The 144,179-nt window shown below is 44.1% G+C and overlaps 1 non-coding gene across 1 annotated transcript; it reads right to left on the bottom strand.

Moving 5' to 3' along the window:
• Positions 1-140,508: 140,508 nt before the first annotated feature.
• trnas-uga (transfer RNA serine (anticodon UGA)) lies at positions 140,509-140,590 on the bottom strand. The gene has a single exon. It is a non-coding gene; the product is annotated as a tRNA-Ser (tRNA).
• Positions 140,591-144,179: the final 3,589 nt, after the last annotated feature.

The following is a 144,179-nucleotide window of genomic DNA, read 5'->3' as shown; positions in this document are numbered from 1 at the left end:
CAAATATAACCAAGTTCAACATGTAGACCTATTACGAAACATGAAATATAATGATATGGAAATATGAAATAAAAACTGAAAATGGTGGAGAAAATCAACAGATGAGGAAGTATCTGCAGAGAGAAACAGAGTTAACATATCGACTACGATGAGACACTGTTCTGAAAAGTCATATTGGAATCAAAGGTTAAGTCTGTGCATCTCTGTTCAGATATTATCAGACCTGCGAAGTTTCGCTCCAGTTGTTTGGATTTCTTTTTCTTTCTGAACTGTGACAAATTGTCTGATCTGAATGATAACAGCAAAACCGTTATCTCAGTTTAATCTCGAGTAATTTGTTATGGACATTAAATGAGAAATTACAAAGTTCCGACGTTTGACAGGGCTCTAAATATCGTTGACGTATTGCATTGTGAGAACGTGCCATGAAAATGTTGAAACAAAAGGAGAAGTTGCTGCAAAAGCTCAGCAGGTCTGGCAGCTTCGGTACAGAGCATTCAGAGTTAACGTTTCGGGTTCAGTGACACTTCCTCAGAAATGATGGCAGCTAGGAAAATGTTGTTGATATGCAGAAGAGGCTGGATAGGTGTTAATGGAAACGATTAGTAGCGAACATTAGAGAGTAAATAATGGAAGGTTATGTGAGAACTAGGCCTGTTGTATGGGTAGGGGGCAAGGATATTGGGGAGTTAAGGCCCTAAAATTATTGAACATGATTTTCAGTCTGAAGGGCTGCAGGGACCGTACGCGGAAAATGATGTGTTGTTCTTCCAGCTTGCGTGGAGCTTTCCTGGGACATTGCAGCAAGCCTGACACAGAGATAATGGCCAGTAAACAGGATAGGATATTAACGGGCAGGCAACTGGAAGCTCAGGGTCTTTTGCAGATGTTCAACATAGATGTTCTGCGAAGTGGCCAAGTAGCCTACTCTTCACTTCCCCAATGTAGAAGGCGACCACATTTTGAGCAGCGAATGTAGTGGGCTAGATTGTGGAAAATGTTGGTAAGGCGCTGCTTCACCTGGGAGGTAAGATTGGGCCCTTGGATAATGAGGAATGGGCAGTAAGTGGAGACATGTTGCACCTTCGGCAGGGGAAAGTGAAGTGGACATGCGGTGGGGGGTGCGGGGAGGTGTTGGGAGTGAATAAAGAGCAGACAGATGTGTCCTGGAGGGATTGGTCCCTGCAGAAGGTGGACAACGGAGGGGAGGGGAATATGTGTCTGATGGTGGCATCTCACTTGAGTGGTGGGGGGGTGTATGCAGCTGATGGTCCTCTGCATGTGAATGCTGGTGGGATGGGAGGTGAGGACAAGGGGAAGTCTGCAGCAGCAGGGAAGTGGAGGGGGAAGCTGAACGTGCAGGAAATGAGTCAGACCCGGTTGAGGACCCGCTTGACAACTGTGCTTGGGAATCTTGTTTGTGGAACATTGTGGGCATTTAAAATGCATCCATGTTGAATTTGGCATCATCAGAAGAAATGCGGTGGAGATGGATGAACTGAGAGAATGATTGGCGTCTTTTCAGGAAACAGGGTGTGAGGATGTCTACTCCAGATAGCTTTAGGAGTTGGTGGGTTAATACTGAATATCAGTGGTTGGTCTATCCCCAGAATTGGAAGCAGAGACGTCGAGGAAAGGAAGGGAGGAGTCACAGGTGGATCAGGTGAAAGGGAGGGGTGAAAACCCAAAGTGAAATGAATGAACGTTTCTAATTCTCGACAAGAGAGAGAAGCAGCAGCGATGATAACATCTTCGTATCGGAGAAAGAACTGTGGAAGGGGTCTCGAATAGAACTGGAACAAGGAATGGCCTATGTACGCCATGAAGAAACAGGTAGAACACTGCCACGTGTGTATCCATGCACCCCCTCTGTGTGGCAGGGGCAGGCTGAAGCAATGGGTCTGCTCAGGCAGTTCTGTTTCTAGATTTTCAGGAAGAGATGGAATCGAGCTCTTCTATCAGACAGCCATCAGCTTGAGGCAGTTAATGGAGGAGGGGTCAAGTGGGGCGGTAATCTCCAGATTGAATGCGGTCAATTTTCGTAGAGGAGACAATGGCCTGATGTGCCATGTTGGGGTCAGGGTCCAGGGGAAGATAAGAGGAGATATCTGAGAGCGGGTGCTCAGCCTCTATAATGTAGATGTTAGCCCACCAGATTACAGCAGCACCACCCTTATCAACACAGGCTGAATAACACAATCAGGGTTGAATATAAGCACATGGAGTGCAGTTAGTTCAGAGGGGGATAGGTTGGATTCCGTGAGGGGGAGAAGAGAAATGAAGACAATCAATGTCACAACGAGAGTTCTTAATGAACAGATTGAGTTCAGATAAAAGGGTAGATGGACTAGGTGTAGAGAGAGTGTTGGAGTTGGGTGATGGGGTCTATTGGATAGGGAGAAGAGTCTTGTCCAAAACAATGGGCATTGAGGCGAAGACAGCAGATGACCAGGTCAACATCATGTCGAGCCCAAAATTCATTAAGGTGGTGGCACGGAGCGGCAAAGTTGAGATATTTGCTGAGTTCAGAAAAATCAGTATCAGAGAGTGGACGTTCAGGAGGGATGGTGAATATACGGCAGGAGGTCGAGTTGAGGGAGGGCATGGAGTCAGTGGGTAGGGTATGGGAGGACAGGAGGCTTCCAGAGTATCATGGGTATCTCTACATTGTTGCAAATTCGGGGGCTTACTACATCTGGTGTGCATGGCTAATGAACTAGGGAATAAATTAGGATAGTTGAGTTCTGCAGCCTTGACCCAATTTGATACGATGTTGTTGGACAGAGAATATGTTGCTCTCAGTGGTACTGACATTGCACGATCAGTCCTCTGAAAGTAACTAATTGAAAATAATCGGGATCATAATCTTATTGAAACGTACTGATTTCTTTGGGGTGGTACTCAACCTGCAAGCTCTAATCTTTCTGACAGTTTTGACCAAACTGTAAAAACATCATATGTCTTGATGTTATTAACAGGACAAATTTATCCATGGTTTTGGAAGGCACCAGCAAGGACAGAGTTTATTTGTTATTCCCAATAGCTCTGGGGAAGGAGTCATTGTACAGTAAGGAAATTACCAGCACAGAACTTCCTTCGGTTCACATTGACCACAGTTTACTCAGGGTCCCTGATGCCACATGAGCCAAATACTACGTTGATGAAAGGGAAGTTACTCTGGTCTCATACAAATGACATTGGAAAATCAGTTAAAATAATAAAGAGCAAAAGGATCGAACACGGCTTGTTTGAACAATGTGTTCACTCTCCTCACAATGTTTAAAGGAAAACTGATACATGGACTTCTGATTCTGAGGATAGGTTTGTCCTATTTGTGATGAGGCTATTTGTTTAAGCCCTGTGGAACTCCACTCTGTACTATGGGGAACAAAACCACCCTGTTTACGGTGCATTAGACAGTGACAGACACACACTATTGTCTGTTCCAATTGTACATTGATCATCTCAATCCCATTATTAACTGATGACCAATAGCAGCACAGACACCAGCAGCTCCATTATCCCAGTTGGAAGGCAAAAAGGGAAAGGGATGGTCAGAAGAAGTTGGAGTAACTGGTGTAACTTACAGTGGGAGCGGCAGAAGGGTGTGAAGGGAGATCGTCAGTGAAGAGAATGTATCAGCAGAAGAAATAGTGCAAGGGATGTAGGCTTGTAAGGAAAGATTAGGAAGAAGAAGGACGAATGGCAGATGAAGTTTTAGTAACTGGGAAAAGCTTGTTTTGGGGGAAGTGAGATTGGGTGCGAAAACATCACTGTTCAGGAAAATCGAGATCTAGTTTCCATTGTAAATTAAGAAAAGATTTCTTGTACTTTGTTTTCTATCATTTGATTCTTGTTTACATTATACATGTAATCGATATTTTGGTATCTCCACCAAGTGCAGACATTTTTTTTTGTCTCCTCTCGTGTGGTGCTTCAACAATTTTGAATATGAATATTTTTGCGGTATGTATTTGCTTCCAATTCAAGGTAGACATGATAATATGATTTGCTCTCTTTCAGTTTGTCCGTAACGTAGCATTTAATTGAATATTTATCCTCATCACACTAACTGATTTAAACAAACAATGAATGAGTCTATGTCCATCCTGCAGATGAAAAATTTCTTCACCCCTCGCAAATGCAGGGAATGTTAAAATCACAGTGCCAGGCAAAATGCTAATCTTCCAGCGCAAGATGCCAAATCCTACTTCATCCTAACTTAGTTAACGCTTTATGAAAAATGCTGTGGAAGGGCAGAGTGTAAAATGTGAATTCAACTCTGTGTCGAAAATGCTATTTGTGGCACCCTCATAAAAGATCTGAACTACATCACTCATGCATTCACCAAAATAGGAAAAGCAAGGGACAGGAATTCTCAAATTTTCCTATAAATAACATCTGGAGAACAAGACGGAAATCATGGTTTCTGTATGATATTCATAAATGACGATGGTGAGAATATGGAAGATAGGGGGCAGTGTAATTATAAAACATGTGGATAACACAAGGATGAGCAGTGTCGTTCACAGAGAGGAGGAAAGTGTTAGGCTACAGGAAGATTAAACAGATTATTCAGATAGATAGATAAAATGGCTGATGAAATTTAACACTGATAAATGTGGGATGATGCACGTAATAAGACAAGTGAGTACTCAAACTATGAGTAGGGAAGGCTAAATTTGCTTGTGTTTTCTTTGCAGCAGGGAAGGTTGAGGAGAGAACTGGTACAGGTGTACAAAAGCATAAGGGGAATGGAGAGGATGAACAGTCACCAGCTGTTTGCCTCACTTGAAGAATCGAAAACAAAGGGCCACACTGTGAAACTGAAAGGCAGGGGATTGAGAGAGGATTTGTGGAGTCTGTTTCGAACTGAGATGTTGATATGTGCCTGGAATGCATTGCCGAGGAGGGTGGTTGACGCGGGTAACCTCACAGACGTTTAAAAAGAATGTAGATTTGCACTTTCTGGCGCAGACGTGATAGACCTGTTTTTTGTTGCATGATTCTATGCGGTAGCAGCCATGAACACTCTGATATATTCTGAAGCAATAAGGAATGACAATTGCTGGTTTGTTCCTTTAACTGTACTCAATAACTGGCTATATTACAAACCAGCATCATCTCATGTAGCTTCATGAGGGAGCGACGGTGAAGGAGGCCCAGGACCTCCATGTCCTTGGCAGAGTGGAAGGGAGAGTTGTAATATTGAAATGAAATGTTCCCTCACCACCAGACGCCTGGAGGAAGAACGCCTCATCTTCCGCCTCGGAACACTTCAACTCCAGGGCATCAATGCAGACTTCAACATTTTCCTCATTTCCCCTTCCCCTACCTCACTGCAGTTCCAAAGTTCCAGCTGAGCACTGTCCCCATGACATGTCCTACCTGCCTATCTTCTTTTCCATATATCCACTCCACCCCCTCCCCCCTCATCCTATCAACTTCATCCCCTCCCCCACCCTCCTCTCACTTATCTATCCACTCTTCAGGCTCTCTGCCTGTATTCCTGATGAAGGTCTTTTCCCTAAACGTTGATTTTACTGCTCCTCGGATGTTGCCTGAACTGCTGTGCTCTTGCAGCACCACGAATCCAGAATCTGGTTTCCAGCATCTGCAGTCATTGTTTTTACCATGTCTTTTTTGTGGCGAGTTGATGTTTGTGTATCTGAGTGACTAGTTTCCTGCTTTTTTTTGCCGATGTAGTATTTGTTACAGTTCGTGCAAGGCATTGGGCTTATTCGTCCTGGAGCAGAACAGAAAAAAACGTGAACTTTTTGCAGTGCTCAAAATTAAGAAAATAAAAAGTTGCTGAGTAAAACAAGAATACTCTGTTTCCAATAGCTGGCATTACAGCATCAATGAGTTCTAATTTCAAAATTGTCAGCAATGGAGCGAGGAGTGAAATAAGGGAAAAAAAACGTATTTATTGAGAGAGTTGTTTGGATTTGGAATGCACCGCCTGGGAGAGTAGTCGATAAAGATGCAATGGAGAACTGTATATATTTGGAAATTATGAATTTAACGGGCTACAGAGATATGGCTGGCAAATGGGAGGGACGTGGGAGACATTTCTGAAGCTGATGCACACACAGTGGCAAATGGTCCCCTCCTGTACTTTAAACTTTTGCACTCTGTCATGTGTCAGATGCGAATACAAGTCAGTATCAGATTATTTCCCATTGTACATGTTCGCAAATATTTGATTATTTGGTTCAACATAAGCATTCAAAATGCAAATATTGCAAGGTCAGCTTCATTATAAAATCAATTATGACTCAGAACATGAATACTTTAAATGTTATATTCCAATTGCTAAACCAAATATGCCATCACTTTTGCACAAATCTCTTTGAAAATGTCTGACTTTTCACTCACATGATAATAAGTTCATCGTTTTTTACACTGTCCACATATATTATCAAATTTCATTCTTACTAAAAATTGGAAGTTTTCAACTCATTGTTCGCTAAAATTTGATAACACGGATCATTTATTTAGTTTAATTTTCACAGTGCATGCCGAATTAATACCATTTCTAAACTGCTGGCAAATAGCTGAAGCTTGTATATTTCCGTGAGAAATTAAACTGATTGATTATATGCAAATATAATCATATAATTGATTATATGTATAAGAAAGCTAATTGTATTATTTTGTTCAATCGTTTGCTCATGCTGAACATGTAATCATTCAGAAGCCAACCACTTTCTAACAATTGGAGTGAAATTGCATTGTTTTGAATCCTGACATTGAATATGTAATTCTGGTCACCAATATAGTTAGATACCACGTTGTTTTTTACGATATAAAATAAAATGTACGCTCTTTATTTCTGTGTTAGAAAATCATGACAGGAGTACATATTTTAGTTCCATAAACATAGAATAAACTTAATTGCTTTCAGGGATTATAGTTCAGTTGAATAATCATGGCTCACATCTTATTTTTGACCAATTTACGAAACATAATAAACATCTGATTAATACATGGGTCACCCAACAGATTGTTTCTGAAGAAAACACTAGCAAATAACAAGTCAAGAATCACATTCATAACTGAACTTGGCGGATTCTGTCTGGTGTACGTCATCACACACAGATATTGTACTGGCACTCAGGTGACTGTATGCTCCATAACTGGATGTTTTGAGCTAATGCCCCACCCAGCTTCCTGATTTCATATACATCACTCCCTCACACGTAAAACAATTGATGAGAATCCACAAGATGGGTGAAACAGGAAACATGGAACAGTGCAGCACCGTACAGGCCCTTCGGCCCTTGATGTCCTGCCAACCTTTTACCCTTTTCGAAGATCAGACTAACTTGCATACCCCTCATTGTACTATCATTCATGTGCCGGTCCAATCGTCGCTAAAATATCCCTAATGCAGCTGGCTCTACTACTGCTGCTGACAGTGTATTCCACGCACCAACCATTCTCTGTGTAAAGAACCTACTTCTGACATCTCACCTAAACCTTCCTCCATTCATCTTAAGATTATGCCCCCTCGAGATAATTCTCTGGATATCCACTCTATCTATGGCTCGCATCATCTTGCACACATCTATCATGTCACCTCCCATTCTTCTTTGCTCCAATGAGAAAAGCTGTGGCTCACTCAAAAATCTTTGTAAGACATGACCTCCTGTTAAGGCACCATCTTGGTCAATTTCCTCAGCACCCTCTCCAAAGCATTGTCTTTCCAGTAATGAAGCAACTAGAAGTGAACACAATATTCTACAACTAGTCTCAGTAGAGTTTTTTGAGTTGCAGTACAACCTCGTATTTGTTAAACTAAATCCCCCGGCTAATCAGAACACCATACGTCTTAACAATCTTATCAACTTGGGTGGCAACTTTAGGATGCTATGACATGGACCACAAGATCCCTATGGTCCTCCACACTGCCAAGAATCCTCCCTTTATTCCTGTGTTCTGCATTCAAATTCCACCTTCCAAAATGAATCACTCCACACTTATTCTGGTTGAGCTCCACCTGCCATTTATCAGCCCAGCTCTGCATTCCATCAATGTCCCATTACAACCTACAATAGCCCTCCACACTATCCACAACTCCAACAATCTTTGTTACATCATAAAACTTACTAAAGCATCCTTAAACTTTACCATCCAAGTCATTTATAAAAATCACAACAGCAGATGTCCCAGAACCGATCCCTGCAAAACACCACTGGTCACCAAGCTCCAGGTTGAAAACTTTCCATGTACTACCATCCTCGCTCTTCTATTGGCCAGATAATTCAATATCCGCACAGACTGATTTCCCTGTATCATATGCCTCCTTACTTTCTGAATGAGCCAAGGGGGACCTTGTCAAACACGTTGCTAAAATCCATGAACATCACATCCACTGCTCTAAATTCACCAATGTATTTTGTTCCATCCTGAAAGAATTCAATAAGATGTGTGAGGCAAGATAGAACATAGAACATAGAACAGTACAGCACAGAACAGGCCCTTCGTCCCACGATGTTGTGCCGAATATTTGTCCTAGCTTAAGCACCCATCTATGTACCTATCCAATTGCCGCTTAAAGGTCACCAATGTTTCTGACGCTGCCACTCCAACAGGTAGCGCATTCCATGCCCCCACCATTCTCTGGATAAAGAACCTACCCCTGACATCCCCCCATACCTTCCACCCTTCATCTTAAATTTATATCCCCTTGTAACACTCTGTTGTACCCGGAAAAAGCTTCTGACTGTCTACTCAATTCCTCTGATCATCTTATAAACCTCTATCAAGTCACCCCTCATCCTTCGCCGTTCAATGAGAAATGTCCTGGCACTCTCAACCTATCCTCGTATGACCTATGCTCCATTCCAGACAACATCCTGGTAAATCTTCTCTGCACCCTCTCCAAAACTTGCACATCTTTCCAAAAGTGAGGCGACTCGAACTGCACACAGTACTCCAAATGTGGCCTAACCAAGGTCCTGTACAGCTGCAACATCACTTCACGACTCTTGAATTCAATTCCTCTGCTAATGAACGCTAATGCACTATATCGTCCCTCATAAAACCATGCTATCTCTAATCAAACTATCATTTGCCAAATAATCATAAATTCTGTCTCTCAGATCCACTCCAATACTTTGTCCAAAGCTGTAATTCCCAGGATTATTGCTATTCCCTTTCCTGAACAAGGGATTAACATTTGTCGCCCCCCCCCTCCCCCGCCAATCATCTGGCAATACTTCAGTGGAGAGTGAGTATGCAAAGATCATCGCCGAAGGCGCCAATTCCAGTGATAACCTCGGATGTTTCCTGTCTGGCCCAGGGGTTTTATCTATCCTTATATTTGCACTTCAACCAATCTGCACTTCACCTCACATTGTCTAATCCCTGCCCAACCAATTGACTGTTTGACTGATTTCCATTTCAGGGCTGCCCTCCCGAGCAAATACAGTTCACAATATCCTGTGAATCACGGAATGGAAAAAATGTGAAGGCATCAATGACTTCCTGATGAAGGACTTCTGCCCATAGTTTTCACTCTCCAGCTCCTCGTGATGTTTCCTGACTTGCTGTGCTTTACCAGCGCCACACTTTTCGACTCTGATCTCCAGCAATTGCAGTCCTCATTTCTCCATTATTGAGGGTTGACTCCTCGCACACAGAACAGGGAATTAATCACCAGGTTTTCATTGTATGTGCAGCTGCTGTTCAGTTCTAGAATGTTGCATTTGATGAATACATTAATTAAAAAATAAATTACAATTCAACAGTTCTAGAGTTACAGTCTTGTTTCATGGATTATGCAGCTTGATAACAAACAGTAAACGACTGATGAACTCCGAGTTACAGAGTATTCCACGTGTGATATTCCAGGCTGGATGTTCTTTGCATTAATGCTGGGAATATTATCAGATAGACAGATGTGATAATGAAACAAGGTGACATGTGGAAGTGTTACATTTTTGCCATTACAGAGACGTATCTGAAGGAGGCCAGGGCTGACAACTCAATATTCAGTGTTACAAGAACGAGAGGCAGGGCAGGAGAGGGGAAAAAGAGGAGGTGGGATTGCATTGTTAATTATGGAGTCAATGACTGCAAGAAGAAGGGACGATACACTGGAAGGATCTTCTAATGACGCTTTGCATGTAGAGCTCATAATCAAAACCATTACAGATACACTGCTGGGGATATATTATAGAACCCCACATAAAAGAGAGTACAGAAGCAATATAAAACCAATTTTCTGAGGTGTGTAACTACAATAGTAGGATCATTATATTCAGGTATTTCAATTCCAAATATTCATTAGGGCAGTGATAACTTTTTAAGGTGGGGAAGATGTCTTGAAATTTAATCCAGACAGCTTCTTATATCAACATGGAGCAGGTACAACAATGGGCGGTATAGTGCTGGGCATAACTGTGGAGAACGAAGCCAGTTAGTTATTGCAGGCAGGATTGGGAAAGCATTGTAGCATCAGTGACTGATACTCATGCATTTTTAGCTTGTTAAGGAAAAGACCAAAAGAAATAGCTCCGAAAAATAAAAGATTTCTGGACTGCTGAGGCAGATTGTATTAAAAATAAGTCATGATCTGGCCATAGTACAGTTATTTCTGGGTGAAACTGTAGCAGAAGAGCGTGGGGGTCACATTCTCAAAATGGAATCGACGCCAGTGTCACCGCAACATGTTACACTGAAGATGAAATTTATGAAAACAAGACAGGAGAACCTTGAATGTCTACAAATATTCAGAATGGAATTCAAAATTATAGATATGCTTAAAACAGTTCTAAAGTGGGCAGGTCAATGGAGATCCCAGAAGAGTAGCGAACATATCGGGATAAACTCAAGAAAGTAAGTAGAAGAGCAAAAATGGGAATGATAAAAACATTAGCTGGCAATATTTTCAAGAATTCAACGACATTTAATCGATGTATTAAGGGTAAGAGGGTAACAAGACAAAGAATGGGGTGTATTAGGGACCAAGGAAGCAGCCTGTGCACAGAACCAGAGAATATGTTAAACACGTACGACATATCAGTCTTTGCTTTGGAGAAGCAGTTCCTGGATTCACTGTCAGTTTCTGACAGTGTGTCTTTGAGCAGATTGACACTGATGCTGAGGAAGAATTGGAAGTTGTTGCAGGACTAAAAGTGGGCTAATCCCAAGATCCAGATGAACTGCAAATTAGACTAATGTGGAAGATGAGGGAGGAGATTACAGGCTCTTAAATTTTGTGGGTTTTTTTTGTTTTGCATCTGGCCACAGAGGAGGTGTGATTGAACTGGACAAAATCTTATGAAAGTTCAACTTCCATGCAGAGTGCTAGAAAAAATCAATGGGGTCTAAAGATCACCAAGTCTCACATCAATGGGAGGGAAACCATTGTGCAAAATTGTGAAGGCTGTTTTGGCTGGATCACTAAATATCTTCAAGGCTGAGATGGACAGATTTTTAAACAAGGGTGACATCTGTTCTTATTAGAACGACAGCAAAGACCGGAGGAATGCGACAATGCCGATTGGCTGTCAGGGTGAAGATTTGCATCAGCGCAGTCAACACTACCAGAGGGAAGACCTCAGCAACACATCTTCCATGGGCACGCATGAACCTGGTGTCAAGGAATGCTAAAGGCTAAATATTCCATCACTGGTTTCCCACCTTCCCTAGCAGGGGAGATGACATGATCAATAAGGTGGATCTTCCCAAGATGAGACTAGGATCAAGTGCCTGTTCTTATTAGAATGGGTGTCGAGTTGCGAATCATCAGAGCTAGTTGAGATCATCGCTGGATTGTGATTGGAGGACAGTTTGTTTGTGCTGATCTGCTCTTGGTGGATCCTCATGCTGGTTTCAGCCTAACACCATATCAGGGACGTGACAACCTAGGAGCTATGGCCTCAGCAACCACTCAAAGCCCAGGCCAGGGCATTCACAGCACAGTCAGGGCTACTGTAAAGAAGATGGAGGAATGTACACCGGTCGATCGGACTGTGTCCCTCAAGAAAATTATGCTCGAGTGCTGCGGGTTTGACGCAGGAAACGTGTACTGCCTGCAGGATTTCCCTTAGGCAGGCTATTTCGATATGACCGTCGGGAGCATGAAGCATTGCGAGCAGCTCCAGAAGGTGTTTAAAGAGAAGCAAGGGGGGTGGAATCTGTTCTCCATCTGGTGGGTGGTCGCGTTGTATGTGCTTCCTGCACAGAGGAGTAAGGTTGTTATAATTCATATGTACAACACCCACGTCCCAGCAGCTGATGTCCTGACCTTCCTGAGAAGATGTATCCAGGTCGAGGGAGAAAGCACTAATGTGGTTGACCATTTCGGGATCTTGACCAGCAAGCGGCAGGTCAGGGTAACTCTGAGGGTCGATGCCAGTGGGAACATCCTCCACCAACACTCCAGCTTTGCAATCAGAGGGAGCCGAGTTACATGATGGTCAGAGGGCAACCGAAAGTGTGCCAAAACTGCAGAAGGTCAGGAAACTTGGCGGCAGACTGTAAGGTGACTCTGTTGAAACTGCAAGCAGGAGGGTCACCCAACCAAGGAATGCAAAGAGGATAAGAACTGTAATTGTGCTGAGAGGCAGAACATATGTACAAGGCCTGCCCAAGATGAGCGGCCGCCACGTACTCTCAGATGGCCAGAGGTGGACGGCAAAAGATCAGCAAGGCACCACAATTCAGCAAGGGAACGGTGTTTGGTGGAACCCAGAAGGAAAGACAGGCTGGAGCATAGTAGGCCGCAGTCAGCTGAGATGTGCAGCAGCCAATCCAAACTCCTACAGGTCAGGCAGAGGTAATGGAAGAGGAGGGAACCAAGGGGGGCGAGGAGTGGATTCCTGTAAAAAAAAGGAAGTGGAAAACTCTACAGGTCCCCAAAAACACCCAGCAAAGGGGAAACGACACCTGCAAGAGGAGGAAATGGGCAGCTCTTCGGATGTTGAGGACGGGTGTAAGGAGAGTCGTCACCACCGGAAGAAACAAAGTGCCGTGGGTAGAAAGGAGGGCAGCACCCCCCCACCCCCCCAAACAGGAAAAGACGAACCCTCTTTGGGGACTGGTAAAGACCAACCCCCACCCAGTGAGAACCAGGAGGTATACACACCGCCCCACAGCCCCAGATAATTGGTTTCAGCGATCCTCTGACAGCCCCGTGGTCAGACAGAGACCTGGGTTGTGCGGACCCTCGGCCCAGCCTGATGACACCAGAGCGGGGAAATGTCCTCAGCGTGGAGTCGGAGAGCTACCTCAGCCCTGCAAGGGTCCAGCAGTTCGCTTACACCACAGGGATGCAGACAGCTACCCCAGAGAGGCACAACCAAGAGCAAATGGACACTGGTAACCTCATAAACTGTTAAAATGCGTATAAAATTGCCAGCATTAATGTGCATAGCATTAAATCTGCTATGCAATGTGTTTCTACGTTGGCCTTCTTAGCCAATGTGAAAGCCGATGTCCTGTTTCTGCAGGAGCGTGGGATACCACACCTCACTAGCTAGAGGAAATGGTAGAGCTTGTGGGCCCATGGGCCGTCGGTTTGGTTGGGGAGCAATGATAACAGCGCCTCCGGCCTGGGTATCCTGTTACGAGGAGGCAACTTCACCATCTCCGTGGTTAATCCTCGTCACCGACGTCATGGACAGGAATGCTACCCAGAGACTGATCAATGTGACGCCCCAGTGGGTAAGAGTGATCGATTGGCCGTCCTGCAACAGCTTCAACTTTGCTGTCTACGTCCAGGTCGGTCATTCTGACAGGAGATTTGAACGGTATCATTGATGCAGATTTACAATCCGGCGGCGGGGGGAGGTGGGGTAAGGGGGAGGGTGTGGCAGTAAATTGGACGCCACTTCCAGACCCCTGATGGTAATGGTAAAAGATGCCAAGCTGCATGACGTCTTCAGCACCCCTGCAGACTGAGCACAGTATAGTTATACTTTTTCACGGGCAGACGGGTCTATGTGCTCAAGGATAGATTACTTGTTTGAGTCCCGAACATTCTTCATCAGATACAGCGACGTCAAGTAGGTGTTCTTCTCTGACCACTGCCTCCTGCTGGCTGACTGTCACCTACAGGACGAGAAGCAGTCTGGTAAGGGAACGTCGAAGCTGAACACAAATCTGTTGGCCCCAGGAAACATTGAGGAGCTCAAGAGGGACTACACAGGTTGGAGAAACATGAAGCTCCTCTTTGAGTCTCCAGCAGACTGGTGGGAAACAGTAAAAGGGAACATTAAGAGGTTCTTGATTCTCAAAGGTGTTCAGGATGCGATAGAGAGGCGGCAAGACTGTCCCAACTCCAGGAAAGCATGCAAAACTTGCTCCTGCTGCAGACGATGAGGGTCAATGTCATGAACGATCTGGAGATGAAGGGCCAGCAAGACTCGCTCTTTACAACGGAGGCCTCTAAGAAAATCTTCCAGTCCAGGGTTCGCTCCATGGAATCGTACTCAATTTTCTTCTTCCAGAAGGTGCACAAAGTAGGAAGAAGATTACTAACTCCATAAGGATCAGCAAATCCTTCTATGCCAGTCCATATGACTTGAGGCCATCCGACAGCGCTGCCTCCCAGTCGTTCCTGTCCTCTATCACGGAGGTCTTTGACGACAGAACACGGGAGAGGCTGAACCAGCCGTTATCTCTGGATGAGATCGAATCCTTTGAAAAGAATAAAACTCCCGGAAGTGACGGCTTACTGGTTGTGCTGTATTCTGCTCTATGTGCCTTGATTGGCAAGGAACTGCTGAAGGTGTATGTCAGTATGTTTCTGGCAGGTATTATAAGTGAATCCATGAGGAAAAGCATCATCACCCTCATCTACAAGCGCAAGGGGGAGGGAGGAAATCAGAAATTGGAGACCGATCTCACTATTGAATGCGGATTACAAAATCTTGTCAAAGTTCGTCGCCAACCGGGTCAGGTCTGCTCTGGGGTCGGTGATTCATCCTGACCAAACCTGTGCTGTACCGGGCAGGAGGATCGCTGAGAGTCTCGCAATCCTCAGGGATACGATCGGCTATGTGCAGGACAGGACGTTTAACACCTGCCTCTTCAGACTGGACCAGGAGAAAGCCTTTGATAGGATATTTCATACGTGTATGAGAGATATTCTATCCAAAATGGGCTTTGGTGAGGGAATCTACAATTGGATCAGACTGCTCTACACCAACATTGTCAGTGCAGTCTCAATCAATGGGTGGGATCAGTTAGCTTCCCAGTAAGATCTGGAGTCAGGCAGGGCTCCCCGGTCTCTTCTGCCTTGTTTGTGTGCTGCATAGATCCGTTTGCGGAGTCCATCAGGAAGGATGCGAGCCTGAGAGCGGTGACTATTCGTGTCAGCAGGGGCCTCCAGGTTAAGGCCTCACTCTATATGAATGATGTCGCCGTTTTCTGATGGGATCCGCTGTCCGTGCACAAACTCATGTGCATATGTGACCAGTTCAAACAGACCTTGGGGGCCAAGGTAAACCGAGGCAAGAGTGAGGCCATGCTCTTCAGGAACTGGGCTGACCAATCCGCCATCCCCATCACAGTCAGGACTGACCAACTGAAGGTGCTGGGTATTTGTTTCGGCTTGGCTGGGGCGTGTGCCAATCTTGGGAGGAGCGCATCAGGAAACTGAGTAAGAAACTGGGCAGATGGAAGCAGCGGTCGCTCTCCATCACGGGAAAAACTTGGTCGTCTGGTGTGAGGCACTATCATTGCTGTTATATGTGGCACAGGTCTGGCCTATTCACAGAACCTGTGCTGTCGCAGTCTCCCGGGACATCTTCCAATTTATATGGAGATCAAAGATGGACTCGACGTACAAAGATCCGGGCAACAGGGGAGAAAACACTCCCAATGCCACCCTCACACTGATGGCAACCTTTGTGTGCGGTTTTGCGTTGCTCCCCGATACACAAAAAAGAAATGTCACGACGTACTGAGATTCTACCTGCCCCCGGTGTTGCAAAGGAGGGGCCTGGTCTCGGAGCAAGTTGTTGGACCGTTCAGTATCACCTGTCCTTGGTGGAGAAATTTCTGAAGAATAACACTTTTGACCACAAGTCCATCAGGAAATGGTCAGCACACCGTGTCCTTGAGACCTGTTGGGAAATGGAGAGGGTGGACCCTGTTGAGCGGTTCCCTGGGCAGACTGTCAAAGCCATTTGGCAGAATGCCTCATCGCCAGAACTTTACAACAAGTACCAAGACATGGCTTGTCTGGTGTTGAGAAGGTCTCTGCCTGTGAGATCCTTTATGCGCGCCCAGTCTCTCAGCTGCACCACACGCTGCCCTCGAAGCGGGTGTGGAGGGGACAAGACGGTCAGACACCTCCTTCTGGAATGTGCATATCCAAAGGAAATCTGGAGAGGAATGCAATGGCATTTTTTGAGATTTGTTCTGAGCAGCGCCGTGATGCAGGACTCCATCCTCTATGGTCTGTTTCCTGGGATGCACGCGAAGACGATCATCAACTGTGCATGGAGGATCATCAACCTGGTCAAAGACGCTCTTTTGTCTGTCTGAAACCTGTTGATATTCCAGCTGAAGGAGTTGCCCCCGAATGAGTGTTGCAGAATGGCACATTCTGAGGTCCAGGACTACGTATTGAGGGATGCGCTGAATCTTTGGGCAGCTGCTGCCAAGACGCAGTGTGGAAAGACCACCGTGCCATGTCTGTCCACCAAAGAAAAACAGGGGACCCACTCATTAAGTGGGCTCCGCTGGCAACTCAGTTAAATATATGGATGGTAAACGTACAGATTTCTATATGTGAAGGATTAATTCCGATCTCTGTGTGTAAAGAAATGCAATGTGCACATATGAATTGCATCATCAATTGTATAGATCAGCAAAATATTTTATGAATAAAGTATGTTTTTGAAATAAAAATAAGTGTTTCCCTCCTTTCCTAACCATAACTAAATGTAGAGTGGACGATTGACATGCTGTAATTAGCTGAGTAGGTAGTAATGCTTTGGTTTTAGAAGCTTCAGTAAGCAGCAGCTCAGCAAAATGTGCAGATAAGCTCAGATAAAGTCTCTTTAATGCTTGTCTGACAGCAGTCGAGATGACAGTTAGGGCAGTCACATGTTCTACCTGCGGGATGTGTGTCCTCAGGGAGACTTCTACTGTTCCTGATGAATACACGTGTGTGGGAAGTGATTGGGCGCTGTAGCTGGCTGCTCTCGGGGTCATCCAGGATACTGAGAACTTCGTAGATAAGACCTTTAATGAAGTGGTCACACCCAAATCCCTCCCTTAGCCTGTTTCTGCAATGACTGTCATATCACAGTACCATGTAAAGATCCATGTCCTGAGTTCATCTGCCTTCCTTGTCAGCCCCGTTGCCCTTAAATAAACGCTATTTATTCCAACAAGCGTTCCTTGCTTCCTGTCGTGTTCCAGGCAGAGAGTAGCTGGGCGACCACTAGGAATGGCAAACGGAGTAGGCAGACAGTGCAGGAATCGCCTGTGGCTATTCCACTTGAAAACAAATATACCATTCTAGATACTGATTTTGGGTTTGGGGGAGTGGGTTGGTGTCGGGAAATGAACGTTGAAGGGAAAGCAGCAGCAGCCAGGTTGGTTGCAGTACAACTGGCTCTGGGGCACAGCGGGAAAGGGTAAAGTTAAACAGGGTCTTAGAGGTAGAAGAGTCGATTATTAGGGGGACAGATTGTAGATTCTGTGGCCTCAAACGGGAATCCAGGATGGTGTGTTACCTCTCAGGTGTCAGAGGACAGGATGTCTCTGAGTGGCTGCAGAACGTTCTCAAGGGGAGGCTGACCAGCCAGAAGTCATTGTGCACGTTGGCACAAATGACAGAGGTAGATATAGGAATGAGGTCCTAAAGACTGATTACAGAGAGCGAGAAGGAAAGTTAAAAACCAGGACTTCGACGGTGGTAATCTCCTGATTACTTCCAGTGTCATGAGCTAGTGAATGTAAAAATAGGCGGATATGGCAAATAAATATGTGACTAAAGAATTGGTGCGGGACAGAGATTCAGATTTTAAGATCAAAGGTAATTTTTTGACAAAGGTGACCCGTTAAAGAGGGACAGGTTGCAAATGCACTAGATGGGGGACCAATATCTTACAGCTAGTTTTGCTAGTGCTACAAGGGAGAGTTGAAACGAGATTGGCATAGGGGGTGGTATCCTCAAGAGCAGAGAGGCAACTGCGATGCTGGAAAAAGATACAGTAATCAGGATTTGAAATGTGAAAAGTTCGGTCAAGCTGGAACAAGACGGGGAACAAGGAATGCCTGTCGGCTTAATTTCCATTTATTTAAATGCAAAAGGGCTGATCGGTAAGACTGATGATCTCCGGGTGTGCATATGTACGTGGGACTGAGATAGTATAGCTATTACAGAAATATGGCTGACGGACAGATAGGATTGACAGCTTAATGTACCTGGGTAAAATGCATTAGGAGGGACAGAAATGGTGGTAAGAGTGGTGGGGGACTTGTATTTCTGATGAAGGAGAGTATCACAAAGCATCAGAGATGAAATAACGAAAGGAACAATCAGGGTGTCTTTGTGGGTGGAATTAAGAAATAAGAAGGGGATGGTGACATTATTGTGCCCCCAAATAGTCAATAGTAATTACAGGAACAAAAATATGTACAGAGATTAGGGAGACTTGCAGGAACAATAGGGTTGTCATAATGGTAGTTTTAATTTTTATAACGTGGGCGGCACGGTGGCACAGTGGCACACTGGTTAGCACTGCTGCCTCACAGCGCCTGAGACCCGGGTTCAATTCCCACCTCAGGCGACTGACTGTGTGGAGTTTGCACGTTCTCCCCGTGTCTGCGTGGGTTTCCTCCGGGTGCTCCGGTTTCCTCCCACAGTCCAAAGATGTGCAGGCCAGGTGAATTGGCCATGCTAAATTGCCCATAGTGTTAGGTAAGGGGTAAATGTAGATGTAGGATTATGGGTGGGTTACGCTTCGGCGGGGCGGTGTGGACATGTTGGACCAAAGGTCCTGTTTCCACACTGTAAGTAATCTAATCTAATCTAATAACACAGATTGGGACTGCCAGAGCATTAAGGGATTTGATGATATTAAATTCATTAAGTGCATCAGGAAAGTTTCCTCAATCAGTATGTAGAGGGTCCTAATCGGGAAGAGGCAACATTTGATCTATTCTTAGGAAATAGTGCAGGACAGGTGAGTGAGGTGACGGTGGATTCGCAGTTTGAGACCTGTGACCACAGTTCTATTAATTTTAAAATAGTTACGTAGAAGAAAAAAAAAACTGGTCCTCAGATTCAAGTTCTACATTGGGGCAAGGTGAATTTTGCCGGAATTGTACAGGAGCTTGCGGGGTTGATTGGATTCGTTTGTTTGCAGGCGAAGGGACCTCTGGCAAGTGGAAGCCTTTAAAAGTGAGACAGCTAGAATTCAAGACCTATATGTTCCTGTTAGGGTGAAAGGAAAGTTGACAGGAATGGGGAAACTTGAATGACAGGAGATATTGAGGCTTTGACCAGAAAAAAATGTGGACGTGTGGCTCAAGTCCAGGCAGGCGGGATCAGGGGAATCATTGGAGGTACACAGGGGATACTGGAGTTTAGTGAAGAAGGAAATCAGTAGGGCGATAAAGGGCCTTGACCGAGAAGATCAGGGTGAATCCAAAGAGGTTCATTTTGAATATTAAAGGAAAGAAAAACATTAACTGCAGAAAGAATAGGACCATCAAAGACCAAAGTGGACATGTATGTGTGGAACCATAAGAGATGGGCGATGTCTGTGTTTACCGTGGAGAAAAACATGAATACTTGGGAACTTGGGGAAGTTAGTGGTGGTATCTTAGGGATAGTCCATAGCACAGTAGGCGAGGTTTTTGAATGTACTGGAATGTTTGAAGATGGATAAATCACATTGTCCTTAACAGATAGATATAAGAAAACTGCAAGGGGCTAGAGAAAAAATTGATAGGCCCTGGCTGATAAATCATTAACCACAGCTGAGATCCCTGAAGACTTGAGGATAACAAATGTTGTATCTTATTCAAGAAGGACTGGAAAAGCAAATATCTAGAAACTATAGACCAGGAAGTTTAACATCTCTACGTTACTTGAGAAGATTATCAGGGATACGTTGGACATGCATTTGGAAAATTGAATTTGATTCGGAATAGTCAGCATGACTTTATGAGTGGAAGTTTGTACCTGATGAGTTTGTTAAAGTTCTATGATGACGTGCCCAGGAAAGTTGACGAGGTCTGGCCGGTACATGTCGAAACGTGTCGTGCTGTCAAAGCACAGCAGGTCAGGCAGCATCGGAGAGGCAGGAAAATCGACGTTTCGGGCATCAGCCCATCATCAGAAATGTCCAAATCAGCGATTTTCCTGCCTCTTCGGATGCTGCATGACCTGCTGAGTGTTTCCAGCACCACAATTTTCAACATCTACCGGCCAGGCCGAATCAACTTTCCTGGTTACGTCATCATAGAAGATTAACTGATATCCAGCATCTGCAGTGCTTACTTTCTCCAAGGGCATTAGATTTAATCTATATGGATTTCAGTTACACCAGAACAGGATGTTGCTTTTCAGGCCTTGGACACACATCCGCGGTAACAGGAGGAGGCCAGTCAGCCACTCGAGCCTGTAAAACTGTACCCAGAGTAGATCATGCAGTCTATTCAGCTACTTGAAGTTAGTAACACAGGAAATGTAAGAGGCCACCAAGTGACTGGACAACAGGAAGACTGGAAGAAGACGATCTCTGTATAGCCCCGCAAACCTGCACTTCCTTTCAGTAAGGGCACAGCTGATCCGCTCTCAGCCACAATTTCTCTTTCATGCCCAATTCTTTGTAGCACTGAACTCCCTGAATGTGTCAATTTTCATGAACACCACGCCGTGCCCCAAGCATTTCAATGATGTAGCTCCCCCTAACTGTCTGGGATAGAGAGCCCCAAACATTCACAACCCTCTGAGAGAAGGAAACACTCTCCACACATATACCGTGACTTATTGAAATGAACAATAGATATGAACACAGCGTCAGATTGACTGGCCCTGACATCACGGCGGTATTTGACTGAACAAGGTGTCAAGGAGACTGAACAAAATTGAACTTAATGGGAATCAGTTGTAAACTCCCCATTGGCTGGATCATCCAGAACACAGTGTGACTGGTGGAGACCAATCCTCTCAATCCCTGGATATCTCTGTGGATGAGCCTCAGGGAAACTTTCTCGGCACAAACAATTGCAGCTCGTTCATCAATGTCTTTCCCTCCGTCATACCTTCAGAGCTGGGGATGTTCAGTGAAGATCACACAATGTTCAGAACAATGTGTCACCTCCTCAGGAGCTCAAGTTTCAAAACCTGGACAACATTCAAGCTCATGCAGTAAAACTGTCCGGAACATTCATGCAACAGTGAGACCAGACCCTGCACATTTCTTCGTTAAAAAAAACGAAGCTCATGCAGCATCTTAAGCTGCTTTCACGGAAATTTGACAGAGCCATTCAGCCCATCAAAACTATTGGATAAGAACAGACACGGTCCCTTTCGCTTTCTCCAGACTATTACACTGGAAGCGATTAAAAAAAATCTACAAATGTTGAAATGCGAAGTAGACAGGCAGAAGGCTGGAAGAACGCAACAAGCAAGGCAACATCAGGAGGTGGAGAAGTTAACTGCTTGGGGATAAATATTCAGGACTGGAGTGGGGTAAGGGAGCTACAGATAAAGAGGCAGGATGAGGGAGGAGGAGACAGGGTGGTGAGGTGGGGATAGATGAACACAGGTAAAGGGGTACCACTGGGTTGGACGATGGGAGAACTGAATCCAGCTGAATCTGAAAGAAGGGTAGCTAGAATGGAAGGAAGGAGAAGGAGGTGGGAATGGAGTTGGGGGATTGGAAGGCAGGTTATTTGAAATTGGAAAACTCAATGTTGTCTGACTTGCTGTGTTCTTCCATGCCCCTGCTTTCCTGCTATTACATAGGAAGATAATGAGCTCAGTCAGTACATCACGCTGGTAAGCAGGAACCAAGGGTCGCCCAATAATGCCCGTGAACCATTTTTCCCTGGGACCAGAAGAAGGACTTTCTGTCCCTCGAAACACTAACGCATAAAGAGAAGAAACTATTCAGCCCCTCCAGACTGTATAGGATGTCACTGATGCTCCAACATTGCAAAACCAATGAAGCAGAGACTGCACAGACAGACTGGCCCATGTTGTTCCTCCTGGCTCCATTGTTAATGGTGCACACCCATTATATTAACGACACCATGGTTTGCTAACAGTGAGGAGGGACTGCGGACAGTTTGTGCCAGGTCTCAAGGAGGCATCTCCCAGAAGGCAGGCTAGTGTCCTCTATGGAGGTCAGAAGTTGCTGGGAATGGCGAACTCTATCAGAGTGTGGCTGCTGACAGGTTTGTGAAAACATAACGTTCAGTCCAGGATCACACACCAACTGCTCATTGAGACAGTGACAGTTCATTCAGAGCCTGGAGCTCTCGCTTAACCAACATAAGGTCCCACGCAGGTACGTATAATATCATAGAATCGTAGAGTCTAACTTAACGGAGACAGGCCGTTCAGCCCAAACTGGTCCATGCTGACCTAAATCTACATCCAAGCTAACCCCAATTCCCTACACTTTACCCACATTCGTCTAATCGTTTTCTCCCTATATAGGCGGCACCTGTGGGCGGCACTGTGGCACACTGGTTAGCACTGCTTCCTCACAGCACACGAGGCGGGTTCCGTTCCCGCCTCCAGCATATCTGTGTTTGGAGTTTGCACATCCTCTCCGTGACAGCGTGGGTTTCCTCCAGGTGCTCCGGTTTCCTCCCAAAATCCAAAAACGTGCAGGTTAGGTGAATTGGTCCTACTAAGTTGCCCAAGGTGCTAGGTAAAGGGGAAAATGTAGGAGGATGGGTCTGGGTGGGTTGTAAGTCGGTGTGGACTTGTTGGGCCGAAGGGCCTGTTTCCACACTGTAAGTAATCAAATCTAAGTAAAATATTTGCCTATGGGAAAATACATACTTTATTTAACACTATCAATGTTTTGTTTTGAAAATAATGAGTTTTGGTCCATTGCGCTCAAGGTTTAATGCAATCACTTTTTTTTTCTTTTGTAGTGACATAGATTATTTCCTTCGCTGTCTTCTCATGATACCATCACCACACGGATTAATCTGGTGAAACTCCTTTACACTGGCTCGCTGTGGCAAGGTGATCGTTCCTTATAAAGGAGAGATAATCTGTACACAGTGCCCCAAGTACCTTCTGAACAACACTCTAGCACGGCAGGAAAGTATTTCACTCCAATTCTTGAATCGTTTTGCAAAGAAGGACAGTATACAATTTACTGTGTTGATTACTTGCTGCCTGGTATGAACTCTGTTTGTGACTTCTGACCAAGGAACACAGCTCATTTTCGCCAACGGCCTTTCTGAATCTTTAACGTTCTAATTAGTTCAAAATGAAGAAGGATGGTATGTTTTACCAAATCATTCTTTTGCCTTGCGAACAGCTGTGTTTCAAGTACAGCCACACAAACAGCAACACCACGATTGCCATTTGAGATGGTCAGAGATGCCAGGAAGGCGATGTCCTAACAGTAGTATCTCCAGTTTATTAATCTGGGGACCCGGGTGCTGACCCCATCCTGGATTCGAATACCACCATGATAAAAGGTGGCATTTGAATTCAATAAAATCCAATGAAGCTATGAAACCATTGCCGATTATCAGAAAATCCTACCTAATGATATTTACCACATTCAGCTGGTCGGACTGACATGTGAATCCCGCAATGTATTTGACTCTGAATTGCCCTTTGAAATAGCCAAACCAGCCGCTCAGTTAGTTACTCACTAAAAACATCAAAGAAATGAAACCGGACTCAACTAAGCACTGACTACTCACAGCCCACAGACAGCAGTGGGTCAGGAAGGCAGCTCACCAACACTTCTCAAGGACAATGAGGAAAGGGAATTAAATACTGGCCCAGCATCCCACTAATGAATAAAGGCGGATGATCTCACTCAGGGAAGATATACAAAGGGACATAACTCACTTTAAACAGGAACCTTGATTTATAGGCTACATGGGCATGATTTTCGGTAATATGGGAACAGGAGAAAAAAAAATAAGATTAACCTCGTTTTTTAATTTCCATTCCAGCTGATCATCTTCAAACCCTTCGTTTGCTTATTTTCTTTTATCTCTCGTTTATCTGTCTATTCAACTCACTCCTTGTCCCCTTCATCATAGACATCCCTGTCACCAACATCAATCACCATATTTTCAAGCTGTGTTCAGTTATGATGGTAGGTCAGCGAACTCGAAATGTCAATTCTATTTTGCCCTCGACCCACGGGTGCCAAATCTGAACAGTTACTGGGGCAGCTTCTCGTTCTTTTTTTTTGTTTCTGATCTCTTGCATCATTCTTTGTTTTATTTAAACTTCCATAATATTATGACATGGGATGTCTGCATCGCTGGTAAGGGCAGCATTTATTGACCTCACTAAATGCTCTTTATTGTGAGGTCATTCTTTGACACAGTATAGAGCCAATCACATTGTTGTGGATCTGACGTCAGTCTTAAGACAGTTCGGTAATAATGCTAGATTTCTGTACCAAAGGATATCAGTGCTATAGATAAACGTATTGTCAAAATGCTGGTGCTGTTATTGAAATATTCGTGAAATTATCGTTTATTTCCAATTCCTGTCATTTGAATTTAAGTTCTGACATATCTGAGGTAAGATTTAAAACAGCGTATTTTGTGCAGTAACCTGGGCCTCTGAATTACATATCCGCTGACATCACTTCTCTGACACATTATCCCTGTCATGAATTTACTTTAGAGACAAGAACAAGGTTGTGATTGACATATTTGTAACGGAAAGTGCGCTTGTAAGAGAACTGGAACCATAAAGTCTGAATTTTATCAAGGCATGGATAATGGTTTATTTAGTATCCGCACTGACGTCAAGGTGGGGACTGCTGATATTATGGAGCTGGTAGTGGGTAGATTTGGTGATGGAGAGAATACCAAGAAATAAATCAATTCGGGTCCAAAAGGTACTTCGGGATTGTGAACAGTCTTGTTCTCAGATGTTTGTGTGGACGAGCTTGTTGGGCAGTTCAGAAGTTTGTAGCAATGAATGGAATTTGCATTTGAAACTGAAGACAAAGGATTCTGTCTTTGCCAAATGTAGATAACAGAAATAGCAATGAGGTTCACCATGGTTTATGGATTAACACATGGATAGAGATGAAGAGACTTACCAGGAACACCAACAATAGCGAGCATGGGATAGTAGCCCGCATGAATAATCATCAGTGCACCCATATATCCGATGTGATAATGTGAACCCAGACCAGGAAAAATAGGCAAGATACCAGGATAAACTCCTGTCCATTGTTGCAGCATTCCAATCTAGAGTTCTTAAAATCTGATCCATTAATGGAACATTCCAGACTATTCTCAGATGTTTATCTCTCCTCTCACTGTCTCTGCAGCTGCTGATCCCTGTTAGTGTTGGAGATGATGCATCTGCTGAGACAATGGCATAAAGCATTGCATGAAGCTCCTTACTATTAGAAGAGGGGTGCCACATCTAGTGCCACAGTTAAAATACATGGAGACTGGCCTCAATCACAGTCACTGAAAAAACTGATCCAGTTGACTCCTTTCAGTGTGGTACCTTCCGTTCACAATACGAACTGGAATGGATTGAATGTTGGCATCACTGGCTGTTGGTCACATCTCCCACCACCAATTGCTGTCGTGACGTTAGTGGTGAGGGACAATGAGGATATTTTCCTATCACAGGTTAGATGATTCTGATGTGTTGTCCATTTGCAATGTTATAACCACCTGAACTTCCCATCACCATCACCCCCAAAACAAACAACCTAGATGTAGTTACCGTACTGATGTCTCCAACACAGAATAGGCGCCAGCCAATAGATTTACAGTGGGCATATTTGCCCTGACCATACACAGGAAGTGTGAATCTGACTGGACATTCCTCTCATTGCTCTAATAAGCCAATCTTGTATCTTCAATACCCAATGCCCTTCAGCACTGTTTTATATTAACTCACAAACACTCATTTTTTGAATTCACTTCAAAGCCAAATGTTACAAATTATCACAAATCTGCTCCCTTTACAGGGTTATGTTGTTCTTGATCTTTATTTTCAGGGATGCTCTAAATGACCCAAGGTTTCAATATGTCTGATTTTTTAAAAGGTTTATTAGTGTCCCTTCATTTATACATAACAGATAATGCATCAGGCAGAACGCTTACAATTCTTTAAAAAAAAACCCTGCATAATCAAAGGATGTGTCCAGCTCTGTAGCTGGGCAGTTCTGTTCAGTTTGGGGGCTAGTTGAGTCAGGTCACTGTTGAAATTGGATGCTCACCCCCTCCTTCTGCACTTCTGACCTCATGAACTGCAAGCATTTTGTGTCAGATTTACTCTTTGTGCTAAGGGGTTTGTTCATTGCGATTGTTGCAAGTATTTTGATGCAGCAACCTTAAGTCCGGATAGCCTGTAGGTTGGATAGGATACGTTATTCAGCTATTCTCCCTTCAGTTCATGCACTTCTTTCTGTAATTTGGGAAACAAATAATGTTTGTTTAAAATACTGCAGTCTGACCAGCTAATTCACTCTGCGAATATCCACTACACACTTACCTTTAACAAATAAAAAGTTACGGTCTGGGCTACTTGCTTAAACATTTTTGAGGCATCGGGCCTGGTCCATAACATATTGGGGGCCCTTTGCAGGATTTAGGCAGCGAGTGGCAGGTGTTAGTGTCTCTTATTTTGTGTGTTGATTTGTCTTGGTAAACAGAGCTTTAGAGAGCAATGGCTCTTGCAGGAACCAAGGATGTTTTGGAGGTGGAAGAATCGACCTTGGGGATTTTACAAAATGCACATAAATCCAAGCTGCAAGAATTAGTAGACAAGCTGCAGTTGAAGCTGCCACCTAATGTGAGGAAAGTTGAGATGATTGCAGCAGTAGTTCTGCATTCAAACTTGCTGGAAACTCCACCGTGATCTGCACAGAAGATTAAACTTCAATCGCAAATAAAGCAGCTTGTGTTAGAAGCAGAAATGAAGCAGTTGGCGTTGCGACTAAATTTAGAATGAAAAGAAAGAGGACGAATAGATTTAATGCAGGAAAGAGAAAAAGAAAGCAAAGTAAATGTTTATCAGAAGAAAAAGAAAAAGAGAGCGCGTTTGCGTTTCAGAGATAGACATTTAGAATGGAAGGTCAGCTTAAAAGGATGGAAATGAAGGCTGAAGTTACGCTTAGGGATCCGGGGAGTATGAGGATGCAAATCAAATGCACATGAACTTGTTCCAGAAGCCTATAGACAACATTTAGGAAACTAAGGAGTGGCCCGGATCAAACGTATATTGAGTTTGAAAGGTTCAAACAAAGTAATTTTGATAGATGGAAAAGAACTTTAAAATTCAAGCAAACCTATGATGCACTTAGAGCGTAACTATTTTGGAGGAATTCGAAAATTCACTGCCTGAAGTAATGCAAACTCCTGTGGGAGAGCAGAGAGTTTAGATAGCAAGGTTAGCAACTGAAATGGCTGAAGATTATGAATTGGTCTCTAAAACACAGTTTGGCTTCCAGACTAAATTTCAGTCCATGAGGTAAGTAAACTGGGGCAAAGAGAAATCCTCACGTGGGAAGGGATATGTAGATCTCAGTGAAAATCATAAGGATAACTTACGACAGGGGTAAAAAGGAAATCCAAGAAGAGGACAAAGAAGTTTAAAAAACTCCGATGTTTTCATTGCAATAAATTAGGTCACAGGAAATCACTCTGTTGGTGCGCTAGGGAAAAAAAGATGTAGGAAAACAGGATAAGCCTGGGAGTTTTGTTGGAGTGGTAACAGAAAGCACAGTGGAGGCGAGAAAGCTTCATCAGAGTGTACAAGCTGATCGGAGATTGGTCAAGGAGTAAGTGCCGAATCTTGCTTATAAAATATACCTTCAAAGGGAAAGTTTATTCAGATAGGCCAGAAGTAGCAGGTACAGAGGATGCAATATTAAGGGACACAGGATCCTCTCAGTCTGTGATGCTGAAAGATGAGGAGATATATATTCCTGAGGGACTATTTCCAGAAAAGTTACTATTAAAGGGAATTCACTGTGAGACTAAAAAAAATCACATGGTTATGTTAAGCGAGGATAGAGTGTCCAGTGAAGAGTGAGGAAATTGTGATAGGAGTACTGGACAAACTCTCAGCTCCAGGAATACAACTTTTCCTTGTAAAGTATGCAACTGATTCACCGGTAGAAGTGCTGCCTGCTCTGGTTAAAAACCACTGGAGACACAGCCAATTGAAGCAATGCCTTATCTTGGAATCTTTTCTGAATGTGGGGTAGCAAGGTCCCAGTATCACGAGTTCAAACAGGAGAGATAAAAAAATGTAAAGGTAAGTAAGCTGAAGTGGCATGAGGAGATACTTCGTTCCATTAGATAGTTGTGACAAAACAGGAGAAAATAGGTGATCATGCACACATGTTTAGTTCAGCTAAACTAATTGAGTTACAGCAGAAAGATGAAATTTTTAAGTAGTTGTATCAAAAGGGCATATACATTAGGGATTCTGAATGCATCCCTGAGTATTATTACCTTAAAAATGGTGTCTGCATGAGGAGATGGAAACGATCACATACTGAAGGAGATGAGAAATGGGCAGAAATTCATCAAATTGAATTGAAAATGGGGTACAGAAAGGAGAAGCTGCAAGTGAAGCATGAATTACCACGTGGAGGTCATTTTGGAGTGAGGAAAACACAGTCTAAAATAGAAGGCATTCTTACTAGCCTACACTGCACCATCATGTTGTTGAATTTTGCCAGACGTGAAATACACGTGAGGTAATTAGAAAACCAGAGGTGTTAATAAAACCTGCATCTTTAATAACTATTCCTGCAGTTGAGGAACCTTTTACAATCGTTTAATTGATTGGCTAGGTCCCCTATATCAAACAAAAAAAAAGTGTGAATCAGTATTTGTTAACAATAATTGATGTATCCACGAAATTTCCAGAGGCTATTGCATTATGCAAAGTCACATCGAAAAGGATGGTAAAGGAAATACTCTTTTTAAAAATATATACGGACGACTAATAGAGATACAGTGCGACCAAAGTTCAAACTTCACATCCAAACAGTTCAAAGAAGTTAAGGGCAGCTCTGTAATAAATCAATTCAAATCTACTGTGAACCATCTAAAATCGCAGAGAGCACGAGAAAGGTGACATCAAACTTTCAAGATCATGTTGAATGCTTATGGTAAGGATTATCCAGCTGATTGGCGTAAGGGCTTTTAGTGATCAGAGATGCACAAAATGAATTGACCAACTTCTGTCCATTTTAATTAGGTTATTAAGAGGTAGGACCGTTAAGGTCGATTCAGGAGTAGTTAGTAAATCAGAAGTAAAAGGCCACACTATTGGACTATGTCTCAAATTTTCCGGAATGATTAAAAAACGCTGGGGAGTTGGCTAGATGGCATTTAAAAGTATTGCAGAATGCACCTAAACAGGAAGTAGACAAGAACTCAAAAATTTGCAATTTTGCTCTCGGGGATAAAGTATGTATGTTACTTCCAGTGATGAGGGGATCTTGAAAAGCAAGGACTGGTGAAACTTATCAAATGCGAAAGAATATTGAGTGAGGGTAACTACTTGATAGGGACTCCAGGCAGAAAGGAATCTCACAGAGTATGTCATGTGAATATGCTCAAAAGGTATTTTGACAGGGAACGGACAGCAAGAGGAGAATGTGTTAAATGATTACAGTACAGAAGGAAAAACTAAGTTCAGAGGATTCTGGATTGAACGTTCCTCAAATTAAAGTGGACAATGAGGAAGTTTTCTAAAATTGGGATAAATTATTGAGTAACCTCCCTGAGGAAAAATAAAATAAAATGACTGATAGAGTTGTTAGTATTATATGGGGAGATATGAGGAAATTAAATGGGAAATATTACCTAATTGTGCATAAGGTAGATAAAGGACATGCTGTTCCGATTAAGCAGCATCCTTATTGGCATAATCCTCTAATGTTGGCACAGGTTCAGAAGGGGATTGAACACATGCTCCAAGATGACATAATCCACCTGAGTTACAGTGACTAGAAATCATCCTAAGTCATGGTACTGAAACCAGATGGTACCCAACGATTTTCTGTGGACTATCGCAAAGTCAATGCAGTTAAATAGAGGATGCATATCCAATTCCGCAGTTGGAAGGCTTTCGTTGGAAGGTGGGACAAGCAACTTCCATTTGGTTTGAGCTCCATCTGATGAAGCGAAGCCTTTCAAGGGGGCTATAAATGCGAGTGATGTGGGTGTGGGTGCTGCCCACCTGCTGGAAGACGGCGAGAAGACACAAAGACTTATGGGTATTTATCCAGCAAGTTCAACAGTTATTGGTAGAAATATTCAACAGCTAAGAAAGAGACTTTGAGCTTCGTGTTGGCACGACAACATTTCAGTTTTTTTTTATTATTAGCAACGCATCTGTAACAATAACCCATTGAAGCTTTTGGAGAAATTTAAGGACAATAATGCGAGTCTGTTTTGCTCGACCCTGTAAATTCAGCCACACAATTTGAAAATTGAGCCTCTGGCAGGTCTTGAAAACATGATTGCCAAAGCATTGTCGAAACTTTAATGACAGATAGACACACTCAGTGGGAGGTGTATCACACACTGAATTTGGATGTAGCTCTGCAGGTTTGCATTTTTATACTAAGTGAAGGCATATGTGTGTTTTTGTGTACTAACCACTACTTTTGGTGATTTTGAGAACTGAAGACATCTTTAGATATTAATGATTCAGTTTTATATGGTCCCTTCACAAGGTTATGCTGTGCTTGATTTTTTTTCAGAGAGGTTCGAACCGACCCAAGGTTCCAACATGTCTCAATTTTGAAAGGCTCATTGGGATCCTTTGGTTTATACCAAACTGGTAAAACCTCAAGAACAAGGTCTTCAAGTCTTAAAAACAAACTGGTATAATCAAGGGGACATGGACAGCTCTCCGCCAGCGTAGTTCAGTCAGTTCGAAGGTTATTTAAGTCAGAGTCACTGTTGAAACTGGACGCTCTCCCCATCCTTCTGTCCTCTACATTTGTAACCTGTAAGCTTGGTTTGTGTAATTTTTAATCTTTGTGCCAAGGGGGTTGTTTATTGGGAATGTTGAAACCAATTTGGAACAGCATCATTAAGTAGGGAAAGCCTGTCAGGTTCGGATCGGATGAGTTATTTGATTATTCAATATTCGGTTGGTTGTGTTTCATTACTTAATGCTTTAAATAAATTCTTTTTGTTTAAAACTCGGCAGTCTGACCAGCTAATTCACTCTGGGGATATCCACTATACAGTTACTTTCAACAATTAGCAAATCTACGGTTTGGGCGACCTGATTAAAATGTTTGGAGGAGTCGGGCCTGGTCCATAAAAATGTAAAAAATAATCTTGTTCATCAAAAGTTATGATTTAACAAGTAAGGGAAGGAATGAATATGATATTGGCTATGACACAGAAAGGATTGGGGCCAACAACTGAGGAGACCTCCTCAGATTACAAAAAGATCTTGATCAAATGGGTCAATCAGCTGACAAATAGCAGACAGAGTTCAATCTGGATGAATGCGAGGTGCAGGCAGTAGTGTGTGTTTGCTGCTGTCTGCTGCACCAGGAATTAGATAATTTTATACCCCATCTCCTGGGTTCAGCACATCGATGTCCTTCGTGATCTTTGAGAGGCCTTACTCTCGTGGTTAAGTCTTGCTGTTAATGTAGTTACACAATATCTTTGAATTACCATTAACCTTATCTGCCCATGCTATCTCATATCTCTTTTTGGCTTTCCTTATTTCTCTCAAAATGGTGCTCCACTCTCTTTATATTGATTAAAAGATTCAATTCAATAAAGTTGTCTGGATCTAAAGTAAGTATGTCTTTTATTTTTGAGTGGCACCTCAGTAACTTTAGTCATCCATGGTTCCTTAACCTTACCAGCTTTACCCTCACGCTAACAGGAACATTATGCCTCTCAACTCACGTCGTCAGTCTGTTGACTGCCTCCCCCTTGTCAGACATTATTTTACCTGCGAAAAGTCTACTCCCATCAAACTTGGACAGTCCTTGTCCCATGCCATTGAAAATTATGGTACTCCAATGAAAAAGATAATATTAATGGAAGGCGTATTATTTTCCACTAATAGTTATGATTGCAAGACCCAAAAGTATTCTCCCATGTTCACTTCAGTCACTTGCCCTGCCTATTTCACAAAACCTGGTCTCGTTTTGCTCCTTCTTGATTAGGATGATCCACTTACTGATGAAGAAAATTTTCTTCGACACATTTGACAAATTCTTCATGATTCAACCTTTTAACACTATGGTAGTCCCAATCATTTCTTTAGTAAATTAAAATCCCTATTACCACAACCTTATTAAGCTTACATATATCCGAGATCTCCCTACATGTCTGTTTCTCAATTTATTTCTTACTGTTGGAGAGCATATGGTGCAATAACGTCAACATACTCTTTCCTCTCTTATATTTAATTTCTATCAATATATTTTGATTGGACGATTTGTCATAAATGAGCATATAGTGCAATCTCTTCAAAGTGATCTTTACTTTCTTATTTTTAACACTACCCATGTATTTCACCTGATCATTTTTGAGAAATCGCTTCTCCAGTAATACCAATAATTTATCCCTTAATCTAAAATGGCATGCCTCCCCCTCTCCACTTTTTCTATCCATTCTATGACACCTATCACCTGGAACGTTGAATTGACAATCTTGAACATCTCTCAGGCGAATGTGAGGACTGCAGATGTGGAGATTAGAGTCGAGAGTGTGGTGCTGGAAAAGCACATCAGGCCAGGCAGCACCCGAGGAGCAGGGAAATCAACGTTTTGGGCAAAAGGCCTTCAACAGCCCTTTCCTGATGAGGGGCCTTTGCCTGAAGCCTCGATTTTCCTGCTCCTCGGGTGCTGCCTGGCCTGCTGTGCTTTTCCAGCACCACACTATCCACTTGAGCACCTCTTCACCAACTTTCAGTAATAAATATGATATCCCAATCCTATGCTCTTAAACATGCCCTGAGTTCATCAAAGTTCCCCATAAGACCCCTTGCATTGAAATAAATGCAACTTAGTGTTTCAGAATTACTGTGTACTCTGACTCTCTCATCTTTCGTTTCTAATGGACATGCTCTATTCACATTCATAACTTTCTCCATCACCGTCCATTAACACTGCCAATTAGAATAACCCCCTTGCCTTCTCTATCAATATAATGCCTCCCTAGATAGAGTGAGCAAATCTCCCTGCTAAGATATTGGTTGATTTCCAGTTTAGATTAGAACAATCCTTTTTGAACATGTGTTTTCTATTCCAAACCAAATTCCAATTTTCCAAAAATCTAAATCCCTCAACAACAACCCAGCTCTTCAGCCATTGATTTTTCTCCTTTAACCTTTCGTTCCTCCACCGGTTGGGGCTGGCATTGGCAGTAAACCACAAATTAATATTTTTAAAGTTTTATTTTTAATCTACCTCACCTCTTAAAATCACCCTGTACTGCTTTAATATTTTCCCTAAAAAGTCATTCCTACCAATATGTACAGCAATCTATGACTACTCAGTCTCACCTTTAACAATGTGCTTGAAAAGTTTAGAGCCATTCTTAAGGCTAGCACAAACCACCCTAAACTCTAGTGATGGAGAGGGATAAGTGTGTACTACAGGGCAAGAGTTATAGCTGGGGGCAGGGAAATTATGATGCGTTGAGGCATGACTTAGGATGTGTGGATTGGAAAAGTAGATTCCAAGGCAAGAGCGTAATTGATATGTGGAACTTGTTCAAGGAGCAACTATTGAGTGTCGTTGATAAGTACGTACCTATCAGACAGGGAGGAAAGGGTCGTGTGAGGGAGCCGTGGTTTAATAAGGAGTTGGAATCCCTTGTTAAATGGAAGAGGGCGGCCTTTGTAAAGATGAGGCGTGAAGGTTCAATAGGGGCAATTGAGAGTTATAAGGTAGCCCGGAAGGACCTGAAGAGAGAGCTAAGAGCAGCAAGGAGGGGACATGAAAGGTGCTTAGTTGGTAGGATTAGGGAAAACCCTAAGGCTTTCTATAGGTATGTTAGGAATAAAAGAATGACTAGGGAAGGAATAGGTCCAATCAAGGATAGTAATGGGAAGTTGCGTGTGGAGGCTGAAGAGATTGGGGAGGCGCTGAATGAATACTTTTCGTCAGTATTCACTCAGGAACAGGACATTGTTGTCGATATGAATACTGAGGCACGAATAAGTAGAATGGATGGCTTTGAGATATGTAGAGAAGAGGTGTTGGAAATTCTGGCAAGGGTGAAAATAGATAAGTCCCCTGGGCCTGATGGCATTTATCCCAGGATTCTCTGGGAAGCAAGGGAGGAGATTGCAGAGCCATTGGCCTTGATTTTTGTGTCCTCTTTGTCGACAGGAGTAGTGCCAGAGGACTGGAGGCTAGCAAACGTGGTTCCCTTGTTCAAGAAGGGGAGTAGGGATAATCCTAGTAACTATAGGCCAGTGAGTCTCACTTCTGTTGTGGGCAAAGTCTTAGAGAGAATTGTAAGGGATAGGATTTATGCACATCTGGATAAGAATGATGTGATCAAGGATAGTCAGCATGGTTTTGTGAAGGGCAGGTCGTGCGTCACAAACCTTATTGAATTCTTTGAGAAGGTGACTAAGGAGGTAGATGAGGGGAAAGCGGTAGATGTGGTATATATGGATTTTAGTAAGGCGTTTGATAAGGTCCCCCATGGTAGGCTACTGCAGAAAATACAGAGATATGGCATTGAGGGTGAGTTGGAGGTTTGGATTAGGAATTGGCTCTCTGGAAGAAGACAGAGGGTAGTAGTTGATGGCAAAGGTTCATCTTGGAGTGCCGTCACTAGCGGTGTTCCGCAAGGATCTGTTTTGGGACCATTGCTGTTTGTCATTTTTATAAATGACCTGGAGGAAGGGTTAGAAGGTTGGGTGAGCAAGTTTGCGGATGATACGAAAGTCGGAGGAGTTGTAGACAGTGAGGAAGGATATGGCAGGTTACAGCGGGATATAGAGAAGCTGCAGAGCTGGGCAGAAAGGTGGCAAATGGAGTTCAATGTAGCTAAGTGTGAAGTGATTCACTTTGGTAAGAGTAATAAAAAGATGGATTACTGTGCTAATGGTAGACTACTTGGTAGTGTGGAAGAGCAGAGGGATCTTGGTGTCCATGTACACAGATCTCTGAAAGTTGCCACCCAGGTAAATAGTGCAGTGAAGAAGGCATATGGCGTACTGGCTTTTATTGGTAGAGGAATTGAGTTCCGGAGTCCTGAGGTCATGCTGCAGTTGTATAAGACTCTGGTGCGGCCGCATCTGGAATATTGTGTGCAGTTTTGGTCGCCATACTATAGGAAGGATGTGGAGGCACTGGAACGGGTGCAGAGGAAGTTTACCAGGATGTTGCCTGGTATGGTAGGAAAATCCTATGAGGAAAGGCTGAGGCACTTGGGGTTGTTTTCATTGGAGAAAAGAAGGTTTAGGGGTGATTTGATAGAGGTGTACAAGATGATTAGGGGGTTAGATAGGGTTGACAGTGAGAACCTTTTTCCACGTATGGAGTCAGCTATTACAAGGGGGCATAGCTTTAAATTAAGGGGGGGTAGATATAGGACTGATGTTAGGGGTAGGTTCTTCACTCAGCGAGTCGTAAGTTCATGGAATGCCCTGCCAGTAGCAGTAGTGGACTCTCCCTCTTTATGGGTATTTAAGCGGGCATTGGATAGGTATATGGAGGATAGTGGGTTAGTGTAGGTTAGGTGGGCTTTGATCGGCGCAACATCGAGGGCTGAAGGGCCTGTACTGCGCTGTATTCTTCTATGTTCTATGTTCTAAACTCATGCTCACTGCCACAGAATCTCCTGCTGATGCTCCTGATTGAAAATCCCACTGCAGCAATAATTCTTCTAAATTTTCTCTAACCCTGCCTAATATAAAAATCGTGCCATCAGTCCAATAACTGACGGCTCTTCCATTTTCCTCAGAAAGACTACCTTCTTCAACAGTTCCAAAAAGTGAAAATCTTTTTGGTAGAGGAATAGTCACCAGAGACATTGAAGTACCTTCTTACCTTTCCTGACAGTCACCATTTATCTGACTGCTTTGCTGGGTAGTAGTTTTTTTCTAAATCTTCTCTCCAAACTCTCTATGGCCTGAATAACATTATGCCTAGAAGCAGGATTTTTCACAACACCTTATTTATATGTTACCTTTCATTACCTATAGATAATAATGTTAAAATGGAAGCAAAATCATATACACATCAAACATATAAAAAATAGATAAAATCAAACCTTTAACTAATTAACTCAATATAAATATTCATCTTCAATATATTCCTAGCAGAAAAGTCTTCTCCTGAGCAGAAAACAGACAAGACTCTCTGATATGAAGGCGCAACTCCTTATTTTTTTTTAAAAAAATGTTTAATTTTTCGAAACGGAAACAAACTTTCGCAGCATTAAAAAAGAAACGTTAAAAACCATAGGAAAACCGGAAGTGTTGGTTTTGCCTATGCCATTTCTGAGTTTAACATTATTATCTCATGGCATGGTGGCACAGTGGTTGGCGCTACTGCCTCACAGCGCCAAAGACCCGGGTTCAATTCCCACCTCAGGCGACTGACTTGGTGGAGTTTGCACGTTCTCCCTGTGCCTGCATTGGTTTCCTCCAGTTTCTTCCCACAGTCCAAAGATGTGCAGATCAGGTAAATTGGCCATACTAAATTGCCCGTAGTGTTAGGTAAGGGGTAAATGCAGGGGTATGGGTGGGTTGCGCTTCGGTGTGGTGGTGTGGAATCGTTGGGCCGAAGGGTCTGTTTCCACACTGTAAGTAATCTAATCTCGCTGCTTTCATCCTCTAAGACGCCAATATTTAATTTTAACATTCTTTTCCTTTTTGTCTTCTGCAAGAAATGTTATTTATCAATTCTTATGCTTTCTACACATTTTGCTTCATAGCCATTTTGATGTTGTTTTTAGTAACCGTTTGCTGGTATTTAAAGCGTTTTTCTTTAATTTATTCATAGGATGAGGGAGTCGCTCGGTTAGACTGAACTTATTGTTCATCCCTAGAGGGCAGTTAAGATTTAACCAAATTTGTGTGGGTTTGAAGTTATACACAGGTGAGACCTGGTAGGAATGATGGGTTCCGTCCCTAAAGGACACTCGTGAAATATATGGCTGTTTCTAACAATAAGCAATGCTTTCATGATCATCAATAGACTTAATTTCAGGTTCATATTGAATGTGACAACATTTGAACCTGAGTCCCAAGAACAATATCTGGATGAGCAGTCGGCGATAATACAGCCAGGTCATCACTGTCTTGTTATTGTTGACTTCCTTGTTAAGCTATGGATCACTTTTCAGCTTTTTACAATTCCTTATCCACTAAGGATTGCACTTCAATTGAGGTGTCTTGATTATCTCCTGAAGTAGTTAGCACTGTTATTCAACTGTCCTGCACTTTAATGTTTTTGCCAAGTCTACTTGGGCAAATCGCTTCCTCAGGCCAGTAAAGTTGTCATTGCCCAACACTAAACCTCTCGTATGTGACTGTCTTCACTGTTTCAATCTGAATGTGAACCTCCAGCATGCTGTGCCACTCTTTCTAAGATAATCCTTACGACAATATGATTTATCACTCCTTCCTTATTACTTAATACCAAGTCGGTTCTCTGGTTGGTTCCATGATACGTTAATCGAAGAAAGAATTCCTGATAGATTCGATCAGTCGTTCTTTGTGTCTCCCCTTGCAAATTGATTAATCCAGTCAATATGCATGTTCAAATTACCCATAATCACTCGTGTGCCCTTGTCTCGAGCCATCATTATTCCCTGGTTCATGCTATTCCCTACTTTGAGAGTAGTTTGCCGGGATGGGAGTTTCTGAGCTGAAAATGCTCATCCCAATGGGTTTCTTTCAATGTATTCTATTTCAAAACGGACTGATTCATCATTTTTGTCCCACGTGTTAATATCATTTCTTAATACAACCTTGACAAGACCCTTGACTAATACAGACACTCCATCTACTCTACCCATGGACATTTAACACCCTAGACCTGACCTTCCTGTAACGACGTTTCAGTAATCCCCACAATGCCATATCTATTTATCTCTGTTTGAGCTGTCAGCTCATTAATTTGATTCCAAATACTGCACGCTTTTAGTTAAAAGTTTTTTTTTGAAAAGTCCAATTGTAATGTCTTTTTTTTTAATACTTTTGTGCACAGGATCTCCAACCGAATAACAGTGAGCCTATCATTTACTCCAACTTTCTACTCATATTTTTAAATAGTTATTATTCTTTCCCTCAACATGGTCATTGTACTGGCACTGCCTGTTTATTCGAACACCCTCTACTTTCTGTTCAGTTTCTGACCTGCTGAATTGGTTCCCAGCCTCCTGAGCTGCACGATCACACCTCCCTTCCAGGATGTTAGGGCCCCTCCAGTTAAGGTGCACACTTTCATTTTTGTACAGTTCCCACCTGTCCCGGAACTTTCTTTGCAGGACCTTTCAACCTTCCATTCTTCTTACCTATGTTATTGATGTCAATGTGAACGACGACCGCTGGCTGTTTACCTTCCCAATTCAATATGCCCGGCGCATGCTCGGAGGCATTCTTGATCCTGGCACCGACCTCCCTTTTTATGAAGAAATCATAGAATCATAGAATCCCTACAGTGAGGAAGCAGGCCATTTCACACAGCACGTCCATGCTGAGCCTCCGAAGAGTAACTAACCCTGAACCATTCCCCTACTCTATTCCTCTGCATTTACCCATGACCAATGTACCTAACCGGCACGTCGCTGAACACGATTGGCAAAAAGTAAACAACCCAGACTCATTCCACTCGGCTATGTTCAATCTGCATTCTCACAACAGATACTGCCAAAACTACTGAGCATTTCCAACAACGTCTGTTTTTGTCACCGATTATGATTGCATTTTGATAAAAAAAACTTATTTAACATAGACTTCAAACAAAGCTGAATTTAAAATCCCAGGAGAAACTTAAGTATCTGGTCATTCGATGACCCCAGTGAAGGTTCAGTAAATTATTTCTGTTTGGCCCATGAACGTCATTTGTTCACTTTCCCAATCAATGAATAAAGGAGATTTTTTAGCATCTTTTTTGATATCAGAAAACTTGGAAACGTTGCACTTTACTCCTTCATATGGGTGTGATTACATCTCATTCTTTCGTCTTAGTGGAACTAAAGATGATTATTCACAAGCGAACACACACACACACACACACACACACACACACACACACACACACAATGTAATACTTTGTCGAAGAATCCCAGTAACATTATAAGTAATTGAAATGACAACTGGAAAGAAGGAAATAAGTAATGGAAGGATGAGAGAAGATATGTCTTTTTCGGAACAGAAAATACATTTATGTGAACTTGCTAAGTTGATCAAATTTATGAAAAGCTATGCAGGGCAGAAAAAAAGATATTGTTATGAAGGTGTAGAGCTATACTTTCCCGTTAAGGGAGACAGGAAGCTGGCACAACGTGTTCTGAAAGAAGTTAAAATGTAACGTTTGTCTGTGAAACCAATAGTGATGCTGAGTTGCCATGGAACAAAATCAAATACAAATTCAGCCAGACAGTTTAAATTATGCACCAACAGACTGAAATCAAATCGAGATTGAAATATAATGTATTTGATCGCATCAATATCAATGAAATTATCCGATGCATTGTTGTATGAAACTGGATATTTTGAACATTTATGGGGAGAACTGCTAAAGACATCCACAAAGATAGACAGCGAGTTGAAGAGCTTCCTGCAGGCACCTGCCGAGAAGAAGTTTGCACAGCGGAACATCAAAGCTGACCGTGAGTAAAATCTATAGACAAAGTCTACAAAGGAAAATCGACAAAGCTGACTGGTTTTGAAACATGATGATATTTTTTGTAAATCTTTATTGGGGGTTTTGTTTCATCAGACCAGTATTGTAGAGTGGGAGGTAAAAGATACGTTTAACCCACGGGATTTCTAAACAGTTGTTTATTTTATGAATCTCTGTTGGACTTAAATAACAAAATTGTTAATTTTACTTTAAATGGTGACTCTGTAAATGGATCTTTGCCTCTCGACACTTAAGATATTAGGACATGAGGTGAACATTTCTGTGTGGCTGGTTTAAATTAGGAGAGCGGTTAATCCTGTGTTGTAACAGTTTGAGGGCTTTCGTCCGCGATTATAACAGGTTTAGGAAGATCCAAACTGTCATTTGGGTAGATTTGAATAGATTTGAGGTATGAGAAAATGCACAGTATATTAAAACATTTGCATGTTGGTGTCCAAGATCTTTAAATAAAACGTCAGTAAGACAACTGATTCAATTTCGAAGACTTGTTGTTGGTTAAATTAAAAGTGAGAGAAATGGTCCTTAAAAAAAATTAAGAGGGGTTTGAAGATGATTCTCAATTTTTCCAAGGAAGTTTAGAAAGAAAAATAAAGGCCAAACCATTAGAATTAGTAAAGAACATAGATTTTCGTTTAACCAAGGACAAAAGTAAAGCTGAAATTGTCAGGAAATTACTCAAACACTAAGGTGTATCAGAGAAACAGATAAGCGCAGTAGACTGAGAAAAACTTAAATTATAATTGAGGAAAATGGAGTTTAAAGATAAACAACGGAAGAGAGAAAGAGAGAGAAGAAACAGAAAGCAAGAGAGAAGGGAGACGGAGAAAAGGGAAGGAGAAGGTTCGTATCTGAGCATAGAGAGAAGAAGATTGAAAAAGAGACAGAAGGTTTTTAGTTGAGTAAAAAGAGCGAGCGGTTGAACTTGAAGGTACGATTTAGTCAACAAAGTCAAAGTAACAGGATGGAGATTAAAAGGCAATTGGAGATACATACAGCTCTGTCAAAACGCTGTCACATTTTGATGAGAAAGATTTTGAAGTCTCCTTTGTTTAATTGAAAACTTGCCTAGGTAGATAGAATGGTCCAAGTAATGATGGGTAATGCTAGTTCAGACTAAACTGGTAGCCAGGCCGAGTGAGGTATTTGGTCCGGTGTCAGATGAACGGTCAAGAGACCCTGAAGATGTCAAACAAGCTATTTTAAGTGCTCATGAATTGGTACCAGAGACATGTAGACAGCAGTTCAGAAACATTAAGAAGTAAACAGGTCAGACTTATGGTGAGTTTGAAAGAATTAAACATAGGCATTTTGATAGATGGATGCTTGCTTTAAAGATGAATAGGACCTGTGAGGCTGTAATGGAGATTATTCTGACTACCTGCTCAGTGTGGTTTCCAAGAGGTCCCCATGTGGAGATGGTGCTGCTGTGGAAATGGCACTGGATTACTTATCCAGATCAGGCTAATGGTCAGGCAGCTGGTGGAAGTTAACAAAACAATTAATAAAATATCGAGATTTAAAATCTGGTGTCAGTAACAGTGATCCTGAAATCAATGTCGATTGTAAACTTCAATTTGCTTCCCCAATGCACTTCATGGAAGTGAATTCCGTTCTGGTAAATTCTATGCTTTCCTGGCCTGGCCTTAAAGTGACTCCAGACACACAGACATGTGATAAACTGTTCAATGGTCTTTAAACCGGTCAAGCAAGGCACTAAATTGTACTGATGTGCTCCGAGGTTTGAAAGGGTAAAACCGACAGAACACCCAGCTGCAGCCTCAGTATCGGAAAAGGGAATGGGAAACACAGTCCTGTTGACCCCGCAGAGACCTCCTTCCTAATATCTCTGAACTTGTGACAGCTGTACCCCAGCTGTCTCCTGATCCCTTTAGTGTCTAGAAATCCTTATTTATATCCCGTGTTTTAGCTTCCACAGCCTGATGCGGTATAGAATTTCCCAGGGTCACCACTCTCATCTCAGTACAGAGCAGCCTGCCTGTACCTAATACTGTGACCTCTTGTTTTAGACAACCCAGCCAGGGGAATGATCATCGTTGCTTCCAATCTGTCTCGCCCTGTCAGTGTTTTTAATATTTCATTGAGATCTCCACTCATTTTCCTAAAGCCCAAGGAATACAGGTCCAGTCGCCCCAAACTCTGCTCCCTCAGCAAGTCTGTCATCCCAGAGATCAGTCTGGTCATCCTTTACTGCTCTCCCTCAATGTCAGGTTTGTCCTTTATTAAGTAAGGAGATCAACATTGCACACAATACTGCAAAAAGGTTCGAGATGGGCGTCTCCTCAAGGGCCCGTACAGTTGCAGTAATACACCCTTACTCTTGTCTTCAAATCCCCCTGAAATGATGGTCAACACAGCCTTTACCTTCCTACCTGTTTTGTGTTTCTGCAATATTGCTTTCATGACTGTTGTACTGAGAGATCCTGAACTTTTCAATGCTGCGCTACCTTCTTGGTGGGTCTGTGTACACTGGTTAGTGTGCCAATCTCATTCCCAGTGTTGCCTCATGGCTTCAGAACTCACTGCCCTGCACTGACCATGGAGGTCTGCGCAGAAGAAACCAAAAAAGGCATAAATCACTTTAAAGATCAAAATGTTTCGCCCAATCCATTTTCAAATTATCGGTTGCTGTTCTATTGTTTCCACCAAAATACACACCGTCACATCCACTCCCATTGCTCTTCATGTGCCACGCATTTGCCCCTTCACTCTACTTGTCTCAATCACTTTAGAGCGTTTCTTTAATATACTCCTCGCCCACTCACCATTCGACATCATCTAGTGCCGTCAACAGTCTGGTTTACACTGTATTTGATTGTCTCAACCAAATGTTTGTGATGTATTGGGAATAGCTGGAGCCAAAGCAACGATCCCTGCGACACCAAAGATCCTTGCACTTCAAAACAGAATGTTCTATTCCTGTTCACTGTTTCCTGTCAGCTCTCCCATTCTAAAATCATGTTCATATTTTAGGCCCAACCCTCTAACATTTTACTTTGCATACGAGGCCAGAATCTTTACCAAAATCTTTCTGAAAATCCAAATGCACTGCATCCATTGCTTCACCGTATGTATAGACCAGTCAGTTTCTCAAATATGATTCCCATTTCATGTTGACCCATTACATAAGAACTAGGAAAATTAATAAGAACATGGCTGATCATTTCATGCCCTCAGCTCTACTTGCCCGTCCCCTCACCATAACCATTAGTTCCTTTACTGCTCAAACATTATCGATCTGAGATTCAAACACATTCAATGACAAAGTTTCAACTATTTCACTCAGCAGGGAATTCCACCGATTCACAAACTTCTTGGTCAAGACGTTCCTTCTGAATTCAGTCCTGAATCTGCTCGACCTAATTTTGAGACTTTGCCCTCTTGTCCTAGTTTCACCTACTACTGGAGACGTCCTCTCTATTTTTATCTGATCTATTTCCTTCATAATTATATATGTTTCTATCGGATCCTCCCTCATTCTTTCAAATTCCAATCAATATATAATTACAGTCTACTCTGTCTCTCCTCATAAGGGAACCCCTTCAACTCCGGAACCATCCTAATGAACCTCCTCTGTATCCACCGCAGTGCCAAGACATCATTTCTCAAATGAGGAGACCAAAACTGCACATCATACTCCAGGTGTGGTCTCACCAGCACCTTGTACAGCTGCAACATAACCTCCCTGCTTTTAAACTCAATCCCTTTAGCAATTCTATTTGCCTCGTTAATTACTTGTTACACCTGCAGACCAACTTCTGTGATTCATGCACAAGGACACCCAAGTCCCTGTGCACATAAACATGCTGTATTTGTTTTAGCATGCAAGTAATAGTCCTTTTCACTGGTATACCGACCAAAATGGATGACTTCGCATTTATTACAATTGTACTCCGTCTGCCAGACCTTTGCCCACTAGCTTAAACTATTTATGTTCCTTCGTAAAGTTTAACATTCCACTCCACACTTTGCTCTGACACTCATTTTAGTATTATCTGCAATCTTTGAAACACTACATGTGATGTCCAACTACAAATCGTCCATTTAAGCTGTGAATAATTGTAATCCTAGCACTGATCCCTGAGGCATACCACTAGTCAATGATCAGGAACCAGAAAACACTCATTTATTCCCACTCATTGCTTCTTGTTAGTTAACCGATCCCCTATCCATGTTCATGCATTACCCGTAATACCACACATCTTTACCTTATGCAGCAGCTTTTTTGGCGGCATTTTGTCGAATGCCTTTTGTAAATCTTGGTACACCGCATCTACTGGGTCTCTGTGGTCATAATGTCTTCATAGATTTCTAGTAAATTAGTTAAGCATGACTTTCCTTTCATGAACTGATCCTATGTCAGCCCAATGGGAAGATTCCTGTCGAGATGCATTGCTATTTATTCCTTGATTGCACATTGAAATATTTTCCCCACTACACTTAATGGCTAACTGGTCTATAGTTCCCCACCTTTGTCTACATCTCTTTTTAAACAGTGGTGTCTGATTTCCTGTTTTCCAATCTGCTGGAAGTGCAATAGAGTCCAGTGAATTTAGAAAGATTTCCACAAATGCATTTATTATTTCTCCCACTACCTCTGTTAGTAAATTGTGATGCATTCCATCAGAGCCAGGAGACTGATCTACCTTTAGCTCCATTAGATTTATCAACACTATCTCTGTCGTGGGAATGATTGTTTCCAGGTCCTCACCTACCTTCATCGCATTGACAATTACTGGCATGTTACTAATGTATGTCACAGACAAGATCGACAAAATATGTGCTCAAATCCTCGGCCATTTGCTCATACCCCATTACTGAATCTCACTTCTCACCCTCTAAAGGACAATTGCTTACCTTAGCCACTATTATTGTTTTATTTATTTATAGAATCTTTTGATACCTGTCTTTATATTCTGAGGTAGTTTACTCTCATAATCGATCTTATGTTTTTGATTTTTTTGTTGCTTTCTTTTGACGTTTATATTTTTCCAAGTCTTTTAGATTCCCGGTGGTCTTTGTCATTATTTATGCCAGTTATTTGATAGCTTCCCTTATTTTCTGAGACATCCACGACAGATTACCATTTTCCTTCAGTCCTTCCATTTCCCTCTTATATACTGTTACTGAGCACTTGGAAAAATTGCATTGAAAGCCAGCCAGTGTTCATCAACAGTTCCACCTTAAAGTCTTTTCATTCAGCCAACTTTAGCTAACTCCTCCCCTCCCTCATCCTATTGTAGTCTCCTTTATTTAAGCACAATACTCTGGTGTTGGATTTTGTCTTCTTACCTTCCATCTGTATGCTGAGTTCAACCATACTTTAAGTCCCAATAATTTATCCCAATACATTTATTTATTAATCTCATTCTTTATCCCTCGAGACTAAGGTTTCCCAGTATTGCTGGGAAGATTTGACTTGTTTGTTTTTTTTTCTTCTGTGAAGACAGAACTAATGTATTTGCTTCATAGTTCTGTCACTTCCCTGCTGTAATGTTGCATTCTCTGGGTTCAGACTGTAACAAAGTTGCACTTGTTTTCTCTTAACTTTTCCTTTGACAGTTCACACTTATAACTCTTGTTAATAATCTCTTCAGAAACCGACGAATTCATATTCACACCATGCAATCACAGGAGCATAGACTCTCTTCTGTCAGAAATTTTAATTAGATTAGGACATCAGATCTGTAAGCAATACTTCATGTACAGTCTCACCAACACTCTGTGTAACTCGCGCAGAATGTCTTTATTTCTAGTCGGAATAAATTACTGTAGAAGCTGCAATCTGTACTTAAACCCACACGTGGTAGATATCACAGTGAGTCAGACAGCATCCGTGGAGAGAGAGCATGGAGCTCTACACCGCCTATATACTGATTCTCTTTAAACAAAATCAAACCTAACTTTTACCTTGCTCAATTTGCGTATGTTTCTCCTAGTGTACTTTTTTTTCTCTATTAACTTACTGCATGAGTTCTTGAAAATCCTCCTGAGTATCCAACTATAGCATATTCACTGGTTTTCCATTGTTTACATTCACAAGGGTTATCTTCAAGCAAAAAGTTTGCAAATTTTGACTACCCTATCAGAAATCTAGCATCATTCTCTTGACGTTTGCTATTGTTCTCTAAGTGTGCAATATCAGATTCTTTATAATAAATTTCAACAGATTCCCTACTGTGGATAACAGGTTAGCTGCTCTGTAGGTCTCCACTCTCCCTCCTCTTTCTTTCCTAAATCCTTGGAATGCATTCATTATCTTCCAAATTGGACATGGAAAAATACAATGATCCTCAATGCAATCAATCTGTGCACTGCTGCTTTCTCTGAAATTTCAGTATGAATTAGATCGGCCTGTCAGACTTATCAATCCTCAATCCACATATGTTTTCAAATACTACCTCATCACTGATATGGATGATTTTAGCGTTTAGTTACACAAGTCCCATGATCACTTGTTATTTCCTCCATGAAGACAGACACTAAGTAACTGGTTAGTTTCCCTGTCATTTTTTTCTGTTCTCTGATCACACAACACCAATTTCAAAACAGTCTGAACTCTAGCTGGTGCTGAAAATACTGTTAAAGCAACCCATCTCATACACCCTCATGAAATCCATTTCCCCAGCATTAAAATTCACTTGGGTTAACACTGTTCCAATATTACTTGAAGCTACCCATTTTTATTGTAGTACCCACAAAACTTGGATATGTAATTTCCTGTTCTGTAATATAAACAGCATTTGTATCACAATTTTGGCTTTGAGGTATAACTCCCATAAATGTTTGCTTCTGCTTGCTGTTTCTGAGCTCCACCTTACCAGATTCTGTGGAATCTGAGTGATATGGGCTCTGGGGAGATTAATGGCAGGTTCAGGCGAGATGTCTGGTGAGGCATATCTCAACATTGATGTCATCTCACCACATCCTACTCATTTCTCTCAAGTGTCATTATGACATTTTCACCAGATCTCCAGTTATGCTGGTGAAGTAGAGAAGGACAATAATCTTTCAACAATGCTGTGTATTCCCCCAAACAACTGAGACTGCTCTAACCTGGATGGGAACCTTACAACAGGCTTTTGAAGTGCTGCTGGTGATGTACAGAATCTCGGTGAGACCACATCTGGAGTAGTGTGTACAGAATTTATCTCCTCACTGGGGAGATTGGAATTAACTGAGAGATTATTCCCCCAACTGATTTGTGCAATGAAGGTGTTAAATGTAGAATTCCTACAACGTGGAAGCAGGCCATTTGACCCATAGACAGCAAATTAATCCTCCGAAGACCACCACATTTAAATCACACTATACCCCCCCTGCTCCCCACCCAATTTCTGTTACCTGGCATTTTCTTTGACTAATGCACCTTACCTGTACATCGTGGGGCTGGGAGGAAACTGGAGTACCCGATAGAAACCCTTGCAGTCAGAGTGAAAATGTGAGACAGTGACTCCTGACTGAAATTGAACCTGGATCTCTAGTGCTATGAGGCAGTCGTGCTAACCACTGAGCTACTCATTGTGGGCATCACAACGTGCCTGCACAATTCAGCCCTCGAAATGTGACTTAACAGCAGGGAGATTCCATAAGTCCCCAAACCTGTCACTGAGCAACAGAAGAAGGACATTGAGACCTTGAGTGGCTTTAGCAGGAACAGGATCAAGACATGTAAGCCATCGAGAAAATAATGAAGGAACACTGGGAGGATATTCAGTCCATCGAGACTATAATGTTGGAACACCAGGAGGACATTCAACTCATCAAGTGTGTAAAGCAGGAACAGAATGAGTCCATTCAGCCACTCTTGCCTCTTACACAGCAATTGCAGCAGATCATTTACAACCTTGTGAATTGAAAGGGAATGTCGAGGTTATAGAAAGGGAAGAACTTCGATTAGCCAACTTCACTAGGGAATGAAAAGGGATGAACAAACGATTGGGAATTGAAGACAAATTGTTAAAATCAGTAATTAAGGAATTATTAACAGGAAATGTTCAAATCAAACCACAATCCATTGCAGTCAACATGATTTACTGAAGGATAAGTCAGGTTTGTTTATTTTTTGACTTATGTTTTAACAAAAAAATCTGACAAACATGGTGGATGAAGGGGATCCTATCGATGTCTTAGTTCTGGACTTCCAGAAGGCATTGCATAACGTGCCTCACAAAAGGTTAATATGCAAAACAAAAGCAAATGGGATAAGGAAAATGTATTTTGTTGGAGAGGCGCAAATGTACAAAAGCTATGATATGGAGGTGCTGGTTTGGACTGGGTTGGACAACGTTAGAAATGGCAAGATACCAGGTTATAGTCCAACAGTTTTATTTTGAAAAACACAAGCTTTAGTCCCGCTCTTCCTTCATCAGGTGTTAGTGAGAGCAGAAGACCTTAGACATATAATTTATAAGGAAAAGATCAAAGGGCTGTACAACACATGGACGTGAATTTAACACATCGAAGATGTCTCCCAAACCTTTTATCAGTTAGAATGGAGGTGCAGGTTTTGATTGATTAATATGCAAACCTGAGAATTTATTTCAAGTCACTGCCTGGAGATAACTTAAGGTACTAACGATGTAAAGGAATGGACCCCTCCGGACAGACTATGTTATACAGGCGTGAGGTCTTGTTTTGAGTCTGTCTTTGTCTTCTCCTGGAGTCAGACTGATTTTATTTGCAAAGTATGAGTTTATAAAATACCGTATTGACTGACTGTATACAAATTGAATATTTTTGAGAAAATATGATTTATTAGTATGGATGAGGGGAGTGTGAATGTGCGCGGGGAGAAGAGGGAGAGGTGCATGGGTGTATGTCGGGGGAGAGCGAGAGGGCGTGTGTACCTACGTTAAGACACAGCCAGATTTGTCAGATTCCTTTCCCCACACACTCACTCCGTGGTTTCAGAGTTTTCCTTCTCTGAATCTCTGCTCATTTTTTCTTGTTCATGTTACAGACCCAGATGCTGCAACTACAGTCGCAATGCTCCATCCAGATTTGCGTCACCAAATCATCAGGTCTCTCTGAATGTGAGAGTCAGCTCACAGCACGACCTCCTGCAAACCATCCCAAGCCCATCCACTAACGTTTCAATAACAGGAGACAGTCAGAAGCTCCTCAGTTACAGGTTGGATGCCTTGTCCTTTATAATGGCTGTCGCGGGGTTCCCTCGTGTTACTGACTGCACTGTCAGCTGAGAGCGACAAACACAGTCGTTGAGTGGACAGGTACATCTCTCAAAGCTACTGGAACCCCTTGTCCAACAAAGATAATCATATGGGACACACCAGGAAGTGAAAAACTGCCCAATACACACTATTTCATTCTTTCAGAGCTTCACAATGACAGCATTCGATACACTCAGAAGCCAAAAATAAAACACCAGGGAACGATACAGAAAAACAAACAATTAATTAACTGATAACATGTTGCGAAAATATGGATAAGGAGACAGGGGAGTGAGAATAACTGGAGAAGTGAGACAATGGTGGGTCCAATCACAAAAATGAGAACATCAAATGAAAACATTGGCAGATCAGTTGAAATGCTTCGTTACATCAAAATCCGAATCGGCCTCACAGAACCAACCCAGACACCGTAAACTGAGACAAGTTAAGCCAGAATGGAGAGCTGTGCAGACCATGCTAGTGGAGTACTCCATAAACTGGGAGAAAGTGAGGACTGCAGATGCTGGAGATCAGAGCTTAAAAATGTGTTGCTGGAAAAGATAGAGAGAGAGAGAGAAAGAGAGAGAGAGAGAGAGAGAGAGAGTATGTGTGTGCGTATGTATGTGTTTTGGTGGCGATAAATATGAAAATTGTTTGAGAGAGAACACACATGGAGGGAATTAGTTTAAATGAGAACAAGTGACAAGGGTTTGGGTAATCAATATAGAGACACTGAGGATTGTGCCACAGACAGCGGAAACGATGTGGTTCAAAATATTAAATTAAAGGCATTGCCAGACCCGGCAAAAATATAAATCGATCCTCAAAGAAATGATGGGATTTTGGTGTGAGGTGAGAACCGAGCCTTGGAATGTCGACTCAGATTTGCAGGTTTGAAGTTGGGAGTGTCAGCAGCAGATTATTGGGATCATTAAGACTACATTTCATAGCTCAGGGTTCAAATCGCAGATAGAATAAGCCAGTGAAGTATATTCAGGAGACGTTAACAATTACAAATAGGAATGGTTCAGATATGGGTTCGGAATCAGCTCGTGGACAAAGGGATCACCATAGTTGTGACTCGTCTGTTTCAGCCTCAGATAATGGCCAGGGATGAGATGAAGTCAGAGGAACGAAATGGTGTTTGTAACCAGAACAGAAGACAGTGACCTCCAAGCTTTCAATATTGAACTAGGGCTGTGATACAATGAACTGTGTTCCATAGCTGAAACTGAGTAGGTCCGACAAGGCACAGCGCCAGAACTGAAGAAGGAAAGTTGTTCGTGGTGGTTTGGAGAGTGAATGTTTACACAGTAGAGTAAATGTAAAGAAAAATAATACAGTCACACATGATTAATGCAAATAATAAATGGACAGTGAAACTTACCAGGTACACCAATAATAGCCAGGGTAGGATAATAAAAATATTGAATAATGTAAAGTCCATATTCGATCCGCCATGGTAATGGCCAGGAATGATATGTAGAAAGAATCCATACATAATAGGATAAACTCCTGTCCATTGTTGTTACATTCCAGTCTAAAGTTCTCAGAGGCAGATCTCCCATTCCCCTGTCTCTGCAGCTGCTGATCCCTGTGAGTGCTGTCGGTGAGACACCCACTCATACTATGGGATAACACATTTAACGGTGCCCATTTTATCATTAAAATATGTAAACCCTCCACTGGGATAAGTACAATCTCTGGAGACTGACATTCATCACAGTCACCAAACAAACAGCGTCAGTTAACCAGTTCCTTACCTCATTTTACACATCCCAATAAAGGGGAACATTTACTCAGACTGGACTGAGTGGATGACTGTTGCCGAGGGATAGATCATAAATCTTTCAATCTTTTTTAATCTTTCTTCCTTATATGTCGGAGTATTGCTGGAACATTGCTGGGTTGTATATGTTCCATCCTGTTTGTAAAAAGGAGACCTGGATAGAATGACAGATCAGTTGCATAAAATGCCTTGTAGGGAAGTTTCTAGATACTTGAGTAATGCTGCTCGTAGTTTGAAATGCCCTGGCATCAAACCATTTCATAACTTCGAGGCACCATTCAGCACATTGAAATTGCTGCTCAGGAACAGGGAGAAACAATTCTGTCCCCAAGTGCCTTCTATTGAGACATAGGAAGACATAGGCCTTTCGGCCTGTTACAGAGGGACAGGAGGAACTGATCAGCCTCTTGAAACTGTTACCCGTTCAGCTTCTCAGACCAGTATAACAAAAGCAGAGTCAGTTAACACGATTGCTTAGTTAATGAGAAATAAAATATAAATGCAACATTCTGATTTTGATGGTATTTTACAAAAAAATCAGAAAGATTTTCAGTCAATACGAACTGATTGGAATGTCAAAAGGCCATTCAGTCCTTCAGTTTCATTACACAGGAGCAGCTGGTGAGCACAGAGCTGTTAGAGCCTGTTACTCAGGAGCAGCAGGAGGAGGGCACACAGATATTGCAGACAGTTACTCAGGAGCAGCAGGGGTGAGCACACAGCTATTGCAGACTGTTACGCAGGGGCAGCAGGAGGAGGGCACACAACTATTGGAGCCTGTTACTCAGGGGCAGCAGGAGGAGAGCACACAGCTATTGGAGCCTGTTACTCAGGGGCAGCAGGAGGAGAGCACACTGCTATTGGAGCCTATGACTCAGGAGCATCAGGAGGAGAGCACATCTATTGGAGCCTGTTAATCAGGTACAGTAGGAGTACAGCACACAACTATTGGAGCCTGTTACTCAGGAGCAGCAGAGTATGAGCACACAGGTATTGGAGACTGTTACTGAAGGGCAACAGGAGGAAGGCACACAGGTATTGGAGCCTGTTACTCAGGAGCAGCAGGAGGAGGGCACATAGCTATTGGAGCCTGTTACTCAGGAGCAGCAGGAGGAGAGCACAGCGCTATTGGAGCATGTTACTCAGGAGCAGCAGGAGGAGGGCACACAACTATTGGAGGCTGTTACTCAGGAGCAGCAGGAGGAGAGCACAGCGCTATTGGAGCATGTTACTCAGAAGCAGCAGGAGGAGGGCACACAACTATTGGAGGCTGTTACTCAGGAGCAGCAGGAGGAGAGCACATAGCTATTGGAGCCTGTTACTCAGGAGCAGCAGGAGGAGGGGACACAGGTATTGGAGCCTGTTACTCTGGGGGAAGCAGGAGGAAGGCACACAGGTATTGAAGCCTGTTACTCAGGAGCAGAAGGAGGAGGGCACACAGCTATTGGAGCCTGTTACTCAGGAGGATCAGGAGGAGGGCACACAACTATTGGAGGCTGTTACTCAGGGGAAGCAGGAGGAAGGCACACAGCTAATGGAGCCTGTTACTCAGGGGCAGCAGGAGGAAGGCACACAGGTATTGAAGCCTGTTACTCAGGAGCAGCAGGAGGAGGGCACACAGCTATTGGAGCCTGTTACTCAGGAGCAGCAGGAGGAGGGCACACAACTATTGGAGGCTGTTACTCAGGGCAGCAGGAGGAGGACACACAGGTATTGGAGCCAATGACTCAGGAGCAGCAGGAGGAGGGAACACAGCTATTGGAGCCTGTTACTCAGGGGAAGCAGGAAGAGGGCACACAGCTATTGGAGCCTGTTACTCAGGGGCAGCAGGAGGAGAGCACACAAATATTGGAGCCTGTTGCACAGGGGCAGCAGGAGGAGAGCACACACCTATTGGAGCCTGTTACTCAGGGGCAGCAGGAAGAGAGCACACTGCTATTGGAGCCTATGACTCAGGAGCAGCAGGAGGACAGCACATCTATTGGAGCCTGTTAATCAGGGGCAGTAGGAGCACAGCACACAACTATTGGAGCCTGTTACTCAGGAGCAGCAGAGTATGAGCACACAGGTATTGGAGACTGTTACTGAAGGGCAGAAGGAGGAAGGCGCACAGGTATTGGAGCCTGTTACTCAGGAGCAGCAGGAGGAGGGCACATAGCTATTGGAGCCTGTTACTCAGGAGCAGCAGAAGGAGGGCACACAACTATTGGAGCCTATTACTCAGGAGCAGCAGGAGGAGGGCACACAACTATTGGAGGCTGTTACTCAGGAGCAGCAGGAGGAGAGCACAGCGCTATTGGAGCATGTTACTCAGGAGCAGCAGGAGGAGGGCACACAACTATTGGAGGCTGTTACTCAGGAGCAGCAGGAGGAGAGCACATAGCTATTGGAGCCTGTTACTCAGGAGCAGCAGGAGATGCGCACACAACTATTGGAGCCAATTACTCAGCAGCAGCAGGAGGAGAGCACACAGCTATTAGAGGCTGTTACGCAGGGGCAGCAGGAGGAGGGCACACAGGTATTGGAGCCTGTTACTCAGGAGCAGCAGGAGGAGGGCACATAGCTATTGGAGCCTGTTACTCAGGAGCAGCAGGAGGAGGGGACACAGGTATTGGAGCCTGTTCCTCTGGGGGAAGCAGGAGGAAGGCACACAGGTATTGAAGCCTGTTACTCAGGAGCAGCAGGAGGAGGGCACACAACTATTGGAGGCTGTTACTCAGGGGAAGCAGGAGGAAGGCACACAGCTATTGGAGCCTGTTACTCAGGGGCAGCAGGAGGAAGGCACACAGGTATTGAAGCCTGTTACTCAGGAGCAGCAGGAGGAGGGCACACAGCTATTGGAGCCTGTTACACAGGAACAGCAGGAGGAGGGCACACAACTATTGGAGGCTGTTACTCAGGGGCACCTGGAGGAGGACACACAGGTATTGGAGCCTATGACTCAGGAGCAGCAGGAGGAGGGCACACAGGTATTGGAGCCTGTTACTCAGGAGCAGCAGGGTGTAGCGCAAAGCTATTGGAGCCTGTTACTCAGGAGGACGGCACACAGCTATTGGAGGGTGTTCGTCAGGAGCAGCACGAGGAGGGCACACAGGTATTGGAGCCTGTTACTCAGGAGCAGCAGGAGGAAAGCACACAGGTATTGGAGCCTGTTACTCAGGAGCAGCAGGAGGAGGGCACACAACTATTGGACCCTGTTACTCAGGGGCAGCAGGAGGAAGGCACACAGGTATTGAAGCCTGTTACTCAGGAGCAGCAGGAGGAGGTCACGCAGCTATTGGAGCCTGTTACTCAGGAGCAGCACGAGGAGGGCACACAACTATTGGAGCCTGTTACTCAGGAGCAGCAGGAGGAGGGCACACAACTATTGAAACCTGTTACTCAGGAGCAGAAGGAGGAGGGAACACAACTATTGGAGCCTGTTACTCAGGAGCAGCAGGAGGAGAGCACACAGGTATTGGGGCCTGTTACTCAGGAGCAGCAGGAGGAGGGCACACAGGTATTGGGGCCTGTTACTCAGGAGCAGCAGGAGGAGGGCACACAGGTATTGGAGCCTATGACTCAGGAGCAGCAGGAGGAGAGCGCACAACTATTGAAACCTGTTACTCAGGAGCAGCAGGAGGAGAGCACACTGGTATTGGAGCCTATGACTCAGGAGCAGCAGGAGGAGAGCACATCTATTGGAGCCTGTTAATAAGGGACAGTAGGAGCACAGCACAAAACTATTGGAGCCTGTTACTCAGGAGCAGCAGAGTATGAGCACACAGGTATTGGAGACTGTTACTGAAGGGCAGCAGGAGGAAGGCACACAGGTATTGGAGCCTATTACTCAGGAGCAGCAGGAGGAGGGCACACAACTATTGGAGGCTGTTACTCAGGAGCAGCAGGAGGAGAGCGCAGCGCTATTGGAGCATGTTACTCAGGAGCAGCAGGAGGAGGGCACACAACTATTGGAGGCTGTTACTCAGGAGCAGCAGGAGGAGAGCACAGAGCTATTGGAGCCTGTTACTCAGGAGCAGCAGGAGGAGGGCACACAACTGTTGGAGCCAATTACTCAGCAGCAGCAGGAGGAGAGCACACAGCTATTAGAGGCTGTTACTCAGGGGCAGCAGGAGGAGGGCACACAACTATTGGAGGCTGTTACTCAGGAGCAGCAGGAGGAGAGCACATAGCTATTGGAGCCTGTTACTCAGGAGCAGCAGGAGGAGGGGACACAGGTATTGGAGCCTGTTCCTCTGGGGGAATCAGGAGGAAGGAACACAGGTATTGAAGACTGTTACTCAGGAGCAGCAGGAGGAGGGCACACAGCTATTGGAGCCTGTTACTCAGGAGCAGCAGGAGGAGGGCACACAACTATTGGAGGCTGTTACTCAGGGGCAGCAGGAGGAAGGCACACAGCTATTGGAGCCTGTTTCACAGGGGCAGCAGGAGGAAGTCACACAGATATTGAAGCCAGTTACTCAGGAGCAGCAGGAGGAGGGCACACAGCTATTGGAGCCTGTTACTCAGGAGCAGCAAAAGGAGGGCACACAACTATTGGAGGCTGTTACTCAGGGGCAGCAGGAGGAGGACACACAGGTATTGGAGCCTATGACTCAGGAGCAGCAGGAGGAGGGCACACAGGTATTGGAGCCTGTTAATCAGGGGCAGCAGGAGGAGAGCACATAGGTATTGGAGCCTGTTACTCAGGAGCAGCAGGAGGAGGGCACATAGCTATTGAAGCCTGTTTCTCAGGAGCAGCAGGAGGAGGGCACACAGGTATTGGAGCCTGTTACTCAGGAGCAGCAGGGTGTAAGCGCACAGCTATTGGAGCCTGTTACTCAGTAGGACGGCACACAGCTATTGGAGGGTGTTACTCAGGAGCAGCACGAGGAGGGCACACAGGTATTAGAGCCTGTTACTCAGGAAAAGCAGGAGGAGAGCACACAGGTATTGGAGCCTGTTACTCGGGAGCAGCAGGAGGAGAGCGCACAGGTATTGGAGCCTGTTACTCAGGAGCAGCAGGAGGAGAGCACACAGCTATTGGAGCCTATGACTCAGGAGCCGCAGGAGGAGGGCACACAGCTATTGGAGCCTGTTACTCAGGAGCAGCAGGCGGAGAGCACACAACTATTGAAACCTGTTACTCAGGAGCAGCGGGAGGAGGGCACACAACTATTGGAGCCTGTTACTCAGGAGCAGCAGGAGGAGGGAACACAACTATTGGTGCCTGTTACTCAGGAGCAGCAGGAGGAGGGCACACAGGTATTGAAACTTGTTACTCAGGAGCAGCAGGAGGAGGGAACACAACTATTGGAGCGTGTTACTCAGGAGCAGCAGGAGGAGAGCACACAGGTATTGGGGCCTGTTACTCAGGAGCAGCAGGAGGAGGGCACACAGGTATTGGGGCCTGTTACACAGGAGCAGCAGGAGGAGGGCACACAGGTATTGGAGCCTGTTACTCAGGGGCAGCAGGAGGAAGGCGCACAGGTATTGAAGCCTGTTACTCAGGAGCAGAAGGAGGAGGGCACACAGGTATTGGAGCCTGTTACTCAGGAGCAGCAGGAGGAGGGCACACAACTATTGGAGCCTGTTACTCAGGAGCAGCAGGAGGAGGGCACACAACTATTGGAGGCTGTTACTCAGGGGCAGCAGGAGGAAGGCACACAGCTATTGGAGCCTGTTTCACAGGGGCAGCAGGAGGAAGTCACACAGATATTGAAGCCAGTTACTCAGGAGCAGCAGGAGGAGGGCACACAGCTATTGGAGCCTGTTACTCAGGAGCAGCAAAAGGAGGGCACACAACTATTGGAGGCTGTTACTCAGGGGCAGCAGGAGGAGGACACACAGGTATTGGAGCCTATGACTCAGGAGCAGCAGGAGGAGGGCACACAGGTATTGGAGCCTGTTAATCAGGGGCAGCAGGAGGAGAGCACATAGGTATTGGAGCCTGTTACTCAGGAGCAGCAGGAGGAGGGCACATAGCTATTGAAGCCTGTTTCTCAGGAGCAGCAGGAGGAGGGCACACAGGTATTGGAGCCTGTTACTCAGGAGCAGCAGGGTGTAAGCGCACAGCTATTGGAGCCTGTTACTCAGTAGGACGGCACACAGCTATTGGAGGGTGTTACTCAGGAGCAGCACGAGGAGGGCACACAGGTATTAGAGCCTGTTACTCAGGAAAAGCAGGAGGAGAGCACACAGGTATTGGAGCCTGTTACTCGGGAGCAGCAGGAGGAGAGCGCACAGGTATTGGAGCCTGTTACTCAGGAGCAGCAGGAGGAGAGCACACAGCTATTGGAGCCTATGACTCAGGAGCCGCAGGAGGAGGGCACACAGCTATTGGAGCCTGTTACTCAGGAGCAGCAGGCGGAGAGCACACAACTATTGAAACCTGTTACTCAGGAGCAGCGGGAGGAGGGCACACAACTATTGGAGCCTGTTACTCAGGAGCAGCAGGAGGAGGGAACACAACTATTGGTGCCTGTTACTCAGGAGCAGCAGGAGGAGGGCACACAGGTATTGAAACTTGTTACTCAGGAGCAGCAGGAGGAGGGAACACAACTATTGGAGCGTGTTACTCAGGAGCAGCAGGAGGAGAGCACACAGGTATTGGGGCCTGTTACTCAGGAGCAGCAGGAGGAGGGCACACAGGTATTGGGGCCTGTTACACAGGAGCAGCAGGAGGAGGGCACACAGGTATTGGAGCCTGTTACTCAGGGGCAGCAGGAGGAAGGCGCACAGGTATTGAAGCCTGTTACTCAGGAGCAGAAGGAGGAGGGCACACAGGTATTGGAGCCTGTTACTCAGGAGCAGCAGGAGGAGGGCACACAACTATTGGAGGCTGTTACTCAGGGGCAGCAGGAGGAGGGCACACAACTATTGAAACCTGTTACTCAGGAGCAGCAGGAGGAGGGCACACAACTATTGGGGCCTGTTCCTCAGGAGCAGAAGGAGGAGGGCACACAGGTATTGGATCCTGTGACTCAGGAGCAGCAGGAGGAGGGCACATAGGTATTGGAGCCTGTTACTCAGGAGCAGCAGGAGGAGAGCACACAGGTATTGAAGCCTGTTGCTCATGGCAGCAGGAGGAAGGCACACAGGTAATGAAGCCTGTTACTCAGGAGCAGAAGGAGGAGGGCACACAGCTATTGGAGCCTGTTACTCAGGAGCCGCAGGAGGAGGGCACATAGCTATTGGAGGCTGTTACTCAGGAGCAGCAGGTGGAGGGCACACAGCTATTGGAGCCTGTTACTCAGGAGCAGCAGGAGGAGGGCACACAACTATTGGACGCTGTTACTCAGGGGCAGCAGAAGGAGGGCACACAGGTATTGGAATCTGTTACTCAGGAGCAGCAGGAGGAGGGCACAGAGCTATTGGAGCCTGTTACTCAGGAGCAGCAGGAGGAGAGCGCACAACTATTGAAATGTGTTACTCAGGAGCAGCAGGAGGAGGGCACACAACTATTGGAGCCTGTTACTCCTGAGCAGCAGGAGGAGGGCACATTGCTATTTGAGCCTGTTAATCAGGGGCAGCAGAAGGAAGGCACAGAGCTATTGGAGAATGTTTCTCAGTGGCAGCAGGAGGAGGGCACACAAGTATTGGAGCTGGTCAGTCAGGAGCAGCAGGAGGAGGGCACACAGGTATTGGTGCCTGTTACTCAGGAGCAGCAGGGTGTAAGCGCACAGCTATTGGAGCCTGTTACTCAGGAGGAGGGCACACAGCTTTTGGAGCCTGTTACTCAGGGGCAGCAGTTGGGTGTGCAAACAGGTATTGGAGCCGGTTACTCAGTAGGAGGGCACACAACTATTGGAGCCTATTACTCAGGAGCAGCAGGAGGAGGGCACACAACTATTGGAGCCTGTTACTCAGGAGCAGCAGGAGGAGGGCACGCAACTATTGAAACCTGTTACTCAGGAGCAGCAGGAGGAGAGCGCACAACTATTGAAATCTGTTACTCAGGAGCAGCAGGAGGAGGGCACACAACTATTGGAGCCTGTTACTCAGGAGCAGCAGGAGTAGGGCACACAACTATTGGAGCCTTTTACTCAGGATCAGCAGGAGGAGAGCACACAGGTATTGGGGCCTGTTACTTAGGAGCAGCAGGAGGAGGGCACATAGCTATTGGATCCTGTTGCTCAGGAGCAGCAGGAGGAGGGCACACAGGTATTGGAGCCTGTTGCTCAGGTGCAGCAGGAGGAAGGCACACAGGTATTGAAGCCTGTTACTCAGGAGCAGCAGGAGGAGCGCACACAGCTATTGGAGCCTGTTACTCAGGAGCCGCAGGAGGAGGGCACACAACTATTGGAGGCTGTTACTCAGGAGCAGCAGGAGGAGGGCACACAGGTATTGGGGCCTGTTACTCAGGAGCAGCAGGAGGCGGGCACACAGGTATTGGAGCCTGTTACTCAGGAGCAGCAGGAGGAGAGCACAGAGCTATTGGAGCCTGTTACTCAGGAGCAGCAGGAGGAGGGCACACAGGTTTTGGAGCCTGTTACTCCTGAGCAGCAGGAGGAGGGCACATAGCTATTGGAGCCTGTTAATCAGGGGCAGCAGAAGGAAGGCACAGTGCTATTGGAGAATGTTACTCAGGGGCAGCAGGAGGAGGGCACACAACTATTGGAGCCAATTACTCAGCAGCAGCAGGAGGAGAGCACATAGCTATTAGAGGCTGTTACTCAGGGGCAGCAGGAGGAGGGCACACAACTATTGGAGGCTGTTACTCAGGAGCAGCAGGAGGAGAGCACATAGCTATTGGAGCCTGTTACTCAGGAGCAGCAGGAGGAGGGGACACAGGTATTGGAGCCTGTTCCTCTGGGGGAAGCAGGAGGAAGGAACACAGGTATTGAAGCCTGTTACTCAGGAGCAGCAGGAGGAGGGCACACAGCTATTGGAGCCTGTTACTCAGGAGCAGCAGGAGGAGGGCACACAACTATTGGAGGCTGTTACTCAGGGGCAGCAGGAGGAAGGCACACAGCTATTGGAGCCTGTTTCACAGGGGCAGCAGGAGGAAGTCACACAGATATTGAAGCCAGTTACTCAGGAGCAGCAGGAGGAGGGCACACAGCTATTGGAGCCTGTTACTCAGGAGCAGCAAAAGGAGGGCACACAACTATTGGAGGCTGTTACTCAGGGGCAGCAGGAGGAGGACACACAGGTATTGGAGCCTATGACTCAGGAGCAGCAGGAGGAGGGCACACAGGTATTGGAGCCTGTTAATCAGGGGCAGCAGGAGGAGAGCACATAGGTATTGGAGCCTGTTACTCAGGAGCAGTAGGAGGAGGGCACATAGCTATTGAAGCCTGTTTCTCAGGAGCAGCAGGAGGAGGGCACACAGGTATTGGAGCCTGTTACTCAGGAGCAGCAGGGTGTAAGCGCACAGCTATTGGAGCCTGTTACTCAGGAGGAGGGCACACAGCTATTGGAGCCTGTTTCTCAGGGGCAGCAGGTGGGTGTGCAAACAGGTATTGGATCCGGTTACTCAGGGGCAGGAGGGTGTGAGCATGCAGCTATTGAAGCCTATTACTGAAGAGCAGAAGGAGGACAGCACACAGCTATTGGAACCTGTTACTGAAGGGCAGCAGGAGGACAGCACACAGCTATTGGAGCCTGTTACTCAGGGGCAACAGGAGGAGAGCACACAGCTATTGGAGACTGTTGTTCAGGAGCAGCAGGAAGAGGGCACGCAGCTATTGGAGCCTGTTACGCAGGGGCAGCAGGGGGTGAGGCACACAGCTATTGGAACCTGTTACTCAGGGGTAGCAGTAGGTTAGCACACAGGTATTGGAGCATGTTACTGAAGGGCAGCAGGAGGATAGCACACAGCTATTGGAGCCTGTTACTCAGGGGCAGCAGGTGGAAACAGGAACACAGGAACAGGAGCCAGTCATTAAACTGCTCTCGACCTCGACACAGGAACAGAAGCGAGTCACTCGACTGCTCGAGACTGGAACACAGGAACAGGAGGCCATCACTCAACTGCTCGAGACTGGGACACAGGAACAGGAGACCGTCACTCAACTGCTCGAGACTGGGACACAGGGATAGGAGGCAGTTATTCTCTGATCTGATTGTGATTCCCTCATTCCATTTTTAAGATATTCCCCTCTCTGCAGTCTCTGCTCCTTTTGATGGTCATGTTGCAGATGCTGTCACTACAGTCACCATGAATCATCCAGAGTGGGTCACCAAAGCATCTGGTCTTCCTGAATTTCCACAGCAGCTTAAAGCACAGCCTCCAGGAAACCGTCCCCAGCTTTTCCACTAACATTCCAAAACAAGAATTAAGTTAAATGTCACTCAAGTGCTAGTGAGAAGGCTCTTCTGGATCAGTAACAGTGCAAGCGATTCCTTGTGTTACTGAGCACATGATCAGTAGAGAGTGATTACCACAGGCGTTCAATTGATCGGCGCAGAGCAAGTTAGAAAGGTGTGCATCAAAACTGCTGGAAGTCCACTATCCAACATGAAGCACAGAGCAGGACACCGGGAAGTCAAATAAAACACACGCTATGCTTTTTGAACATTGTTTCTAAGCTGCTTAATGTTGGAAGCTGATGCTCAGTTTAAATACCAACAGTTTATATAGCAACAAATGGGAGGGATTTGGGAAATAGACGGATGGAGAGAGACTCAGAGTCAGTGTTGCAGAAGGATGTGTTCGCATGTTTAAAAATGCTGAAGTGAAGACATTTCGATAGCATCAAATAACATAGGCTGGTATTTCCGGCAATGGTGAAGTAATAGTATACTGGTGTGAGTTCAGACAGAATCATAGACTCTCGGAGATGTACAGCACAGAAACAGACCCTTCAATCTAACTTGTCCATGCCGATGGGATATCCCAAATTAAACTAGTCCCATTTGCCAGCACTTGGCACATTTCGATGTAAACCCTTCCTCTTCATGTACCCATCCAAATGCCTTTTAAATGTTGTAATCATAACAGGCACCACCACCTCCACTGGTAGCTCATTCCACACATGCACCATTCTGTATTAGAAAATGTTGGTCCTTGGGTCTCACCTGAAATCCATGCCCTCTGGTTTTGCGAAAGAGATATGCCTATTAACCCTGTATATGCCTCTCATACTCCAAGGAAAATCACCCCAACCTACTCACTCTCTCCCAATAGCTCAAATCCTGGCAACATCCTTGTAAATCTGGTCTCCCTTCAAGTTTCACAATATCTTTCTGATAGGAGGGAGACCAGAATTGAATACAATACTCCAAAATAACCGAATGAATGTGCTGTACAGCAGCAGCATGGCCTCCCAATTCATATAGTCAAAGCACTGACCAATGGCAAGCATGCCAAATGGCTTCTACCGAATTCTATCGAACTGTAACACAACTTTCAAGGAATTTTGAAACTACACTCCAAAACCTTTTTGTTCAGCAACACTCCACAGGACCTTACCATTAAGTGTCTACATCCTGCCCTGATTTACATTTCCAAAATGCAGTGCCTCACATTTATCTGCACTAAACACCATTCGCTGCTCCTCAGCCGATCAGCCCACCTGATCAAGATCTCGTTGTACTCTGATGAAAACCTTCTGTGTGTCCACAACAACATCAGTTTTGGTGTCATTTGCAAACTAACCAACTATCGCTGCTGTGTTCACATCCAAATGATCTATATAAATCATGAAAAACAGTGGACCCAGCACTGATACTTGTCGCACACCACTGGCTACAACCCACCAGTTCGAAAAGCAATCCTCCATCACCACCCTCTATCTCCTACCTTCGAGCCAATTTTGTATCCACATGTCTAGTTTTCCATGTGCATTCCATGTGAACTAACCTAGTTAACCAGTCTACCATGTAGAACGTTGTCAAATGCCTTAATGAAGTCTATATCGCAATGTGCACCTCTGCCTCAATGAATCCTCTTCGTCAGTTTCTTCACAAAATCTCAGTCAATTTCGTGAGACACCATTTCCTTTACTTAAAGCTACGTTGACGATTCCGTATCAGTCCTTGCCATTCAAAATACATGCAGACCTTGTGCCTCATAATCCATACCAACAACTTGCCCATCACTGACGTCAGGTTCATCGGCTTTCCCTTACTATCCTTCTTAATGTTTTAAAGTAATGACATCACGTTATCAAACCTCCTATCTTCTGGCACCTCACCTGTGACAATCAATGATACAAGTATCTCAGCATGTGACCCAACAATCCCTTCCCTAGCTTCCCACAGAGTTCGAGGTGACAGCTTATCAGGTCCTGGGGACTTTTCCATCTTTACAGGCTTTACGAACTCCAGCATCTCTTCCTCTCTATTACAGATACTTTTCAAGATGTCACTGTTAATTTCGGAAGTTCCTTAGCTTCCATCTCCTTCTGCACAGTAAATACTGATGCAAGGTGCTTGTTTAGTATCGCCTCCATCTCCTGTTGTTCTGCACATCGGAAGCCTTGCTGATCTTTAAGTGACCCAAAACTCTCCCGTGTTACTCTTTCGTCCTTAATGTGTTTGTACAGTACCTTTGAATTCTCCTTAACCCTATTTGTCAAAGCTATCTCAAGCCCCCTTTATGGCCTCCGGATTTCCCTTTTAATTATACTTCTACTGGCTATAGACTCTTCTCGACAGTCACTTTAAATCTGGAATTCAGAGGCTGATGACGATGATATATCTAGTTTTGATTATTTGAAATACCCAACTAGTTCGCTGATGCCCTTGAAGGAAGCAAACAGCCATCCTTACCTGGTCTAGGTTACATGTGACTCCAGACCCACAACAATATGGTTAACTGTAAACTGCCTCTTGGCAATTAGTGATGGGTAATAAATGCAGGCTAAGCCAGTTATACTCTCATCCCGTGAATGAATACTGTAAAAACATCGACTCCTGATATCCTTATATGACATTGGCATCCCTCTTACCCGTGACCAGGCCATCAATTTCTCCAATCCGCCAGCATTCCTTACAACTTCCAGCCTTACCCCTCACCCTAAAAGGGGCATACTGTCTCTGGGCTCTTGATATCTCATTTTTGAAGGCTTCCCACTTCTGAGCTGACCCCTTATCTGTGAATATCGATTCCAATCCAGTTTGGAAGTTAGAGTCATAGTGTCATAGAGATGTGCAGCATGGAAACAGACCCTTCGGTCCACCTCATCCATGCCGACTAGATATCCCAACCCAATCCAATCCCACCTGGCAGCGTCCTGCCCATTTCCCTCCAAACCCTTCCTATTCATGCACTCATCCAAATGCCTCTTAAATGTTGCAATCGTACCAACTTCCATCACTTCCTCTGACAGCTCAGTCCATACACGTACCACACTCTGTGTGAAATATTGTCCCTTCAGTCACATTTATATCCTTCCCCTCTCACCCCAAACCTATACCCTCTCGTTCTGGACATCTCGGACCTCAGGCAAAAGACTTTGTCCATTTACCCTATCCAAGTTCTTGCCTAATATAATCAAATTAGACTTTCTCCGATTTAAAAAAATATCTTTTAGATCCAATTTATCCTTTTCCATCTCTGTTTTAAAACTAATAGAATTATGATTACTTGTTCCAAAGTGCTTCCCCACTGATAACTCAATCTCCTGCCCTACCTTATTTCCCAAGGGTAGGTCAAGTTTATGTTCTTCTCTGTAATGGAGAGCATTGTACAAGCAACTGCAGCTTTGTGACTGTTAGTGGTTTCAACAGAATCTATGACTCACTGGTCTGAATCTAAGAATAATTTGTCTCAGTGACGTTTTCATTGAATGTGACAGATGGATTGTCTGTACGAGTCTGAGCAAGTTTCTGGTGTTATCTTATCAAACTCACCTCATTAACTACCCACTCCACCTCATGGTGTCCCTCTTATTCAATACCAGCCCGATTCTCACACCCATCATGGCTGGAGGTACTCACCATCGCTCGGATGCCCCTGGATATTCCGTGATCTCTGGCACTGGTGCCATCTTCAAAAGGCCAATGGGCAGACGGTTGAGCTTTCTTAGTTAGAAGTTGCCCTGCACTGTTTACCCTGAGCATGGCAGATAAGGGACAATTACAACACGGTTTTTTGGACAGGGGTTTGGAAGACCTAGTGGATGGGCTAGTTCAGAGTTAGACCATTCTCTTCCCAGAGGGACCCACACCACCAGACCCCCTGAGCATTGTCCGAGCTCACCACCCAGCTCAGTGCTGTATGTGCGTTCTGAGGAAATGTCCAGCAATACAGGACAAGCATCAATAACCTTCCCCACTCTGTCAGGGTAAGGGTCACTGTATTCTCTCTGATCCCTCGCACTCACTGTATATTTGTTATAGCACCGACCACCGAACTAGGCTCATGCTCCACCACTCTCACTCTTTCACCTTCTCTCCCTCTCTCTCTCTCCTAATTTCCCTCCACTATACCACCCACACCAATAACGCAACATGGCCGTAACACTATGGACTAACTCCCTCCTGACACCTCACCATTTCCCCTGCCACACCTACACCAGAACTAAGAGCAGGGCCACCCACTGCAACCTTCCCTCCCTCCCTCCCTCTCTTTGTACCATTCCAGGAGAAACAGCCTGCAATAGGACAGAAATGGTCAAGCCGGGTTGTGGAGTGCCCGATATCCGCTCCCTCATGCCACCACCACATGGGGAGGACCCTGCTACGAGTTGGAGAGGACCGGGATGCCTCGTGTGGAGATTCTGAAACATCCACATCTCACCAAACGAGTAAGGAGCAATGTTCAGTGAAGGGCAATTCTCACTTTAAACCCACTGGCAGTTCCGCTTCCCCCGGCACAACTTAGAAGCCGTGGCCCTGATGCCATCTCTCTTTTGTGTCGAGCTGGTATAAATGGAAACTCTACCAGCTCGGTGGCCAGAGGGTGGGCTCACAACACATCGTCACCATTACCTCCCAGGAAGGGAGCACGGAGGCTCCCTCCTATACCTCCTCCTGTAAAAAGCTCAAATACTGAAAATAATCTGTGACATTTACTGCTCTCCTCCCTTGTCCTGCCATGTCCAATAATCTGTCCTCATATATATCCAGCATCCTGTGCTCCTGCAGCCCTTTTATAACTGTACAGATATTTTATATTGTCTGTCAATGTTATTCCTACCAAAGTGCATCATCTCACACTGCTCTGCATTGATGCTCATCTGCCATAAAACAGAACACTACACCAATTTGTCACTGCCCTTTTGGAGTTCCACACTGTCCTCCACACACTTTACAATTCTTCCAGGTTTGGTTTCGGCAAGCAATGAAATTGTCCTAAAATCACTCTCCACTAATACTTACTGACTCTCTCACTAGTGTGAACAAGCACAATACAAAAACACTCACCATGAACAGACTGAAAAAAAGGGACACATACCAGAGTCCAAGGGATATATTGACAAAGTTACCGGAGCAAGAGAAGTACTGACAGACACTCCATGTCTGTATTAGTGTCAGTGTATGAGTGAGTGTCTCTATGTCTCTGTGTTCGTGTGTGTTTAACTGTGTGTATCAGTGTAGGGCGAGTCTGGAAGTCACTGTGGTGTTAATGTGATGTACTATCCCCCTGACATGAGTTTCTGAGGAAGGGGTACTCAACCCAAAACATTAACTTCCATTTCTGCCCACAGATGGTGACCGACTTGCTGAGCTTTCTGTCGCTCTCAGACTCTGCTGGTCTCCCCACCCCTCTGTACAGGTGGTAATGGAGGGCGAAAATCATAGGGATTCAGTTTCGGAAGGACAGAGGGAATGTATCAGCTCACAGCACCATCCAAACTGAGAGCACCATCAACACACATATACGCACACACACACTACAAACACGCACACACACACAGGCATGTACACACATAGAGCTGCACACAGACGCTCATGCACAGATACACAATACTTATAGCCACCGCCACACACACTTACACACACACTACAAACGTGTGCACACACAGAGACACTTGCACACAGACATATACAGCTGCACACAGACACTCACATACAGATTCACATACCTATAGCCACCCTACACACGCACTTACAAATGCACACACACACGCGACACACACCGAGATGCAGAGAGCCACACACACAAAGAGACATACACACACCCATGACACACACACACACGCACACAAAATGCTTACACTCATGCAGATATATATACATACATGCACACATACGCATGCACTCAGACAGACAAACACACACACCCGCAGAACACACACAGACACAGATTTCATTCGTTTCTTCATTCCAACCCCACACCAGAACTTATCCCAGATCCATCCTTCCAACTCGGCACCTCCCTCTTGAACTGTGCTACCTGTCCGTCTTCATTCCCACTATCCACTTCACTCTTTGCTCCAACCTATCACCTTCACTCCACCATCATTTATTTGTCGCCTTCCCAGCTGCCTTACCCAAGCACCATCCCCTTCCATTTATCGTTCGGCCCACATGGTCCACAAGCCTCGTTACTAATGATGAGATTATGCTCGAAATTCCAACTTTCATGCTCTTTGGATGCTGCCTGAAATTCTGTGCTTTTCCAGCACCACACTCTTTGACATAGACACACACGCACCCACAGACACAGAAACACACACACAGACACACAAACACAGAAACACACACACAGACACACATAAACACAAAGACAACCATGCTTCCCACGCTCGAAAACATCCACACTCCCCACACAGAGACACCCACACTGCCCACACACACACACACACATACTCACACACAGACAGGCATACACACTCAAACAAACATGCACACTAACACACATAGACACCCACCCTCCCCACAAATGCACATTTACTCTCATACACGGACAGACACACTCAGCCAGACACACAACTAACACATATGCAGACACGCAAAAAGCACATGTACGTACATACATGCACAAAGGAACACACAGACAGAAACACAGACACACACACACAGGCACACAGATACATACTGATATGCACATACACTGGCAAACAGACAGAGGCATACACACATTGACACATAGAAAACACCCTTACAAGCCCCCTACACACAGACACCCAAACTCCTCACACACACGCAGAATCACTGATACACAGAGACACACAATCACTCGCACACACACAAAACAAGCACATATTATCACACAGACACACAGAGATGCACAGAGACATGCACACACCGACACACACCAACACAGACATACAGGCATGCACACACAGAGGCAGACATACATTGACACATGTACACACACAGTGACAAGATCCATTGAATCGGATTCCGTGAAAAACAGAAGCCGATGGAATGAAAAGTGCCTTGAGAGCGAGAATATAACATTATATGTGAGGAAGTTGTTTTCCAGACTCGAGGAGAGTGCACAATGCTGTTTCCAGGGATCAATATCTGGATATGTAGACAGAATTAGCATCGGCTGTTATTGTACTGCATCTTTTGTACAATGTTGCAAAAGCACAGGCCTTTTCTATAGAGGGGACAACTTCAAAATCCTCAATGATGCAAAACACACAAATGAGGTGAACAACAAAGCAACCGCAGAAACTCGTGTTACGTCATGGGGTGAACGCCCTGGCTCAACCTTTGCTCAAATTCGCTCTCTGTCAAATTCCTGAGCCAGAGTTTCGAACACTGAATGGTCTATGTTAATAAACACTGCTCAAATCTCACAACTTCAGTATTTAATACGCCCCTACATGTATGTCTGACAACAGTAATTGCTCCCTCACTGTGTTACTTCAGCACACGTAGAGAAAAAATAAACATGAGAACAACAGTCACGTATGTGACAGGGATTTGACCCGATGCACACCTCTTCCCACCCTACCTCTTGCACACCTCTTCCCACCCTACCTCTTGCATTACACCTCTTCCCACCCTACCTCTTGCAAAAATGCCATCCCTTATTCCCAATTCCTCCGCCTCTGCCGGACCTGTTCCCAGGAGGACCAGTTCCACCACAAAACACACAAGATGGCCTCCTTCTTTAGAGACCGCAATTTCCCTTCCCACGTGGTTAAAGATGCCCTCCAATGCATCTCATCTACATTCCGCACCTCTGCCCTCAAACCCCACCACTCCAACCGTAACAAGGACAGAACGCCCCTGGTGCTCACCTTCCACCTTACAAACATTCGCATAAACCAAATCATCCGCTGTCATTTCTGCCACCTCCAAACAGACCCCACCACCAGGGATATATTTCCCTCCCCACCCCTTTCCGCCTTCCACAAAGACCGTTCCCTCAGTGACTACCTGGTCAGGTCCACACCCCCCTACAACCCACCCTCCCATTCTGGCACTTTCCCTGCCGCCTCAGGAACTGGAAAACCTGCGCCCACACCTCCTGCCTCACCTCTCTCCAAGGCCCTAAAAGAGCCTTCCACATTCATCAAAGTTTTATTTGCACATCCACTAATATCATTTATTGTATCCGTTGCTCCCGATGCAGTCTCCTCTACATTGGGGAGACTGGGCGCCTCCTAGCAGAGCGCTTTAAGGAACATCTCCGAGACACCCGCACCACTCAACCACACCGCCCTGTGGCCCAACATTTCAACTCCCCCTCCCACTCTGCCGAGTACATGGAGGTCCTGGGCCTCCTTCACCGCCGCTCCCTCACCACCAGAGGCCTGGAGGGAGAACGCCTCATCTTCCGCCTCGGAACACTTCAACCCCAGGGCATAAATGTGGACTCCAACAGTTTCCTCATTTCCCCGTCCCCCACCTCGCCCTAGTTCTAAACTTCCAGATCAGCACTGTCCCCATGACATGTCTGGACTTGTCCTACCTGCCTAGCTCCTTTTCCACCTATCCACTCCACCCTCCTCCCTGACCTATCACCTTCATCCCCTCCCCCAATCACTCATGGTATTCTACGCTACATTCTCCCCACCCCCACCCTCCTCTAGCCTCCTCCACGCTTCAGGTTCACTGCCTTTATTCCTAATGAATGGATTCTGCCCGAAACGTCGATTTCGAAACTCCTTGGATGCTGACTGAACTGCTGTGCTCTTCCACCACCACTAATCTAGAATCTGGTTTCCAGCATCTGCAGTCATTGTTTTTACCGCCTTGCAGTTCTTCCCCAGGCTGTATCACACAGCAGGGTCCTCCGGTGAAATGAACAGCCGTGAATGACATGTGGTTCGGTCTGTCGGAGACAGCATTTCCAGACAGATACAGTTCCCTCTTATTAGAACAAGCAGCACTGATGATGAATAACCTCAGAGAGAAGCAAGCGATAGAGATTTACCGTGGACTCGATGGGCTGAACGGCTTCTGTCGGCACGTGAATGACGTCACCCGTCTCTGCCGTCCCTCTCCCTGTCTCTGTGACAGAGTGGCAGAGGGAGAAATAATGGCTCGTTTTTAATCCTCCCTTCCGCTTTGGACTGTCTGCAGCCCCGCAGCCCCTGGCTGTGGGGATGGTTCTCAGTGAGTGAGGGTTTCATACGGAGCCGCTTCATCTGGGACATTTGGGACTCAGATGTTAACTGATGCCCGATTGCAGCAAAGAAACCGACGGCTCTGAAACAAAAGCCTTTCTGCTGGATTGTTCTGTGAAGATTGATTCTGAACATCAAATGGGCAGCACAAAAATGCAGTGCTTTGAATTTTACTGAGGGAAGAGAGTCCACAGCCCATTTCTCTCTTTCCCACCAGCTCAGCACGTTTCTCTCTCTCTCAAATAAATGATATTTGGAGGAAGTTCGCAATCAAAGTTGCTAAGTTCCAGCGGCGCTCTTGCACCTGGCTGTGCCCGTGAGAGGAAGCTTCAGAGCATATCCGCATTTACATCCCGTCATAATGCCTGCAAGTGGAGGGGAATGGCTGAATACTCTGCCAATAGAGACAGCTCAGGCCACGGGGATGGGATAAACAGCATCGTCCCGCGTGGGGACGTTCTGCCGATCAGACACAGTCCACTTTATCATTCAGATCATACCAGAGTGAGAACGCTCGAGAAGGCCAATCGGTCACTCGTACCTGTGCCAACTCGGGAGTTGCAAAAAATTGGTGAAAGTGGAAAGTGGATTTGTTCACGTTTCAAGTGTTTCCATGAAGCAGGAAGCAGAAGAAGATACACAGTGAAGCGATTGAGATCTGACTACAGGGGCAGCAAATAAGTTGTACAGGGCAGGGGAGAGCTTTGAAGTATTGAATTCTGGTTAATGGGACGATCATGCTTTTACGAGGCCACGCTGCTACAGAAGAAACTATGCCAGTGTCTCTCAGCATTGTGATGTCACAGGCAAAAGACGCCATTATACTGCAGGAAATTCCTTTTTCCAATGTGATGGCAGTCCATATGTAAAGGTGTCGCTTATATATCGAATCCTTTCACATAAATAATTCCACTGCACCTCAGTGCGTTGTATTGTCTCCTTTCCACTTTACCTGTCATTGTGCCTGCACTGAAGTTGATTTTCTCTTTCTGCGTGTCTTTTACAGTCTGGATGATGTGACGCAGTTGTACTGACCCATCTTCTGACAGAATTTTCCACTTCACTTCAGCCCGCCCTAACTTCGCTATCTGATACCATTCCCATTGTTTAGATGTTAATCGCTCGTCTCAGATCCAGCCTGCCCTCACCCAAAATAAATGGAAAACTCAGTCACACTGTGATCACTGCAATCGAGGGATATATTCACTCTAAGGTCATTGATAATTCGAAGGATAAAGTTAGGACTGCAGATGCTGGAGATCAGAGTTGGTAGTGTGATGTTGGAAAAGCACAGATCAGGGAGCATCCGAGGAGCAGGAGTATTCAGGTTTCAGACTTAAGCCCTTCATCTGGAATAAGGCTTGTGAGTCGGGGCTGAGAGATAAAAGAAAATAGTGTGGGGTTGAGGGGAAATAGCTGGAAAGTAAGTGATGGATGAATAGGAGGGAGAAGAAAATCGGTCAGAAATAGCAGTGATGGAAAGGGTTGCGAGGACGGTGCCGAGTTGAAGGCTTGGGCTTGGGGGAGGGGAAATGAGGTAACTGTTCAAATTCACATTTATCCCGTGTGGTGTTAGGGTCCCAAGCCGGTAGGTGTAGTGTTCCTCCTCCAGGCGTTGGATGCTAATGGTTTGGCAGTGGAGGAGGTCCAGGACCTGTATGTTTTTGTTGGGGTAGGAGGGGGAGTTGAAGTGTTCAGCCACGGGACGGTGAAGTTGGTGGGTGCGGGTGTCCCAGAGATGTTCTCTGAAATGATCTGCAAGAAGGTTTCCTGTCTCCCTGATGTAGAGGAGACCGCACTGGGCGCAACGGATTCAGTAGATGACATTGGTCGCTGTAAAGGTGAATTTCTAATGGATGTGGAATGATCCATTCGGGCCTTGGCTGAGGTGAGGGGAGTGATGTGGGTGCTAGTTTCACCCTTCCTTTGGTGGCAGTGAAAGATGCCAGGAGAGGGTTGTGGGCTGGTTGGGGGGGATGTATGGACCTGAAGAGGGGGTCATGGAGGGAATGGTCTTTACGGAATGTTGTCAGGGCTGGGCAGCGAAATATATCTCTGGTGATGGTGTCTGTTTGGAGGTGGCATCAGTGGCAGAATATGATGCGTTTATGCGGAGTTTGATGGGATGTAAGGTGAGCACCAGGTGGTTCTGTCCTTGTTGCGTTGAGAGGCGTGGCTTCAAGGGTGGTGGTGTGTGAAATGGAGGTGTTGAACCAGAGGGCGCTGTCAACCACGTGGGAAGGCAATTTGTGATCGTGGAAGAAGGAGACCAACTGGCTCTTTCTGAGGTGAAATTGGTCATCCTGGAAACATATGTGCTGGAGGTGGAGGAATTGGGAATAAGGAATGGCGTTCTTACACGAGATAGGGTTGGAGGAGATGTAGTCTAGATTCATGTGGGAGTCGGTGGGCTTGTAGTATATGTCTGTAATTAGTCAGTTGCCAGAGTCGGTGATGGAGAGGTCCAGGAAGGTGAGGGAAGTTGCCAAGAGGATCCGGATAAATTTGAGGTCGGAGTGGAAGGTGTTGGTAAAGTTGGTGAGCTATGCAACCTCCTCGTTCGAGCACCAAGTGAACCCAAACATTCATCAATGTAGCGGAGGAACAGGTGGAGGATGGTGCCTGTGTAATTGTGAAAGATGGACAGTTCCGCGTATCTAACAAACAGGCAGGCATAGCTAGGTCTTACGTGGTGCCCATGGCTACCAGCGTCAATGGAGGAAGTGGGAGAATTGGAAAGAGAAGTTGTTGATTGTGAGCACCAGTTCAGCCAAGTGGATGAGGATGTCGGTGGGAAGGTACTGATTGGGATGGTGTGAGATTAAGAAATGGAAGGCCTGTAGACTTCTGTCATGGCAGATGGATTTGTACAGGGACTGGATGTCCACAGTGAAGATGACGCGATGGGGGCTAGGGAAACGAAATTCTTGGAGGAGGTGAAGTGCATAGGGGTGTCACAAATGTAAGTGGGAATTTCCTGAACTGGGAAGAGAGGAGTGTGTCGATGTAGGAAGAGATGATTCGGATGGGACAGGCTCAGGATGAGACAATAGCTCGACTGGGGCAGTCAGGTTTGTGATTCTTAGAAAGGAAGTAGAATCGGGGAGTGCGCGGTTCATGGACAATGAGGTTGAAGGTTGTGGATGGGAGATGCCCAGAGGTGATGAGATTGTGGTTGGTCTGGGAGATGATGGTTTGGTGAGAGGAGGAGAGTTTGCGATCGTGGTCTGTAGGAGGAGGAGCCTGCGAGTTGGCACCTGGCTTCAGCTTTGTTCCTCTGTCCAACTCACAAGCCTAATTCCTGATGAATGGCTTATGCCTAAATCGTCCATTCTCCTGCTCCTCGGATGTTGCCTGACCTGCTGTGCTTTTCCAGTACAACACTCTCCACTCATTCATTATTACTGTCTCATTTCACACTACCAGGTCAATGCTGTCTGTTTGATTCTAATGAGCACTGTTCTCATGGACTGCGACAAAATCTGCCAATCTGAAACAAAAACAGAAATTGCTGTAAAATCAAAGGTGTGTTGGCAGCATCTGTGCAGATGAATCACAGTTAACGTTTCACATCCATTGGGTCTGTCTCTCCACAGATGCTGCCAGACGTCCTGAAATATTTCAGCAACGTCTGTTTTTGTTTGATTTTCAACATCAGCAATTTTTTCATTCTTGTTTTCTTATTTTCTGCCAATATGATTTGGCTAAAGATTACGTTAAATGTTTTAAATATGACTGTGATGGAACGGCCAGATTCCACCAGCCGGCTCCTTTTATTTGGTTGACGTGACCAATGCCTTTCCACTTGGTCACCGCGCCCTACAGCTGCACTGCATATAAATTGACAAAATTGTGGCATTCTCTCGGATTGGTAATCAGGAGCAAGATTGATTGAAATTATTGAAAACTTAAGATAAACTGATAAAATACGGGATATAAAACAGGAAACTGAAAGGGAAAGAGAGAACAGCGAATGATAATTTTTTGACAAAACTGAAATATAATTGCTCAAGAGTCAGAAAGTGCTTTCATCCACAAACATACCATAATATGGAATGTAATTTTTGGGACAACCAATGCAAGCAGATAGCAAAATCTTATTTTTAAAGTCTTGCTGCAATTGTTTTGGTTTTAATGAACGCACACATGGGATTCAGTGCTGTAATGATCTGCTAAAATGGAAAAGGAAATCCTTGCCTTCGAGGATACGTGGGGAATGTTCACTGATTCATCCCCGTAATGGCAGGACTGTCCTCTGGAAGCGTAAGAGTAAAATTATTCAATGTTCCATGGAGTTTCGAATGAGCGGTGAAGGGAATGTCTCTACTCACAAATTAATCATTCAGTAGAATTCCATACAGGGACCCATGAAATGATGAACAAATTGAACAAGAACACGGACATACGATACACAATAGCTACGACAATTACTCTGTGAAAACTGTTGAAAACTGTGGCCTTTGGTGATGGCATTTACTGTCCAGACCCGGTCTGCACTGGAATGACGGGAGACACACTATGAAGTATTTGAACTTCAGTCACCTTTAGAAATAGCTGAGACTGACTCAGGACATGGGGATTTAGAGATGTTGGCCTTACAAACCTTTCATACATTCCGTGGAACAATAAAGGAAGTGATATATAATTTCCGTCTCCATGGAGGCGATGTTCATGAACTGGATAGGTAGTAATTTACCTTATTGGAGTTTATAAATAGAGGCGTCATATTTACAAAGCAAAGAGTTCATTGAATAACTGTAAAACCTTTTGGTCACACTCAGTGGGAACATTGTGTGTAATCCTTGTCCTCATTCTCCACTAAAAACATGTGAAGAAGTCAGAAAGGGCACAGACGCTGTTTCCTGGATAGCAAGATATTAGAAAGCCAAGTGACGTTGTTTACTGAGACATAAAAATATCAGAAAGGATACAAACGGGATGATAGAATGAATGAAGGATTTTATTCACGAGATTTGGAAATGCTGGAGCAGAAACACGCAAGTTTGATGTAAACAAATGAGATTTTCACATAACGCGAGGTTTGAATGACTAAATCGGGAAAGTCCCTCTTTCGAGTGAATTAATACCTTTCGTTAGAGCTTGAAAACCATTAGTGAATGATTAAGAAAAGTTTGGATGAGAGTTTCTTCCACTCAATAGAGTTATTTAAATCGTGAACCACTTTCCAGAAGTAAAACGTAGAAGCTCACTTTAGAGTGTTTTAAAAGATGCACGAACAAACGTACAAGGAGAGAATTTACCATTGAGTGAAAGTCAGTGTGGTTGCGTAACAATTTCGAATTTGTTGACTTCAGACACAAAGATATTTCATGACCACGAACAACTGAATAAGACTGAGTATAACAAGTTCATGGATTGGTAAGGTGTGGCGTATTATTCAAGGTGAAACTCTGTAAATTGACCTGATGTCGTAAAATAACTGCAGACAGAAGTTATATCCACTTGGAGACGCAACACCTACTTTAAAGATTTGACCACACTCACATGATGTTATGTCCATTTCGTACATTCTTAACTCCACCCAAGAAATCCACCAAGAAGTCTCTGTCCTTTTGTATTGGTAACCCTCTGTACTTCTCTGCAGCACACCATTTAAGATAAAATATGCTCTGACTTAAATTTAATTCAATACAATATTCAAACGGTCCTATGTGATTTCTTTTTTTATTATTGCAACAACCTTTGTGAATTTGCAACAACTGTGGCACATGAAACCAATTCAACATCTATTTTCCCGGAATCTAACGCAGTGCACATGGGAAACGTTATCCACCTGCTGAAAAATCACCTTCTGCTCTCTCTCCACATATGTCTCTTCACGTTTTAGATACTTGCAGTATGTTTGTTGATCAAGGAGTCATTATCCAGAAAAGGTCGTTTCTCAATCCACAAACACGGGTATTTTCCTATAAACTTGGCTTTGCTCAGCATCATCTTCTGTCCGTATTCCTCAACACGACGACAAATTGAACCTTCTCCATGTGAGGCTCAAAATTAAAACTTCGGTACAGCACACCCCACTATACTGGAACAGAGATACCGTGCACTGGTCACCTTCAATATAGGAACAACACATTAATGCTTACCCCCACGTTCCTGGTTTTACCTTAACGTTTGGGAAACCGAGTTTCTCTGATTCCATGGCTAGTAACGGGGATTATATGATCATCTTCACCAGTGGTTCAGTCCCCGAGTGAGGAAAGTGGTGAGGTACTCATTGTAAAGATGGGTAGATTGATGAAATGTACAATTTCATCTTTTGCCTTCACTAACCCATGAGCTTTTTATTTTGTTTTGAATCTGTAGAAATCTTAAAATCTTCATCTTTAACAGACTCAATGACAGATCTCCATTGTGTCTCTGGCATCAAATTTCATAGTGTAACCTCCCTCTGAATTCTTCCACCGCAGTCCGCTGTTTGGGAAGTGTGCCTGTTGTGGGAAATGCACTTCCCCGTGTGTCACCTGCTGCTCCCAGCATGCGCACTGGCACTGCACTCATATTCCTTGCTCACTTGCTCACTGTGTTGCAGTGATCACACAGTGACTTGGTGTCGCACGGCCCAGGAAAATGATACAGATCAAGGTTTTTGCATTGTTGAGTTCAATTGTCAGTTTAGCCTTATTTTGGATTTTGAAATTGTCTGTTCTGTACACAAGTGCGTGTCAAAAACATCTGAGTGGAAGTTAGGTCTTCGGAATAATGACATTGAGCACTATGCACTCTCCTCCAGTCTGGAAAACAATTCCTCACAGGCAATTTTATAGACAATAGACAGCAGGTGCAGGAGTAGGCCATTCTGCCCTTCGAGCCAGCACCACCATTCAATATGATCATGGCTGAACATCCTCAATTTGTATCCTGTTCCTTCCTTATCCCCATAACCCTTGATTCCACTATCCTTAAGAGATCTATCAAACTCTTTATTGAAAGAAAACCTCCTGCTGTCTCGGGTTCTGCATTCCGTTGACTTCAAATCTTCACAGAATTCAACAGACCTTGTTACATAGTCATTTCCTCATTTTTGTTCAGATCACTGTGTGCACAGTGTGACAGTGGGAATGCGCTAGCCCCACAACCCAGGGGTCAGACCATAGTATTGGAACCGTACTGTTTTATTTCTCATTTCACCAACACCAGGGAGAAATATCTGCTGCTCTGCATGATTTACAAAATTCAATTATTCATCAGGTCATAGCTACGTGAGCGTTTCTGCCGAGGTGGCCGAGAGGTTAAGTCGATGGACTGCTAATCCATTGTACTCTGCACACGTGGGTTTGAATCTCCCTCATCAACGGTTTTCAATGGTGCTGTTTTCAGATGATCACAGCTGTCGTAATGAAACTGGGATTCTGATAGTTATTTTATATGCATTGACGCTATTACAAAAATCTCAAAGAATAGTTTGAGCCTGTTGACTAAACGGCATTGAAATGTCGATTGCATTGGGATAATGAAAAGGAGCGCGTTTTTCTTTTTCAAGTCAAGTTGTTGTGAACATTTTTTTCGTATGAAAGACATCCAGGAAAATCAAATACCGAGAGCTGCGAAGTGCATGTTATGCAAAGGGATTCTTAATGAATGTTTTGTCAGATGAAATCTGGAGGAGGTTGAGTAGAAGTAATTCATCCTGGTGAGAAGAGCACAGCGAGACAGCACAAAATAATGGAGATATTTCAAAATGGGCAGGGCGTGGATTTAGGGGCACTGAGAAGTGGCTGGAAATGCACAGTGGAGAATTGCCGATGTGGGTGCCATGCATGGGCACGGAGAGACTTACACATTGGTCTCGTCCTCACCCCTTGCTCTCGCCATTGATGAATGCTGGACATAAGGCACAGATAAACACACGATGTGGGAAGCAAGCTCCCTCTGGTTATGCAAACACAGGATGCATCACATAGAACTAAGAACAGCTGGAGAAATAAGCATGTTACCTATAGGGAGTGAAACTAAACTGTGGATCAATAACATCAGATTGATGCAACATGAACATGAAAAATGATTTAAAATGTAGGGTGTAGGTTTGCTCGCTGAGCTGTAGCTTTGATATCCAGACGTTTCGTTACCTGGCTAGGTAACATCATCAGTGGCAACCTTCAAGTGAAGCGAAGCTGTTGTCTCCTGCTTTCTATTTATATCTTTCTCCTCGATGGGGTTTCTGGGGTTTGTGGTGATGTCATTTCCTGTTCGTTTACTCCGGGGTTGATAGATGGTATCTAGATCTATGTGTTTGTTTATGGTGTTGTGGTTGGAGTGCCAGGCCTCTAGGAATTCTCTGGCGTGTCTTTGCTTAGCCTATCCCAGGATAGATGTGTTGTCCCAGTCGAAATGGTGGTATTTTTAATCCGTGTACGAGGTCGTGGCTAGCTCGTGTTCGTATATCCTGGTGGCTAACTTTCTTCCTGTTGTCTTACGTAGTGTTTGTGGAAATCCTTGCATGGAATTTTGTAGATGACGTTGGTTTTGTCCATGGATTGTACTGGGTCTTTTAAGTTTCTTAGTTTTTGTTTGAGAGTGTTGGTCGGTTTGTGTGCTACTGGGATTCCGAGGGGTCTTAGTAGTCTGGCTGTCATTTCTAAAACTTCTTTGATGTGTGGAAAGGACGTTAGTGTTTCTGGCTGTGTTTGGTCTGCTTGTCGTGGTTTGTTCTTGAGGAATCTGCGCACTGTATTTTTTGAGTATCTGTTGTTCTCGAATACATTGTATAGGTGGTTCTCCTCTGTTTTCCGATGTTCTTCTGTGCTGCAGTGTGTGGAGGCTCGTTGGAATAGTGTTCTGACGCAGCTTCGTTTGTGTGTGTTGGGATGGTTGCTGGTGTAGTTAAGTGTTTGGTCAGTGTTTGTCGGTTTTCTGTATGAGCAGGTTTGTCGTTCTCCGTTGTCCTTTCTTTCTACTGTGACATTCAGGAATGCGAGTTTGTTGTCGGTTTCTTCCTCCTTGGTGAACTTTATGCCTGTGAGGGTGTTGTTAATGATGTTAAATGTCTTTATATCTTGTTTCGTTTTGTGATGACAAAGGTGTCATCTACGTAGCGGACCCACATTTTTGGTTTGATAGTTGGTAGGGCTGTTTGTTCTAGTCTTTGCATTACCACTTCTGCTATGAGTACTGAGAGCGGAGATCCCATGGGTGTGCCGTTGGTTTGTTTGTCGACTATGTTTTTGAAGGTGAAGTGGGTGGTGAGGCACAAGTCCACTACCTTCTTGATGTTTACGTTGGTAATGTGATAGATGGTGGTTGGTGTGTGTGTGATGGTCTCTTCCAAATGTGTGGGAAGTGTTTCCTTTGCCAGGTCGATGTTGATGAAGGTGAACAGTGCTGTTATGTCGAATGAGATCATTGTTTCCTCTTCCTCCACTTTGGTGTTTTTGATGATTTTTAGGAATTCCTGGGTGGAGTGGATGGAGTGCTGTGACTCTTCTATGAGGTATTTCAGACTTGCGTGTAGTTCTTTGGCCAGTCTGTAAGTTGGTGTTCCGAGTAATGAGACTATGGGTCTGAGTGGGGCTCCTGGTTTATGGATTTTTGGTAGTCCGGTTCGACTTGGGCAACACATTGTTCCTGGGACAGTCTAAGCAAAGACATGCCAGAGAATTCCCAGAGGCCTGGCACTCCAACCACAATGCCATAAACTAACACATAGATCTAAATGCCATCTATGAACCCCGCAGAAAACGAACAGGAAATGACATCACCACAAACCCCAGGAACCCCATCCAGGAGAAAGATATAAATAGAAAGCATGAGACAACAGCTTCACTTGGAGGTCGCCACTGATGATGTTAACTAGCCAGGTAATGAAATGTCTGGATATCAAACCTACAGCTCAGCGAGCAAACCTACACCTTAAACCTCAACCTGAGTTACAAACCTTCACAAACCTTGCGATTTAAAGTGTCTTTATCCACATATCATTAATAGACTTTTCGATATAAGACCCGTCTGGTTGAAAGAAGAAGACACTCCATTTCAAGATGGATGACAACGTTACCAATTTTGTTTTGAAGTTGAGATTTATTTGGTCATTTTAAACAGTGAACAAGTTAATTTTAAATAATGCAAACCACATTCTCTCACCTGGAATAAACGTGTGATTTCAATATAAACATTGTCCTTGCTAAGTCACAGTTACTCAACATGAAAAATAGGATGTAATTTTTATTAAGCATACATCAGTTAGCACCATTATCTTACTTCAGATTGACTGCGGTATGCACATGCTAAATAAGGTTTAAGAAAGAATGACTTTTGGAAATAATGATTCGGTGGTGACTAAAAATAATATTAGGTTGTCATGATACGGATATTCCACCAATGGCTTCTGTGGTAGAAATGTTCAGTGGGCAGTATTTCTATGATGGTATAGAAGTCTGTGTGCTGCCAGGGATGGGAGCTCCCACTTCATCTGGAGCGGCGTCTTTTGACGTGGACCAGGGAGCATTGTGACATCAGTCTGGGTGTTCCAACCACACCTGGAGCAGCTTCCATTGACATGGAGCAGCAGGGAGCATTGGCACATCCGAATGCAAGATCTAACCTCATTTGGAGCAGCTTCAGTTGGCATGGAGCAGGGAGCTTTGCGAGATCCATCTGGGAGATCCACTCTCACCTGGATCAGCTTTTAATGACATGTAGCAGCAGGGAGCATTGGGACATCAGAGCGATAGATCCAACCTCAACTGGACGACTTCTATTGACATGGAGGAGGGAACATTAGGACATCATACTGGGAGCTCCAACCTCTCAAGGACCAGCGTTTAATGACATCTAGCAGCTGGGAGCATTGGGACATCAGAGTGGTAGTTCTAACCTGAACTGCACCACTTTTACTGACATGGAGCAAGGAGCATTTGGACATCAGACTGGGAGCTCCAACTTCTAGTAGAGCAACTTCTATTGACATGGCGCAGCAAGGAGCATTGGAACGTCAGGTTGGGAGCTCCAACATCATCTGGAGCAGCTTGTATTTACATGGAAGAGGAGGGAGGATTGGGACATTAGGCTGGGGGAAAGGATATTCAACTATTTTAATCTAAAGTAAAATATGTTTCAACACCTCAGATGTTAATTGATTTATGAAGAATCTTTCCGGGGAAAATAATTAATTATTTGGATAGTAAAGACCAGTCCTGCAAATATTCAACTCAGGAAAACGCATTGGTACAGAAAGAAATGGGAGTGGTGTTTCATGTCTTTGTCTTTTCTTTTCTGGCCGACTCTGCACTGGATTACATCACCGGAAGGACGTTTTCACTCATTTCCTGCAAGTACGGACAGGTCATTAACGTAATCTAAAACTGAAAATTAATGGGAATATGCGATGTTATGATTCATCTGGAGTTTACCTCAAATTATGGTGAAAACTCAGCAAAGTCAGTTGCAATTCCCTTGATCAGCAGTGACCTCATTGATTTGCTGATCAGATTGTGAATGGTCGTTTTTTATTCGGACAATTTGAAGTGAATCAATGATGGTGATTATCTTGGTTCTTTGTTCACCTTGTGGCTGTTACTGCTATTGCTCATGTCCTTGTTAACACCACAGCTCTGCAGCGTGTAAAATCTCAGCTTTGCATCTGGCCAGTGGTACAACCATTTGTATAGCTGGCTACGGATCAGGCGGTTGTTAGTTCAACTTTTACTTTGCGCAAGCGCATTGTGGAGATTCATCACACATCCAACCTAATCATTTTTGTTATGCTGAGGTGGGTAATATTTGAAATTTTCATATCCACGAACGAAAATTCTTTCACTGTCTTCGACCAGTTAAACATTGCCAAGAGCTGTCAGAGTAAAAATCACACAGCACCAGATTGTATCGAACAGAGTTAGTTGGAAGCACCAGTGTTCCATGCACTGCTTCTTCATCAGATGTTTGTCAACTGTTGGAATCTAAAATGGCTTTGTGTGATTATTAAATATATCCACCCCAGTCCAACACAAACACCTCCAAGTCATGGGTACCGTCGACACCACGAACGGTTGGTTAAAGTCCAGATGATCTTCCAAAAGATCGCGCATATTGACACACACACCAAGTTTCTGCAGAAAAACACCCATCTGATGAAGGAGCGACTCTCCGAAAGCTAGTGCTTCCAAATAAACCTGCTGGACTCTGCCCTGATATTGTGGATTTTTTAACTTTATCTACTCAACTCAAACACTGGCACTTCCATATCATAGACAGCATCAGTCATGTCCCACCGCTGTCAGAGAAGGCAATCCTGGAATAGCCTAATACATTGCACATGGGTATGTTTCGTTTTCAGAAACCAACACAATCAATCGCTGAAGCTCCTATGGATGAAAAGCACAGAAAAGAAATAGCTGAGACTCAGATTTGACAATATTTTGAAACTCTTTGGGAAGTGGAATCAGAGGAGAATGAAGGATTAACTGTCCGAAAGTGCAGAGAGGGAAGGCGCTTTTCCCTTCTTTGATGAGCTGGGGTATTGACTGATCTAAGGCATGAAACAGATTCCTGGTAGAGCTGCGCTCTCTGCATCAGGAACAAGAAGTTCTGATTTCCTGAACGGTAATGAAACACAGGCCACTCAGTTAAAGCTCTGAATACTAACCACTAGACCACCAGGGATGAGGGCAGAAGTCGTTGAACCGTTTCTTCATAACACAGTTTTTGGAATTATGTCACTGCAGATATGTTTCCCCTCAAAAATGTTTGAATTATAGAGTGTTTACAGCACAGAACCGGGTCCCTTCATCTCATTTCCCAGCACTTGGTCTGTAACCTTGTAAGCTCTGACGTTTCACCTGAATACTAATTTCTCTGGAACGTTTTAATCTCGTAAAACACAATAAGTGGGATTAAAGTTTGAGATGGGAACTGAACCTCAGTTTTACCCATAGACTGAAGCACGCAGACACATTTCCCCAAGTGTGACACAGGCCTCGGGAGAAAACAAGCAGAAAGAAAGATTTCACCGACTTGTCTGATGTTGTCCCGTTTCAGAGTTCAACACCAATGTCTGGTGACAGCAAAGAAAGGAAAGATTCAGCCCCTCCCGTCCCAGTGTTCTTTGCCCATTGTTTCCCCATTACTCTGTAGTTTATACTTCCTCACCTCGTTCTTGCTGCCAAACTTGATCACTGCTCACGCCCGCTATTTCCTGTCCTGCCAAACGGTTTGCCTCAAGTTCTTGTAATGAAAAACAGGAATGACCTATTTCAAGCACTCTTCTAGTTTACAAGGACAGTTTTATCACCACTGAGGAAGCACATTGCCAGCTCAGAGAGAAGGTCTCATCCTTTAGAAACTGAAATGCAAAGATGATTGGATAGCCTCAGTATTGTAAACCAACCAACAAGACCGGAATAGGGCCGAGGGGATCACGCACAGAAGGATGGGAGAATAGAATGGCAAATCTCATGGTGTCCAGGGTGATTTTAACTGCCTGATATTTCGAAGCAGAATGATGATGTGCAGCAGACAGAATCGTTTCCCTGCATGACCTAATAAGAGAGCTCAGAAGAACCAGGAGCAGACATGAGAGCCAGGAGGAGACATTAGAAGTTGTTGGCGGATAGGATCAGGGTTAACCCTAAGGCTTTCCACAGGTATGTCAGGAATAAAAGAATGACGAGAGTTAAATTAGGGTCAATCAAGAATAATAGTGGGAAGTTGTGTGTGGAGTCAGAGGAGACATGGGAAACACTAAATAAATATTTTTCGACAGTGTTCACTATATAAAATGAAAATGTTGGCGAGGAAGATACAGAGATAATTGCATCTCGACTCGAAGAGATTGAGGTTCACAAGGAAGAGGTATAAGAAATACTGTAGAGTGTGAAAATAGACAAGTCCTCTGGGCCAGATGGGATCTATCCTAGAATCCTCTGGGAAGCAAATGAAGAGATTACCGAGCCTGTGCCATTGATCCAGAAATCACCATTATCTACAGGAATAGTGACTGAGGACTGGAGGATTGCAAATGTGTTTCCCTTGTTCAAGAAGGGTAGTAGAGACAACCCTGGTAATTACAGACCAGTGAGTCTCACTTCAGTTGTTGGTAAAGCGTTGGAAAAGATTATAAGAGGTAGGATTTATAATCATCTAGAAAAGAATAATCTGGTCAGGGACAGTCAGCATGGTTTTGTAAAGGTCGTGCCTAACGAATCTTATGAGTTTTTTGACAAAGTGACCAAACAGGTAGATGAGAGTAAGCAGGTTGATGTTCTGTATATTGATTTCAGCAAGGTGTTCGATAAGATTCCCACAGTAGGCTATTATACAAAATGTGGAGGAATGGGATTGTGGGAAACATAGCAGTTTGAATCAGTAATTGGCTCGCTCAAAGAAAACAGAGTGTTGTAGTTGATGCAACATGTTCATCTTGTTGTCCAGTTACTAGCGGGATTCCGCAAGGGTCGATGTTGGGTCCAGGGCTATTCGTCATTTTTATAAATGACCTGGATGAGGGCTTAGACGGGTGGGTTAGTAAATTTGCGGGCAACACTATGGTCGGTGGAGTTGTGGATCGTGACGAAGGATGTAGTAGGTTGCAGAGAGACATAGATAGGATGCAGAGCTGGGCTGAGAGGTGGCAAATTGAGTTTAATGTGGACAAGTGTGAGGTGATACACTTTGGACGGAGTAATCGGAATGCAAAGTACTGGGCTAATGGTAAGATTCTTGGGAGTGCAGATGAGCAGAGAGATCTCAGTGTCCATGTACACACATCCCTGAAAGTTGCCACCCAGATTGACAGGGTTGTTAAGAAGGAAAACAGTGTTTTGGCTTTTATTAATAGAGGGATTGAGTTCTGGAATCAGAAGGTTATGCTGAAGCTGAACAAAGATCTGGTACTGCCACATTTGAAGTATTGTCAACAGTTCTGGTCCCGCATTATAAGAAGGATGTTGACGCTTTGGAAAGAGTGCAGAGGGGATTTTCTAGCATGTTGCCTGGTATGGAAGGAATGTATTATGAGGAAAGACTGAGGGCCTTGAGGCTGTCCTCGTTGGAGAGAAGATTGAGAGGTGACTTAATAGAGACATACAAGATAATCAGAGGTTTAGATAGGGTGGACAGGGAGAGTCTTTGTCCAAGTTTGGAGACGGCAAACACGAGGGTCACAACTTTAAAGTGAGGGGAGAAAGGTATAAGACAGATGTCAGAGGTAGTTTCTTTACTCAGAGAGTAGTTAGGACATGGAATGCTTTGCCTGTAGCGGTGGTAGATTCGCCAAGATTAAGTGCATTTAAGTCATCATTGGAGAGGCATATGGACGTACATGGAATAGTGTAGATGGGATGGGCTTCAGATTAGTATGACAGGGCTGCGCAACATCGATGGCCGAAGGGCCTGTACTGCACTCTCATGTTCTATGTTCTATATGCTACAGTTCCACATCAGCAATGTCATCGGCAATTGCCTGACGTTCAATCAGTTTAAAACAAGAACGGAGGGGTCGTCAGGAAAACGGAAGGGGAATAGTGGTTTGTGAGAGTTAACTACATGCCTCGTGGAGCCAGGTTCAATGTAGATACTGAATATCGGTTTTCCTGTTTACCTTGGTATACTGATCACTTCGGATCAATTGCCCAATATTGTCTGCCCTTTGTGTGCTGTTCTTTGTACATTGCACCTCGGTTCAGTGCTCTGGGGGACCACGCTTTTTTAAAATTTGGCACGTTTTACTCAGGTCTGTTTTGCAGCTTCATATTAAGGCCAACAATTTTAGGAACAAATAGTCACCATTCAGACCACCAAGTCTGTTCCACTATTGAATGGTTCCATATCTGATCTGATAAACTTGAACTGCACTTTCTTGCCTTTTGCCATAACGCTTGATGTCTTTGCTCTTTGAAGATCTACCGATCTCAGCCTCATTACACTTAATGACACTTCCTCAACAGCCTTCTGCTACAAGAAAGTCCACTGATACAGAACTGTCTGAGAGAATAAATGCTTCTTCGTCTCTATTTTAATTGTGAGATCCGCATTCTTATACGAAGTTAAAAATCGCACAACACCAGGTCATAGTCCAACAGGTTTAATGGAAACAATAGCATTTGGAGAGCTGCTCCTTCATCAGGTGGCTGTGGAGTACACAGTGGTAAGGTACAGAATTTATAGCGAAAGGTTACAGTGTCATGTCACTGAAATTATACATTGGAAAAATACCTTGATTGCTTGTTAAGTCTTCCATTTGTTAGAATGACTATGTTAGGTTCATTTCTTTCTTATGTAAATCGAAAAACTTTCTTTTGACAGTTACATTCTCAGGTGGACTTTACCAGTTAGTGTCAGCACAGATAATATGTTGAAGGTGCTAGTCCCTGAGTGCTGCGTCTATGCCATAATGTTTAGACTGACGCTCATCTAAAAAAACAACATGGTACATTGGTGAAGCTGAGCAGAGGCGACAGCAATGGAACGGGTGCTGCACATCAATCAACAGACAGGTGTGCCCCTTCCCAGTTGGAGAACACTTCAGTGATCCAGGACATTCGACCTCGGATCTTCGGGTGACAATCCTCCAAGGCGGTCTTCGGAACAGGCAGCAGCTAAAAGTGCCCCCGCAGAGACTGAAAGCTAAATTCGGTACCCATGGTAATTGGGTTCATGTCACAGTCCAGGTGATCCCATTGCCCTATCTACAAACAGAGACCCTCCTACACACGAGTGTGCACGCGCGCGTGCACGCACACACACACACACACATACGTCTGTAGGGTGAATTTATACTTGCACAGTTACATTGTACTTTGCTCAAAAACTGCATGAATCCATGTAAGTCTCTGGTAACTCATTTTTATAAATTAGAATCAGTCTAAACATTATGGAACAGACAGCAGCACATGGGGGCAGACACCAGTTGTTAAACTTCACCTGAGAATGAAACTTTAAAATAAAAAAGTTTTGCACTTTACATATGAAAGAAGTGAAGCTCACATGGTCATTCTAACAGATCGGCGACTTAGCAAACAATCAAGGTATTTTTCAATGTACAATTTCAGTTACATCACACTGTAAACATATACGATACATTCTGTGACTTACAACTGTGGACTCCACAATCACCTGATGAATGAGCAGTGGTCCGAAAGCTAGTACTTCCAATTAAACCTGTTTAACTATAACCTGGGGTTGTATGATATTCACATTTGCATACCCCAGTCCAAAACTGGCATCTCCAATTCATTCGATACGAGGTGCTCTAGTCACAGAACCAAACTTTCTGCATCCAACTTATTAAATCCTTGAAAATACCTCTATGTTTCAAAAAGGATCATTTTGTAGTACTGAGTCTCAGCAGGCAAAGGCAACTGATTTCAGCGTTTCTTCCCATTTGATTTCATCTCCGATATGAAATTCTCACTGACTCTGACAGAACTGCTACCTTTGCTGTTCTGTGATGTCAGGAACTCATGTTCAATTTAAGATTTCCATAAGGAACAACAATATTTTTTTTCCCTGACTGGAAATCAACATTGGGAAATAGCATTGAGACAGCTGCATTTCAGCACTTTCGCACCAAGGACGACATATGTAATGCTTGGAACTTTTCTTGATGACTTTGTTTTTGCCTATTTTGTTCAGTTGAAAAATGACAGTTTTTGAGTTTTTAAAAGCATGTTCCAATGGTCCTTCAGCCTATTGCATCATCATCAGTTATCAAACATCTGGCTTGTAAACTCAGTTTCCAGACGTGACTCATCGCCTGGTGTGTTCTTACATTTCAAGTCTTAGTTAAATTGTTAATCAATTTCTTAAGGGCTTGAGTGGAACAAAAAACATCTCTGTGAACTAACATTTCTGAAAGACAAACTCTTACTCGGAGCAATTTGTCAGTTTTCCTCATGATGCTGCGGAAAATGTTTCTGCGCTGACATCTGAATTGGTTCACCCTGTTTCTTCCTCAGCTTCCTGGTAACGTTAAAGTTCGATGAATAAAACCTGGAATGGAAGCCTGACCTCAGGAACAGTGGACTTGTCTTTAATTTCCTGCAATCCCATTCATGCATGTCGCTAATAAAGGGGATGCTACCATCTTTACCCAATCCTGCCTACTTGAGTCTCCAGGACCTGAACAACATAGCTGACCCTTAATCCGAGAATGACGACCGTGTGGGAAAGAAGGCCATTCGGCCCTTCCAGTCGACACCATCCCTCTGAAGCACATCCTATCAGACACACACTCCATACCTATTCCGTTCCCCTTCATTTCCCATGGCAGATCCCAGTAACCTGCACACCTTCAGACTGTGGGAGGAAACTCACACAAGCAAAGAGAGACTGTGCAAACTGCACACAGTCACACGAGACTGGGATCGAATCCATGTCTTCTGTGCAGCGAGGCAGCAGCGAATCAGGAAGAACAACAAATGCTGTCCTGACCAGCGACATCCACACCCTGTGGGTATATCAGGAAGAACAAAAACATATTCACAATATGGACAACGGAACTTGCGTCTGCATGGACATGATTTGAACCAATCGTTCATCCTGGGTAGATGCAAGGACACCGATATCACAGAGAAACCAGGGCAATGCGGGATTCAATTACATGCTGAAGTGGAAACTCATTTACTCAGTCAAACTGGGGACAGACTATTCAACAATCCCGTGTGTGGGAAGGGCTCAATGAGCAGAAGAACCTCCAGAGTAACCAGCAAGATTACATATCCCAGAAGGAGATCAATTAAACTGTCAATGCTGCTGTTAATCCCAACCAGCTGTCAGTTTCATAGCGTCAAAGTCATAGACTCAAACAGCATGAAAACAGGCCTTTCACTCCTACCAGCTCATACTGAACATAATGACAAACTAAACGAGTCGCATCTGACGGCTCTTGTAACTGCTGAGGGTTAATAATGCCCTTGTGATATTATTACTGCATTGTTAATATGAATGTCCAGATATAATTCTGTGGACACGGGTTCAAACCCTGGCATGGCAGATGCTGGAATTTTATTTAAATAAATACCTAGAGTCTAATGATGATGTTGAATCAGTTGTTGTAGATCTAATTCACTGATGCCTGATAGGGAAGGAAACTGCCTTACCTATCTGGTCTAGCTGGTATGTGATTCCAGATCCATAATATCGTGGTTGATTCTGATCTTCGCTCTGGGCAATAAATTATGTACCAGGCATGAATGAATAGCTTTTGTTAATTCCACTGATACTTTCCTATTCATTTATCGATCCAAACATCCTGTAAATATTGTAAATGTACTTTCATTCATCACTGCCTCAGGAAGTGAATTGCACACATAAACCATCCTCTGTTAAAAAAAAAGCCTCTCATGTCTTATTTTAAATCCCTCTTTTCACTTTAAACACTTGAAGTCCCCCTCCTTGGAGAAAAGACAGTTACAGTTAACTCCAGCCGAACTCTCAATAATTTATAAATTTCTATCAGGTCGCCTTTCAAACTCCAGTGCTCAATTGAAAATATTCTCAGCCGATCCTGCTTTTCGTTCTAAGACAAACCTTCCCCACTAGCCATACGCTGGTATACCTGTTCGAAACCTACTCCAGCTGAATAATTTCCCTGCTATTACTGGGCGGCAAGAACTGGACACAGTTTTCCAGAAGACGCATCACCCAATGTCCTATTCAACTTCAACAGAACGTACCAACTCCTACGCTCAAAGGACTGAACAATGAAAGCAAGATGACATTTTTTTTTAACCATTCTGTCTATATATGAAGCAAACTAAAATGAATTATGTACTTGCATTCCTGGCCTCCGTGTTCCACAACACGATGCAACGCCCGATCATTAATTGTATAAGCATACTAATATTTGATGTAGCAAAATGCAATACCTTCCATTTATCCAGATTGAACTTCATGTGACATTTTTCAGCCCAAAGACGCAATGGATTAAGATCCTTCTGGAATCTTAGATCACCTTCTTTACAGTCTCCAATTCTGCTGTCCTCTGCAAGCTTAAGAACCATGGCTTCTATGAGTTCTATTGTTTACTCATATAGGTCAATGATTTTTAATTATTTGTCGTGGCCATCATTTAGTTGTTTGCAAATCAGGTAACAATTAGTCATGTAGTTAACCATGAGGAAGACAACCAGAGACTGCAGGGAGATTGGAAACAATTGGCAAGAAAATGTGCTGAAAGGAATTCAATCCAGTGAAGTGGGTGATAATGAATTTGAGGACGCACAATGAGAAAAGTGTGAATACCGAGTGGTTTAAAGTAATAAAAGAGAAATTGGAGTAGACATTCACGAATGTTTGAAGGTGATTGGACAAGGGATCAAGTGGTCTCGAGAGGTTGGAGATACTTTCTGTTCTTGACAGCAGGTGGGAATATAAGAGCAGGGAAATGATGCTGGAACTTCAGCAACCGCCTATTCAAGATCAATAGACAGGGGAATCAGATGGACGGAAGTGCGTACTGCAGGTGCTGGAAATCAGAATCAAGATTAGAGTGGTGCTGAAGAAGCACAGCAGGTCAGGCAGCATCCGAGTTGCAGAAAAAAAAAATAACGTTTCGGGCAAACGCCCTTCATTAGGAATAAAGCTGGGAGCATCGAGGGTGGAGAGATAAATGGGAGGACTAGGTCTGGGAAGAATTTAGCTGAGAGTGCAAGAGGTGGATAGAGATGGGGTTAAAGGTGATAGGTCGGAGAAGAGGGTGGAGCGGATAGGTGGAAAGGAAGATACACAGGTGGGACAGGTCAGTAGGCTGGTGCCAAGTTAGAAAGTTGGAACTCGGATAAGGTGGCCGTGGGGAGATGAGGAAACTGGTGTAGACCACGTTAATGCCCTGGGGTTGAGGGTCCCGAGGTGGAATGTCTGGCGTCTGGTGGTGAGGGAATGGGGGTGTAGGAGACCCAGGAACTGCATGTCCTTGGGAGAATCGGAGGGGGAGGGTGTGCTAATTGATGTTTTTGGTCATGGGGCGTTGGAGTTGAATGTTGTGGGTGCCCTGGAAATGTTCTCTGAAGCGTTCTCCGAGAATGTGTCTGTTGGCCCCAATGTAGAGGAGACCAAATCGCGAGTAACAGATGCAATAAATGACATGTGTGGAAGTGCACATGCACATTTGATGGATGTGGAAGGCTCACTGGAGCCTTGGAAGGATGTGAGAGGGAAGATGTGGGTGCAGGTTTTGCATTTCCTGTAGTGGCAGGGGAAGGTGCCGCGAGGGGAGGTTGGGTCATTGGAGGGCGTGGAATTGACGAGGTAGTCGTGAAGGAAACAGTCTTTGTGAAAAGTGGATAGGGGTGAGGAGGGAAATATAAATTTCCCTGTCACTGCAGGATTGCAAAACCTGCACCCACATCTACCTCCTCACCTCTGTCCAAGGCTCGAATGAAGGCTGGCATATCCATCAAAGTTTCTCCTGCACTTCCACACATGCCATTTCTTGTATACGTTCCTCCCGATGCGGTCTCCTCTAAGTTGGAGAGAGGAGATGTGTTCTCACACAACACTTCAGAGGATATCTCCAGGATACCTACAAGAATCGACCCCAGTGCCCAATGCCAAACATTTCATCTCCCCCTCTCCCGAGGACATGCAGGTCCTGGGCCTCCTGTATCGCCACTGCCTCACGACCCGATGCCTGGAGGAAGAAAGCCTCATCATCCGACTCAGGACCCTTCAACCATATGGCATCAATTTGGACTTCACCCGTTGCCTCAATTCCCCTCCCCCTAACTGACCCCAGTTCCCACCTTCCAGCTCAACACCATCCGCCTGACTTGCCCCACCTGTGTATCTTCATTCCCACCTATCCACTCCACCTACTTCTCTGACACATCATGTTTACCCCCCGCCTGCATCCACTTACAGCAATCTCAGCTACCTTCTCCCCAGCCCCACCCCATTCCCATTTATCTCTCCATCCCATGTGCTCCCAGTCTCATTCCTGATGAATGGCTTTTGCCTGAAACGTCCATTTTTCCTGCTCCTCAGATGCTGCCGGACCTGCTGTGCTTCTCCAACACCACTTTAATCTGAAGGGGAGTCAGTTGATTGAGAGGGTTTTCGGATATTTTCTATTGTTGACCACAGGCTGTGGATGATAGCAGAACTTTTACAACCACCAGTTTAGGGAACAGCTAAAGTACTGTGCACAAGTCTGGTCATGGCATAAATCAACATTATTCCTAAAATTGTCAGATAAACGATGGAAGGCTGAAGTATGCACCTTTGCCCATCAAGACCGTTTCACCAATGAGTTTGTCACTGATTCCTTTCCAAGTCAGGGTGCTATGGGCCTTGGAGGGTAACTTGAAAATGGTGGCGTTTCGTTGCATCTTCCAACCTTGTCCTTATAGTCAGTACAGCTGTTAAGCTTTGAAGGTTGTCAAAAATGCACGAATGACTTACTCCAGTGCCTCTTATAGTTGGTGCACTCTGCTGCAATTGTGCCTTAGCGGTGTGGGGAATGAATATTGCAGGTGTTGAAGAGGGTACACTCAAGTGACTGCATTGTCGTGGACGGTGTCCAGTTCCTGAAGTGTTATTGAAGTTACACCCATCCAGGCAAATGGAGAGAGTTATATTCCACGTCTCATTTGTGCCTTGCAAACGATGTAGGATTCACAGAACAATGAGTTGAGTTTATAATCAAAAAAATGTCTCAAGAACATGTTATTGTTGTCAAAGTGTTTATGTAGCCAGCTTCTGTAAGTTTTTCCCCCCGAAATAATAGCTCTGTGGACGATTACACGGGGTAATTTGTTTACAGTAAAGTTCTTAAATGTCAATGAGATATGATTAGTTTCTCATTTGTGAGAGTGATCATTACTCTATTTCGTCCTTGTGTGGACCAATCTGATTCCAATCGCTGTCTGATTTCAAGATCCAATTCCCGTCTGTGCTCGAAATTTCAACCGTTTCTTCGCATAAATATCTCCACCTGCCTTCATAATATGTAAGGATTCTACAGGGGACAGCAGAGATTAATGAACATGTTATCAACACTGGAGAAAATGGAGCTTAGTGGAATGATTGGTTAGGCTGGGATTATTCTCCTTGAAACAAAGGAGCCGGAGGGGAGCTCTATAATCACATAATAACATTTATTAACGTTCAATATTCATGGGATCTTGACAGGGCAGTTACGGGCAGGTGGTTCACCCTCTGGTATGAGGAGAGCACCAGAGGACGTGAACTCAGAATTAGATATTGCCTATTTAATTCAGAAATAAGGAGTAATTTCTTTGCTCAGGGGCCAGTGAATCGGTGGAACTCCTTGCCGAAATTGTTGTTGAGGCTGAGTTGTTGTGTATTGTCAAACTGTGCCAGACAGATATTTAACCAGAAAGATGATGAAGCTTTGTCGAGGCAATGCTGGAGAATGGAGTTGAGGATTATCAGATCAGCCATTAGTTCGTTGAATGGTGGAGCAGACTCGATGGGCTGAAAGGACGATTTGCAATCCTACATCATTTGGTCTAATGCCTTATTTTATTGATACCTTTAGAATTCTGAGGGGATGGGATGAAGTGATAGAAAAGGTTTCTCGAACTGATCAGACAGATCAGGAACTAAGCTCATAAGTTCATTAACAGGAAATGTGCTGTTGCCTGGATACAACAAATGGCACTGGGCACACCGCAGATGGGTAGGTGCAGAAGTTGCGATTGCTAAAGAAAATTGGTGGATCTAATATTGTTGCCAACTTGGTGATCACGCTGGATGATGGATCGCGGTATGATTCACACAGCAAAAGGTTGTGAAAGAATGAAAAATTCGTTTCATTGGAAATATTTTCTGCGGTTCCAATTCAATTGACTGTTTAAAGTACTGATCAGAACTTTGTGTGGAGTATTGCATTAAAATTCAAAGCCCACTGGATAAACTATTGCAACCTGGGATGGGATCGTAGGAGGGAAGAAATCTCTGAGAACGGGTGGATTTGAATTCTGACATATGAAACACAGAGATGTGAGCGAGCAGAGTTTGAAGGAAAAAAAAGTCACCTTGGAGAAAATCAAAACATTAAAACAACTGATTCCTTTGTGTTTCATAAAAGACTGGGACACACAGAACAATTACTGCTGTAACTCGGATTCGAACCGAGGTTGCTGCGGCCACAACGCAGCGTACGAACCACTATACGGTCACGGCAAACCACAAACGAACACACTAAACTCCTGCAATAAGTACAGTATCATACGAAATATTAGGCAGCGCACCAAATGCACAATATCAGTGCTTAGCGAACAGTAGCAGGTATGTGGGAACTCAGAATGGGCTGACCGTTTAATATCGGTTCCCCCAGTGGCTGTGGTGATTCCATCATTAATGTGTTGAGGGCTGAGATAAATAGATTTCTCCAAAACATCAAAGACTCCGGGGACAGTGCAGCTTTTGTTTCCTGTATATCCACCAATATCATTTATTGTATCCGTTGCTCCCGGTGCAGTCTCCTGTACATTGGGAAGACTGTGCACCTCCTAGCAGAGCGCTTTAGGGAACATCTCTGGGACACCCGCACCAATCAACCACACAGCCCTTTGGCCCAACATTTCAACTCTCCCTCCCACTCTGCCGAAGACATGGAGGTCCTGGGCCTCCTTCACCGCCGCTCCCTCACCACCAGACACCTGGAGGAAGAACGCCTCATCTTCTGCCTCGAAACACTTCAACCCCAGGGCATCAATGTGGACTTCAACAGTTTCCTCATTTCCCCTTCCCCCACCTCACCCCATTTCCAAACTTCCAGATCAGCACTGTCCCCATGAATTGTCCTGACTTGTCCTCCCTGCCTATCATCTATTGCACCGATCCATTCCACACTCCACCCCCCCCGACCTATCACCTTCATCCCCTCCTCCACTTAACTATTGTACTCTCTGCTACTTTCTCCCCACGCCCACCCTCATCTCACTTATCTCTCCGCCCTTCAGGCTCTCTGCCTGTATTCTTGATGACGAGCTTTTGCCCGAAACGTCGATTTTACTGCTCCTCGGATGCTGCCTGAACTGTTGTGCTCTTCCAGCACCACTAATCCAGAATCTGGTTTCAAGCATCTACAGTCATTGTTGTTACCAAACTTTTGTTGAAATGTATATTTCAACAGCAATGCAGTTTAACATCGGTTACTTCACGAGTTTCCCCACACTAGTCAGTAACCACTGCTGCCACAGAGTCCCAGTTCCCAGCCCCAGAATCAGAGGAACTGAGTGGCGCAGTCGCGAATAACCAACTTGAAATCAAGATGGGAATGAGGTCGCAGAGATACTCGATGGCTCAAGTGACTCAACCGGAGAAAGCACGGTGTTTCTATGATGGTTTAGAGGCGCAAGCAATTCCGAGGTTGGGAGTGCTTCTGGTCAAAGGCGGGGCAGAAGGGAAAACCTGTTCCCGTTTATAATAACAGCAATCTACAGTGCATCTTGCTGAGACAGCAGAGTGCCACAACTGGACCGTGGGCAGCTGGTTTGAAATTTAATTTTGCTTCATTATCACCCACGTCCCTGGAATGAATTGCTTTCACCATTTTTATTTCCAATTGTTTAATATCTCCCTGTAGTCTGCGGCTTTCTTCCTCATGGTTAATTGCATGACTAACTATTGTACGATCTGCACACTGCTGAATCACGGCCACGAGAAGTAAATATGAATTATTGATCGATATGAGAAAACAGTAGAACTCACAGCAGGCATGCTTCATAGGTTTGCAGGCGACACCAGTATTGTAGACAGTGAGGAAGATGATGTAAGTTTCAAAAGGATCTTAATCCAATGAGTCGTTGTACTGAAAAATGTAACGTGGAGTTCAATCTGGATAAATGGAAGGTATTGCATTTTTGTACAACAAAAACAGTATGGCTTTGCGTATGTTGGAGAACACGGAAGCTCGGTGTGCAGGTACATAATTCCTTGTAATTTGCATTACCAACAGACAAGATGGTTCAAAGGCATTTAACATACTTCCCTTCATTGCTCAGTCCTTTGTGTATAGTAGTTGGGACGTTATGTTGAAGTCTTGCAGGATTTTGATGAGGCCTCTTCTGGAATATTATGTCCAGTTCTGGTCGCCCAATTGTGGGAATGATATTATTCAGCTGGAGTAGGTTCACAAAAGGTATACACGCTTGTTGCCAGTGGAAGGTTTGAGTTATCATGAAAGGCTGGATAGGCTGAGTCTATTTTCAGATTCGAGATTGGGGTGCTGGAAAACCACATCAGGTAAGGCAGCATCCGAGGAGCAGGAGAATAACTTTTTTTTGGGCAAGTGTCGTTCATCAGGCTCTTTCTTGAAACGTCGATTCTCCTGCTCCTCAAATGCTGCATGACCTGCTGTGCTTTCCAGGCACAACACTCCCGACTCTGATCTCTCATCTGCAGTTCTCACTTTCTCCTAGTTGAGACTGTTTTCACTCTAGGTTAGGGGTTTGAACGGCGACCTGACAGAAGTTTATGTATTATTGAGATGCAAGTTTAGAGTTAACGATAGCGGCCTTTTCCCAGGATGGGGATTTCAAGACGAGAGGGCATATGTTTAAGATGAAAAGAGAGATTTTATTTTTAAAAAGACATGTGAGGCATTTTTTTTTAGGGACGGTGTTTTACGTGTGCAATTAACTTGCTGAGGAAGTAATGGATGAGGGTATGTTTGCAACATTTAATGGACAGTTGATTGCAAACATGAATGGGAAAGTGGGACTTTTAAAATAAAATTATTCATGCTGAGTACATCAGTTATTTCCCAGAGGGCATTTAAGAGTCAACCACGATATTATCCATCTGGAGTCTCATGTGGGACAGAGCAGATGAATATGTCAGTTTGCTTCCCGAACTGGCATGAGTGAATCAGATGGGATTTTCCACACAACTGATTCAGGTCATCACGAGACTCTTCAATTCCAGGTGCTTATTGAATTCAATCTCCACCATCTGTCAGGCCAGGGCTTGAATTCTTTGTCCCCAAAATATTACCTGGTTTTTTGGATTAACAACACAATAATAAAACTACAAGGGCATTATCACCACTCAACGGGTACAGGAGGAGGCAGATGGGACTAGATTAGTCTGGCAGTGTGTTCAGCATGGATTGGTTGGACTGCCGGGCCTGTTTTCATGCTGTATGACTCTATGATTGACGCTATGGAACAAATAGCTGGTTTGTATTAACAGCAGCATTGACAGCATAATCGAACACCTGATGGGATATATAATCCTGCTGGAGTCTCCGGAGTTTGTTTTGCTCAGTGATCCCTTCCCACACACGGGACTGGTGAACGGTCTCTCCCCAGTGTTACTGATTAAATGAGATTCCATTTCTATGGTTAATTAACTCCCTTCCAGCAGTTCCCACATTGCCCTGCTTTCTCTGTGGTATCAGTGTCCTATTTTCTACACAGGGTGAACGATCCTTTCAACTTGTGTCCACACAGATACAAATCCTGTTTTCCATGTTGTGAATGTGTTTTCAGTCTTCCTCATTCACCCACAGAGTGTGAGTATGACTGGTCTGAACAACATTTATTCTTCGCCCCTCATTCATTGCTGTCTGGCTACACCACAAACCCGGTTGTGATCCCAGCCTCGGGTGTCTGTCTGTGGGCAGTCTACACATTCTCTGTGTGTTTGCATTTTTATTTATCCCTCTGACCAAAGATGTGCCAGTTACAGGGATCAACAATGGGAAATGCAGGCTTATGGGACAGGGAATACCGTGGGGTCTGGTGGGATGCGCTTCGGATGTACCGTGTGCACTGGAAGGGCCGATTAGACTGCTTCCCCACGCGGTGGAGATTCTTGAATTAAGGATCAGCTCATGTTTTTCTGATCCTGGAGTCTCTCGTAGGCAGGACTGGGTGAAGATGGTTGAATCCCCTGCATAAGGGTCATGAATGAACGGGATTGCAGGAAATTAAAGTCATGATCTCTTTTCCTGAGGTCAGGCTTGTATTTCATGTTTTATTCATCGAACGTAAACATCACCGATTCCGTGTCCCAACCCCCAAGGATGACTAGTTTAAAATATCACCGCCAGCAGCACCTTCTCCAGTCTTGACTGTGTGGAAGAAACTGATACTGAGCTGATGAGCGTATGGCTAGTGGGGAAGGTTTGAGTTATAACGAAAGGCCGGATAAGCTGAGAATATTTTCACTCGAGCACTGGAGTTTGAAAGGCGACCTGATAGAAATTTATAAATTATTGAGAGTTCGGCTCGAGTTAACTGCAATTCACTTCCAGGGGCAGTGATGAATGAAAGTACATTTACAATATTTACAGGATATTTGGATCGATAAATGAATTGGAAAGTATCAGTGGAATTAACAAAAGCTATTCATTCATGCCTAGCACATAATTTATTGCCCAGAGGGAAGTTCAGAATCAACCACGATATTATGGATCTGGAGTCACATACCAGCTAGACCAGATAGGTATGGCAGTTTCCTTCCCTATCAGGCATTAGTGAATCAGATCTACTGATTCAACATCATCATTAGACCCTAGGTATTTATTTAAATAAAATTCCAGCACGTGCCATGCCAGGGTTTGAACCCGTGTCCACAGAATTATATCTGGACATTCATATTAACAATGCAGTAATAATATCACAAGGGCATTATTAACCCTCAGCAGTTACAAGAGCCGTCAGATGCGACTCGTTTGGTTTGGCATTATGTTCAGTATGAACTGGTAGGAGTGAAAGGCCTGTTTTCATGCTGTTTGAGTCTATGACTTTGACGCTATGAAACTGACAGCTGGTTGGATTAACAGCAGCATTGACAGTTTAATTGATCTCCTTCTGGGATATGTAATCTTGCTGGTAACTCTGGAGGTTCTTCTATTCATTGCGTCTGTCCCACACACGGAATTGTTGAATAGTCTGACTCCAGTTTGACTGAGTAAATGAGGTCATTGAATCCCGCATTGCGCTGGTTTCTCTGTGATATCAGTGTCCTTGTATCTACCTAGGATGAACGATTGGTTCAAATCATGTCCATGCAGACGTAAGTCCCGTTGTCCATGTTGCGAATATGTTTTTATTTTCCTGATATACCCATAGGTTGTGGATGTCGCTGGTCAGGACAGCATTTGTTGTTCATCCTGATTCGCTGCTGACTCGCTGCAGAAAAGATATGGATTCGATCCCAGTCTCGTGTAACTCTGTGCAGTTTGCACAGTCTCTCTTTGATTGTGTGAGTTTCCTCCCACAGTCTGAAGGTGTGTGGGTTACTGGGATCAGCCATGGAAAATGAAGCGGAACGGAATAGATATGGAGTGTGAGTCTGCATGGATGTGCGTCGGAGGGATGGTGTCGACTGGAAGGGCCGAATGGCCTGCTTTCCAACACGGTCGTCATTCTCGGATTAAGGGTCAGCTATGTTGTTCAGGTCCTGGAGACACAAGTAGGCAGGATTGGGTAAAGATGGTAGCATCCCCTGCAGAAGGAACATGCATGAATGGGATTGCAGGAAATTAAAGGCATGTTCTCTGTTCCTGAGGTCAGGCTTCCATTCCAGGTTTTATTCATCGAACTTTAACATTACCAGTTCCGTGTGTGAGTCCCCAAGGATGAGTGTTTTTTTTATAACCACAACACCACCTTCTCCAGGTTGCAGTATTTATTGGGAACTAGAAGCTGATTCTGAGCTGATGCGAACAAAAGCAGATGCCAATTTCCAAACCACTGCTCCAAACGGGAAAATGAAATTTCGGACCTTGCCACCTCAAAGTTAAAGTCTCCACACGCTTTAGATGCGCCAATCGGCTGTCTCAGCAACATGTACTGTTTATGGTCATAATATTATAAATGGGGGCAAGTATTCCCTTCCGCCCCGCTTTTGACCAGGAGATGTCCCAACCTCGGAAATACACGCGCCTCTCTCCCGTCATTCCAACCCAGTTTACAATTGGATCTTCGTGAATGCTTCAACGTGAAAATGTATGTTTGATTGTGCAATGCCTCAGTCAAATGGGACGAGGGACGGAAAAGAGAGTTAGGGAGAGTGCGAGGGAGAGACATCTTCGAGAACTTTTGGGTTTAAATCCTGATACATAAAACGCAGAAACATCAGAGAACAAAATTCGATGGAAAACAGATCATCACCTCAGAAAATATTATCATGTAAAACTTATTAATTTCTGACCGTCTTTCACCAAAAGTAAAACTTTGCATGAACTGACCGCCATGATGTCAATTCGAGCCAAGGTCGCTGCAATCACAACGCAGAATATGAACTACAGTTTCTCTGATTCCGGGTCTGGAACTGGGATGATGTGTGATTGTCTGTAGCAGTTGGTACTGCCTTGTGTGGGCACAGCGATGAAGTAGCCGATGTTCAACTATAATGCTATTGAAACATACGTTTCAACAATGTTCTGCACTCTCCTAAGAGTTTGGAGAGTTTCATTAATCCCATTCTCCAGTACTCTCATTCATGGAACCTCCACAGTCTCTGGGGACGCTAAAGTTAAAGATTCGGTTCATTCTGCGTTCCCACATGCCTGTCGCCAAGTCCTGATATTGTACATTCTTCCTGACATTCCCTCTGCTACCATACTGATTGTAGTTTACAAGTGTGGCCTGTGGAATGCTGTAACCGTTTAGTACTTCATATTCTGCGTTGTGATTGCAGCGATCTCGGCTCGAATCGACATCATGGCGGTCAGAATAAAGAGTTCTTAGCTAATTGTTATATTCTTGGAAGTGTAGATGTGCAGAGCGATCTCGGTGCCCATGTACCTCAAATTCGGAAAGTTACCACCTACGCTGACAGGTTTGTTTGCAAGGAGTACGGTGTGTTAGTTTTTCTTGGGAGAGTGATTCAGTTTCAGAGTGAAATTGTCACTTTGCAGCTCCAGAAATTAACTGGTGTGGCCACACTCGTAGAGTTGCGTGCATTTCTGGTCGGCACATTATACGATGGATGTGAAAGCATTGGAAAGGGTGCAGAGGACATTTTCTAGGATGTTGCCTTCTATGGAGAGATGGTCTTACGAGGAAAGGTTGAGGGACTTCAGGCGGTTTTTGATAGCGACAAGAAGTTTGAGGGGTGAATTTAGAGAGACATAGAAGATGATCAGAGGTTGCCATAAGGTGGACAGTGAAGGTATTTTTCTTCAAATGGTAATTTTGGCACAAGGGCACATCGATGTAAATTGAGGGTGATAGATACCGAGGTAGGTTCCTTCATCAGTGAGTAGAAAGGGTGCTGAACGCCTTGCCTTCAACACTCGTGGACTCAACAACTTTCAGGGCAATGAAATGGTCATTGTATAAACTTGCGGATTATGATGGTAAAATACTAGTTAGATTGGTATCACAGGTCGATGCAACGTTAGGGCCAAAATGAACTTTATTGCGGTGTAATATTCAGTGTTTGAACTGTTCTTCAGCTTGAAGTTGCAATCATCTCTGGTCACTATCAGTAAAACCAACACCTGGCGAGAACCGAATGTGCAACTTTGACACCTTATGCACTTCCAGTCTGTCGTGCAATTACATCAAACTGACGAATTGCACCACTGGAGCGGCCGTGTACTGATGACCAATGGCTAATGATCTTACCACTGGGCCCCTCAAACCAATTACTCTTTTTTTGCTGAAGATCTGAAATGAAACACATAGCAGAGGAGGTTATACTGATGATGGATCATCGATTATGGAGCATCAGGTTCAGGAAAATGAATTGTAAGATGGTGAAAATAGGCATAATTGAATTCTGTGTTCATTTACCGTGGCTTCCAGCGTTGATTACAGGCAATGTTATGTCGCTACTGTACTGGGATTTTCCTTCTATCGGTATCAATTCGTCAGAGAATTCCATTTACTGGTACTTCACCAGCATCCTTTGAAATGTTCATACGGCACAATGACCCACACTGTACACAACGTCAACAATCTTCTGTATTACTACATCCAAGGGCACGTGGCATAGTTTTTTTATAAATAGTGAAAAATTAATCATGTTATGCAAGGGCAAATTGAATTTTAGTTTAATTAGTAAAGTCGCAAGAATCCAGAGTAAGTTTCAAAATGTCAGAAATTCACGTTCATTACCTTGGCCAGAATTCTAGCCCAGCATGAGGGAAATCTGTCCCTCAATCCCCAGCATCCATGTAATCGCTTGCTCCATGTGTCCACTTGGAAACCGATATGAAGGGATGTTCAGCCTGACAGAGAACTTGTGAGAATCCTCCACTGTCTGACCTAAAGCTGAAACAGGAGCTATCTATTCCAGCTTATGGGTAGCGAGGTGGAGGTGAGACAGAAAATATTACTTGGTGTCGATTCACATTGTTCTCATTGTGATTGTAGAAAAACCTGGGCCAGAAAAGACTCAAGCAGAAAGGAGCAGAAGTAGGCCATTCTTAACACCGCTCCTGCCCCGTCACGCCATTCTGTACCATCATAGCTCACACAGCACTTTTATGTCTTTTTCCAGTGTATCCATATCATCGTGTTGCCAAGTGGTTAACACATATTTATCGATCTCTACCATAAATAAACATCAAAGTTATTCATCGCTGTGAGGAAAATGTTGCATTTCGAGACAGTTGGGTTTCTGCATGAAAGTTATAGGTTCTGCAGATGAGCAGCCGAGTCTGGTCTGAACACCTTTCAAACCATAAACTAAAACTCGACTCTGATGAGAGTTACATCCACAACTTTTGAATGGCAGTCTTAAGAAAGACTTAGAAATTCAACGCGCTTTCCATTGCACCACAGAGTCGCGGCCTCACCCAGTTTTCACCACAAAAGTCTGCCTTAGAACGATTTCATTTGGGACACCCATCCCAGGTCTGTCTGACCTCGTCACACTTTCCAGTATCTGGTCCTTATCCACGTGTGCTCTGGATCTTTAAGTGTTCGGATACATACCGCTGAAATATCCTCATAACACTTAGCATTACCACACGTTCAAATAAGAAATTCCAGATGAACAGCACTCTATGGGTGAAAGCGTTCTTCCTAAATCTCCTCTAAACCGCTTTTCTCCTGCTTTTCATCTATGTCACTGGTTATTATTCCTTCCAGAAAAGCCTTATTCCTGTCATACATATCTATCCTCTTCAAATATGTGCATGTTAATCAGTTTCTCACTCAGCCTTCTCTGTGCTTTGTTACACAGCCCCAGCTTAGCTCATCTACCTTCACAATGGGAATGGTCCAGCCTTTGGCATTATTTTCATCTCCTGTGAACTTCTCCTCCTGCAATCAGACGGTTCCTGCAGTCTTGTGATTACAACAGAAAAAGAAATGCTCTTTGATGAAATGCCAAAATGTCTGAACAAAATCAGCAGCTCTTGTCCATCTATGATAAGAAAGTACAGTGAACGCTTCGAGTCCAATGATTCGTGTTCGGAACTGATGGGATGTATGGGTGGGTGAAAAAATGTGGAAGAGGGCGGACAGGATCCAAAATGATTGAACTCGATGTTGGGTCCTGAAATCTGCATGGTCTTTCAGTAGAAAATGAGTTGCCCGATCTTCCAGCTTGCGCTGTGCCTTGAAGAAGAACCGCAGCAGACCAGAGACTGGTATGATGGCTTGGATACACAATGCAATGTTAAAGTGACAGGACACTGGAAGACTGGGATAATTTTTGTTAATTCTGGGCAGAACTTAAGTGATCTCAGCTTTGTCATCGACTCTATTTTCCTCTCTCCATTGTAGAGAGATCACATTCTCAGCAGGAACTACAGTTTTCTGGATTGAATGAAGTGTAGACAAATCACTGGAAGATGTGTCTGGAAGTTTCCACAGTGAGGAGAGGCATCGGAAACCAGCAGGAAAAGTATCTTACAACATAGAAGGTTACAGTGGAGTACAGGCACTTCGGCCCTCGATGTTGCACCGACCTGTGAAAATAATGTGATGTCCATTGCAATGGAAAATTAACGTTTCTTTTGAAACCAATAAAAGCACAGGGAAACAAAAAAAGTAAGGGCCTGACTTTGCAGAGGGCAAGTGTTGCAGACAGAAAGAAAATCTATATATATTTAAACCGAACTAATAGCAGACTTACAAGGTCAGCAAACTACCATATCAACAGCCAAGGAATTAGAAAAAAAACAACTCCATATCTGGAAAGGGACTCGAATGTTTCAGGCCACTGACCTTGAAGTGTTGATAAGAAGAAGCGAATTATACTTTAAAGGGAATATGTAAAAGCTATCAGGCGCCCATTACATGAGACGTTTGGCCAATGTATTACCTGGGACACAGGAAACCTGAATTTGATGGAACTCCACGCGCTACATGCTGAAAACTTTCTGGACCAAGAGAAGGAAAAACAGAAATTAAAGATGGAACAGCAAATACTTAAAGCTCATCTTACTATGATGCAGATGGTCGCCCAGCTGCTGGAAGGAGGTACTGCGTGAAAAGAAGGGCTGGCAGAGGTAAATCTGGCGGATGCTTTGTTTGCAGAGCATTGGACCACTGAGTGAGGCAGTGCACGCCCAGGCAGCCTCAATCAGCCCTGGAGGCTGGGCAGCAGGGTGACTAATGGAGGAAGGCTGAGGTGGCGGTGGGCAGCCCCAAAGTTATGGGTACGCCTCTTTGCTTTAGGCTTGGCAACGAATACTCGCTGATGCTCATCTCTATTACTAACCTTATGGGCACTGAAATATGTTCCACCTCTATACTGAGCACTGAGTTTGCGAAGCGTGAACTATATTTTCAGTACAACGATGATGCATATAAGTCAATGCTTACATCTATGTTATATGTGGAAGGTGCACCTCTTACTTTTTTGGAAGATACAAGGGCAACATATTCAGTTCATAAATCAAGGCAGTTCAGAGAGTCGACACAAATAAAGATGAACAGAAGCTTCCTAAATTTAATGGGCGCATCAGGAGTCGTGACACGAGAGAGGTTTACCGCACCCCTATTGTGTGAAACCAGTAATGGGGAAACAGTCCAATTCTCATTTTTGTTATCGGAATTCTGTACTTTATATCTGATGTCTCGGGATCTCATAGTGAGACTGGGGTCCGATTTGCGCAGTACCCCGACGGGCTTGCAGGTAATATAAAAAGAAGATTTAACAGCGCAGGCTGGAAAATACGAATCACGACCCCTGATGCGTGTCAGAGAGCGATAGTTTCCGTGAGCGATTCACTCAACCAGGAAGCAAGTAGCCATGTTAATCCCATTAACACCGATTTGCTTGCTGGAGATATGCTGCACTGCACAGCACTCATACACCGCGATGGTCCTGACAAATCATAAGAGAAGGCTTGGTTCAGGAGATTGGTTAAAGCAGATCAGTTGTTATTGTGCGAATTTTATTGGAATGATCACAGATGTGCTGTCACCTTAAACTTTTTTAAGTACCTGTGACGGTAAATAGACCCTTTTTTTATGTGGAAGGCTCTTTTCCTCACGGATCATTGGCGAAGGCATCCAGCGACAGGTGTCAGAATTTGGGACCATGGGTACGACAGGCACAAAAAACGAAAGATTGTATCTTCAGCGTCGGTGTGGGTATCTGCTTCAATGCAGTTATAAGGACGTATAGGAAGAAACTAAATTGGCTAACTCAGGCAGACAGGGCAGCCAGGTAATCCCCGGCAGGAGTGTCGTCTGGTGTTTACCTATGGTAGATGTCTCGGACCCAAGATTAAGAAGGGTCCCAACTGATTTCAGGGCAAAAGGCAAACACGATGTGGGACTCATACGAATCCTTAAGAATAACCCCGAAGTCTGAGTATCGTCCTTGCAAAGCAAAAGAGCCGTTAAAACCCGAGGCTGTGCAAGGGATTACTCCAGTCTTTGAATCTCTCTTATAGGCTGGAGTGATAATTCCCCGTGAATAATCACTGGTGAGAACACCCATTTTTTTTCGTTCAAAAAGGCAAACATTCCAGGTGAATCGGGGGAATGGAGGTTTGTTCATGACCTGCAGGTTATCAAGAACGCTGTTGTTCCGCACACACCAAGTGTTCCCAACCCCTACATTATATTGGCTCAAATTCCACCGGATGTAAATGGATCTCTATTGGGGATTTAGCAAATGCCTTGTTTTGTGTACCGTGACACGCGGACAGTCAATTCTGGTTCACTTTTCCATTCAAAGGCAAATGGTATACTTTCACGTGACATTTTCAAGATCACTGTGAGTCCCCACCGTAATTAACGAGGCTCTACACAGGAGTCTGGAGACTCTTGTTTTAACCGGGGGGTGGGGTTTGGGGGGTCAGCGCTTCTGCAGTATGTAAACGAATGCTTAATCGCAGCATCAACAGAGAAACAATGTGAGAAAGGTAGGCTTGCGATGCTCTGCCATCTAGTCTCGCAAAACTACAACTTATGGAACAACAGTTGAAGTTCTTAGGTCACTTAATATCTGAACAAGGAAAGGCCATTGGTCAAGACAGAGTTCAAACAAACCAGCAAAATGCAAAGCCTCACATGACGAAAAAATTGTTATCCTTTTTGGTCATGTGATCCTGCTTAAAATGTTTAACCCGCATTACGCAAACCTTTAGGTGCCTAAAAGTGACATAGTTCATGGTTCAGGTTTGCAGAGCTAGAGTCAGTTGCAGTGACCCCTGAGGTCTAGAGTGCCTTTGTTGAATTGAAATGGCACTCCAAACTACACCGACACTGGGATTCCAAATCCAAACAAGCCTTTTGTACAAACAGTGGATGAGAAGCGTGCCTGCATGGCATTTATTCTGATGCAGAATTATGTGTGGAAAATTGAGGCCAGTAGCTTACTTTTCACCTCAACTTTGATCCTGTAACGGCAGGATTGCATAAATGCCTTCGTGTCGTGCCTGCATTTGAAAAGGCTGTTGTAGCTTCCAGGGACATAGTCGGCTTTGTTGAATTAACCCGACTGGTCCCACATGCAGTATCCTTTCTGCTTTCTGAGCAAAACACAGCACACATGTCGGCTGCACGTTGGCTCACATACTATGCTATTGGAGAAGCCGAACATGACAATAAAGCGATGTAACGTCCTTAATGCTGCTTGTCTTCTCCCCACAGAAGGAGACGGAGACCCACATCATTGTGTCGCTGTAATTAATGACATTTTAAGCCCGAGACCAGTCGTGTAGGATTCACCAATTTAGAATCTGGATACGGCGTTTTATTGTGGATAGGTCAGCATTCAGAAGCAAAGAGATAGGCCAGTGTCTGGTATGTTGTAGCAACTACCCACGAGGTAGTCAAAGTGGGATCACTTCCTTCTCATCTGTCAGCGCAAGCAGCAGAGCTGATTGCCTTGATTGAGGCATGTAAATTGGCCGAAGGAAGAACAGTGAATATTTACATCGACAGCAGATATGCATTCCGGGTTGTCCATAATTTTGGATCCATGTGGAAAAACAAGGGCTTCTTGACCTCCACTGGAAAGCCAATCACATAAAATGGCCTGATTTCTGACCTCCTGAAAGCAGTCCGATTGCCAAAATCAATCACTGTATGTACACGGGAAGCCCACAGTAAAAAATATGATTCAATTTATCACGGCAATGACAATGTAGACTGAGCGGCATGTGTATGTCAAATATTTGTAATCCAAAGCAGTCTTATGGGAGTTACAGTCTCAGGCCACATCGAAGAAGAAGCGTGAATGGACAAGGGCAGGGTGCAGAATGAGGGAATGGGTGTGGTGTGGCCCCAGTGGGAAACCCTGTCTACCACAATCTTTATTCCCTTTCTATGCCAAAGTAACACACTGTAAGGACCATGTGCCAAAAGTTGGGATGTACGACAATAGTTCAGCACGCTGGTACAGAAAGGGATTTACTCATTACTCATAACAATAATGTGAATAATGTGTTATCTGTGCCACTAATAATGTGGGGAGGAGAATATAAATGAATCAGGCAGAACGCCCCCAATCCCAAAGAAACTTTGAACATTTAAGATGGATTTTATTGAACTAACCCCCAGCGAAGGGAAAAGGCATTGTCTGGTTATAGTTGATGTTTTCCCATGGGGTGGAAGTGCTCCCACGTCGAAACAGGATGCCAGTGCAGTAGCCAAGGCTTTGCTAACTGAAATAATTCCGAGATGGGAATGCTGAAAGGCTAAGCAGCGACAATGGAAAGCCATTTATAAATTTTGCCCTCCAGCAGATCAGTGATTACTTGGGAATAAAGGTGAGGCAACATTGTGCCTAACACACAGCGAGCGGTGGGGCAGTGGAAAGAGAGGAAACTACCCTTAAAAATAAATTGGCAAAATGTTGTGAGGAACTAGAGGTGACATGGACAAAGGCATTTCCAATTGTGCTAATGTATATGATGGAGAGGAAGAGTAAATATTAGGACGTTTGAGATTTTGTTTGGAAGGTGGCCCAAAACAGGAATTGGCCAAGACCAATTGTAAAACACATAACAGACCACTGTGAGGACGACATATTATGTTACGGTATAAATCTCTCCACATTTCTGTCTCAAATACAGAATCAAAAGAAGGGCAGCACGACCCCAATCAGCAAAAGGAAAGATCCACAATCTAGAACCTGAAGCCTGGATAGTGGAGAAAGACTTCAGGAGCAAAAGCATGAAGGCGAAGAGCTGGCTGGGACCGTTCCAAGGGCTCCCTACAACACAGACAGCTGTTAAGATTGCCGATAGAGCCACGTTGATACACGCCAGCCGTTGCAAACGTGTAGCTGACCTTGAGGAGACATCGGCCAACACCGGATCCAAAAAAGTGTAAGTAATGAATAGAAGACTCGTAGAAATATGGGGCTGCATGGCAGGACGGGTCGTGAAGGCAGGGGTGCCTGGGATACAACAGCAGACGGTAATCTTAACCAAGGATGTTAAGTTGACCTTTACATGCCACCCATGCCCGTTTGGTAACCAGGACGACTATAAATAAAGCAATAAATATTTATGCAGAGATCCTTGTGTACCCAGTTACTGGCACTGCGTAGTATCCATCACGGTTACAGGTACACCTGACACGGGATATCGGTTTCCTGTTACCAAAGAAGGAGGTGCCATGGCAAGGGTAATAATAACCAAGATTCAGAAGAGCGATGAGGAAACCTGGTGGTGTGGAATAGATCGACCCATCTCCGGTATCTATAGACAGGTGAATATAGTGGTACAGCCTCGCACCCACCCCACCCGAGATGCAGTGAAGAAGGTCCTCCAAGAAATAGTAGCTCCTGGACTCGAAAAGATGAATGTCCAATGACCCACACTACAGATGGGCGGAAAGGCCTTTTCCAAGCTGACAAAAATGGAAGAAAGAAATAAACTGAATGGACAGCTAAAATGATCACAAATGAAAAAAGTAAAAGTGGATTCATTGAGAAAACTTACAGCGCCATATTTCATTTTCCGCGGAAGTCTACTGTTAAGAAGTCAGTGGTCTCACTGCTGTAGCAATGGGGGATTTCCTCTGACCGTTTATGTTGTTGACAACCTTCCCAAAGCAGGGAATTTGTATGGAACTGACAATTCATCCAGTATTGTCACAAACAGGATTCAGACGACCATAAAACAAAGAAGTGTGAATCCTGGAAATCTGAAACAACAACAGGAATTGACAGAGAAACTCTGCAAGCCTGACAGCATCTGTGGAGACAAAGAGATTTAATGTTTCATATCACAGATTCAGGTTACTTATGCTTTTTATTGTTTTATTGCCTGGGTAATTCTCAATTTCACTTCGCGAAACAGCAGACTTACCAGAATCTCTCATTAGCTGACAGACGTCATCTGTAAAAATGCTAAATTCCTTTATCGGCTGTTATGCTGTTGCTGTTGCCCTGAGTTGGTGAAAGGCTGGCATTCATTACCTTTTTCTTCTCCTTTATGTCGATGAGCAGCCATGTTGAATGGAGAATTTCTGTTTGTGTCCCTTTGTCTCCCTGTACCATCTCACTCTCTTCTACCTTCTCCCACTCTCTGTCGGTCAATATCACTCGTTTTTCATTTCTACTCTTGGAAAAGTGTTAAAATCGGAGGCTGTTCCGTGGCTTTCTCCGCCTCCTCCCCCCCCCAACCCCCCACCCCCGGCCAGAGTGTGTAGAACTGGGCTCACAGTCTCCAAGTAATGTCTGTGTTACTTAGGTCTGAGATCAGGTGACATTTGTTCACTCAAAACGTTATGAACTTTTACAATTCTAAATAGTATTCGTAATAGACCAGAAAAAAAAGCAGTTTCACTCCAATTATCGGATTTCTATGATGCCATTGCCGTTTGCCGAAAATCAATGAATGGTGACAGCAGACAATGAGAGCCATTATCTCATTGGATGCGTTATTACTACAACATTGACCTGCAAGTCTGCAGTGTCTCCTGCGTCTCTTCATTATTCCCAAAATACTAGAAAAGACGGACGGAGAATAATAGTAGAAGAGATAGGTAAATCCTTGTGGAACAAAGTAAAAAGAAGTCTGCGTTGATTTAGCAGGATAGAACATAGACTAATGGGTTCACATCAGGTGGTAGGGCTTGGGAGCACGAAATAATAACGGTCTGAGCTCAAACACAAGAAGCATGCTGAGCCGTCACTTTCGCGATGTTGGATAAACAATACGGCTTTTCCAAGAAGTTTAAACAATGAACTTTCAATATACAGAACATTTGACAGCATTTGACACCATTAACATCTGGTTATTACCATATGCTTTAACTGACGAAACCACAGACACGGTTCTGCAAATCAATGAGGACATTTAATGAAGTATTTGATCACAGTTAATCGGACTACCTTTCTGTAATAAAGCTGCTCGATGAGAATTTATATCAACTCCGTTTGTGCAGGAAAGAAGTTCACAGCTGGTGACTGTCCACTGAAAATGTACAGGAAGAGGCAATCTCTTCTTGCTTTGATTTCAAACTGATGCCTTCACCTCTTTAACCTGACCGGATAAACAGTACGCGTTCATCCTCTCGGGACCGATTTACAGCTTGAATGTGCACAGAAGGAAACTCATTCCAAGAGACCAGGGTAATTGTGGTGAATTTACCAGGAGTGGTGTTTGAGTTGGTGTTAACAGTGGGCAGTAAGGGCTAAACCATTAGCACTGACATTGATCCTTGTGCCAACAGCTCCTCACTCACTTTCTGCCTCATTCAACTCAGTCTTCATTGACTTTCAGTTTATCCTACTTTCCCTTCGAAACTTTACTTTTGTTCCGGACCACTTTCGGATGTCCACTTGAAAACTGCAGTTTTTTCAAAAGAAATTCTGGAGAATGCACGTCAATCTTTGGGATAGGCTTCACTGCCCAACCATAATTACTCAAGAGATTAAGATGGTAAGTTACTTTACTTCGTCCTCGAAGTGCTCAACACAGTGATACAGCCATGATGTCGATAGGGAGGGAATTCCAAGAATTAGACATAGCGACATTGAATGAACAGCGAGATAGTTTCAGCTCAGAAAGGCGAGATCCTTAGAGGGGATTTGCAGTGACAATTTATTCGGTGTATTTGCTGCCTTGGCTGCCAGAGGAAGTGGTGGAGGCTTGTACAATTGCAACATTTAAGAGGCATTTGAAATCATATATGAGTAGGAAGGGTTTGGAGGGATATGGGCCGTGTGCTGGCAAGAGGGAACAAATTGGGTTGGGATTTCCGGTCCGCATGGACAGGTTTGAATGAAGGGTCTGTTTCCCTGCAGTACATCTCTGTGACTCTATGATTCCAGTTGGATGCAATCAACCACTGGATTCCTTCTGGCAGAACCGGGTCTGTGCTCTCTGTTGAAGCAGAAAATGGTTTTCATTCAGAGTGGCCACAAGAAGAGAAATAAATCTTCATTTCCTGACTTGGAATTTTATCCAGGCCTTGGCGATTCAAACCCAGACTCTGAAGCAGAGACTCCACTGAAGTTGTCAATAACCCTTTCGACCTAACCTGTACAAACCCTTGTGCCTATCGTTGTTTGTCCCCACATTTTGAAGCACCGGTCCTTGCCGTGGGTGGTGCAGCATCTAACTACTGCCTTGCAGAAAAATCGTGGGGTCAGAGACCCGATCGATCTGTCATGAAGCGGGGATTGCATTGCTCAGAACAGACGTGTTTGCTATGTGGGACTGAAATTGAGCTCGATCACACACAGATACGGTGTAACAGCTGCCAGCAGATGGGGAGACGGTTGGGACAGTTTCATTCACACTCTGGGGAAAAGACTGGATCCTAACTTCAGGGGAGATAAGTGTCACACATAGAAGGCTGAAAATTGGTTTGGGAATGATATGAGTCATGATCGAATGACCAGATAGGCTGACCAGATGGGCTGAAAGCTCTAACTGTCCTCCGATGCCTTCTGGTCTCTGACCATCCAGTATCTAAGGAAATAGAAACAGAGTTAATCGTGCATTTCGAAGTCCTCATCTCATAACTCGGTGAGGTGAGAGATGGAACAGTTCTGCGATTAAATTTTGAGACTGGGAGAATGTTTGGAGACGGAGTAATAAAAGAGAAACTGAGTATAAAGTTGGGAGTCAGGAGATATTCAATAAAATAGGTAGACGGAAATGGACATGGAGTAATAAGTGTCACTGGTCTTGAAGACTTAACTCGGTTTTCCATTCCAAGATTCTACCAGACCTGCTGAGATTTTCCTGCAATTTCTTTTGTTGGTACTGAAACTGAAGGGAAAAGTCTGATCCTGGACCAATCAGCTCTGTCTGCTCTGTGGACGTTTGAATTCTCTATTCGAACAAATCACTTCTGACCCACACGGAAACCTCACTAACCTGCATCACCCCCACCCCTGTTACTGACAATAAGCTGTTCATTACGTAAACACATATGGGTACACAACAGCATCATTTACCGAGTGAATTGGGAAAATTTCAGGGAGAGTTCCATTCGGTTTCTATCTGCGCATTCTCATTCAGTTAATTCTATTGAAGCACCATTTGACATGCAGCTGTCACTGTCATGTGGCCATTCGCATTCGACTACTCTGGACATTTTGGTTGGGGCACGTTTGGAATGGAACCTCACGTTTTGGAAGGGACATCTTTTATAACATATTCGGCCGAACCGATAACCTTGTCTCTTGCACCTGCAGTACAGTTCATTCCTCCCCATTGCAAATAACATTATCCAAGTATTTCAATTCTCAGATTTATTCCTTCAGACCATTAAAATCCATTTAGGCCTTGCCCCGGGATTTTCAATTCTTTGGTAATATTTTCATATTTTGATCCTGATCCTTAGGTCACCGAAGCGATTCCCAGACACTCTGGCAGATGCAAATCAATCGGGAAAATACCTCAGGAAAGCAAATCATTTCTGATTAGAGTGGAGGGAATACCACCTGCTGAAGAGACAGAGTCCTCACAATCAACACTTTCATTGTTCTACCTGCCTACAAAGTTTACCACTTCTAATATTCGAGAATGGAATTCTGATTATAATTTTTTTAAAAAACAGGAACAATCTTCTGAAGACATTTCCAATTTGAATTAGATTTTTTTACCCTTTCACACGGTAACAGCCGTTCCTGAGGAAGGAGTTTCCATGAGCTGTGTCCCAGGGCTGGGCAGAAAGCCGCTGATTGAAACTGCAGTGGCCCCTTTGTATTGGCAGCAGGGGCTTGTAGAGAGTGGGGTCACATTTTGCTGCACGTGACCGTCTCACTCATTGAGGACTCAGGGTCAATCATGCATGAGTTCTCGTGGTTGTATTGTCAGTACATGGTCGATCTCAATACTTGATGTGAAATATTTGAGGTTCTGTGCTCTTTTTGGGCTAGGACAACCAACATTTCAGCCAAATGCTCTGAACATTTGAGACACAGCGACTGGCAGCAAAATTGTGCTTGTACCCATCCAAACGCACAGTGCTCGAGAGGATGTGGACAGCAGTAGTTCTCATTATTTTCAGAATCAGTTGCTCATGTTCCCGTGTTTATCGCAGAGAGGGTGAGAGACCCGAGGAGTAACAAACACACCCACAAAGCAATATCAGGATCTGTGTAGTTCTGTCACAAAAAGCTTCCTGCAGTGGTTCAATTGCAAAGTTGGGTTTCAAACCCACGACGCAATAGAGACTGGATCCTAAACCCAGCATATTAAAACTCTCTGGATTAGTGGTGCTGGAAGAGCACAGCAGTTCAGGCAGCATCCGAGGAGCAGTAATATCGACGTTTCAGGCAAAAGCCCTTCATCAGGAATACAGGGTTTCGCCCGAAACGTCGATTTTACTGCTCCTCGGACGCTGCCTGTACTGCTGCGCTCTTCAGCACCACTAATCCTGAATCTGGTCTTCAGCATCTGTATTCATTGCTTTTACCTACATTAAACCACTCGGCGACGCTCCCTGACGATAACTAAAGGCCAAACATGTCAAGACTAATCTTTCAGTATCGCTCCACTTCAGGCAATTTCCCCTGGCACTTTCTATGAAGACCTTAAAATAATTTTTAAAAACATTTACAACGATTTGAAAGGTTTGCACGTTGTGGACATTATTGAGAAGCTGAATATTCTTCGACAGTTTTCCCCGAAGCTTCAGGCCTGAGGGATGTTCTGGAAAAATTTAAAAAATCACGAGGTAGACGAACAGAGAACACAGTCAATCTACACTTTTTCAGAAGTCACATGAGTTTACAGTGAGATAGCATAGGTTTAATGTGAGAGCAGTATAATTTGAAAGGGACGCGAGCGACACTTGTTTTTAATACAGACATTTTTGTGCGTGTGGAATAAATTGCCACATTTAGTGGCAGAGTTTGGTGCACTCACAACACTTCAAAGGCATCTAAATGGGTATGCAGACAGGAATTGATCGGAGAGATAGGGGACAAATATTGGCAAATATGTTTAGATTAGTTACGGTCATCTGTTCAACAGGTGCAAGGTGGATAGGAAGGTTTGCTTCCGTGCTCGGTAATTCTGTGACACTCCAGTACCTGACAACAGTTTGAATAGACCACTTGCAAAAACGCATGCTGTTTGTTCCTAAATCAGCGTGTTTGAATTTTATTTTTTTCTTGAGGCGTAATGTTTTGAAATGACACAGAGAGGATTGTTTTCCAGACATTTACAGATAATGACCATTCTCCTTGATACATTCCCAAGTTCTCCATCAAATAATTTCGTTGACTAAAAAAAAACTCACAAATCGTGTTATCCCCTTAACTCTCCAGTGAATCCAAAAACTGACAGCTCTTAACGTGGACCACGTGCAAAACTCAAAAGGCAGAGTCATTATCAGACACACAAACTCATTACTTCTGTCTGTGGGGCAGTGCGAGACATGTATGTCAAGAACTGCTCCCACAAATAACACCGAAGCAAATCCAAAAGGAGCTTCCCGACATTCTAGAGATTTAGTGCATTGCCAAGTAACAGAAAGTGCTCAAGTAACATTAAACAAAACAGAAAAATGTACCATGCAAAGTGAATATTACCAATTATATTCTCGATTAAATTAGGTCAACAATGGGCTGGTGCCTCCATCTGATCGAGCGAGCCAATCTCCAGCCTCCCTCACCGGGACAGTAATGAAGGAAATGAGAGAAATATAACAAAGTTTCACGTTGCGATTGCCCACCTTTTAGCCACAACAACAAAATACGAGGGAGCAGATTCAGTGCAGGATCTGGCTTTACAACAGCGGTGAAACAACGACGTCCACTCACTTTCAGGGAGAACTGTGAACAACTCACATTGTCCAGAATATGAATACACAGCGCAGGCTGTTTAGTTCTCATATTCTAGTGCTGCCCTGACATTCATGCGATAATGTACCTTTCAAAGAGAGCGTTTGTAGCTGTGGAATGACAGTGGCAGCTGTTTCCCCTCGCTCTTACTGCCGCCCTTGGTCGTGTAGGGGCTGCAATTCTCTTCTCACACGCGGTAGTTGAGTGTGCAATTCTCTGTTGTGGAAAAGCAGAGTGTTTTGGAGCAGAAAGATGTGAAGTTCGGATGCTTCTGTAGTTCCTTTTGAAAAGTTCGGTGACGCTAGGAAGATGGTTTGCAGACTTTTCCTCCTTTTCTGGGTGACATTCTCAGCGCTGCAGAGGTTCCTGTGAAGCGCTGCTCTCATGTTTTGGTACGAATTCGTTTGTTTTCATTCCCGCTGCTTCCGTTTGTTGGGATTGCAGATTGGGTCCAACGGATGGAATCCGTGGATGAGTGCCCTGCTTCCAGGAATTGTCTGGCTGTCGTCTGCTTGCCCTGTCCTATTATTGTTGTGCTATTCTAGTCGAATGTGTGGCCCTTGCCGTTTGTACGTATTGCTACAAGGGACTGCTGGACTGACGCCCACACAAATTCTTTGCCAAGAACCAATATCCACCCACCTTCATTCGCAAATGCGTGGCACACAAAGTTCGCAACGTGGATTTGCTATGAGGTAATTTTTAAATCATGCTTCCCTGTTATAAAACCAAATTCTGGAAAACGCTATCCGGACTCCTCCGAACCCTCGGACCTATGACAGCACAGAAACCGAGAGCCTCACTCAGACAACAACTCACGAGAATCCAAGGCCCAATACCCATCATGTGCAGTTCAAACGTGGTTGACGAGATTCCAGGCAGGGACTGCACGAAACACGACATAGGAGAAAGAGGCTGACAACTGGAGAGCTGCATTCATAATTTCATCTGGACTGTAAACGCCTCGGACAGCTGTTCCTTGCAGTTATGCACAGAATATTGAATATCCCTGATTCCAGGGCTTGGAATTCGGATGATATGACCGTCTGCAGCACTGGTTACTTCCTTATGTGTGGTAACTCCTGATGGAACACATGTCACACTCTATTGCTCATTGAGAAATACCTCCAAAAAAGGAGCTTAGAGCAGCATTTCTGTTGTCCTTCTGGGGCTGTCCCTGACATGCCCTGTGGCACTGCACTTATTCTGTGTTTCCTGAGGGTTCGGCACATGCTTCCACGATCGTATTATGGGCAATAATCTGCATTTTCGCTTCAATAACGGGTGTGTGAAGCGGAGGTCCACCATTCTCTATTCGATGTTTCTCTTCTTATGCACAACTGCAATACAGTAAAGGATCAATTGATATTGAAAGATGATATACAGAGGCGTGTGAAATACCTAAGTTTTAATGACATTTATGCAATGGTTAGAGATTACCTTGATTCAGGAAATAAGGATGTAAAGTCTGTTTGGTTGGAGTTGAGGAACAGTGAGTAATGGACTCACAAGCATGTGTAGTTTACAAGCCCACTCGCAGTAACCACAAAGCGAAATAAATCGTACAAGGGGGAAAAAAATGCGTGTGAGTGACAAAAATGGCAATCGTCATGCGTGATCTTAACTTCCCATCTAAAACTCTCGGTTCCATTGTAAAAACGTTTGGAGAACCAAAATCAAAAAAATCCCACATGTCCCATAAAATATCACGAGGGATATCTTGGTAATTGATTACTCTACTGGTGACTTAATTTTCTTATTTTCTTGGAAACCAACGCTTTAATTGTGAGCATCAGAAAAGCCTTTTATTTTGCCAGCAAGAAATAAATATGTGATTAACCTTTGTCCGTTTCATGTATAAGAACACTGAGACTCCTCTGCACCGCACTTCTTTTGCATTTCTATCGATTTTAACACTAGTGTGTCTTTTGATTCTTCCCAACAAAGTATATGACCTCGCATTCCCTACATGAAACTGCATCTGCCAAGAATACTCCAATTGTTGGAGGGAATCCTGAGGAACAGAATGTACATGTATTTGGAAAGGAAAGGACTGATTCGGGATTGTTAACATGGCTTTGTGCGTGGGAAATCATGTCTCACCAACTTGATTGAGTTTTTTGAAGAAGTAACAAGGAAGATTGATGAGGGCAGAGCAGTAAATGTGATCCATACGGTCTTCAGTAAGGCGTTCAATAATGTTCCCCATGGGAGACTGATTGGCAAGGTTAGATCTGATGTAACAGCAGTGGACCTAACACCGACCCTTGTGGTACGCTGCCTGGACCTGGACACCAAGAACATGTTCCATCAACTACAACACTGTTTTCTTTTGGCAAGCCAATGACTGATCAAAACTGCAATCTTTCCCACAGTTCCATTCCTCCACATTTTGTATACTAGCCTATTGTGGAGAAACTTATCGAACAACTTGCTGAAAACCATATACACCACATCAACTGGGTTACTGTCATCTACCTGTTCGGTCACTTTGTCGAAAATGTCAACAAGATTCGTTAGGCAAGCCCTACCCATCACAAAACCGTGCTGACTGTCCCTGATCAGATTATTCTTTTCGAGATGGTCATAAATCCTATCTATAATAACCTTTTCCAACACGTTATCAACAACTGCAGTGAGACTCACTGGTCTGTAATTACCAGGGTTGTCTCTACGAAACGTTTTGAACAAGGGAACAACATATGCTATGCTCCATTCCACGGTTCTGTTCCTGTAGACAACGATGATTTGACGATCAATTCCAAAGGCTCATCAATCTCTTCCCTTGCTTCCCATAAGGATCCTAGGACAGATCCCATCCGGCCCAGGGGACTTGTCTGTTTTCACACTCTTCAGTATTTCTTTCATCTAATGCTTGTGAAACTCAATCTCTACCACACTAGACGCAAGTATCTCTGTATCTTCCTCGCCAACATTTTCATGATCTACAGCGAACACTGTCGAAAAATATTTATTTAGTGCTTCCCCTATCTCCTCTGACTACACACAAAACTTCCCACGATTAGATTACTTACAGTGTGGAAACAGGCCCTTCGGCCCAACAAGTCCACACCGCCCCGCCGAAGCGTAACCCACCCATACATCTACATTTACCCCTTACCTAACACTATGGGCAATTTAGCATGGCCAATTCACCTGTCCTGCACATATTTGGACTGTGGGAGGAAACCGGAGCACCCGGAGGAAACCCACGCAGACACGGGGAGAAAGTGCAAACTCCACACAGTCAGTCGCCTCAGGCGAGAATTGAACCTGGGTCTCAAGCGCTGTGAGGCAGCAGTGCTAACCACTGTGCCACCGTGCCACCCAATCCTTTATTGTCCCAAATTTAACTCTCGTCATTCCATACCTATGGAAAGCCTTAGGGTTAACCCTGATACTATCTGCCAACAACTTCTCATGTCTCCTCCTGGCTCTTGTAAGCTCGCTTTTTAGGTCTTTCCTGATATCGGTGGAACCCTCGAGCGCTCTAACTGAGTGTTCACGTTTTGTCCCAACATAAGACTTTTTTCCTTCTTGACCAGGGATTCCACTTCCTTCGTAAACGTTCTATATCTTCCTCCCTACCTGACAGGTACATACTTATCTAGGACATACAGGAGCTTTTCCTTGAATAAGTTCCACATTTTTAATGTGCTCACCCCCTGCAGATTCCTACCCCATTCTGCGCTTCCAAAATTATTCCTCATTGCATCGTGATTTCCCTTCCACCAGCTGAAACTCTTGCTCCGTGGAGTACACCTCTCCCTTACCATCAGGAAAGTAAATCTGAGAGAATTGTGATCGCTGTCTCCAAAGTGCTCACCTACTTCCAAATCTAAAACCTGGCCAGGCTCGTTACCCAGTACTAAATCGAAATTGGCGTCATCCCTTGAAGGCATGTCTACATACTGTATCAGGAAGCCTTCCTGCACACACTGGTCAAAAACCCATCTATAGTACTCGTACTGTAGTGATCTCAGTCAATATTTGGATCTTGTCTTGAGTGTTCCAGAGTTTTTCATTGTACCAGAGTCTAGATGAAGTTTGTATTCCTCACGTACGGGAGCGAGAATTCTTTCAATGTCTTAGATCAGTTCCTGTGCCGAGAACATCAGAGTCAATGTCCCTTCCTCTACTCGGACTGACAATTTACACTTCTTCATTCTCCTCGGATTCCGTTTCCCAAAGAGTATCTCAAGAGTTCCACAGTTGGAGCCTAAATTATATGGTTTGCTTCCTAAACATTTTTCCAACTGCCAACTGACAATATTTTCACAGTATCTCTTCACAATCCTCTGGCTTGCACCATGTCCAGGGATGAGAAGTCCCGTTTGGTGGAGAGAGTTCCTCGGCTGGTGAGTTTCACTTTGGAACAAAGATGGTTAAGTGGCAATTTCCTGCGGTTGTTTGTAATGATGGGAGAGGGAGCGGTGGGGAATGAGCACTCTGACGAGCAGGAGGAAGTGTTGCCAATGACCAGAGTCAGAGAACAGAGGACAAGGGATGAAAGGAATCTAATGAAAAGCAGCACTTCTGCTCAGGACGTTCAATAACAACTGCAGAAACCCGATGTGTCGAGCAGTGCATTTGGAAAGAGAAACAGAGATAATGTTTTAAATGTGGAGCATTTCTGATGAAGAACTCGAGTCTCTCAAGTCTAATCAAATTACAGGCTGGTTTGCAAAACAGGCTTTCTGAACTTTGAATTGTTCCAGCAGGAAAGCATTCATAACGTAGTCAGCAGGATTCGAACATACGTGGGGAAACCCCAATGGACTTTTAATCAGGCGCCTTAACCACTCGGCCATGACTAGAGGCAGGATCGCACCCTGAGCATTGACCAAATCAGCCGTGATCTCATTGAAAGCTGCCGCTGACGAGAGTGAAATGTTTCCATCTCCTTTCATACCTTTGCTGTCATTTGTAAGGTGCGAGACACCAATGTAACAGAAGAAAAGCACAAAGTTAGGACAAGATATTTGCTGCAAAATTGATTCAAAATTATTTATTGAAAGGAAAGTCACACTTGGCAATTTGCTAGATCTCTTTGCGAACATGACCAGCAGAGATAATCAAGGGAGCTATTGATCTGAGTATTCTTGGACATGAAACAAACAAAGGTTAGTGACATATTCATTTCTTTTTTTAGCGATCGAAATGGTCTTTCCTGATGGTTACAATGAAAGAGATGGTTCCCAATAAAAGACAGAGATTAAGTCGCTTGGAGATATACTTCAATGTGATACGATTCACTTTCAGCCCCTAATTACCCCAGAGATGGAGGGGGTGAGTTACTTTTCTTCACTCTTCAACTCCACAGCATGGAGATACAGACATGAAACCGCTAGAGATGGAGTTCTTGAATTGGGAACCAGCGACACTGAAGGAACTAGGCAAAAGTGAGGACTGCAGAAGCTGGAAACCTGATTTTAGATCAGAAAATTCTTGCATTACTGTCCTGGTGAGGGAGAAAGGTGATTGGCTCTCTCGATCAGATGGGGGCACCGGCTCATTGATGGCCTAATTCAATCACGGATATAATTGTAAATGTTCACTTTTAATGGTTCGTTGTTGTGTTTTGTTTTATTATACTTGAGCACTTTCTGGGACTTGGCAATACACTAAATCTCCAGTAGGTTTGGAAAATGCATTGCTGTTATTTGTGCGAACAATTCATGTCAGAGACGACTCACAGTGCCTCACAGAGAGCACTTAAGCTTCGGTGTGTCTGATCATGGTACTGCCTTTTCAGTTTTGATTCTGTTCCACGTTAATAGCTTTCAGTTTTTGGATACGCTGGAGAGCAAAGTGGGTAATGCGATACGTGAGGTATTTTTCTTCAGCCAATATCTTTGATGGCGAACTTGGGAAAGTGTCAAGAAGAATGGTCATTGGCAGCAAATATCCGGAAAACCTTCATCTCTGGATCGGTTGGGCTCATCCACTCTCCAAACAAAATAGCCAAAATCGCTGGCTGAGTAACAAACAACATGCGTTTTTTTTTTTGCAAATGGTGTATTCAAACCATTGCCGGTGGCTGGACCATCTCAGACTTGTCGAGAATAGAAACAAATCCCGTGATCCAACTTGCCCTTGCTGAATAGATAACCGAAATTAATCCATACATTTCTGTCAATATTTGTGCCTTATCTCTCCGAGGTCTTCCTGTCTGTACACCCATTCAGATGCCTTTGAAATGTTGTGAGTGCACCAGACTCTGCCACTAAATGTGGCAAGTCATCCTACACACACAAAACTTCTGTGTGAAAAAACATGTGTCCCTCACATCCCTTTTAAAATTTTCCTCTCTCACGTTAAACGTTTGCTATGTAGATTTGAACTAGCGTGTCTTGTGAAGAAGTGCTCCCTGACTATTTACTCTGTCTGTCTTCCTCATGATTTTATAAGCTTCTGTGAGGCCAAACATAAGCACTGAAACTCCTGGGAACCTGACGAAGCCTATTCAGTTTCGTTCTCATGTCCAAGCAGCGCAAACCTTGGAAATCCTTGTAAAGGTTTTCTAAACTTACACTTGCAAGAAGTGTGTCCAGCTGCAGCACTTGTTTGACCGCGTGTCTACTCTGGAGCTGCGGGTGGACTCACTGTGGAGCATCAGCAATTCTGGAGAGTTATGTTGCCTCCCAGGTGCTCAGGCCAGGGATGTCGCCCATCAGCTGAAGACCATTCGAAAAGGGGATCGTGAACAGCCAGTTGTCTTGGTGAATACAGGCACCAACGAAAAAAAAAACGAGATGAGGACCTGCAGGGAGAATTCAAGGAGCTAGGAGAGAAATTAAAGAGGAGGACCTCAAAGGTAGTAATGTCGGAATTACTGCCTGTGCCATGTGACTGCCAGCGTAGAAATGAATAAAAAAAACGGCACGGTGAACACGTGAGTTGAGGAATGGTGCTGCAGGGCGGGTTTCAGATTTGTTGGATTTTGTGACCAGTTCTGGGGAATGTGGAACTATAAGAAAATTGATCTACATCTGAACCAGATGGGAACGTATGTCCTTTCGGGAGTTTTTGCTACTACTGTTGGGGAGGTTTTATACTAATGTGGCAGGGGGCTGGGAACCACAAGATTAAACAAGTCGGCAGTGAGGAGGAAACTGGAAACGCTAAGAATCTGGAAGATAGCATTAATAATGGGAAGAGTAGGCAGAGAGCAGATGAATGCAAAAGAACTGGTGGCCTGAAATGCATCTACTTTAATGCATGGAGTATAGACAGATGAATTTAGGGCTGAGGTTGGTGCCTGGAATATGAGGTTATTGCGATCACAGAGATTTAGTTGAAGGAAGGGCATGGTTGGCAACCAAATGTTCTAGGATATAGACGCTTCAGACGGGACAGGGAGGGAAGTAAAAGGGGAAGGAGTTGCATTGCTGGTCAGGGATGATATCATGGCTGTGCGAAAGGAGGACACCATATAGGGCTTGGGTCGTGAGACATTATGGATGGAGCAGTGAAATAAGAAGGGTGAGGTTAGATTTTTGGGGCTGTATCACAGAGAGCGTGAGGTGAAAGAAAAAATAGTTAAACAGACCATGGAAAGACGTAGAGGCAATAATTTAGTGTTGATTGGAGATTTCCGTTTTCCCAACATTGACAAGGATACTCTTAGCGTCAGTGGTCTGGATGGGATACCATTTGTAAGAAACCTCCAGGTGAGTTTTCTGGAGCGGTATATCAATAGTCCGACGAGGGAATAGGCCATATTGGAACTGATATTGGGGAATAAGCCAGGGCTGGTGATAGCAGTTGCCGTGGGTGATTTCTTTGGGAAGTGTCCAATATTCTGTAAGTTTTAGAATACTCATTGACAAAGATGAGAGTGGTCCTAAGGAAACTGGGCCAAAGATAATTATATCAAAATTATGCAGGAGGTCGGTAATGTAGATTGGACACAGCTATTTGTAGGAAAGTCCACAGTTCATATGTTTCAAAGATAGTTTAAATATAGTGCAGGATAGGCATGTACCGTTGAAGGCAAAGGATTTGAGAACTGTTGATGACAGGACAATTGTACGACTCGCCAAGAGGAAAAGGGAAGCATACATAACGCCTCGGCAGCTAACGACATAATGGTCCCTGTAGGAACATGAGAAGTGTAGGACAAGTCTTAAACGAGAAATCAAGGGGCTTAAAAGGGGTCATGAAACAACTTCACGCTAGCACAATTAAGGAGAATCCTAAAGCCTATTATTCATATATAAGAAGCAAGCGGGTAACCAGAGAAAGGATTGGTCCACTAAAGGAAAATTAAGGAAGGCTGTATGTCAAATCTGAGAGAATGGGTATGATTCTGAATGATTATTTTGCATCAGTGTTCACTGAGGAGAGGAACATGATGAATGTTGAGTCTAGAGGAAGACATTTGATTAATCTGGATCATGTTGACATAAGTAGGGAAGCTGTATTGGGCAGGCTAGGAGTAATTAATGTGGACAAATCCCCAGGAACGGATGGGATCTATTCCTGGTTCCTGAGTGATGTGAGAGAGGAAATAGCTGGGGCCCTGACAGATATCTTCGTGGTATCCTTCAGCACAGGTGAGGTTCTGGCCGACTGGAACGTTGCTCATATTGTCCCCTGTAAAAGAAGGATAGTAGGGATATTCCGGATAACTACAGAACAATGGGCCTAACATCAGTGTTGGGAAAGTTGCTGGAGAAGGTACTGAGTGATAGGATCTATTCATATTTAGAAAATAATGTGCATATCAGTGAGAGGCATTGAGTCTTTCGGGGAAGTGCCTAAGTTGATAGATGAAGGAAAGGCTGTTGATGTCATATACATGCACTGCAGTAAGGAGTTAGATAAGTTTCCCCATGGTAACCAAATACAGAACGTAAAGTAACATGGTGTGCAGGGTGTTCTAGACAAGTGGATAAAGAATTAGCTGAGCAATAGGAGACAGAGTGGCAGTTGAATGGAGTTTCTGGAAATGGAGAAAGATGACCAGTAGTGCTCCACAGGGGTCAGTGTAGTGGTCACTGCTGTTTGAGATATACTTAAATGATTTGGAAGAGAGCACTGTTGCAATAATCAGAAAGTTTGCAGATGACACGAAGATTTCTGGACTAGCAGAAATTATAAGTGACTATTAAAGAATACAGGAGGATATAGATATACTGGAAAGTTGGGTATAAAAGTGGCAGCTGGAGTTCAAAACAGACAAATGTGAGGTGACGCATTTCGGTCAGTCTAATTCTAGATGGGGTTATACAATGAACGGAACAGCTTTGAGGGAAAAAAACGTTGATGGATAGAGAGATCTGTGAGTGCAGGTCCATTATACACTGAAGTTTGCTGCACAGGTGGATAGAGTGGTCAAGCAGGCATAGAATATGTTTGGCTTCATTGGATGGGGTATTGAATAAAATGGTTAACAAGTCATGTTAAAACTGAACAATACATTGGTCTGACCACACTTAGAATACTGTGTAAATTTGTGGTCGCCACATTACCAAAAGGATGTGGACGCTTTGGAGAGGGCGTGTAAAATGTTTCAGCGGATGTTGCCTCATATGGATGGTGCAATCTCGGAAGAGAGGTTGAGTAGGTTAGGTTTGTTTTCATTAGAAAAAAGGAAAGTTTGAGGGAGACCTTTTTGAGGTTTACATAATCATGAAGGGTACAGAGAGGGTAGATAGAGAAAAGTTTTATTTCTGAGGTTGAAGGATTAAATACCGACAGGTCACGCTTTCAAGGTGAGATGTGAAAAGTTTAAGAGGGAGACACACGGCAACTACTTGACACAGCGGGTGGTGGGTGTCTGGAACGCGTTCCCAGCAGAGACGGGAGAGGTAATCACGGTAGATACATTTAAGAGGCGTCTGGACAGATGCATGAGTGGGTGGGGAGCAGAGGGATACAGATGCTTAGGAATTCGGTGACAGGTTTAAACAGTAGATTTGGATCGGCTCAGGCTTGAATGGATGAAGGGCCTGTTCCTTGTCTGTACATGTTTTTTGGTCTTTCTTCTTAAATTACGCCAATTTCATTACAAAATTTGCGAGGTCTAAGTGTCTGAAGTGAATCCATGCTGAAACATTAGTCATAACAAATCTGAGCGTTGGCTTTTGTGTGATAGCGTGGTCGAGCGGTCTAATGTGCTGGATTTTAAGCTTCAGTTTCTATCGAGCGGTGGCTTCGAATACCAGCTTTAACAGTCAGCCACGATGTGAGAGAACTGCGCATATGTAGATGTCGATTAATTTGTGTGTTTGCAGCTCCTCAGTGTGCTTACCCTCTCACTGATAAAATCTGCGACCGTCTCTGAAAAAACGCAAGTTCCTGCTGTCGGACAGAGCCTCACATCCCGTCGATAACTTTGCTTTTGGATATCTGCGTTGCCAGTTTCTGTCTCTCAAATGGTCAGTGCATTTGGCTGAAATGTTGGTGGGTCGAGCCCACCCAGGGAATAAGCCTCAAATATTTCGGCACAAGCATTTACCCCGACCATGTGGTTACACGCAGCAGAATACGACATCACTTTCTCCAAGCTCCCGATGCCAACAGAAAGCAGCCACTGCAGCATCAATCAGCGGTTTTCTGCCAAGCCATGGGAAACAACTCGTGGAAACTGCTTCCTTAGTAACAGCTCTTTCCGTGTGAAAGGAGCAAAACTTTCACTTTAAATTGGAAAGGGCTACAGGACATTGGAATGTTGCTCCAGTTCTTCGAACGTGTTATAAATAAAACTCCTGACTTGAAAATAAGAAGTGGTAAAGGTTTTAGGTAGAAAGAACAAATAAAGAGTTGATTGAGACGACTCTGTCTCGTCAGCAGATGGGAAATGCCCAAAACTGTAAAGGGAAATGATTGGGTTTCCTAAGGTAATTGCCCGACTGATTTACTGTCTGCCAGAGAGATTGGAATTCACATCAGCGACAGAAAGGTGTGTGTAAAAATATGAAGATATTAAGGTTGAAACTTAAATCCCGGGACAAGTGGGGAATAGATTGTAATGCTTTGAAGGAATAACTGAAGTGAAAGGTGTGAATGATATTTTTGTGATTAGGAGGAATGAACTGGATCCTAACAAATTGCTGATGAAATATGCTCACAATGTCATAGCAAACTAATCCACAGCGCACCGTGCTTGGTTGGCTCAGTCGGTGCAGTGTGAGATGCTTAATCTGAGGGTGGTGGGTGCAAGCCTCACAATGGGCGCTTTCACTGCTTAATACAATTCCGGTTCTTCGTTCCACGTGCAATATTGTTGCTGCTTTCATTGACACATCTGTCCACCTGCTTTTGATCACACGTCGGTTTCTGAGTGAACACTGTTTCCATTTTACTGGAGACGCCAGAGACAACTTTATCAATGCAGACGAAAATACAATGAATGATGTCCGTTTGAAAACGAGAGGTTCCAAACCAACCATGCACCACCCAAAGTGTTCAAAGGCATGGAAAGAGAATGGCCACTTCCGAAGTGTCTGACAGAGACGGATCAATGTCACATGGGTCCTGAACCAATTTTCAGTGATTCAGATTGTTCTGATGGAAACCGAAGGGTACTCTCCCTCAACGTTTTGCAATTGTTCTTCTTGTGTTTAACGTAATGAACAGTATATTGTCAGGAACGAGAGTGGAGGTGCGACAGGATCGTGAGGTTTCAGTGTGGGACATAGACACAGTAAGTCAAATATACCCAAAGCACGGGAGAGCTGTTTGGTCCAGGATCACTGCCATCTTCTGTTTCAGAATCAACAAATGAAATTACTGGAAAATCTCAGCAGGTCTGGTAGCATCTTGGAAATATAAATCGATTTAAGACTTCGGGACTAGTGGCACTTCTTTTCCATGTCCATCTCCACCTGCTTTTGCACACTCTTCCTTTTTATTGAATGTCTCCTGACTTCCAACTTTATATTCAGCCTCTCTTTTATTACTTCCTCTCCAACAATTTTCCCAGTCTCCAGTTTTGAATCAGAACTGTTCAATCTTTCACATTGCCCAGGACTTCGAACTAACAAATAACTGTTTCTATTTCCTTAGATAGCAGATGGCCAGAGACTGGAAGGCAGCATTGTTCCGAAAACTCATCCATGATTCAACCCGAGTACATAGGGAGAAAGACGGTTACACGCAGCCGAATACGACACCATGTTCTCCAATCCCCCGATGCCAACTCAAAGCGGCCACTGCAGCTTCAATCAGGGCTTCCTGCCAAACCCTGGGACACAGCTCGTGGAAACTCCTTTCTCATTAACTGCTCTTCCCGTGGGAAAGGAACAAAGCTTCCATTTTAAATTGGAAACGGCTTCAGGAGATTGGAAGGTTGTTCCTGTTCTTGGAACGTGTTATCAACAAAACTCCTGTCTTGAACATAAGAAGTGGTAAACGTTTTAGGCATGAAGAACAAAGAAAATGTTGATTGTGAGGACTCTGTCTCGTCAGCAGATGGGAAATTCCCAACACTGTAAACGGAAATGATTGGGTTTCCTACGGTAACTTTCTGACTGATTTACTGTTCGCCAGAGTGACTGGAAATCACTTTGTATGAAAATATTCGGTTTGAATCTTAAATGCCAGGACAAGTGCTAAATAGATTGTAATGTTTTGAAGAAATAACAAAAGTGAAAGATGTAAATTATTTTCTTTGTGATTGGGAGGAATGAGCTGGATCTTTGTAAATTGCTGTGCCAGGTGAATTGTGCTCAGAATGAAATACCAAATTAATTCAGCGTGTGCCAAGCCTGCATATGATGAAATGTTCGATGAAATGTGAGGTGTTTAATCAGAGAGTCGTGCGTCCAAGCCCCATAATAGTCGTTTTCACTGTTTAATAGAGTTCCAGCTCTTCGTTCCACATGCAGAATTGCAAACGAACGCTGATGGAGCACTCTTGTTGCTTTCATTGACACATATGTCCTCCTGCTTCATCACATTCCGGTTTCTGAGTGAAAACTGTCTGCACTTCACTGGAAGCGCCAGAGTCAACTTTATCAGTGCAGCTGAAAATACTATGAATGATGTCCATTTCTAAACGTGAGATTCCACTACATCCGTGCATTCTCCAAAGTATTCAAAGACACAGAACGCGAATGGCCATTTGTTAGTGGTCTGACAGAGACGCTTAATGTCTCATGGGTCCTGAACAACAATTAACTGATTCAGAATGTGCTGATGGAACGGAACGGAGTTCTCCCTGAACGTTTTGCAATTGTTCTTGTGTGTGCTCCTGTAAGTTTATGTAATGAACAGTTTATTGCCAGTAACGAGGGTGGGGTGGGGAAGGATTCTGAGGTTTCAGTGTGGGACAAACGTGATCTGATCGAACGGGTAAGTCAAATATTCCTAGAACATGGGAGAGCTGATTGGTCCAGGATCACTCCCATCTTCTGTTTCAGAATCAACAAATGAAATTGCTGGAAGTTCTCAGCAGGTCCGGTCGCATCTTGAAAATGAAAACCGAATGAGATTTCAGGACTGGTGACACTTCTTTTTCCATCTCCATGTCCCTCTGCCTTTCTACAAACTTCCTTTTCATTGAACTTGCCCTGACTTCAAACTTTATATTCAGCTTCACATTTATTGCTTCCTCTCCAAACATTTTCCCAGTCTCTAAAATTTCCTTAGATGCCAGATGGCCAGAGATTGGAAGACAAAGGAGGACGGTTAGCGCTTTCAGAATATCTAGACTGCTCCGCCATTCGATCTTGGCTAATATCGTTCTTAACCCCATTCTCCAGTCCTCTCCCTGAACACTTACTCCCCAGTCTTAGGATCCAGTCTTTTTCCCAGAGTGGGTCCTAATCCGTCCCAAAACCCTCCACATCTGTTGGCAGCTGTTACACCGTGTCTACGTGTCATCAATCTCAGTTTCAGTGATTTTCGGCAAACACGAACTGTTCTGAGCAGCTCGATCGGGTCTCTGGCCCCACTATGATCCTGTGGTGGAGCAGTAATCATCTTCATCTCCTACGGAAAGGATCGGCGCTTCAAAAAAAAAACGGACAGAAAGAAAGATAGGATTGTGTGTCAAAGTGACCTGGTCAGTAAACCTTACTCTGTCTCTCCCCGCACATTTTAGCTGTTGTGGTGAAAGGGAATATCAGTCCAATTAATTGCCATCTACGCTTTAATTCGATATGTTTTCTTCCTTGTTCTGAATGTGCAGGGATGTTTCCAGCACTGATGGTCACCATTTCTAACAGTGCATGCCACGAGCCCTGATATTTACTGGAGAGTAGCCGTATCAGTTTGTGCGAAAGTGGCCCAGTACAAAGCTTAGAAGAAACGTTGTTGTTCCCTCTTTACGGACGACAGTCTTTCATATCATGATCGATGGGGCTTTATTGCATACTCATCAGCAAGCCTTGTTTTGAATTTACTCGCCCAATCCTACTGTAGCGGTGGAAAGAATATAATTCCGAATACCTGCTGCGTGAATTTCATTTTCAAATTTCTATTCGCAGTGGTCCTTCATATGTGGCGATGTTTATATCACTGCTGGCCATCCTGTTTAAGAGTGCAGTTACATATGTTCCTCTGTCTTGGCGCTGCAGGGAAAATTGTCTGCGCCTTTTCAGCCAAGATTTCCTGGACATTTCAATATGGTATTCTTTATTTTTTCGATCATGTCCACTTTAAGGACACAGTTACCGGGCACTGATCCTTTCTGTAACAACAGTACCGCATTTGCTTTACATGCGAAGGTGGCCTGGATCAGTAACAAGGAGAGCATTTATTTTCTTCTGTCACAGCGAACACTGGATTCATGATGTTAGTCTCTGTCAAATACATCCGAAAATGTGCTCTGAAAGCTTCATTTGAACGCTGTCTGGCGTTTCTCAACGTGTGTCAACCAAAACCAGAAATCCTCAATCATAGTTTGGAGCAGTTCACATATTCGAGTTTCGAAGCAGCAAACACGGATACAGTTCATTCAGAATGAAAAGATTTACAGGCACAGATGAACTATCGTCTCTTGTTCTCATACTGTGTCTGATATTACCGTGTGGCCTGAAGTCTAAGCCATGTTGTAACTGAAAATGAGGAGATCACAGACAGGCTGCCAAATGACAGTATGTACTTTGTTTTCTTGTTCTCACAGAGTTCCAGGAAAGTATGACAGCGAGGGAGAGGAATGCAAGTCACGTGCAGCTCTGGTGAAATACCTTCTGTCTGATTCAGTCATCAACAAGAAACGTGAATGTGACTAAAGCGGGAAACCTTTTCACAACTCGAACAAAGCGCAATCACGAACAGTGACCACCTCTTTGACATCTCAGATCGCTTTTGACCTTCCCTGCATATGTATAGGAACTAATTTTTGCACACCTCAAAGTGAGAACTGTTTGATTTACCGACAATAAGTGAGTCACATGTCCTTGATTCCCACATAGGTTTCTAACTCAGCTTGCAGCCAGGTGGCAGTTATTCATGGCTCTGCTGGATAATGCACTATTATGGAGTAATAACATGAAAGTTGGAACTCTTATTGGCTCTGGGTTTCGAATAGTCTTGCTACGTGTTCTGCCATTCTCGGATTCCAGTGCTAAACCAGTTTTTCCGTTCATCTGAGCAGCAGGAGAGTCGGCGTTTCTGGCAGGAGCAGAATTCATCATCTCCAGTGATCACTTTATCTGAGGGGAGAAAATGAGTAAAGTTTTATACAGCGAGTAATCGGAATTGCATTCCGTTTCAGCATGGCAGCAGATATGGGCTAGCAAATTCAAAGCCATATTTTCTGATGAGAACAACAAGTACGACCGCTCAGACAGAGCAATTCCTCCTCACCGCTTATTCTGCAGAACTGATACCGTTGCTGTGAGTATGCTGCATGGTATCATCAGGTACATGCTCTTGGGATTCTGGTTTTGGCCTATGTGCTCGCGTGGCTGAGCAACCTGAGACTCTGATTTCAGATTCCACTTCTTAACAAGGCTTGTGTTTGCATCCCTGCGCGGCCACGTGTGCTAATGGATGAAGCTGGCAACGTTTTGCAGGGATGTGTTTTGTTAAAGTTGAACAGAAAAAGTAGTCATTTCTCCGAACCCGGCTGTGATGTGGCACAGCAGAAAACAACCAACATGTCAGTGCCCACGCTGTTTTCCCCTTCTGCTGCAGTTGTCACGTTCCCCTCCAGCTCGAAAGGCCACCAGCATAATATGCGACTTAAAAACAGGCTGCGCCAAACTTTCATATTCCAGACAATTTGCATTTTTCACAGTTTCTCTGAAAGTGAATGGAGATATTTATTTCCCTGTTGATGTGAAATTAGGTTCTACATTGAGTCTGCTCACAGTTTTCTGTTGTTGTTGTGAAAAGGAGGGAAATTGCGATACGAAACTTGGTTACTTTTCCATAATTTCCTTAATTTCTGTCCTGATGAGAGAGGCTGGTAATTGGTACTCTCGATCCGGTGGAGACATCAGCCCAAATGTTCACCTCGTCTAATCGAGACTGTAATTGGTAATCTTCACTTTTAATGGTTCATTGTTAGTCAGTTCTGATTCATGTTACTTGAGCACTTTCCTGGCAGTATTGGTGCTCTAAGGCGTCAGTACGTTGAAAGCACCATTTGGAATTGACTCGCTGCAATTTGTGTGAGCAGCTCATGACCCAGATGACTCGCTCTGCCTCACAGACAGCATTCAAGAGTCCGTGTGTCTGAAAATATGTTCTCTTTGTCAGTTCTGTTTCTGTTCATGAGTTGTCAGTTTTTGGTTTCGCTGGAGACACACACACAGACAAAGACCCACACGCACACATATATTTTGTGTGATGATTTTTTTTGGTACTTTCAGAGTTACATTGTACTTTGCTCAGAAACTACATACATTCATGTAGAACTCTGAGCTCAAAAACTGCATGAAATTATGTAAAACTCTGTTATCTCACTTTTTGGATTGGAATCAATCTAAACATCAGGTCATAGACAGAGAACACCGGGGCTAACGCCTTCAACATATTGTCTAGCTTTTACCATTGTTAACAGCTAACCCGAGAATGCAACTTTTAAAATAAAGGCTTAAAAGACAATCAATTCTTCAATGTATAATTTCAGTTACATCACACTGCAAATCTTTGCTATAAATTCTGTGTTACGATCGAGCCCTCCACAATCACCTGATGAAGGAGTGTCGCTCCGAAAGCTAGTGTGCTTTCAATTAAACCTGTTGGACTATAACCTGGTGTTGTGTGATTTTTGACTTGGTACACCCCAGTCCAACACCGGCATCTCCGAATCACAACTTATTCCCGACAGCTTGCAAGTGTTCCCTTAGAATCTGCAGCTTTTGGAAACGTATTACTGGGACAAAGTCATTGCTCAATGTGATGGGATGCACCGTCTATCCCTAATTACTCGAGAGATTGAGATTTGGAGTTACTCCGCAGAACCCTGGATGTCCTCAGTAGCGGGGTACAGGCATGATGACATGAGGCAAGGATTTAGATGAAGTGACTTTGAAGAAGCAGCGAAATATATTCAACTGGGAAACGCAAAAACCTTGGAGGGGTAATTGTGGTGATAGCTTTCGCTTGTATTTGCTGCCATTGTCATTCCAGACAGATGCTGATCGATCACTGAATTGTTCTGGCAGGATCCGTGTGTGTGTTCTGGGTGCAACCAGGATTTAGTTTCCATTCGGATAATTCACAAGAAGAGCATTAAATCTTCATTTCCTGACTGGGAATGAAAGCCTGTTCTGGGCAATGCAAACTCAGACTCGTATGCAGGGATATCCATTGATACTGCAGTAGCCTTTGGGACCTGAAAAACTCTAGTGCCTGCTCTTCACGTCATAATCGTCTTCGTCAGCAGTGTTTCTCTCTCCAAGTTTCCAAGTCGGTTCATATTATCACCCTTGGTTTCAATGTGAAGAAGGCAATGCTGTGATAATCTGATGTTGTTCAGCAGATATATTGCAGCAAGTTAAGTAAAGACTGATGCTAACACGAGCTCGTTTTGAGCTGCGCTGATGTGTTGGCAGCAAGAAAGGCACCGTTTAACTCGCCTCATTCCGGATGACGGGCCCGAAATGACCAGTGGTTTCTCGCTGAATTAGTTCAGGCTCTGGAATGTAAAACACTTCAAGTGTGAAAGTACAGTGTAATGAAATGTTTCACAGAGTGGGGCATTCCAAGTGAAACAGTGACAGTGATTATGTTTGCTGCTTTTTCACCTTGTGAATGCTGCTTCCCTGATGTGGATGATTACATTACCTATAGACAAACTGTCACAGTCAGACCTGGTCTTTGGGTCAGTGACGGAATTGGTAACACGTCGAATTAGGGGATTGTCGGTACGCATTTAAAATCACGAGGATGCAGCGAGTTAGTCCATTCCTGTTGTCTGTCAGGAATGGAAGGGTTTGGGTTTTCGAATTTTCAGTTTCTTTCGTCCACTTCAAATTCTAGCTTAGAGCAACGTCTCTCATTGTCTGTAGAACTGGCTTTGGTTTAACCAAAAACTGCCTTTTGGCGGTTGAACTTGCATGTTGGAGCGGACATCTGAAGTGAAGCACAAGGAGCTGGTCAAATCCTGAGAACTCTGCCACTCTCGGGGAATGTGTCTGTGTCTCATTCCGTGGGAGACACGACGTGAGTAATAACACAGTGTGACTATGTCAAACTTCAATCCCATTGTTGTGTCATCTAAGATCAAAGCGAGAACCTCACTGCTATTTGCACTGGAAACATCAGAACACATAAGGTTATGGACCAAAGCTGGAAACTGGGAATAGAATCGATGAATGTCTTTAAACCAGACTGCACCATGGGCTAAATGGGATTTTCCATTCTGCAAAACTTGAAGACGAGTAGAAACCAATCTGCAGTGAAACTGATCAGAAATGAAATGGCAAATCCATTTCATTGAGAATAAGCGCAAGAGCGTCTGTCTTCATTCCGTGTAATCTCGTAGTTAGGATTTGGAACTCTAACCGCAATAGTGTTGGGTCTATTCTCGGACAGGGAATGCATATTTTATTGTGCAAATATATCGTGGTACCAGTATTTCTTACTACTGGTCCGAACCTGGCAATGCTTGGTTTTGTGCCAGGTTATCAAAAACAAAAAGATACAGGTTTTGGAAATATGAACTAAAAACGAAAATTGATAGAGGAACTTGCTACACCTGGCAACATCTGTGGAGAGAAACAGTTTTTTTTTTGTTAAGATGGACAGGAAACAGGCTAGTTATAGATTTCTAGATTATACTGTTGGGAAAATGATAATCTTACCTGTCGAATCAGGATATTTAACAAAATCACTCTTGAGCTTACAAACATCGAATTTACGATCTTAAAAGGACTTAATCAGCTGTCATGCTACTTTCATTTTCCTGAGCTGGTGGAAGGCTATGTTTTAATGGCTACATTTCCTTTTAGTTTCCGTTATTTAGGAGTCAGGCCGAATGGAGAATTGTTTCTTTCAGTGTCTGCCTCAATATGTGTCTTTGTTTTTTCTATATTTGTCTCTGTATACTCCTGGGCCTTTTTCACATTCTCCGACTCTCTGGCTGTCCATATCCCTCATTTCCCATTTCTTCTCTTGAAAAGCCTGACATTCAGAGACAGTTTGAGATTCGAACTGCTGAGAGGCTTTCTGACGCCTGGCTGGAGTCGGTCGAAGTAATCTCACATTCTCGGAATAATGCGTCTGTCACTTCGATCTGAGGCAAGGAGACATTTCTTCCTCAAAATCTAAAGACCTTTTCGAAGTTAAACTTGAATTCCTTATCCAACAGAAAAAGAAAGTAATTACATGATAGCTGAAGAAGAACGACGATGCATTTACTGTTGGTGTACAACGAATGAATGGTGAGAGCAGAGAATAAGGGTGATCATGTCGTGGTGTCAGTGCCATTACCACAACATTTCCTGGGAATGCTGCAGTGTCTCCTGCCTCACCACTTAACTTCTACAAAACTGGGAATGAAGGAATGAGAATAAGAGGATGAGAAGCAGAAGTGCATGTGGACCTGCGGGAAGAATCTCCATGTTAAAATAGTAGTTAAAAACAGCAACCTACACTACTGGATTTAAACCAGGAAAATGAAGCCGGAACGCGAAATCAGAATGTACAGCAATTCAAACAGGACACACAGTTCCTCGATCAACAACACAATACTTGCGAGAAATAACGAGCTTTCAATACAATGAGCAGGCACCAGTGTGATGGGAGCTGCTTTCACCAGCTAAGCCATGGCGCCACGTTAAAAGCCAGATTTCTCGTCCATATGTGCAATGCCTGAACCACTTGATCACAGGAATTCGAAAACGCGTTTTATGTATTAATGTTGCTCAGTTCGAATGGCAATCAAACTCTGCTTGTGCAAAAACAGACATTTCAATGCTGAGCATGCCCCACTAAAAAGGCACAGAAAAAGACAGAATCCTCTTGCATTGGCATCTAACAGATATTTTCGTCTGTTTAAACTGACAGAATAAAGAGGATGTGCTCATCTCCTCTCGTGTCCCATTAACCACGTTAATACACACGCAGGGATTTTCAAACCAAGATGATCAGGCTCATTGTTGTGAATTGACAGCAGTGGTGTGAGAGCCATTACGAACAGTGAGCAATAAATGCTGAACCAATAGCACTGACACTGAGCCTTGCACCATCAGCTCCACACTCACAGCTTGTGTTATGTCTCCGAGGCATCAGTGCATTTGACTTTAATTATTCTACCCTGCACCCCTCCTCAAGTTATTCCCGACAGCTTGCAGTGTCGAATTAGAACATGCAATTATTAGAAATGCATTTCTGGGACACAGTTGTCTTTCAATGAGGTAAGATTCACTGCCCATCCCTAATTATCCCAAAGATGTAGGGGACGAGTTACTTTTGTTAACTCCTCAAATCCTTAGTTTGGAGGTACTGACAAGAAACCGCTAGAGATGGACTTCCTGGATTGCGGAGAGCAGACCGACCCCAAACTGCTAAGGTAACTCACCCAGGGAAGAGCAGATGGACCCCACTCTGTCAATGTAACTCAACCAGGGGACAGAAGTCTGACATCACACGATCAATGTAACTCAACGAGGAAATTATGGCCTGACCGCACTCTGTTAATGTAACTCACCCAGGGAAGTGCAAACTGACGCCACTCTGTCAATGTTACTCATCCAGGGAAGAGCAGACTGACCCAACATTTTATATGTAACTCACCCAGCAAATGGCAGACTGACACCACTCAGAGAAGAGCAGGCTGGACCCATTCTGTCTCTCTCACTCATCCAGGAAAGAGCAGGCTGATCTGATTCTGTCAATGAAACACAAGCAGGGAGACGAGCCTGACCCCACTCTGTCAAAGTAACTCACTCAGAGAAGAGAAGACGTATTCCATTCTGTCTATGTGAATCATCCAATTAAGACAGTAATGAAACCATACTTGCTGTTAAACTCAAACAGAGAAGAGCAGACTCTCACGATTCTGAGAAAGTAATACGCCCGTGGAGGAGCAGACTGACACCACTCTCTTAACGTAGCTCACCCAGGGAAGAACAGACTGAGTCACACTGTGATATTACTCACAAAGAAAGGAGCAGACTGACCCCATTCTGTTAATATGACTCTCCCAGGGTAGACCAGATGAAGCCCAATCTGTCAATGTGACTCAACCAGGGAAGAGCACTCTGACCTCACGCGATCACTTTAACACAACTAGGAAATTGCAGACTGACGCCACTCTGTCAATGCAACTCACCCAGAAAAGAGCAGACTGATCCCACACTGTCCAAATAACTCACTCCGTGAAAAGCAGACTGATGCCACTCTGACAATGTAACTCGCACAGGAAAGAGTAGACTGATGCCACTCTGTCAATGTAACGCACTGAGGGAATAGCAAACTGACGCCACTCCGTCACTATTACTCACCGAGGGAAAGGCAGACTGACCCCACACTCTCAGTGTAACTCATCAGACTGATCCCACACGGTCAATATAAGTCATTCACTGAAGAGCAGTCTGACCCCAGTCTATGAATGTCATTCACTCATGGAAGAGCAGACTGATCCCATTCTGTCTATGGCACGCACCCAATGAATGAACACTAACCCCACTCAACCAATGTAACTCGCCAGAGAAGAGCAGACGGAAGCCAGACTGTCAACATAAATTATCGAGGGAAGATAATTTTCTGTTTCACTCAGGCAGGGAAGAGCAGACTGTCACCACTCTGTGAAAGAAATTCGCCCAGGGAAGGGCAGACTGACCCTACTGTATCTGCGTGACTGACACAGATAAGAGCAACTAACCCAACTCTGTCAATGTCTCTCCCTCAGGGAAGAATACCCTGACCCCTCTCTGTCCATGTAGCTTACCCAGGAAACAGCAGACTATCCCCACTCTGTCTATTTAAGTTCACTAAAATCCTCTGAAGTACGTCCTATCCAGACACTCTCCACATCACTGTCTCTGTAACCGTGTGCGTTCAATGGCGAATCCAAATAACCTGCAAATGTTTAGAATGTGGCAGCAAACCAGAGCTACCACACAGAAATTGGGCGAATGTGCAAACTTCCATCAGGCAGTCACTTAAGCCTGGAATGGAAACCAAACCCGTCAGCAGTCGTGATTATAAAATGGCAGAACAGAAACCTAACAAAAAGAATTGCGTCCCTATGTGTTGCAACGATTCTGAGTATTAATTAAGCCCCCCTCACTGTAGTTAATTTCCATTTTTATCACTGCCAACCTTCTTCAAAGCAAAGCACGCACTTGCTTTTTTCAGACTTTTGATATCCATCTTTCATCCCGCTTTTTACCTAATCATATTTCTGACTTTATAAACTACGTCACAACAGGTTGACAACTGCAGAATGAGCTTTGTTCCGTTCTCCACTGATGTTGAGAGTAGTAATACAGCATATTCGAGTAGGACTTGATGCGCTTGCGGGTGGTGCATTATGGCTTCTTTTTTTTGATTTTCGGTCTACTATTTCGAGTTCATTGCGCAGACTTCTGAAGAAGACTTTTTGTAGTCGAAATCGTAACTGTGTTTTCTGTCGGAAGACAGACGTAGCTTTATTTCTGTTCTCTTATAAATTGGTCCTCTTCTGATCTTTGAAAGTGAAATAGGGTGCATTGCTATTGCTCGGTTTTAGTTTCAAAATCAAGAGAAACATGAGGAGATAATATCAAAGAACACAAAGTACTGAGTTGTTAAGATAATGTTTGCAGCAATGGTGGACATGAAGGACAAATTAAGATACGGTTCAAGAACATTTAATCTGGAAGTGGTATGTGACTTTAGTTCCAAATATATGTTTCCGTTCTCCCAGTACATCTTTTTGACTCCCAGAAAACATTGATTGTTTTCTGTATTCACTTTGTTTCGCGATATCTGTCTTCTGGTCGACCAGGGACAACTTGAATTTGCGTCTCCATTGAATAAGATTTCGCTCTTTCTTTCGAGAAGCAAACCTGTGCATTATATACCACTTATCATGCTGATGGCTAAGAAGTTCAAAATTAATTACGGTTTATGGATCGTGAGCAAGAATGAAGTGATCCACTTGCGAACAGATGTCACCACGCCCTATTCCTACATCGGGCCTGAATGGTCCATTGGCAGAGTCTGCAGAAAGGAAGTGTCTAAGTGAACTAGTCCTTTGTTCAGTTTGATTTGAGACCAATGGTTGTGCTGTTTTGGTGCAGAAATGTGTCAACATCTGTGACGTTAGAGTCAAAATTTAAGTCACATCTACGCCATGGAGTTACTTCTCAGATCGGAACATGCTGACATGAAAACATCTAGCTCTGAGAGCAAATGTTTTTACATTAAACTGGGAGTATGTTTAACTAAGCAATTCAGATAGCCAAGATGAATAATTGGCATTTGGTTCTTCATGCTGAGCTCTTCACACCAACCGCTCCAACGAAGGCCGTGGATAAGATCCCCATCGATTATTTTGGTCAATTTTAGCCTCAACAACAACCTATTGTTCTGAACAATGCCACACCACAAGCAGAGGGCTAAGTGTGATTTTCATCGTTAATTTTCAAATTCAGTTCGTAATGCACAGTTTCTTACGAATGTGGACAGCAGAAGACTGGTAACATTCCATTTCAAATATTTCCAGTAATTTCTACTCCACTGATATCGCCTTGCCTTATCACACCTCAAGCCAGGAACCTGGATCAGTCGAGTTCCTTTCCACACATGGAGTTGCTTTTTCTCATTCATTGACTGCTGATATAATAGATTATTGGCCTTGAGAGTCAGTTGTAAATTAGGTTGCACTTTCTCAGCTTGACTTTCAACTGATCCTAAAAAAAAGTCATCACCTGCAGGTAAATGTATTGCATTGCTTATTGTTTTGCTTAATTCCACCCCCCCCCCCCCCCCCGGAACATCCAAGTTTCACGATAGTCCGACAAATGTTTTGAAACTGATTCGTGTTGGAAGTTGGTGGCTTTTTGTGTCTCGACATATAATTTATTCAATTAGACGTCTTGAAATTACTTCGGATTCTTCACAGTTGAAAATTTACTTTCGATTGAATGCAAAGCTCAAGCTCCACGAAATCCAAATTCTGCAAAGGAATTAATGACTTTTAAAAGATTCAACGCTGTGAGCAAGATTCGAACCTGCGCAGGGAGACTCCATTGGATTTCAAATCCAACGTCTTAACCTCTCGGCCATCACAGCTGCCGGAAAGTAGCCAATTTTCATAGTAAAATAACTTAATTCATGAAATATGGACTTTGTTTGAAGAACAAATTGTCAAGACCCAAAGATTTCGCCAAATCCTTTGCAGAGACCCAGACGAACGTTCCCTTAGTAGATTGTCAGGCTTTCACCGCAAACTAGATCCTGACAAAGCTGAAGTTGTGGGAATGATTCTTCATCGAATTTTAGAGTCACGGATGTACACCACATGAAGAGAGGATCATTGTCTCACTGTGTCCGATCGATGTTGACTCAATTGCTCATCATCTGGTACCAAAGTTGTGTTTTAATATTCATCAAAATATGGTATTAGAAATGTTGATGCTAAGTCCATAAACACCAGCTACATTCGTAAAAAAAAGTCGGAATTAGAAAGAATGCAGAACCAACTAATCCGTAAGTTCTGACATCAAGTAATGAACTTGTGAGCACAAGAGAGGATGATTGACCGATGATTTGGAACTTGAAATCGTCTTGACGGAATTATTTGCAAAGTTTTTGCGGTTGTTCTAGAGTCATCAAGTCCTTGAACAATACAACACGGAAAGTGGCCCTTCTTTCCAATTTGACCATTGAGGACAGTTATCCTAAATTATTAGGTCCCATTTGCCAACTTTTGGCCTACATCCCTCTGAACCTTGTTACTCATATATCCATCCAGATGCCATTAAATGTTACAGTTGTACCAGTCTCCAACAATTTCTCTGGCAGCTCATTATGGACACGACTGAAAAAGTTGCCCCTGACGTCCCTTTTAAATCCTTACCCACTAATTTTAAACCGATGTTTTCTAAGTCTTGACTTCCTCACCAGCAGAAAAACACGAGTCAACCTATCCATGTCCCTCATGATTTGATAAATAGCAACGATTTGACTTTATCCTACTTGTCAGGAGGGAAATATGTGGAGTTTATTTGTCGAAGATTTGAAGAAGAAAGTCTGATGCACAGATTTTTAGAATTGCATCTTGGAGAAGTTTTTAGTAAGTCATTGAAGTCTAGTAGCAGTTGTAGAAGTCTGTTGTGAAAGCTGCAGAAGGATTTCAGGGCACGAGAACGAAGCATTATTTCCAATGTATTGTGGCTCAGTTTGACCGCACTTGGACTACAGTATGAGGAATTATAATCCTCAATTTAGGAAAGATACTAATGTCATATGAGAAATACCACGAATGGTGATTAGCCTTGATATCATGGATGAACGTTAGTCCTGTGAATTGAAATTGGGCAAATCCGTTCGTTTTTTAACAGTTTCAACACAAGAGAGGTAATCTCATTGAGAGTTGCAAAATATTTGAAGAGATAAACAGGGTGGTGCAATTACATTTTGTTCCCTCATTGGTGAATATAGAAGCAGGAGAGGACAATTTAACAATGAAGCATTGTGATTTATGACCAGGATGAGAAATATTGATTTTTATCTTAGCCTTGAGAAGTCTCGCTATTCAGCACTACAGTGAGCCTTGGATATTTGGTCTTTGAATGCATCACTATCAGCCTGACGCGCCGACACTTACTGCATCACTATAGACCTGACCCCTCACATTTACCGCCATAATTTCAGCGTGAACCCCTCAAACTTACTGCATCACTATCCATCTGGTGCCCTCACATTTACTGCCCCACTTTCACTTCGAGACCCTCATTTTGACTGCGTCACTATCAGCCTGCCTGCCAAACACTTACTTTGTCACGATCAGTCACGTCCTTACACTTCCTATGTTACTATTATCCTGACTCGTTACACTTACTGTGTCACTATCATCCTGAGCGGCTCACACTTACTGCATCACTAGCACACCAACACTCTCACCTTTACTGCGTCACTATCAGCCTGACACCTCACATGTACTGCATCACTATTCGCCTGACCCGATCACAGGTTTTGCGTCACTACTACCCTGACCCCCTCACAATTACTGTGTCGCTATTAGCCTGAGCCTCTCACTATCACGCTGATCAAGCTCACAATTACAGCATCACTATCAACCTGACCCCCTCACACTTTTTCTGTCATTATCACCCTGACCCTCACACACGTAATGCATGACTGTCACACTGAGACACTCACATTTTCTGCGTCGTTATCAGCCGGACCCGCCAGCACACAGCGTCACTATCAACCTGGCCCCTCACACTTGCATGCCTCAATATCAGCGTGAACCCCTCACACTTACTGCATCACTGTCCATCTGCCATCCTCACACAAACTGCACCAGTTTCACCTTGACATCCTCATTTTTACTGCGTGACTATCAGCCTGACAACCACACACATATTGCGTCACTATCAGTGACGCCCTCGCACTTCCTATGTTAATATCACCCTCACACCTAAAACCTAATGCGTCACTATCAGCCTGATTCCACACACTTTTTGTGTCAGTATCAGACTGACGCCTCACGCTTACCATGTTACTAAAACTCTGCATAATCACACTGATTCCGTCACTATCAGCCTGAACCCTCAGACGTACTGCGTCAATATCACCCTGACCTACTCACACTTTTCGTATCAGTTTCAGACTGATGCCTCGCACTTAGTATATGACTAAAACTCTCCCCCTCACACTGACTGCGTCACTCTCAGCCTGACCCCTTCATACTTACTGCGTCAATATCATTCTGACCCCTCAGACTTACTGTGTCACTCGCACTCTGACCTCCTCACATTTACTGCGTCACTATCACCCTGACCCACTCACACAGTCTTTGCCATTTTCACCTTGCCGGCCTAATTTTTATTGCGTCCCCATCAGCCTCACCGCCACACACTTATTGCGTCACTTTCAGTCACGCCCTCACACTTCCCATGTTACTATCACCCTGAATCCTTACACTTACTGTGTCACTGTCAGACTGACTCCATCACATTTATTGTGTCAGTATCAGACTGACGTCTCACACTTATCTTGTCACTAAAACACTGCCCCATCCCATTGACTGTGTCATTATCAGCCTGACTCCCTCACACTTACTGCTTCACTATCGCAAGGCCCCTCTCTCACTTACGACGTCATTTACACCCTAACACCCCACACTTGCTGTGGCACTATCACACTGAGGGCCGTACACTTAGTGTCACTGTCATCCTGACCCCTTACACTTACTGCGTCACTATCACACTGGTATCTCACATCCACTGTGTCACTATCATCCTGAGCTGCTTACACCTATTGTGTCACGATCACTTTGACCCTAACACACTGCATCAATATCAGCCTGACCATTTCACACATACTGCACCACCACCAGGCTGACCTCCTCACATATATTGCACCACGATCAGGCTTACCCACTCATGCTTACTGCGTCACTATCACCCTGACTCCCCACTCTTACTGCGTCAAGATCATTGTGCCCCCGTACACTTACAGCGTAACTATCATCCTGACAACGTCACACTTACTGCGTCAAGATCAGCCTGGTCCCTCAAACTTAATGTGTCACTATCAGCTTCAACACTCACATTTACTGCGTCACTTCTAACACTACCCCTGCACACTTACAACATCACTAACCGCCTTACCACCTTGCATTTACTTCATCACTATCAGCCTGAGACACTCA

Source organism: Chiloscyllium punctatum, chromosome 16, assembly GCF_047496795.1.
Source record: "Chiloscyllium punctatum isolate Juve2018m chromosome 16, sChiPun1.3, whole genome shotgun sequence".
Lineage (NCBI taxonomy): Eukaryota > Metazoa > Chordata > Chondrichthyes > Orectolobiformes > Hemiscylliidae > Chiloscyllium > Chiloscyllium punctatum.
This window is presented reverse-complemented; position numbering and strand designations above follow the sequence as displayed.